The 143517-nt window shown below is 43.1% G+C and overlaps 4 protein-coding genes and 1 long non-coding RNA gene across 12 annotated transcripts; 2 read left to right on the top strand and 3 right to left on the bottom strand.

The window, feature by feature from the left end:
- Positions 1-14265: 14265 nt before the first annotated feature.
- On the bottom strand, positions 14266-39790 carry ACTR2 (actin related protein 2). The gene is made up of 9 exons (XM_049801004.1): positions 39651-39790; positions 33256-33366; positions 27563-27778; positions 23394-23466; positions 20880-21016; positions 19922-20071; positions 19064-19209; positions 18521-18653; positions 14266-17316 (listed from the first exon to the last, which is right to left on the bottom strand). The coding sequence occupies exons 1-9, from the start codon at positions 39696-39698 to the stop codon at positions 17146-17148; spliced, it is 1185 nt and encodes a 394-aa protein (XP_049656961.1). The 5' UTR covers positions 39699-39790; the 3' UTR covers positions 14266-17145.
- A 160-nt stretch (positions 39791-39950) lies between these two features.
- On the top strand, positions 39951-67418 carry LOC126038778 (uncharacterized). 2 transcript variants are annotated; one of them, XR_007506081.1, is made up of 5 exons: positions 39951-41041; positions 60176-60348; positions 64486-64565; positions 65533-65770; positions 66677-67418. It is a non-coding gene; the product is annotated as an uncharacterized LOC126038778 (long non-coding RNA). The 2 variants fall into 2 exon arrangements; XR_007506082.1 differs by having other exon boundaries at positions 66680-67418.
- A 1498-nt stretch (positions 67419-68916) lies between these two features.
- Positions 68917-83781, top strand: RAB1A (RAB1A, member RAS oncogene family). The gene is made up of 6 exons (XM_049801007.1): positions 68917-69188; positions 76286-76358; positions 78567-78662; positions 80174-80269; positions 81309-81440; positions 81711-83781. The coding sequence occupies exons 1-6, from the start codon at positions 69166-69168 to the stop codon at positions 81906-81908; spliced, it is 618 nt and encodes a 205-aa protein (XP_049656964.1). The 5' UTR covers positions 68917-69165; the 3' UTR covers positions 81909-83781.
- A 1096-nt stretch (positions 83782-84877) lies between these two features.
- On the bottom strand, positions 84878-96017 carry CEP68 (centrosomal protein 68). 7 transcript variants are annotated; one of them, XM_049800996.1, is made up of 8 exons: positions 96007-96017; positions 93875-93966; positions 91344-91769; positions 89355-90809; positions 87878-88000; positions 87531-87627; positions 86495-86649; positions 84878-86360 (listed from the first exon to the last, which is right to left on the bottom strand). In XM_049800996.1, the coding sequence occupies exons 3-8, from the start codon at positions 91722-91724 to the stop codon at positions 85995-85997; spliced, it is 2577 nt and encodes an 858-aa protein (XP_049656953.1). In that variant the 5' UTR covers positions 91725-91769; positions 93875-93966; positions 96007-96017; the 3' UTR covers positions 84878-85994. The 7 variants fall into 7 exon arrangements, with proteins under 7 accessions (XP_049656953.1, XP_049656955.1, XP_049656954.1 ...); XM_049800998.1 differs by lacking the exons at positions 93875-93966; positions 96007-96017 and adding an exon at positions 95079-95767 and having other exon boundaries at positions 84878-85367; positions 86112-86293; XM_049800997.1 differs by lacking the exons at positions 93875-93966; positions 96007-96017 and adding an exon at positions 95079-95767 and having other exon boundaries at positions 84878-85367; positions 86112-86360.
- Positions 96018-103767: 7750 nt separating this feature from the next.
- Positions 103768-141310, bottom strand: SLC1A4 (solute carrier family 1 member 4). Its single transcript, XM_049801002.1, has 8 exons — positions 140761-141310; positions 130937-130979; positions 129412-129474; positions 122890-123056; positions 119231-119464; positions 117948-118142; positions 116371-116505; positions 103768-114034 (listed from the first exon to the last, which is right to left on the bottom strand). The coding sequence occupies exons 1-8, from the start codon at positions 141279-141281 to the stop codon at positions 113800-113802; spliced, it is 1593 nt and encodes a 530-aa protein (XP_049656959.1). The 5' UTR covers positions 141282-141310; the 3' UTR covers positions 103768-113799.
- Between the last annotated feature and the right edge of the window lie 2207 nt (positions 141311-143517).

Raw genomic sequence — 143517 nt, forward strand, 5'->3', positions numbered from 1 at the left:
GGTCCTAAGGCTCTGCACTTCATTGAATTTAATCACAACTTGGAGTAAACACACACACAAATTCAACTTTGGCTTGGTTTCTAACAGATTGGAATTTGCACCATTAATCTTCCGCTTCTCCTACTCCTATAATGGTTCTTGAACCACACAGCCAGTGAAAACCAAACTGAGGTCTTGAAGAAACTAATTTCCTACAGGCTTCATAAAAATAGGCAGCTGGGTAAAATGCAGACTTGTTAGTACTCTTGCTGAGCTCATTCCTGATTAGACACCAGGAAAATAATGTGGGAAAAGCCTTGTTATGAATGCCCTACCTGTGGATAAACTCAGCTGGCAATAATGCCCTACTGGACACAAACCATCCACCCCACAAGAGCAACTTCATTTTCACAACACACCTCTCTCTTAAACAGCCGGTCATGTTCAGACACATCTTTTGGAAACCAAGTGCTGTTGTTTTCATGGCTTGTGGAATACTTGTTTTAACATATACCAGTGATATCTGGAAGGGAAGTGACATGTTTTCCCAATCAGGGCAAAGAAATCTGTCATGTAATGCCCTGGTTTTTCAGTCTGGCCATAGCTGCTAAGGGGTCTCCTTCACAATTTAATTCAGCTGAGAGTGTTGGCTGTATCTTCGTAGGGCTGTAGGTGGATGATTTGGGTTTTTTTATCACCAGATTGAAATCTGCTTTCACCTTTTTTTCTCACTTGCTTATGCATCAGTATGAGTATCTTTCCATCTATGAAATTAAATTATTGTAGCTGGAAAGTCAATGATTCCAAGAGAGTTCCTTGGGCTTCTACTTGCATGATGAGAGAGATTCCTGGGCTCCAAAAGGCTTAAAATGTCTGGGTCTTGCTAATAATAACAACCCAAAGGGAATAGTCCAGCTGACCGTATGTAGGCCAGACATAATCAATTAACACACTGAGATAATGACATGCCAGCTTATGAAGCCTCCTAAATATGATCACGTGTGAAGACAGCCACTGGCTACAGGAGGTCTGATGGCTTCACAAATTAAATAGCACAGAACTGCCAATATTTAGATCTGGGATTTCCGGGAAGCCACACTGAGATAGAGAGCAACAGTGATTTCTGAAGAAACATGCATCTTTCCGTGCTAATATCTAAACCAAAACCATGGCTCAGGGGACATTGATACCATAAATAAATGTCTTTTAGCTGCGGTTCTTTATGGCTGGTAGTTGCAAACTGATACCTGTTGGAGTTGTTCAGCTGAAGTCAACGGGACCGTTCCTTCACATGTCTTTGCAGAACAGGGTCCAGCATACAGAAATGTTGCTTACTTTGGAAGTTTTGGTCGTACGCGTCTCCGTATTGTTCAAGCTCATGTGAGCCAAAGTTTGCATAACAGCTCTTAAAAAAGTGGGCCTCAAAATGTCAAAGGGAGCCCCCTTTCATGTAAAAGATGAAAGCCACGTTGTCTTGGCTGAATTCCAGTATCTATCCTTGTGTGTTCAGGCGGATGATGGAGGTTTTCTTGTGATGGCTCCTGAACCGGGTGCCCTTTTACAGCCGATAAAGCTAAGTTGATTTGCCTTGATTTTGCTGTGGGCTAAATTGCGTACAAAGGGGTTACAGTAAACTCTTAATTGGTGGCTGCTTGAATGTGCGTGTGTGAGCCCTTAGTTCACCCATCTGTACGATGAGGGCAAAAGAGGGGTCCCTTCCTTTTTGACCCTTTTGTCTAATCTGGTTTGATTGTAAGATCTTCCAGGCAGAGATTGTTACCACATGGCTGCACATTGTCTACTGGGATGGGGACCCTGGTCCCAGTGGTAAATAATAGCCTTCAACAGTTATTCTCACATGAATAAAATACGACCAGCAGAGTGATCCGAGTCATCTATCAAATAACCCACAGCTCCACCCACGTACAGCTCGTCCATATGAATCCTGAGGTTAATTAAAAGAATTTAAAGAATGATGGGGTTAGGGTGATTTTGGTTGAGCGCTGAAGATTGATGTATCCTCGATGTATCCTCACAAGCTCCCCATGCTGTTCCTCCGGGCTAGGGGTTTTGCATCCTTGCTGGCCAGTCCCCCAAAAGACCACAACTAGGTTTCTAGCTGCTCTGCAGGCTATGCCAAACTACAGGTTTAAATATTCATTGCATTCTTCACATGCCAAATCATCTAAGTTGGAAAGCAGGAGCCTAAGATTTTGCAAAGCTGCTTTTGCACATAAAGACCATTAAAAATTCATCATGACAGGGAAAAAACAACAACATTGCCAGTAGTAGGGAACTTTATGTTGACTTGGTTAATGCTGCGTGGGGCTGAGTTAGAGCTAACCCACATTAATCCACTTAAATGGAAGGGTGAGCCTGATCCAGTAAAAGCAATAAATCCTCTTTAGAGCTGACCAGACTCTAGTTGCACTATAGGAGAATGGGGCTGAATGGCAAACAGTTGGCAGGAGGTAACTGGATGGGGCCTGAATTTCCAATGCACCAGGTAATTTAACCCACAGCATCCTCTTTCCCCCATATGCACAGACCGGTTGTGGGTAGGACCACATCCCAAAGCTCTTGGCACCAGATATGGAATGATAGACTGCGGGGCAGGGCAACTCCCTGCCAATACGGAGCTGGAAATGTTGAAGCAGCTCTCCGTCATCGCAGGAAGTGGGCACCGGAGATGCCTCTGCTGGTAGAGTTGTTATCCTAGGCAGCTTGAGTGAAAGGGGTAAGGTCCAGGGAGCAGAAATGGACAGACAATGCCTGACCTGGAGCTGATGAGGCTCTGCCTTGCCTTGGAGGCAGCCTGCAGCTGTCAGGAGAGAAGGGCCAGCTGCTGCTGCCTTGCTATGGGTGTGGGACTAACTGGGTTGCTGTTAAACTCCACAGAATTACATCTGAAGCTGAACTGTCTCAGAAGTGAGTGGACCTGCACACTTGGGAAGTGGCTGTTACTATCAGAGAGCAATTTTCTCGAGGCTGACCCAAGGCATGGAACTAACTCCAGTCAGGGTGAATATCTCTGTTTCCTTACTCCTCTGAGAAACTGGGCCTGAATTTAAAAGGCTGTTTAGCACTTTGAAGCCACCCACAGTTCTGTCTTTGCCTCCCACACAAGCTCCAAGGAACTGACTCATTCCCACCGTATTTTCAGCTGAGCGTAGATCTTGCTCACAGCCCAGGAAGATCCCCGTTCAGCCAAGTGAATTAAGCACACATTGTGACTTGAGTTAGCTGGTCTTGAAAGGGTTTCGCCACGCCGACTAACAGTCGACTGTATATCAAGACATCTGGCCTGTCTTTTAGAGTAGGAACCATATTCTTTAGTTAGCTGTATAATTTATGCCTTGTCTGCTGTTCTCTATTCATGATGCTTCCTTATGTTGACTGTTAAATAGCTGTCTATGAAAATAAGTGACGCTGTCATCTGCTGTTAAATGAAGAGAGGTCTGCTGTACAAGCAGGCATTCACCTCTCCTCTCCCCTTCTCCGTGGCAAAGTCATGTTGCTTCTCTCCCCATGGGGACATTGCTTTGGGGTTTGCAGCATTTTAAAGAGTGTGAGTGATATGTACAGCACTTGATGGTTCATAATTCAGGAAAATCAACAAGCCTTTCTTCAAGGGGAGACATAGGGTTGTCCCTCTGTCCCCTGCCAATCTGGTGAGCTCAAATGCTCTTTCCAGTTCGGGCTAAAGTCCTGACATCCCTGGGTTTCTAGCGTGCTAATTCTTCCACTGCTGAAGAAAACAACTCACTTCTTCTTGCTGACATCATGCTGTCCTCCTGCTATGCCATATCCACTATGAGTCTTTAAAGCTTCATGCTATGCCTGAAAAATTACACCCACGTTTTGGCTGGGAAACAGAGACAAATGAAGGCAGTTAGAAGGAGGACACAGGAGCCCTGCCTTCCATTTTCCTATTCACACTGGGCTCATCACTGTCATCTTTCCCCCTGCCTGGTAGCAAATCTCCAGAAAATACCTGTTGGGGTCACCGTTCTGTGCCTTCTCTCTGGTTCTCTGTAGAAATATCCCACTCTATTTGGGCTCTGGACCACTTCTGCATGCTGTGACACCACAGCACAGTCTTTACAGATAAATATTTGCAGATTTTTCAGCTAAATCCTGCTCACTATATCATTACAGAAGAGGCGGGGAGTAAACATCCTTTGCAGTACAAAGGAATTGTCAACAAACTCAGAGAAGGGGAGAAATGTCCAAAGGCATGCTCCATTTTTGGCTCGTTGTATCTGGTTTCCTTCATGCAACTTACTGAATATCTGCCCCCTTTTCAAAAATCCGGGGCAAAGGCCTGGCTCTTGTCTGCACTATTAGCTAACAAAGTCAGGAATTTACCTCTGTCACTACCTGGGAGTTGAATAATGTAAAACCCAGCTCCTCCATCCTACTGGCACTGGGCTGAGTTCCATCAGCTTCTGAGGACCTTTTTAGAGTGCAGAGTCCTGACCTGCTCACAGTGGTTAGTATTAGCTGAGACATGAATAAACAATAAAGGAGATAAAGGAGAGGCTGGGTTGAAAGCAACAGCTGTTTCCTATGGACTTCTGAATAAATTCAGGCTCCTCTTGCTGAGGGGCTGGGCTTTTGTCCTTGTGCAAAGAAATGAACTGCTCTGGGAATCGCATTCTGATATGAGAGCAGAGTGGTATTTGTTTATCATTAAATATAAAGGGTCAGCTCAAAAAGTTTAAGTTTTAAGAAGAAAAAAACATCTATTTTAAAATGTATTTATTTCAGGTAGTTCCAAAACTTTTAGCTGCATTATCTCACTTCAGCTGTGACTCTTAGGAGCAGAATTACACCCCAGATTTGCATGTGTAGATCATACATGGCAAGGAGCAAATTCCTTGGCCCAAGATAGCCTTTTGCTGACTCCAGATGTGCTCCTCTGCCATAAAACACTTTGGAGGCCCGATGCTACATTACATAAGCCACCCAGTGGTTTTAACATCGATTTCAACAGAAGGAGCAATCCCCTCTCTGTGTAACTAAGCAAATGGTTTGGCTTGAGCCTGGTGCTATAATGAATTTCTAAAGCTGGGCCTGTGGGAATGACTCCATCAGCAAAACACGAGCCTCCACTCTGCTCTACCCCCAGGAGTGCACAGCAAGTCTCGGAGCTTTAGGCATTTACTCCTGATTTCCACCAGTGGAGCAGAGAGAAGAGCTTGGCCAGGAGAGGTGGATTTTCCTGGTACTTCTCTTGTGTAAGTTCATTCCGTTTGTGTGGAAATCAAGCATTTTTCTTTTACAGGGAAATAGAGCCTTCAGTTATCTCAACAGTACAGCAACGGGAAATTCTAACATCATGATCCAGGAACCAGATAAATACAATCTGTCTTAATGCAACAATCTCCTTTTCAGTTACTACCAAATTACTACATTTGAAAATCCTTTGCAAACTCTATTCACTCAGGTAATCTCTTAATTTGCTGAAGGCCTGGCTGCTTTTGTTTACATGTGTAAAACCTGCAACAAATTTGGATTCCAGATTAGCTGGTCCCTATCCTCCCCCTCTGCCTCCCAGCTGCAGAAGGGTGGCTGCAAACTGCAGAAGTTTGCTCTTGGCAGCACTGGCATTATCACTGTAGAGACCTTCCCCACAGAAAATAGTTTGAAGATATTGTGGGACCCAGAGTTTGAACTAGCCCTATTTTTAATTTGTTTTTGTTTTTTGTTTTTTTTTTTGTTGTTGTTTTTGGGGGTTTTGTTTTTGGGGTTTTTTTTGTTTGTTTTTTTTTTTTAAAGCAGGAGGTATAATCTGTTTTAACATATGACTTAGCAGATCCTGGTGGCGGTCCCTTGGTGTGTCTACCTTTCCAATATGAGGCACTTGGCTCCAGCTGCAGTGGGAATTCAGGGCAGCTGGGGCTAGTGGGCTGTGCTGTGGGCCAGGGCAGCCACAGCTGCAACAAGTTTGTGGCTCTCTGAGGTGGCTGTGGAGTATTTGGACTGTTGGCAAACTGGCTACTTTGGGAGAACAGGTCATACCAGTCTCACCTCTTTAGTAAATCTAGTAGTGAATGGTGAAATGGAGCTGTGATTGCATCTGCTACAGGTTGTCTGTACCTTCCTTTTTTTTTAAGGTGGGAGGGAGGGAATAAAATCCCTGGAAAAGTACAATCAAAGGGTAATCAAGCCTTAAAAATTCTGCTATTTGTATATTTGAAATGAGTATTACCTTGCCTTAGAACAAACCCAAGTGTATAGAAATGCAAACCTGCTAAATTTCTAATGCTGTTTTAGAAGAGTGTGTCTTGGTTTTAAAGTTTAGTATTAGCTAGAACTCAAATAGATCCCTTCAGCACTTCCTTTTTTCTTTCTCTTTTCTATTTTTCACCCAGTCTTGCCCATCTTGACTGCTTTCCTGAGGCTCTGTTTTGTTTATCCTACACAATTTCCTTCCTTCCTTCAAGCCCAGACCCCCTTGCTCCCCTGGGGCTTCCTATGATAGCTAGGCACTAATCATGTACTTCTGCCCCAGAAGCACAGATAGAGGCTTCCTCCCCCTGCTTCCAGTCAAAGGAGGATGTAAGGCATAATGGTAATCTTAAACAACACTGCTATTCATTGTTTGGGAGATCTGGGAAATATCCTTGAATTCAGCTTGCTAAATTAGCTGCTTCTTGAGTAACCCACAGCTGCTGCGTATCTGTCCCATTACATTTTACAAAAATGCAGCAGTTTCATTACATATGATATTCTCTCGACATATGGACCTTCCATTAGTTTATGTCTCTGTAGCTCTGTTGCCATGAATGTATACACAGAAACATTTTCTTTTGTACTTAAAAAAAACAAAAAAAAACCCCACCAACAATTCTTGAAAATAGATTAAAGACAGGCATTTGCAATTATTCAGATGGAGCAAAGATGTTGGAGCGCCTCAGAATACAGCCTCTGTCAGGAGCCAATACTTAGATTAAAATGTTGCTTCTGGCAGTAAAAGTGTAACTACTAGTGGTTTTAAGGCTTCATCCTGCCTGTTGTGCACATGAATATCTCCCTTGAAGTTGGCAGGCGTTGCCTTGTGTGTGCAGATATTGGAAGTCAGATGGACCATCAGTGTAAGGTGATGCTTAACCATCTATCTGAGGCTCCTAAGGAGGCAGCAACATGTTTTTTGGATTTGGTCTTGTGTGTTTGCTCCTTCACAGTGATTCACAGAGGAATTTGGTTTGAAAGAAAATGGATTCCTGGTGTTAGTGGATTTACACTGCCTACCCTTTTAATATCTTCTCCGCATGAGTGGGCAACTTGAGCAAACCTTGGGGAGAAAGGTTTCTATGTCTCCTCCCTCTTGTGCACTTTTCTAGGCTTTGCCCCTCAAAGTAGATCTGTGTCCTTGAGGAAAACACAAACTTCCATCTTTGCTGTGCTCCCTGTGAAATAGTTGGCTCCAGCAGGGTGCAATCCTTGATGCACCAAGTACTTTAAATAAAAATGCAATGCTAGAACAAGTGAAAACTTTCCTTGAACCCCTAGAGCACTGTTCAACGCCTCTCTTATCCCCCCCCAGGGCTTATTTCATTGACTTCAGAAGGAGTCTGAGCAGGGATGAGCACTGGCTCTACTCTAAACATTGGGAAAAGTGCCACATGTTTGCACAGTGACTGTTGGCACCTCACACAAAACAAGGGAGGACAGACCACATCCTCTGAAGGGCATCCTTGGGCTATGCTTGATTGTATGGTCACCAGCAAGGGCCAGCAAGTGTCTGTGACAGTGGTCTTGACTGTGTAACTATGGTTAGTAAGCCAGTGGTACCCATCTCATTGCCTTCCTTCCTTCTTTCCTTCCACCTACTCTGGTCCTCTCTGTTGTCCCAATTTCCCTCTCTCTGTCTCTCTCCCATTCTGTTTGGTTTTCTTTTCTTGAGTTGCATTTTCCTTGTTCCATTCTGTCTTGCCATGAGCCGATGACTTTACTTGCTGCTGTAAGTTTAGGGCACTAGATCTCTGTCACTCTTTGGGATGTTGCCATGCTTTAGTGATGTGATTTCAGGGCTTCCGATTAACCATGTTCAAAATTAAAAATATGTAATTCTGTTTTACACCTCTTTCCTCCTTTTATAATTAAGTTACAAGCATGCCCTGTCAAACGTATCCACCCAACTACAGATATACCCTGCTTTACTGCTCTATGTGAGCCTTCTGCAACATACATTTATACCCAATACCTGCACCTCCTGTGCTGCAGGAGGGGAGGATCATCTCCCTCCACAGGAGCTACAGAGCAGTTGGAGACCTGAATCTATCCAAGGATGTGGCTTTCCTGCAGCTCAGGGGAGCTGCCAGTGCTAGGGGCTGTTAGGTACCCCACTTCATGTTGGTGCATGGGGGAGGGTGTACAGAGGATCCCCAGGAGCTGGTCAGCTGTGTGCAAGGAGCTGCCAAAACTTGGCAAATAGAAGAGGCTAAGGACTCTGTTGTGGGTCCTTGAAGCCATTCAGGTGCTTAATCCTGTGTTATAAGGAGATGTCTCCTCCTTGTCAGGGTGCATGGGCAGGAACTCTTTGCAAGAGAGGCCCTTCTCATGAAATAGAGGAAGAGGGTTTGGGTTTCCTTTCAGTGGCTTCTAAATCTTTTGTCCAGAGCACAGAACTGCCTCTTCCTGGAGGTATTTAGGCCCATTCCTTTATAAGTCATCTACGATTATGTTAGTGTTTGTGCATAAATGAATATTAATTGTGAATGTGGTCTGACTACTGGGCCCATTTCCTCCCACAGCTGTTTTTGTACGAGACGTGATCCAAAAACATCTTGCACACACATCTTACAGCCTGGCTCCGCAGGCGAACTTGATGGAGAACGCTTTGCTGGTAAGGCCTGTTGTGGTTTAGGCATGGACAGAGCGCATAGCTGCTCAGTGCTGTCAGGGTCTCAGCAGATCTGCATTTGCCTCACAGCAGACATTTAGGTACCCAGGGAACTTGTGTTTTAACTGGAAAAAAGCTTATGTGCCAAAGGCCTCCTGTTGTAAAGGAGATTGCAGCTGAGCAGAGGTTTGGAGGGACTGAACACTGGAGTTTGCTGCTCCAGCTGGAGAGGAAGGCCCACCCACAGCTTAGGTGGTGGTTAGGGCTCCAGATTTCATCCCGAGTACCAGCACCTGAAATCAAGTATTGAAACACCTGCATTATAGCACTTTTATTTTATTTGGATATGGTTCTGTGCGTTTCTACATTTATCTCTTTGTGGATTTATCCCAAAGAGATTGCTGGGACTGAGCCTGGGACTCCTGCAGGAAAAGACAGTCCCAGAGACAACAGGTTCTGAGGACAAATACTCCCAACACCCTACTTTTTAATCATTAAATGAGTGTATCCTTACAGATTTAGATGTATTTAAGTAGGGAAAGGGATTCGTTGTATGACTTGCATGTCCGAACTAATTGCTACTTGTATTTTTTGATGCAAAACCCTCACAACTGCTTGCGAACAATCTGTAACGGACGTGTGTGTTCAGAAACTCTTGAGCAAGTAATTTTGGACTTGCACACTTGAAAAGGTTGTTTGCAGATGATGCATGTGCAGACAATTTCTGTTAAGAAGGGACCTAATTCAGAATGTACAGCAGGCAGCAAAAAGTTTCCCATTGCCCAAAATTATTCACAAATAATTGTGAATAATTGTGTGCCTGGCTCTTGGTTTTAATCACACGATCCAATTACAACTTAATCCCATCAATATGAAATAAATGTTCTCACCTTTGGCTATTTTCTTGGTGTGGAAAGCTGCTCACAGCCTCATGCCTGGCAATTAGTCTGTTTTGTGTTCCTGTTGCAAAAGGGGAAGGGGGATGGACCAAGGATCGTTGGTGAAACACGCAGCTTGAAAAGCCTTCTTTTGGCCCAAAGTGGGAGCAGCACAGCCCATAGAGATACTGTCATGGATCCAAGCAGGCTGGGGTTAAGCGGTTTCCTCAGCTTTTCTCCTTAAATCAATTTGAATATTCTTGGCAAGCTCTGTTACTATGCATGGTGGGCAGCTGTGATTCAAGCAGGGACTTTTTTTTTTCCCTTTCTACTGTCCCAGTCTTCCTGTCTTGTGCAGATGTGATCCTTTCCCTCTGTCTGCCTAACAGCTAATTATTTTACCAGATGAGCCAATAGTCTGAAGAAAACAGACCATGCATATTCTTGAAAGCAACAACTGTGTTACAATGTTGGGGGGGATGGGGAATTAAAAAAAAAAAAAAAGTAGTCATTTCCTTTTGACCCCCTCCACTCCTTAAGAAAACCTCCAAAAATAGCAAGCATTCTGATTTATAAGTGACCAACCTACCTCCCAAGTTAGTACCCCCCTCTTTAACAGCAGAAACTTGCACCATGTATTTGCGGAAAGTGGGGAAAAAGCCAGCTTGGACATAAAAGACATCCAGCTAACAGCTCTGTAATCAATGGCAACCCAAAAATGTACACACCCCTGTTACTGCAAGAATGTGGACAAGAGCACATCAGCTGCTCCCCAGAAATTGCCTGGGTGTTGCTGCGCTCACTGAAATTTCATTCCCAGTCACAATTATGCCTTCTGATTAAAATCATTAGTCTCTGGATCTGGAAAGGGCATAAATTCTGCTTTCTGTGTTTGGTGGTTATGTTTGAGGGGGCTTTTCTGGTGGGGTAGATATCTGGGTTTTCCAGCCTGCTCCAAAGCCAACAGCTCTAAACCACTGTCTGCCATGCCCCAGGTGTGAGCTGTGAGCTACCAAGGAGCACCACAAGCGCGCAGCTGTGTTCTGTAACCTACAGGCTGCGTTTTGAGAATGCCTACAGTATTGTGTTTCATAGGCAGGACAGGCAGAGGAATGCTTCATTTCCAAATCCCCCAGAAGCTCAGCATCGGTTGCTTGCTGGAGCGTCTCTGTGACACAAGGAGAAGTGTGTTGTTCTGCTGATACCTGCTGAGCCATGCTTACTGCCTGCCTTCATCCTACAACAGTGAAGAACAGCGGGTCAGGGGTGTTTGCCCTGCTCTGAAAAGGCTGGCGCATCCCATGTATTTGGGGCGCCCTGGTTTAAGCAGTGAGGTGCTTGGTATTTTTGCAAGTGGGCCAACAGCATACAAATGCTGAAAGGCAGGAATGGGGGCTCTGAAGGAAGGCATGTGCCTTGAGATGAGGTAGAAGCTGTCTGGTACTTTTTGGAAAATTGCATTAGAGCGTAGGGTGCTAATTTTTGGAGGATTTAGCACTCTGGGGAAGAGTTTTACAGAGGTCTACTACTGCTGGTGCAGAAGCTGCAAGGTCTTTACCCAACACGGAGTAAAACCAAGGCCTGTCCCCAGCACATTGTATCCACACCAAGGGACAAAGTGCTCCAGATATATTCTCTTTAAAATTCTGCACAACCAAGTCCTTGAATGTAAGAGGTGACCCATACTGCTTTGAAGGCCAGCATCTGCTGCCTTCCTGGATAACCTGGGTCACTGAATCCTCTTTAATTTTGAGTTGCATTTCAAAAGTTGAGTTGCTTTTGAGTAAGCAGTCTACTCTCCTAAAAGCAAGTTCCCTGCCTCAATAACCCTCTATGGCATTCAGAGCATCAGGATGGGGAGATCTCTGTCCGTCCTGGACTGCCTCATTCACCTTTCGAGGAACATGTGACTTTGCTGACAGTACTGGAACAAGAACCAAAAGAATGAATACTCCTCATTTCTTTGTTGCCATTTTAAAAGTGGATAACCATTTAATTAGTTGTTCACCCTCTGGGGCTCTAAGTTCTTGCATAATTAGATAATGAGCAATTATCATTACAGCATTTTGTTCTCACGTGGTACTACATGGATTCCAGCACTGACCATGTTTCAAAGGCTCATGTTCCAGGTTATTACCTAGTAATGCTGTGGGAAGCACTAGCACCTCCTTTACAAGAAGAATTTCTTAGAGGCGACAATCTACCAGTATTACAGGTGCTACTATAAATCCCACCTGCTCTCACTGGACTTGCCCCGTGGTAGTTTGAAGTAGTGTTGATACCCACTACAATGGGAAAACCCTAAAATATTCCAAGGAGATTATGTGGTTGGGTGCTTCCCAAAATACTGCCTTTCATGTCCTTAATGCCACCTTTGCCTTTCCTGCTTTGGCAGGGAGACCCAACATCAGGATTACACAGAGTGGTTTAGAACAGAAAGTTATTGGACAACGCAAAAGCTTAGATTTGGAGTAGCCCCCAGAAGGGGCTGCTGTGCTAAGAAAAGTGCCTGATGCAAGTCAGGACTTACAGGATGTGCTTGTGTTGAGGTCAGCAACTAGCAATTAATTAATTCGTTAAAATACCTGGAGAGATTTAAAATGGGCACATGGTGAGAACATGCGTGCAAGAGGAAGATCTTGAAACCACTTAAGCTTTAGGGCAAACAAAAAACAGATGGGAGATGGGTGCGGTGATGAAAAGGTATAGGCAAGGGGCCCATATCTGTCATTATTCCTGCAGCTACAATTTAATTACCATTCTTAGGCTTTGGGGAGCAGTGATTAAAAAAAAAAAAAAAAAAAGAAAAAAAGGTACAGGAACACCAGTTCTGCGGTTGGAAGGTGCCCCTTAGCATCATCCCAAGTCTCTGCTAAGACTTATGCTTTACTCATCACCCAGAACAGAAACTGTTTCCCTAATCTTCAATGCTAAGGAATTGCTTTCAAGGGGGGGGGGGGCGGAATCCAGAAGCAAAGCCCCATGCTTCCTCTCTTGAAATTCAGGACTCCTTGTTTCAGCAGCACCAGAGCAGAACAAGGCATGAGGCACAAGGAAGGCAAGAAGCCCTTCTCCAGCTGTCTGGGTGATAAGCAGATGTGCACTACAATCTGGTTTTGTGCAGTTGTTAGCTGGGACAACAGACTGCAACAACAGGATACAGAGAGGTAAGCTATTTACCTGGAGGATGTTACTTAAAGCTGATCTTAATGTTGTAATACAGTGAAGGCAAGAGGCAAAATTAGCAGCCTACTCTGAATAGATTTTCTTTCTTCTTGAGGCCTATAATGGCAAAGTGCTAGTGACTTACACCACCAGGAAAACAAACCAACCCATAAGAGAGGAACAAGTAGCACAGGGCAAGGTTCAAATAAAGCTAAATTTTAGTTTACATTTTAATATATTTGGTGAAAGGTCCAAAACAATTTTTTCTAACACCTTTTTCCTGGTTGCTAGTACACAGGAAGAAATATATTTGGATTAAAAAAACCAAACACCAAAACAAACAACAAAAACCCCAAAACTTCATTTTTCACACTATTGAAACAGCTAATGAAGCTTGTTTGTGGAAAATAGATGTAAGTGCCTGCAGGGAGGAATTCACTGTTGAAAAAGTTGACTAGCAAATGTCAACTGAGCTGTGTTTAGTCCTTTCCACACAAAAGCCATGTCAGGCAAAGCAAGCCAAAGGGGAGGAGTGGGGAACATGAATTATTACTGAGCAGAGGTAAAGCCTGATTTGTTTATTTTTTCCCCAAGAACACATAGCGATGGAATAATGATTTGGGGGCACTTTTTTCTTTTTTTTTTTTGCTATTAAAATCCTGTCTACCTGTATTGTATCTAAGATGGCATGTATTTGACCTAGCCACTGAGACAGATACACCCAAACTGCACATACTGGTTCACTGTGAGAAAAGAGTGACATGGGGACATGATGCCTGGGGAACATACACACAGAACAGCATGTACAATGAGCTGGGGTGAAAAGGCTGGCTGAGCTCATTTCAAAAGCCAGATAAATACATCATGATTAGTGGGTCAGCCACTAATCCACACAGCAAGTTGAGAATTACAAAATTTCAGGTGCAAGAACTGCTGCAAATCAGTGCATCCTTTTAAATGCCCCCTCATACAGTTCTTCTATCAGCTAAAATGAGGGATGCAGGTGAAGTAGCACATGAGGCCACAATGCCAAGACTCTTCCTCAACAAGAGCATCATTATGTGGCTTCTGAGCTTAGCCAGGGATACTGAAATCAATACAAGTTGAGGGCTCTTCCCGTTTTGCAGTACTGAGCATAAAGCTTTAACTAGAAAACAGTCCTGTCCAAGGATAAGGTTTTTTTTGTTTTTTTTAAAGAAACTAGGATGGAGGGAGGGGAGTCTTGGCTAGAGAATGGAGTAGGGGTGCTTTTCTCACTCTACAATAGCAATCAATAGGGAATGTGTTATTTTGTCATGTCAGATTTCCTCAGAATAAGCACTTCATGTGATGGAAGTTAGAGAAAAGCTGACAGAACTGTGATTTCCCAAAGGAAACAAAGCAAACATAATCTACTTTGAAAAAAATCTGATTTTATTATTGTATTGAAAAGACCTGTCAATTTAAATAGATGTTTATTTCCATTCATGGTCTCAACCAGTGTTGTGTGTTAACATTATTCAGAACTGTATAAAAAGCCATTTGTGTTACACCGGTTAACATCCTAGAGCACTGGGGGGGGGGGGGGGTTGAAGCAGCTTAACATTAAAAATAGGGTGTTCCCAAAAAACTTACAACTGATGCAGCATCTTCTATTCTAATTTTATAGGAGCTGAAGCGTATTGCAAATACAACTCAAGTTACTTGGTCTTAAAAAAAAAACAAAACAAAAAACCCTGAAACTGTAAAACCAGATTGCTTTCATAGCAATATTGAAGCTGTCAGCTGAGAGAACACACACATACACTCTCATGTGTGCAAACACACACATGAAGAACCACACAGAGCACAACTGGAACACCCCATTCAGTATTTGGATTACGTATCCGTTCTTCTGAATCCACAATCAGCTGTGATTTAAAATGCTAGTTGCCTTTTTTTTTAATATATACACAGTTTCCATGGAAACCCAAGATTCTGCACAATCAACTGACATTTATATTCATGGTGCTGTGAAGGTTTCTAGTGAAAGGGCCAAATTCCAAAACTTTTACTGAAATATGCACATACCTAACCAAAGCCAATGAACAGGGGAGAAGATGGTTTAGAAAAGAGGTTGCAGGGTCAAGTCTAGATTTGAATAATCACATGACAGATTGTCATTCAAAAAAGGTTTTTAAGTCATTCTTTGGTTTATTTCCATGATTCTCAACACTGTCCGAAAAGCCCAGAGACAGTCACATGAGAAACCATAGCTCTAAAGCAAGCCCACAGCATTTTTAAATCTTGTGTATTAAACGTTCAGAAGACTACAGGAATTCAGAGTACCCCTTACATTCATGTCCCCAAAAATCTAGTAACTGCTTAAGTGCATGCACCGAGGCATGACCGGCATGCCTGTAAATTCATATTGTTCAAGTTAAGAGTAAATATAGCTGCAAAAAAACCCGCCCACCTATAATTAAATGGTCATTACTAGCAATACTATAGTGACTGTCCTGTTAAAGAAATGCAGACATAGTTTCTGCCTGTTTGGCTCACTCAGCCAAAAGGAAGCTGTCTGCTCGATTTAGAAAGAAAGCAAATTTTAAGAATCCAAGGGAGTTAATATTTCCGTGTTCCTGGGGTCAATTATTAATGTAAAGATGTAGACAGATGGCAAGTATATGAAAGCATATCTCATACATTCCAAGGTTTGGAAGTCAAAAGCAGACCTTAACTTCCTTATGCTTAAATGTTATGGTAGGCTTGGAAAACAGTAAGAAGTGATATAATATTTCTATGAAAAGCAAAGTAGAACTAAGTCTAACTGGCATTCATCATGGCAAAAACTGCTTGCATATTTATGTAAGGCAGATTTTATTGCAAAGGTAGTTACCAGTCCACTAGTAGGAGAAAATACAGGCAACTATACTCAGAGAAGATTGCTGATAATTACTAGTGACAACTTCTATTTTTCAGAACAACTCAGCTTTAATGTACTTTCTGGAAACAGCATTTCCATCACTGGTTTTCACTTCCTTCCCCATCCCACGTTAAGTATCAAAAATCAAGACTGAACAAAATTAATTGTGGATATTTACCAACCAACATCTCATATTCCAATGTTATTTTTAACTGGAACAAATATAGGTCATTCTTTATAACCTACTGCCAGTGGTTGTTTATAAATATCTGCTTGCTGCAATAAACACTGGTCATTGAAATATTCATTTGCAGTAAGTACTTGGCACTACGTTAATATAGTTGTAAAGTTTAATAGAAGTGCTTCTGATGTACATACAAGCACTTAAAACAGACTTTTGTCTTAGTTTGGGGTTTTTTTAATATCTATAGTTACAGTTTTCACAAGCATTTCTGAAAGTATTAAATGTCTTCAGAAGTTTAGAGGCTCCTGTCTCAGCATATCTAAGTTTCTTAACAATTACAGAAGAGCTAATTTAACATTCTTGCTCCCTATGCTGAGACAACAAATGGTACCAAAATTTAGCTATAAAAAGAGGCAATTTTGGTCAGAGTGACCCCCAGCTGTCCCTTAACAGAAAAGCAACACAGCTCAAACCTGTCTCCTCCCTCCAGAAAAAGACACCTAAGGCCACAAATTTACATTTGCCAGAATATCAGGTGTTTCTCCGTTTGTGGCAACTGTGTACATGCTCACTTAGAGAAATGCAGTATGAAAGCCCCACCACCACCTTTAAGGATAAACCACCTCAGAAGCCAGTTTAGGCAGCAGTGCATATGGAACTACATTACATCAAAACAGTGTGTTAAAGCCATTCCAGCTAGTTAAACTAGTTTCTAACAATGTTTAATCAAAATTTCTAATTGCAGGAAAGAAAAAAAAAATCTTAATGTAGAGAGAGGCAAAAAGATGCAAAGATAACCACCACAATGATCCAATAGCAAAAACTCCCGTTTAAAGGTTTTCTGATGCTAAAAAAGGCACACAACCCCTTGTGAACTAGAGACAAAAGCTAGCAGTACTACAGCAATAAACCCAGAAGAAAAAGCCTACCAGAATTACCCAATTGCCTACTGGGAAGGAACAATGAAGTAGACAGGCTGCTCTTGCTCTGTTTTGTTTGCAGGGAAGTGGTCAAATTTAATAGTCAAATTTAGCCACATTAAGAAACATTTAACAAAAGCTACCCCAAGAAACCAGAACAAAACCTGACCTTTGGGTCAAAAGGCCACAGACAGGCCTTTCCATAGCATGTAGCTGAGTGAGTTCAGAGATTGGCAATGAAAGAAAAAAAGCTTTAGACATGTGATGGGAACAAGCTTTGGGATTTATCGAACAGTCACACCAAGCTTCTCCAGCACACGCACTCCCTTTTCTTGGTATTCTTGTCGGGTCATCCAGAAGTTGTCTTTGTCTTTCATGATGTCTGCTAGCACTGCGCCACCCAAAAACACCATGTGCTTTCGACGAGGTGGATCTTCAATTCGGATCTTAAATTTCTAAGAAAAATAAAAGAAACTGTTACTAGGATTCTTGAAACAAAGCCTTTCAAAATAAAATTGTGCTTTCCACCAGAACAATGAAATGGAAACTGTTTAGTGAGAAAAATGCAACCAAAAAACTGAAATGCTAGCATAGGGCACTTTGCGTGAGCTTCCAGCTTGTGCAACCAAAGTAAAATAACTACTTTGCACTGGAAATTAGAGGCAGCTATTGATACTTTCCCCAAAATTATACTTTCAGTCTATCCACAAAAAGCCCAGGAGTCTGAACACAAAATTAAAGACCGTGTTTTTGCATTTCATGAACACGGTAAAGAGCAAAATACTTCCTAAGCTTCAATGGCTAAAATTATCAGAAGTTACCAGATCATCAAATCACAAAATATTTTAGAATTATACCAAGTTTCAGAAGGGCAAATGGAACAGATTTTAAATTTACACAATCTAGACCAGCTTAACTAATTAATATTCCCTTAAATTCTTCAATGCTAAAGCTCTAACTTCAAGAGCAAAAATGAGTACAGTCAAAGCTATGTGTGAAATATTGTCTTAGACTTAAAACGTTCTCTACAATTGACTCCTATTCCATATGGCTGCAGAAGATCTTTAGAGAACAGGTTATTAAGAACCAGTGAAGTTCTATTCAGTTCAACATTACAAACTCCACTCAAAGGAGTTTTCTCTGTAAATATCTCCTCCTTGAAAAGCAGATAGCATTACAATGCAGTGTTATCTCTGTAACATGTGTGTGGCTGTTGTCTGCTTATCACAGTAACCAAGGAACAAGGGTAATTTATTCCACTTGAAGGTGTGTGAGAACTCTAGCCTCTTACTTTTGAGTATTTCACTTATAGCATGAACCAAAACTTTCACAGATTAAAAAAAAACTCATTAGCTTTGTTTAACCTACATTACAAGTTGTGCCCTAGCATTTATCAGCCAATTTTACATTCAAAACTAGCCCAAGACTTCAGAAATTACTTGCTATTAGCACGGACTAGAAGGTGGCTTTATTGCAAGTATATACACACAAGCCACCTATACAAGAAACAGTCATGTGAAGAACCAAGAGGCAGCAATTTTGCAAGTTGCATGGAGGGCCACTCGCAGCTTCTGTCATTTCTGACTACTTGGTTCCCTCTAGTGGGTATTCAGGATAAACCTCAGCCCCACACAAATAAAGCAGCGACTCGGTACCTACCGAGAGTTTTTCCACATCTCCTTTCAGAACTCGTTCCAGGTAGAGCTGTTTAAGTTCCCGCTCCAGTCGCGAAGGCAGCCCGGGGTACATGGTGGACCCTCCAGAGAGCACAATGTGCTTGTAGAATTCAGACCTGAAAAAAAAAAAAAAAAAGAAAAAAAGGTCTTTCTAGTGTCATATAGTAGAAGTAGGTACATGTACATACAGGGGAGTAAATACAAATCTAAAAACCGGTCACCACACAAAGACAGACTTTGCATGAGCTTGGCAGACTTGCTCATGCTTTTCCAGGCATCCCAGAAAGCAGCAGTAAAAGGAATATTGTGCTTTTGAGATTTTATCCTTGCTTATTCATACCAAAATAGTCAAGTTTCCAGACAACCTGTTAAGCTTCAAGATCTCAGACTGAGCCCCATTCCCAGTATACACCCTCTCCCAGCAGTGCACTTATTAGTGTCTAAAGCAAAAGATGTATTTTGTGTGATTGCAGTTCTCGCATCATCCCTGCACCCTGAGAGAGGATTTTAAGTGTTCTGCTCTTACCTGGTATCAATGTCAGCAGCCTGGATGGTGTTAAACAGCAATTCAGCCACACCAACCCCCTCTACATTGATTAAGTGAGGCTGGAAGAGAGCCTCTGGTGCCTCAAACCGTTCTCCACCGACTTTGATAATCCTGCCATCTGGGAGCTAGTGAAGAAAAAACACCATTTAGAAGACTACTTTCAGCTGCTTGGATACTAAACAAATCAGGAGGAAATGACCTACAGTGTTCCCTAATGTTTTATAACAGGAAATTGTTGATAATTGTCACCACTGCAAGAAGTCATTCAGTACTACTGACAGAAGGCACAAATTCTCCAACCATTATGCAATTCACTTATAGACATCAGGGACCAGATACATCAATACTGACATACCAAACATTTCCTTGCAATACAACTCCTAATAACGATTTAAAAGATGATCTTACAGCAATAGTAATGCTTTCCTGCAAGTTCTTTTCTTCCATGTGTGATCACAGGAAGTTTCCACTAAGAGCAAGTTTACCATTCTTGTCACCAGATATCAGTCTCATACGTGTCACTGCTAGATGGATGAAGTTGGAACAATGTTACATGCTACAGTAAGTCCACTTTCTCTACAAGTTCCTGTACTATAATATTCAAGTTTCAAGGATCTACAATGACAAAAATGAGTACAAAATCTTATGGAAAATCTGAAAAGAAAAAAAAGCTTTTACAAGTTTTCACAAAACCAAGTAATCTGATTCTACAGACTCCTATATCTGGGAAGTGAGCTGCTGCCAAGAAAAATTTAGAAGGAATAATAAAGCTAAATGCTACCCAAATTTAAACCGCTATAAAGTTTAGGACAAGAAAAGCTGTCTCAAAACACTCACCGTGTAGGATTCAACTAGTACTGTGGTCTCTAATGCCAGTTTCTGCTCCTGTTCAATGTTGTATCCCACATAACACAGCTTTTCCTTGATCATGCGAACAGTCTCAAAATCAGCAGAATGGTTGAAAGCATACCCTCGCAGTAAGAGGAGCTAGAGGGAACATACAAGGTTAGCAGTAAGTTAAAGGAACAGTCCAGATCTCTTCATCAGTAGATGGGTACATTCAAACACCTATCTTTAAAAGTTCATCTCCGGTTTTTAACTGCAAATTAAGTCAAATCTGTCACAGTGTATCCATTGTTACCAGAGAAGTAGAATAGCAGCAGCACTACTCCATGTGGGAAATTTTCTTCGTCATTATCATTACAACATTCAGTATACTTTCCGTGTAACTGTTACAAAGACAAGTGAGAGATAACCAAAATAATTCTTATATTTAGGATTTCACTTCAGAACACTCCAGTATTCCAGTTTAACCATAAGATTTGTCAATCCAGAATATTACTTATATTTAGAAAACTGGCCAAATAGTCTATGAAACATGTTATCTTATTTAATAATCAGGAAATAATCACTATGCTATTTTCCACACTGTAAGAAGTCTTCCTGAAAATAAATTAGTAGAACTGATAGAATACAATCTTGTTTTCATTTTATGTATCAAGAAAGCCAACTTTTGAGTTTTTCCTTCCCAAATATGGAACAAAATCCCTTCCTACAAGACTGCCACTAAGAAAATGTGAAGTCTCTGAATAGCATCAATAATATCACATGTGACTTAGATGAGGAAACATAAGTATAGACTGAAGTAATACAGACAATACAGGAATTCTTTATGTAATTAACATATGAGTAATAAAGGGAAAATATGTAGTCGTTTCTTGCTATCAAGGGATTTTAACTTGAACCAATGTACCACAGATACCAGCCTCAACCTTAAAAATACTTTTCAGTTTACCTTGATGAGGTACCTAGTGATATCCCTCCCAGCGATATCTAACCGTCTGGTGAGATGAGGGAGAGAGAAACCTTCATAAACTGGGCAAATATGAGTTACACCATCTCCAGAGTCCACAACAACACCAGTCAACAAACCTAAAAGAATGGGAAGGAGGGGGAAAGAGAAAAAAAAAAAAGGTACAACTTTTCTTAGCACCTTCATAAATAGAGCAGCGAGTTAAGATAGCATTTTTCATTGTAATCTTAACACAATCTCTGTTTCCCTAGTCAGCATTTTGGGAAAAGTAGTCACAATTTAAAATTCAGTTATTTCCATTCAGCTGGATTTTAAACTTAATTTTTTCATAGTAACAAATGCTTTCATGCATTTTTTTTTTTTTTAAGGATTACCTCTACTTTTTCCTAGATGCTTATAACTCTACCATTCACAATTTTATCTGGTGTTTTGACATCTTAAATTGTGCTCTAATTGAAGAGAGTATTATCATTAAAGATCATTAAATGCTTGTTGGGGCACAAACTCCTCCTCAGATTCAGCTGTGTATGCACAACCTTATATTAATTTCTCAAATATGAAGAAACCTAGAGGTATTCAGGCCACAAGTTCACCTTGTTACAATTACTAGGACTTGTTGATTTTGACTGGTATTCAAAAAACAAAACAATGCTGTCATAAGGTAGAGAATATTTGGACTATACAGCACACATCTAATATTTTTCCCCAACAGAAATAGCATTAGGCTGAATAAGGTCCACTTTCATAGACTCAAGAAATTAACTCGGGCGAAAAAAGTTTACTGTAAATCCATTAAATTCTAAGGTGTACAAAACTGAGATGTCCTAGGCATGTACAAACAGAAGTTTCTTTACTTCACTAACAAAATAAATAAGAAGCACAATTAATGGTGAAAGTTGATTAGAAAACAGTTTTGTAGTTTCTCATAAGCTACCTAAAGCAAGAAAACATATTTTAAGGGGAGACCTTAAAATAATGAAGGAACATTTAATATGTAATGGCAAGGTGCATTTGTTTGGCTACTGTGATTTGCTCAGGCTTTGTAACCAATTTGTTTGCTTTCTGTTTATGTCTCGAATGAACCAAAGAACACACCTTGGTTCAGCTGTGCGATCAGATCTTCAGATTTATTAGTGAACTGGAATAACCACCATGCAAGTCTCATTGTGTTTGTAATCAGACACACGCAGTAAGGAAGGAAATAGTCAGTCACAAGGGACTACACCTAACTCCAAAAGACTGTTGTGAGGAACTGCTGAAGAATTTCCTAATTAAACTCAGTTTTGATATATAAACCCCTTTGCCTTTAAAAGGCACACGAGCACACAGAATTGCAGGTAAAAGCAACAATTAGTCTTAAGAGAGTTTTAACAGCAGCAGCAAAATGTGATGCACTGAAATGAGGCACTGTATGTAATGTTAGCCACTACTTTAATCTTTAATGTAATATAAATAAGTAGGATGTTTTAAAGGGCTTTTATTTTCAAAAGCAAATACTCTATTTATGTGCCACTTGGTTTTTATATCTTAGAAGGTCTTCAACTTTGTTTTAGGTGATACTATATAGAAACACTGTGGACTGCTCTAAGTTGTTTCACATTTTGTTGTTCACAAAGTAATTGAGCACTACATGATAAAATACAATTACAGCAGAATTTAAGACTGTATATGTTAGTCAATTAAATACTTACAAGGAATCAAACCAAAGAAAAAACAAGGGGGGGCGGGGGGGAGTAATAGCACAGATCGCAGCAAACAAAATTAATATCCAGGTCTGCAAAAGAGGTTTTGGTCCAACTAGTTTTAATGACTTGCATAACAATACCACCTTCCCAGTATCCCATCACTTTTGCTCTTGGACACAGAAACTATGGTGACATGTTAATGGACAAGGATATTTATGTCCTGCTATGTGTCAGCTAAATACACCAAGCCACTACTAAACAGATGTAAGGAGTCATGTCATTAGACCTGATGTGCTTAACTTCTTAAAATCCTAGATGGATTGCAGTCAATGTTGGAATTTCTACCAAATCCAGTGAAGCTGTAATTTTCTCCTCAGGCTGAGGATCACTTATTCTAGTTTATCTACAGCAAAAGAATGAACATTTTGCACTATTTTCAGGTGGGGAAAAAAAAGTCACTTAGTCATCTTGAAATTCTCTTATGGTAATAAATTTCTCCTTTATTAGAAAATCAAAAGTACGTCATTAAGACTTGATGCCAAAGGCTAAATGACTACACCCTGAAACAATGACAGTTTTGATAAACCAGGTTGTCACATTTACAAGCACATCTCCACAGTTGGTTCATGAAAATAACACCAATAACAGTACCTATCAATAGTTCCTCAAAACAAAAGGCAAGCCCGTAAGTCAGAACTGAGCTTACTTTCAACAGCATTGAGTTAAACCCAAGACCCATTAATACCATATCAGTACTTTGGCTCAGCAACGCATTTATAAACTACACAGATTTTAAGTTATCTTTGCCTACCTTGAGCATACAAAGTAAGAACAGCCTGAATGGCTACATATACCCCAGAAAACTGGTACGTCTCAAACATAACCTGTAAGATGAAGGCAAAAATTAACATCCAAAAACAGGCCAAATACTTAAAAGAAGTTTCATAGATGCTTGAAAACTGTATTTCTAGAATTCTGTATTTTTACTAATAAAAGACACTTTCCAAGAAATTTCATCATACAGATTCTACACAAACATTTGAACCCTACTTGCTTTATGGCAGTAAGTAGTACATTTAGCTCTATACCTTACCTGTTCACACAAGATGAGCCATATGAAATATTCCACATCCGTTTAGCAACGAAAGTGAATACTTTCGAGAAACCCACACACCAATTTCTGCAGCTTTACTAGAGCTGTTTTCCAAAGTGCTTATGAGTGGGAGGCAGTACTTGTAGACCAGCCAAGTACTTCATTACTGAAATGTGACTTGGGAATGAAATGTTTGTTAAAGGTGTATGCTCTAAATCTAATGAAGTTCAGAGGTTTTTTCTCCTTCATATCAAGACCTACAGACTTTGCACAACTGCAGACTATGTCAAGTAAAGACCAAACACTCCTACACATATGGGTCTAGAATCAGTGTGGTGTCACAGGTTGTTCTCTGCATCTGGGCCACCTTCTTCCCTTCTTTAAAGCACAAGTGATAACAAACTTCTAGAATTAGTGCAAAACCCACTATAACGGAAATAGCACAGGTAGGGCTAACTCTGTTGCTACATACAGAAAGCCATGGGTTTGCAGAACTCTTACTGAAACATGAAAAGTAACTCCTGTCTTGTGGACTAGGTTCCCCTAACCACTAAACTAGTTTCATTGAAGAAACAGAGTCTAAGATTAAAGGATGTAGAGTTTATAGGATCTTGTCTTCTTTATAAATGCAAAAAAGGCCAAGTAAACAAATCATACCATACAGCAGTTTTCCCCCTCAAAATGCTTTACCAGGAAAAACAGATGAACTCCGATTATTCCAGCACATACAGAAGTTTTGCTTTTGCTATTCTGCAGCCTCCTGAGCACTTCTGCAATTTCTACGATTAGAAGCTGATTAAATCCTAAGTACTCCCACAGCTCAAGTAAAAGATAGCTGAATATTTTTAAAGGAAAAAAGCTGATGTCTGACAATTTTAGAATTCAGAACTATTTAAAGAACCTCCTCGGTTACAATACCGTGCTTTTAAATGGCTGGCCCATATAAAAAACCCGATCCTTGCAAAGTCCAGTTAATTATTTCATAGCTGTATCAAGCACACTGCAAAACCCCTGGGAAGACTGATGCCACCTTTCCCGGGATATTTGCTGTAAGCATGCAGCATAGCAGAAGTCAAGCAGAAAGGAACACAGAGGAGGAGCTGCACAGCACCCTGCCATGAGAACATCACGCTTTGGGTTTTTATAAACCCCCAGTGTGAACTGGGTATTATAAAAGGAAATTTAATACAGTGGTCAGATGCACGGGCTAAGCATGAGCAAGACATTTCAAGGCTGGCTAGTAACTTCCGTACTGACCAAAATTTATCACGTACGCAATACCTCCAGAAACAAGAAGCAGAAGTGTCTGCCAGAAAAGGAACAGTTGAAAGGGCAGCAACTCAAAAAGAGATCCCATTTGAGTAGTCATTATCTAAAACCAGCACTATTCCAATTGAGGAGTCTTTCAAACAATCTCAGTGCTTACAAAATGAAAAACTAATTTAAGAAAAATCTAAATTTTTAGCTTCATACAACAAAATGAATATTCAAATGGCATTAGTTACTGCCTTCGCATGTTATACTAAACCCTAGAAGCCACTGCAAAACCCTTTTATAACTTCCATGCAGGCCTTTGGTGGGGGGTTATTCTTTATTTCAAGACATCTAGGTCTGTTCTATTTGACAGGAAAAATGCCTTGACACGGGACATATATGTTAACAAATCTTAAGGTGTAAACACTGAGCAAGATGTTGTCCCGAGAAGATTCTTCCTTCTCATGACAACAGCTTTTGGTTTACCTACAAAGTGATGTTCTAATTGGGCATAGAAAGGAAGAATTAAAAATTGGGGGAAAAAAAAGATAAAGAATACTAGGTTGGGATTAGAAGTGACTGTGCTAGAGTATCTCTACAGCTACATCATATGCCATTACAGTTTAGCTGCTCCTGAGGGTACTACAGAATAAGAATGCAGCAGATAGAGACAAACAGCAAACACTCAGTTATAAGCTGAGGAGCAACCAATGTCTTGTACATGCTAAGAAAGAAACAGCACTTTTAAAATACGTATTTTACAATATAGCTGTCTACTGAACACTTGCTGCTGTTACTACATAGCTGAGTTTGATGGGGCAATGGGGTGAGGAGAGACAATTACTAGAATGAAGTACAGCATATATAATTATCTATCATCTTGATATGGTCCAGATGACTAAGCTTTTATTTTTAAATGATACTGCACTGTACCACAAAATGTGGAGACATTATTATGTTTACTACAAGCTTTAGAAAAAAATAAATCTTAATTCAGTCCTCTGCTTCATACTGGGCTAGCCTCCCTGAAAAGTAGGAGTCCATGTCAAAAATGGAAAGAGTATAAACATGTTGCAGTTAAAAAGTAGACATTGCTAGTCTTCATAACACTGTGATCCATTCAAAATATTAATAGAAGCAATAAGCTTCAGTTTAACTCAAATTTAAATTTACAAAAAAAGATTCTAGGTCTTCCTAATCCTCTGGATCATGATTAAGTATCTACAATCTCTGGAGTGGTTTAAAAAAAAAAAGTGCAAATGGAGCATTGCAAATATTTTATCAGACTTCAGAAGCCATACAAGACTTTTCAATTTATGGTATAAAATTTCTCAGTCTGAGAAGAACTAAAACCTAGCCTTTTGTGTTTAGCAGGAAAACAGAAACAAGAATACTATTGTAGACAGCTGAAAGGCAAAGAAGCCTGAACAGGAAATTCAACTATTCTTGCTACATGGAGGCCACCCAGAATAGTGTCTATCACACCACAGCTGACTGATATACAATAGACTGTATTACTAATGTTGCATTGCATAATACTTAGGTAATAGGTCCCTAATGTCCACAATTTCTAAGAAATGCTGAATTTAGATCGTACAGTTTGATTTTTTTCACTTAAGTTTTTCCAACTTCACTACATTTGCTCCCAAGTCACTGAAAGAAAAATAAGCACAAACAGATTCACTGCCACATTGCAGAAAACACTACTGTAGCTGCGACAAAGAAAGTATTTTAAAGGAAAGGTCAGCAGCTAATGATAAATTCATACTAGACTAAACAACAAATTTTTTGGGGAAAAAAATATACACAAGCTTTCATATTCAAAGTTCTGATAAATGGATATGGTTTCAGACTTAGAACCCATTTTTCCTGCCCTGTCGGCTACTCTAACTACACATTTTTTTAATTACATTTTTGTTACACTGAATACTTACAATAATTGAAAATACCTATAATGCTTGAGAAGAAAAACAAAACAGGAAACTAAACTTTTTGTTCACGTCAAACATTACTGCTCTTCAAAACTGAGTCTGTCACGTAGTTCAAGCTAAACAAAATATATCTGACAACCTACATTAATGCAAGGTTCAGACAGAGCTTAGGTCGCCCAGGGCAGCACTGTAAGATCAAGGATCCAAGAACCAGGCTTTCCTTCTTAGAAGGCTTTCATTGATAATCCCTATCATTAATCAAAGATTAGTGAATTGGTTGTCATCACACCTTTGTCTCAGCTACCTCCAATAACAGTGCTCCATCTGGTAAGCATCATCTTGCTCAAGCCTCAATCTCCTCTGAAGCATTACTGGCTTACAGAAGTCCAAGTCATTTAAAGTAATTAACATTCATCCAATAGCTAGTAATCAATATATCTTAGATACATGAAGATAAACATACATTTCCAGTTCTGTGTCTTACTGGGGATATGGCTTGAGACAAGAAGCCTGCTTATAGCTTTTGAATGAGATCAGCTTGTTTGAATTTAACCACAGTAGCCTTCATGACTATGGCTGAAGACGAGTTTTGGTTAGAAAACAGGAGTGCTGCTTTGCCTCAGCTACCATGTTCCAAGAAGTTAAAATCTCTTAGCAATGCTTCAATGACAGCATATATCAGTTTCTACTAGACAGACATACCTCCACGATCTTCTCCCTATTTTTAGTTGGATTCATGGGAGGTTCTGTGAGTAGTATTTTACAATTTTTTGTGTCAATATTAAGTTTCTCTGGTCCAAATGTGTAATCCCAGAGGTGCTTCATATCATCCCAGTTCCGAACTATGCCATTCTCCATTGGATAATTCACTTCCAGCATTGAGCGTAATTCACTTGCTTCATCACCAACCATGAGATCCTGTAAAATTTTAATATAGAAACACATCAGTGCTTGCAAAGTTTTCCAAACACCAAAATCCTCAATAATGACAGCAAACTGCTCCAGCTTGTGTCCAACTCTGTTCTTAAACAATGCCCACATTTTAGAATCATTTTCAGGTACTTAGGAGAAAAGTAGAACATATTTCATGTAGTATTTAAATTTGATTGCTACCCATCCCAAACCTTTTCCAAAATAAATTTTGTTAATTCCATCCTCCAATTAACCTTAAATAAACCAATAAACCCTGCTACAGCTAGATACCATGAAGACCTTTATAAGTACAGACATTTCTTCACCGAGACCTCCAAAATTCTTTTATTTAATACTAATTTCAAAAGGCCAAGATGCAAAATAGCACATAAGGGTAGTAGGTGGGATTGGCAGAATTATTTTTCCATGCATGTTGCAAATTTCTGTGCACAATACCAAAACAGGAATAATGAGTGGTGAATAAGCATACTGAACAGTAGCAAAAGCAAGTAAGAGATTAGAAGTTCCACACTAGACATTAAAAGAAACAATGGTTTACATACTGCCTATGTCAGTAGGGTGTGAAGAGACAGATCTAAATATAAAATATACCCTCGTCTGTTTCATGCCAGAAGTCCCAAGCCAAAAACCCCAGCAATGCATTCTTACACAAATACAACCAACTAATGCATAGTTTGTATAGTCATTTCACACTGATTAAGCAATCTGTTTATTAAAGTTAGTTATGCAAACATTGCATATTCAAATTAGTAGCATCATATCTTCTCCTTTCCCACGTATTTCCCAGAGGAAGTATGCACAGTAACATGTTAGCTTTGCTCCTTATTACATCCCATACTTTTCTAAAGAAGCCTCAGCTGACTTGCTCATATTTAGGCTGTAAAAACATATTTATAGGTATCAATAGCACTGTTTCCATATTAATATTACAGTCATTTCATTGCAAAAACCCAGCTGCTTCATATAAAAATATGACACCGCAGTTTGTGGTTACTGTGGCACAGAAAACTTCAAACTGAGGGTTACTCAACCTACTATTTAATGCTATGGAAAAGAGACGCACAACGAAAAAAACTAGCATCCAGTTTATAATGCCTTTTTTAAGAAGTAATCTAAACAATTACTGTTGACTATATAAAAAGGAAGTCAACTGAAAATAGTTTAAATCAAACCATCCCTCTTCCAACCCCTCTCCCTGAAAAGGCATTTTGTTTTCCCTTACACAGTAGATCACTGTACAGAAGACAGAAGTCAAGACTAACATTTTAAATCAAAAGTACTCTAGCGAAACCATACTATGAAAACTCCACCATGCAGCCACATTATTCCTGAGAATTTAAGACGACAGAAACTCCACCAGTTAGAAGAACCAGAAGCCTTTTTTGTGCATTGTTCTTTGAGGCTCTATGCTGTCAAATAGGACATAGCCCAGGAAAAGCTGCTATTCAAATGTTCAATGAAAGTTGTGCAAAACTTTCACATCCTTTTAAAACAAAGTTAAAGGGCAGAACAATTGGTCTCAAGAGCACACTAACAAACATGTGTACTTGGTAGGTGAAGAGGAAGAAGGACAGCACAACTGAATTTGCAGAGAGGAACCCGTATCATGATATTCAATGTTTCCACCGCTTTGGTACTCAGTAACATTTGTCTAACTGAAATCTGAAAGTTTTTTCAAGCTCTTGGTTTGTAATGTTAAATATAGCAATTTCTACTGTTAAAGATGCTGAGCTCATGTTGCTCTTTAAGAGTTATTCTTATATCTTGCAAAACTACAGGTTATGTAGCATTTAGAAGCAATACATAAAATATTCTCATGAATTAGTTGCTAGTAAACCAAAGCAATGAACAACGTCCAAAATAAGTATGTATTCAAATGTAAAATGTAGGACAAGACAAAACAATGAATAGCATCAAAAAATAACATAACAGCTACTAGGTCCCATCAAGCAAAAATGGTAAACAAAAAGCACAGGGGCACCTCACTTACCATCTTTTTGTTATTCTACTTCAACAGGTCAAGAAAGGTGAAGAAAGAAGGTAGAAGCAAGAAAGTCAGAAAAGGCCTAAATGAAATTCTCAAATTATTTTAAGTATACAGTAGAAATAGGCTGAAAAGAGATGCATGTACAGCAGGAAATGATCTGAGTTAGTTTAGTTAGGGCCAAACTAACATTCTCAGGATCTCAGATTAAAGTGTCTCTAAAGAAAGCTATTGCTACATATCAGTGGCATGTCATGTTTATGCATCTTACGTTGCAAACAAGATCAGTATATCTGCCTATTTCTCATAAATAGGATTCTGTGCATAAATATTCCATAACACAGGAGTTTTACCCCGGGCAAGGCATTTATCTGAACTAGACAAGACTCTGCACAAAGTACTTGACCATAACTAGCTCCTGACAAATGCTAAATTCAAATTTTGCTTTAAAAATTCTGCTTTAAATACCCAAGAACTGAAAACTATAACATAAAACATATAACCTATAAGCAGGCTAATCTGTTCATATATCATGGAACAAATACCCCAAAAGAATCAGGTAAGAGATGTTTACTTAAATTATGGCATCTACTCTCAGAATGGAAATAAGCAATCATGAAGTGCAGTATTAAGAGCAGTGTCTCAAAGCTCTTTCACTATAACAAGCTATGGAGGTAGAAGATAATTAAAGCAGCCAGGAAGCACTATGAGATATTTGAAGTGTAGGTGCACAAACATTGTCCAAAGTCATACTAAAGCCATTTCCATGATTATTGAGATTTTTCCTCCTTTGATTAAATTCACTTTGAGTCACTTAAGCTGTCAAAAGCCATAGGATAACTATCAGCACCATTAAGGCAAATCTACTTATTCTGCAAGTTGTGTCAAAGGAAAGTGCCTTTGCACAGGCAGTACCATAGAGGCTGGTCAGAGCATGGCCTTTCCTCACTTCATATCCAGAGAATGACCTTCTCCAGGTTGTCTTTGGCAGAAACTGAGCAGAACTGTAGGACATGAACTATGGCTCAGCAGGTCACTTGCTGGGTCTGATCTGCCCCCAAATCCTGATTGTTTCAAATAGTCAAAGCTACTTATCTGTCCTGCCTTCTATGCTTCTAGTTTTAGAGTTTTAAGGTTGCAATTTTAAGCAAAATAATCCCAGTAATAACTGAACTTTTGTGTTTATGTCCTGAACTGGGGACTCTAAGTAAGAGGAAAAAACTATATCCCCACTGCTGCCTGAAATGACAATCGAGAAGGAAAACATGGACAAAGCAACTTGAAATTGGTAACTCAATAGATGGATGATAACCACTGTTTTATCAACTTCCAGACTCTTCACAGAGTTTCTGAAGTTCACAGAAATGACAGCTTTTCTGAATAGTTTTGAAAAGTTAAACTGATAATCTTCTTGCCAGCTTCCTTTAGTCAATTTTAAACTCATCCCGTAAGAACTTGTAGTGAATGGCTAGAATTAAATTTTGGCATAAAACTCACCTGCTAAAATACATTTTTTTAGGAAATCTGCAAGAATCTCACAAAGAAAAACAGCACTCACACTTAACAAGCCTTCCTATTTTATTATCCTACTGGGATACCCAAATTACCTGTGGCTGGGATTTCTAAGCTATTACAGGCAGATGCTGTAAAACTTCTAGGAAGAATCTAGACACAGTTTACACTCAGAAATACACCCATGTGATCTATGCTCAAGCAGAAGATGGGCAATGCATGCAAAATTATATATAGTCTGCTGGTTCTTTAGCACTGATTTCATAGCAACCACTGACTTTACCTCCCATCTTTCCAATTCCACACTGTCATCTGTAATGACGTTAAACTAAGTTATCAGATAATCAGAGGATCAAAAACTGGCAGGACAGGCTGTATCAGATCAGCTGGAAAGAAAACAGGACTTCAACAATGAGATTTCATGCAAGAGAATTTTTCTTGGACTTAAGACTTGTAAATCACTGCATAACTTTCATAAAACTTTACGAGGACCTCCTTAAAGAAATTTTCACATTAAGCTCAAGTAGATATCCAAAGAAACACCTCTCCAAGTCTTGCAAGAGAAAGGAAGACATTTTCCCTCTTCTTACAAAACCTCCTGCCTACTGTGAAAGGGAAATATCTCCATCCTTTCGACCAAATTGTCCTAGCTGACACAAGGTAAGTGGTATTGCAGTATTTAAAAACCAAAAAAAACCAACAAAAAAGCCCACAAAGCATTTCAGAAAGGTCTGATGTCTTTGATCCTCTTGACGTCCTAGTACGGCCTTCTGCTGATGTGACTAACTTTTAACAGGCCAACAGCAGAAATCAGATAATTTAAGTTCTCCTTGTCACCCATAGGGTTCTGAAAATAAGGAACAAGATTGGGCAGATATTTTTTTTTTTTTTTCCTTTTACTAAGCTGCTGCTCAGAAGCAACAGGGAAAGCAAAATTGAAAGCCTGTACATGTGTGGTTCTACTTGACCTTCACTGGCCCAAGTGAGGGCTTCTACAGTTCTGCATTGCCTCCTGCTTCTCCCTCTAGTTCCTGCTTCTGCCTTGCTCTCAAACTGGAGCTTGCACAACTATCTAGTTACATAGTCAAAACTTTACCTGACAAAGAAATCACTCTTTTTCAGTTCGATCAGCTCACTAAAAGTGCCTCACCACACGACTGCACAAGCAGTACAACCAGCACAAGGTAAGAATGCATGGCGAGAAGCAAGAAAGGAGGATGTAACCACAGCAGGGCCAAGACATTTACTGAAGCCTGTATTGCAGAAGCAACTACTAACATTTGAAGCATTACTCTGTAATTACAAAATAAAGGGAGAAATGATAGCTCCCCAGACTTCAGAAAAAGATTCTCAAACAGTTGTGTGTCACTCCATTCCAAGCTTGGAATAACATCCCAAGACAAAGTGGCCTGAACACAGCCTCCCCATCTCTAACTGGTGTGGAGTACTTACATCTATCAACAGCAAAAAGAAAAGAAAATAAAAACAATATAAACAATGAAATGCAAACACATCCAAGGTTAAAAGTCTGGCACAAGATCACAGATGATCAACTGTGAGCAGAAAGCAAACAGAACAGAAAGACCTGGAAGCTCCAGCAGTTCTTCAGCATTGTCTCAGAATCTCACAGTACAGCTTGGTGACAAACATCAACCCCTTCTGGTCTGATTTCTGCCTTCTAATCTTGACATCATTTACATATTGGCATCTGAAGCCCCTTTTTGCCCAGAACCACCTGAACCCTACCTGCTGCCTCCTCAGGTGTACTATCTGAAGGCCTCTAGTCCTTTAGACTACCCTCTTAATAACTTTGTAGTTTGTGACAGGCCAATACAGAAATTAATCAAGAGATAGTGAAACAGCATAAAGGAGAATTAAGGGAAAGGCATTTCCAAACATTACATAAGTCAAAAGCTGCCCTAAATATTTTTATGTGTCAGAAAGGAATAATAATGAAAAAAATTACCTTGATTTCAATGTTTCCCACTTTAGCAGTTGATCTTATAATGGGTCTTCCAACCAAAGCTGGAAAAATGTGCTCTGGAAAATTTGAGCCTGCATAGCCACATTTCACAAACTGAAAAGAAATAAATAATTTTATCAGAACATGCATTACTTTTGTTTGCCAACAGAAACCTGGTTTGAGGTAAAAAATTAAAAGCCCAAGTTTAAGAGCACGTGTCCCACTGGAAACCAATTAGATTTATACTTTCAAATAAATTTTGCACATTTCAGATGATGTGTAGAACTGTAAAACTGAATTAAAGTATTTTACAGAATGTTTTCTGAATCTAGACTGTCAGATTATTTGAGAAACAGTATTAAAATGACTAAGTATGTTGAGAGGTGTAAAAGAGTCCACTGTTTGAATTTGGATTTCCTGCCACTCTATTAAAAAGTTCTCTAACAACCATCATTTGTAATGGATCACCTTATAATGAGTACCCTCTCCAAATAAAGCACACAGTAGCATAGCAAATTACACACCAGAAAAAAAACAAACCCTTGTGAATTCAGGTGTAATGCTGTTACAAAAAGTGTTTAACAGTGAACTAGCAGATAGTCTGCAATTCAGACGGATTTCTCAGTGTTTCATAATTTTCAGGGTTTCTTTTAAGGATAAAGGTAGGGGTTTGCAGTAAGCACTTCTAAAACCAACAGCACCACCAAAACCTCAGCTGATGGTAGTTCAGACCAAACAGGATACTCTGAAAGAGCATTTGTTACCCAAGATATGTACAAAAGGAAGCTTTGTATCACTGGGTCCCAATATAGCATATACACTATGAAAACAGTGGGGAATAACTGAGCATAAAAAAGTACATACAAAGTTTTACAACTGAGCTTCCTCTAGTGACAAGAGCTTTAAATGTGCCAGCAAGAAGATACAATTTTAGCTAAAGGGGATCAGCAAATTATGCTCTTTGGCTATCCTACTCTGATGTTCATATAGCATACTCTGATGTTCAGCCTGCAGTTCATATAGAGCAGGCTTCTCTTTTTGATGCATACTTTGAGTACTGTGCTGTATCAGCATGCCAGAACAAAATCCTGCAGTCCCAAACTAAACATTACGCATGTTCACCTGCAAAATTATTCAACCGCAACAGCAGTAACACAGCATCACGTGATCGTTCAGGTTGGAGGGAACCTCAGGAGCCATCTCGTCCAACCTTGGGCTCAAAGCAGTCAACACTGAATTCAGACCAGGTTGCTTAGGGCTTTGACCAGTTAGGTGTTGGAAGCCTCCAAGGACAGACAATTCACAGCCTCCTTGGGACCCTGCCCCAAAATGTAATTATCCATTTCAGATTGTATTAAAAGCCATCTGCTAGAATTTCCAAAACATTCACAAACATTTTCTGAAGTGAGGTCTGAAGACTGCCACTGAAACAATTATCACAGAAAAGAGTACAGCTAATTGCAGCTGAGGGCAATTCTGCCATTACACTAACAGTAGCATGAAAAGTCACTTTCTGTTGATCTAAATTATTCGCCTTACTGCAGTAAAAAGGGCACCTGTTTTGGAAAGAAATTTATAAAGCCAGTTACAGGAAAAGCCAAGAGATATTTTAACTAAAGTTGGGCTAATACAGGGAGGAAGGGAATTCTTTTTGTGACCCTAATTTCTTTCACTCATTCAATGCTTGCTGTCTCCAAAGGCACAGCTGTTTGGAATACCTGAGGAATGACACTGTGTATACTTCACTTATTCTACTTCAATCCATGTTTTCTGAACAGGCAAGTACTTACCAACTCTTTTGCTTGTATTAAGGCCAGAATTACCTAGGACGTACCCAGATCTTATCTATGTATTCAAGAACGCAGTGCTGCTATGCGAAAGCAGAGTAGCCACAAGCATTTCTGGATCACACTACCTGAATACACCAGAAGACTTTACAAGAAGTTTGATACCAGAGGAAACATGAGACATTTTGAAGGACTGAGCTGAGTCCAAATAATGGTGTCCAATTTTTTTAAAAAAATAAGCTCCCTTTCAGACTTGGCAAATTACTGCATTCAGGACAATCACACAATTTTTGTTGCAATGACAAGTGTTTAGGTATGCTTGTTATAAATTTCATTGTGCAGGACCTGGTCAAGCTGGAAGGAAGTTCTATAAAACAGCCCATACAATCCCATCCTCCAGCTTAGGGTTTCATAAATTGTTCCGAGTACAACTATAAGCACCTCCAGGTAGCCCATGCACCTTTACACCCATATATTTGCTTGCAGCTTTTCCTCCTTTTCGTTCCCCCAGCATGAAGCAACTTCCCTACCAGTCATCACCGTGTTGGTCAAGAGAAGTAACAGGACCAGTAACACCTGAATGAGTCTTTACAACTCAAGCTACTGGAGCACCCCTCACGAAGCTCCGCTACCCACACTTCTAAAGCCTGCCGACTAGACAAATAAACCCCGAGATTTATAGGGCAACCACTGAGACAGGTGACCAAAATGACTACTGCACAAAATCAGTGCAGGCCTCTTGGCCAACCTTAAAAATACCTCTCAAAATATACAACTACGCTGACCTAGAAAATGCCAACCTACAAAAACACTATTCTAAGTTCTTACTATTTGAACTGTAATAGTAACTTCCAGCCCCTTTCTGTGTTAAGACCTTGGCACACCTTCCCAAGTAGTTAACAACGTTGGCAATTAATAAATCCTAGATTTTAAAAGCAGACTGTCGTTTCTCCAACCAGCCTAAAACAATCAAAACCAGACTTAATCCATGTGAACTGCAATGAGCAAGATTAAACTTGGACATTCGTGGTCTGTTCCCTACCTCTTTCAGGCCACAACAGAGCACCTTAAAAAATGACATTTTTACAAAGTTTGATAAACTCAGCAGTAGATAGAAGGGGCGGAATTTTAACTGTCTCTTCCCCTTCAAATTTGAAATTTCCCCCTCCAGGCTACATGAATATTTGGTGAAGATGAGAACAAGTCAGCCTTGCACGTCAGCTTCCCCATCAGCGAGGGCATCCCCACTGTAGTATTCTCCCTGACATGATACTGAATATTCAGCTGGTTCAGTAGGTTTGTGATGACATAACATTGGATATTATGGATGAAGAACGAGACTCAGTAAAACTACCAACAGGTAAATGCACCTAAGAAACACAGATATAACAACAGATCCTGGACAGTTTTAGATTTTGAATGGGTACAAAGAACATAAGATACTTCTTCTTCCTACCCCTTACAGGAGATCCTCCAAAATGTTCAATTAAGTGTTATGAACTGCAGTAGTCTGGAACTTAATCAGCTTCTCTTTTCTAGTGCCAGACATTAAATACTTACTCTCCCTGCCACTCTCAGTTTGAAATTCTCTAGTAAAATTTAAGTATAGCATGCTTGTTTCTCTTCCATCTCCTATTGTGCACCCCCTTGGAACAATTATCATATAATTTCAGTACAATGCTTAGTACACACCATGCCTTGAACAAAACCACCAACACCCAATGAATTTACGCATCTCTGTACGGAAGACAAAATTCATCATCATTCATTTTTGCATGCATTTGCTATACATTGAGAATGTTTTAAGAATAGCTACTTAGCTTGCCTGTGTGCAAGACCTTGTATGTAAGAAGTTTTACCATATATAGTTTCTTCTCCATTTCACTGTGGTTTATACCGACTCTTTCACTTCCTACTGAGTCATCAAATAGTAAGAAGTTGTATGTATAAGTATTCTTTCAAACAAAAAGAATGAGGAAGCTCACAAACAGGTCATGTGACAAGTTTTAAAATGAATACTAATATTCTTATCAGGTCTCTGTGCTTGATTCTTTCCATTGATGCAACTCTCAAACAAAAACCCTAAACACAGTTAGAGAAATTTTGCAGGCCGCTAAGTAACTTACCATTTGTCCTATACCAATAAGAACATCCATCGCTAATGCTTTAGACCTTTGAGGTGCCATTGCCTGCCTCTCTCCTACATTACATGTTGCAAGAACTTCCTTCTAGTCACCTCTTCCTCAAAGAGTGGTTGCAGCCAGATACATTCTAAGTCCTATTGCAGCATAACAAGAACAGTAAATTTCAAAGACAAGCCTAAAGTTAAAATCGCATCTGATTTTTCTAAAGATATTCTCCATTTTTATGTAATATTTCTGGCACTGGCAAGAGACTTACTTTCAATTGTGGTTTTAAGTATGACATATCACAGTGTATCAAAAATCACTCTGACATAAAGCATCTCTTCTTTGTCATAAAGAAAAAATATTATTATAAAAATACTGGTTTGACAATATAGGACTACTTGATAATCTGAACACGCAGCTGAGGCTTGAAAGATTTACTGAGTGGAGTTTTCTTCAACTTTCATTATCCCAATTCAATATAAATACTTTGAGTTTACTAATTTAAAAATTATTTCTTGATACTCTGCTCTCCCACACAGTAAACTCTGTGGCCAAGGTACTTCCATATGTATGTTGGTCTGCTTAGAGGCTGAACACAACCCAAAGCAACACAAGCTAAAGTAACACAGGCCCCTTCCCTTGGCACCGCAGTGGCACTATAAAGGCACCTTCCACAATTATAGTTATTTATATCCTGCTGGTACAACTCACAGAGGAAAAAAAAAACAACATATCATCCCAAGATGTCTCTCAATTGAAAAGCACACACAGAGATGTTACACTGCACAAAATCTGTGTTGCAAACACAGCATGGAAAATTGGGTAAAAACAATGGCTTCTACCCCATGCCTCACACCTTACTGACACCAGCCAAAGCACAACACTGCCATCACTACTGATATACTAAACATTTTACAACTCAATGATTTATTGCTATGTGAAGGACCACACTAATGGATGAACCTCGATTTTTTTTTTATATGGGCCTGACAATAAGAGTATTAAACAATGAAAAAAAACCCCAAACAACCAAAAAAACCCAACACAAACTACAAAAAAGCTTCCACATCCTTTTGTAAGAAAATGATAAATGCATTCTTTTTTCTTTCTTTTTTTCTAAATGATAGCATAAAAAGTGCCCAAAGGCTCCAGACCCCAGCCCTATTAAAGATAATTTTTGCTAGAGGAGGAGAAATGAGATCAGAACTGTCAAACCCCAGAACTGTCAAATATGATGTTGTTTTTCCTGAAGCACTTCTAATCATTTCAGATGCTAATTGGAAATCCTTCTAATTCAGGATGTTGAATCTCTAACAGTGACATCCTTTATCTCAACTATACCCTCCTTGGCTTTAAAAAAAAAAAAAAAAAAAAAAAAATCTTCTTTATTTCAAGTGTTTCTAAAAAACCCCACACTTCCTTTTTTTTTTTTTTTTTGCCATTCAAGAGATCTTTACATGCTGTCAGCTCTGTTAACTCCCCACATATTACTTCTTTACTGGGGGAAACCCTAGATCGCTGAACAAAATCATGAGGGGGAATATCCACCTACAGCATCTTATCTTTTTTGCTTTAAAATGGTATCTTTTTCACTTCCTGTCGAAGCGCCTCAAAGCCTGCGTACCACTGACAAAAGGACGGATTTCTAGCGGGTGCCTGCCCACACACACACGGGGGGGCGGGGGGCGGAGAAGGTGAAAGGAAGCAGAGAAAACCTTTGGGGCTCTCTTGATTAAAAAAATGCCAATTTTGAGTATGTTGCAGATCGGGAAAGTATTAACGAAAGGATGATGCTCCATTTTGGCCAGCAGCCGCAAAAGAAAAACAAAACAAAACAAACCCACCGAACATTTCCCTAGAACGAATAATCCTGCATACAGAGGACACATCCCTGGTTGGTCAACGTATAATGCGCTCATTCAGAATTTTTTTAAAAAAATCGGTATTTTCTGTTAAACGCTCGTTGCTACAGAGAGACTTGCTCAGGTTTCGTAGAGAACTAAGATATTCACGGTAAAACGGCAAAATGCCGGCGGGGGGCGGGGGGGGGGGCATAACACAATACCCGCCCACCAGACACAGCACCGCAGACACCCCCCCGGCTGGTAGATTTTGCTCTGCCGGTTTAGAAACAGGCGCACAACCGGCAAACCCCCGGGACCGCCGTTTTTCCTCGCCGCGCTCCCCCCGCCCATTCATTCCGCGGGCCCACACCGACCTCCCGCGCTGCGGCGGCTGCCCGCGGGCTGGGGCTGGCGGAGGGCGGCGCGGCCCTCGCCGGCCCCGGGCAGCGCCTAGGAGCGAGGCGAGGTTGGGGGCGGCCGGGCCCGGTGGCGGCGGCAAGGCCGGGCGCGGCCCGCGGGTGTGCCGGCAGGAAGCCGGGCCGGGGCGGGCGGGGGGGGAGTCGCCCTGCTTCCCCTTCCCCCCCCCGGCCCGGCCCGGCCCGGCGGCAGGGCGGGTCCCGGGATTCGGAGCGACTCACCCCGGTGCCGTTGTCGCACACCACCACCTTCCTGCCCAGAGTGTCCATCCCTGCGCGCCGCTGTCCCCGCACCGACACAGACACAAACCCGGCCGCCGCCAACCCGGCCGCCGCCGCCCCAACCGCCGCCGCCGGGCCCCCCCGCCCGCGCGCCCGCCCTGCCGCCCGCCGCGCGCGCACGCCGGAAACCGTCAGCGCCGGCCGCCGCCCAATCAGCGCGGCGACACCCCCCCACACCGCCCCGCCCCGCCCCGCCCGCCCCCGTTGCCATGGCGGCGGCGGCGGCCCCGCTCCCCCGCCGCCTTCCCCCGTCCCCCACAGGCCGCTCCGCTCCCCGGGCCCGCCGCCGGGGCGCATCCGAGCCAAATGATCGGATTTTTTTTTTTTTTTTCTTTTCGCGTTTCGCCGATGCCGAGACGGGGACGTGCCTCGGGGGGGGAGGGGGTGTCACCGAGCTCTCCTCGGCTGCTTGTGCAGACAGGCAGACAGACAGACAGAGACTTCCTCTACCGCCGCAGGAGGGCATGCAGGAGGTGCTCGGGCAGCCGTGGCAGGGAGCCGGGCAGGAGCAGGGTCCCCCGCCTCCCGAGGAGAGCAGGCCGCAGGCCCGGGGGCTGCCTGCCCGTCTCCCTCCGGGGCGAGGGGCTGCCCGCCCGCTCCTCTCACACCTTCCCCTCCCCGGCAGCCTGCGCCGCAGCGGGTTTGCCTGCCAGCTCCCCTTGCACAGAGCAAAATTAGGCGGCTGTTGAGTATTTATCATTAATACCGTGTTACTTCACAGCTCGATGTCCCAGAAGAGCTCTTACTCTCCCCAAGAGGTTTTGCCCAGGTCTGCTTGGCCAACAGTTTGCATTTGTCTGGTGGACTCAAAATAAAGGAAAGAACAGTATGATCTCCTGGCTTGTCTCTGACAGCCCGGTATTTTTCACTTGCGTTGCCTGAAATTCCACTGACTTCCACGAGACTCGGGAAACCGGGAACAAACCTACCCTCCTTACTTCTGTGCTGTGAGCTGTGTCAGTCCACTATGAATAACGGCCTGTTACAATCAGGCATAGCAGAAATAAGTGCAAGGGTTTTTGTATAGGTACATGAGTTATGTACAAATAATGGTGGTTGTAATGGTTTTTTTCTGCCTTTAATTTTACAGACTAGTGGGAACAATCAGAAATTTTAGAAACACCAGAACATAGGCCATAATATTTGACGACTTCTTCTTTTTTTTTTTTTTTTTCACTTTAATCACATCCAGATATTGAGAATGAGGAGAAGACAGGGCATTACCTAGTAGGATGAAGAGGCTATGCAAACAAACAAGTACTAATCCAGTGCCATGCACCTATGATGGAAGGACATCCTGGTCACTGTGGAGCAGTAGCAGCTTTACCTGGGTATGAATTGCTTTCTAATATAGATATGTTTAACATTCATGTTTTAATCTATTTTTCAGGGCATGACATTTTGTTACTTATACAAGTAAAAGTTTTACATTGCTGGTTGAAACCAGATGCGTAAAGCAATTGCCTTAAAAGCCTGCTCTTTGTCCAGAAAAATTAGTTAATCTGTGTATCTGAAATCACTCAGCTTGTTGAACCCAGCATAGAGGGCTCGGACAGGGGAACTACACCCTGCTTACTGCTCTGCTGTTAAGACTTGCTGGGTAATTCTGAACACATTACTTAACCTGCCTATGTCTTAGTTTCAATAAACTGGATATGGGACCATGCGGTATCATACTGATGTTCATGAATAATGCATCTGCAGTATCTGAATGAGAAATGTTTTATTTTGCATTCAAATCATCTGTTGATTTGTCAGACAGAATGCTTCACCTATGCCTCCTCATGTACAATGATGGCAAAAGTTACTCTGCTCTGAGGCAAAATATGTTTTAATTTGGTAGACCTGAAGAAAAAAAGAGCAAACTAAAGAGCAAACTGCCTTCACTAACTTTTCTGAGATTAGATATTCACTAGATCCTTATATATGTTTTAAGATTTTAATTTTATTGCATTAATATAGATCCCCTGGAACTTTATCACATAAGCCTCTTCCTACCAGGGATTTAGACTGTTAGTTAAAGAAAACGCTGTATGACAAAGGGTTAGTTTGAGAGCTGCAGTCAGAAATTACAGTGTAATTAAAGTTACTCAAGAAACAGTGATACTGAAGTCTGCCAATCACTGCAAAATAAATGGTTAATTTTCTGCTTCTGGCATAGCATATAACATTACACATCAAAGGGATGCAAGTTCTGTACCGGAAGTAGGCCTATTAAGGAGGAACTTAGGTATTGCACAGTCAGTAAATCCATCACTGTTCTTGCTACCAGCTATTGCTGTCAGTTGTTGGGTAGCCTTAAAAGATTTTGGTGTTTTATTAAAGGTCATGTACAATGCAGGAGAGGAAATATAGTGGTTTGAACGGAAATCTATTTTAAAACTTATTTTACTAGTTTAGTTGAACTGAGATATTACTTCTTGTTCTAAAGAAAAAAAAAAAGCAGTGTCTATAGGAAGAAAGTTGCAGAGCATGGCAGAAACCATGAGGGAAGCAACCCAAGAGGGAAGTTTTGTTGTGGTCTTTACTTTTCAGTGTCATTTGCTGTGAGCAGGGTAACAGAGGATGTCTCCTCCATGCCAGTGCATCCACTAGTGTGTCAGTGGAGAAGGAGATCTGTCGTCCGCATGAGTGGCATTGAGGAGCACTTTAACACCCCAGAGATCCTGTGAAGTGTCAGTATTTGTGAAATACTTGAACTGTGCTAATAGTACAGTGTAATTATAAGTAAATCATAGCTGCAGAGATTTAATTTAACTACACCCAATATACACAGGAATCAGTATTTCTTCTGTAGGTCAGTCATATGATGCAAAGAGATCTTGAAGTGGAAAAGCTTAAAAATCAGTGAATTGATGGGTGAAAATACAGGGTAGCATGTACCTTTGAATTATCTTCTTTGTGTATATATTGCACATATTCCATTCTGTGTACGTTCTAGTTAGTGCAACTTGCTTAGAAGGCTGTAAAGAAATAAGCAAACAGAAGAAAATAATACTTTTTTTCTATTTTCAGAGTAATTTTGTATATATACTTCATAACTTAGTTTTTTTGCAGTATGTTGAAAAGTAACCTTTGCATAACATTGTGTAAATAGAAGATTTCTCTTCCAAAAAGCTAGTGTCCACTCACTGCTGCTTATAAAGCCACGGAGAGAACTACCCACAGTTTCCTAGTAGTAGTGTGGTGACTTGCTGTGACTTTTGTGAGAGAACAAGTCTTCGTGGTAGAAGATAATAAAACCATGATGTCTAAGTAGAGTGCTGAAGCTTAACAGATAATCTTATACTGAGTTTAATAGACTTTTGTGAACTTGCTGATTAAGTGCTCCATGCTTATCCTAACGTGCAGACATAGAGAAACCATACAGAGGCAGGAAATACTCAGAACAGGAAGGGACAATGAGTTACTGGGACAACTGTCCCACAGCTCTGCTTAGTATAGCAGAGGAAGGAGGGTCTAGGAGGAACAGATGACATCTCACACACAGCACGGCAAACAGCGTGTTTCTTAGCCCCACTTGCACTTCCTACGGAACCCTCTCTCTCAGTGTAGGTGTATAGGATTTGCACATGCCAACTCTGTGCTGGCTGCGGAAACTGAGGCCAGTTCCTATGTTGATGAGGCCGGTTCCAATGTTGTTTTGGCAGAGCAGGGGAAAGGCATTCTACCTAAGTATTAGTATTACCTTTTTATTAATCTGTTTTGTTTCTTATTGAGGCATTTTACCTTTGTTTCAGAATTATTTCATTACTTTGTCAAAAATAGAAGATTAGAAATATTCACAGAAAGCATCCCTTAGAATTGACTAAACACTGGGTATCATTTGCTGGATTTATGAAACAGTGGATATAGTAAGTCAAAAACATTCAGGAAGTCTGAATACTTCTAAATAGATCATGGTTTCAAGGGCAGATACACCCTCCACAGACACACCTCCAACATTGTATGACTACCTCATTAGCATTAAGGGACTCTGACCTTTACCAAATCTTGAATATCTAACTTTCTTGGTTATCAAAACCGGCCTCGCTCAGGTGCCAGAAGCAGTGTTGTCATGGGCACCTATACAGGATAATTTTCCTGCTAAGAAAAGACAACTCTGGTGTCGAACTGCATCAGACAAGAGTGCTCAGCAGGCCTGGATTTCTGTGAAGGACAAAATGGTCTGGATTCTCCTCCCTATAAGCACCACCCATTCTGAGTCATCTGAGCTGGAAGTACTGGCATAATTGCAAAACATCTTCACACAGATGGTATGATCCAGTGTAGGTTACACCAGGACTTGATTCTTAAGTGAGCTATTTGGCTGTGTAATTAAAATATGACAAGGGAAGGTTTTTACTCTTGGGGATTTTTCAATAACATTTCTTCACAAAGTGGAGAAAATGTTTTTCCTCTTTAGTGTCACAGGGTTACAGAGTATGAATGTTTATTTTTGTTGACTTCTTTCCAGATAAACATAGGAACGGATTGTAAAGGTCACTTTTTTTTTTAAATTCAACTCCAGTTCAGTTCCATGTAGCATCTCTAGCGTGTATCGCATCTGCCATTCAACATTTTTAAAACACAACTTCAAACAAAGTTATCTTACAGAGTTCCAACACTGCAAATCATAATGAATTTTGATCACTGTATATGTGATGATGCTTTGTCACAAAGGTCCAGATCCCTGCAGGGCATATACTTACGCTGATTTTACTGAAAGTTAGGGGCCACAAACAGTTTTACGCTAAAGAAAATCTGCCTTTTCAGCTATTGCTGAAAAGCAATAATTTTTTTTCTTTAATTTCTGATCACCTAAGCTGAAGCACTGAAATGTGCAAATGAGGTGTGTTGGACACTGAACACCTCACTCATGGCAAGCCTCTGGATGCTCTGGACCCCGCTCTCCATTGCACTAAATGTTTTGTAGTTGTTTAGGCATGTGCAGCGGATGCAAAGTATTAACAAATCTGAATTCTCCACTTATGTCACTGGTAATGTTTTGTGGACACTTTGAGAGATATAAATGGCAACCAATGGAAATTCAGAGTTTCGTGAATCTGATTTCTAGAGACTTGGAGTTCTTTTTATACCAGCTGAAATCAATGAAACCATTTTCTGAAAATTGGGTTCCAGATATTAAAGTCTGGCAGGCTTATCCAAAATTAGATGCCACCTCTGAAAAGATAATTGTAAGTGATTATCTCACAGGGGAAGCCTGAGACAGAGCCAAGATTAGAATCTAAATCATCTGATACCCAGTCCTGTGCATTAATCACAACTTTGATTTTTTAATACTGTGAGCTTGAATACTGACTTGTTAAAAAATAAATGCAGTTTTCAAAACTCATCCACAGCATATGCAAAACAGTGTTTTGACGTAATTTGCTGATGGTAGAATCCTGATAGCTGAAGTCTATTTGCATTTCAGATTTTCAAAGAATGTGGTTTCCAATCAGTTCATTGTTGCTGTGAAGTTAAGCCCCATATGAGTGAATGTTACTTTTAACAAATTGATTAATGGCTTTTTTTTTACCATTCTTTATATGTTTTCTGCATTTTTAAATTCAGTTTTTACAGAACACTTTTACATAAGTATATGCTTGGTTGCTGTAAAAGCACAATGATGGAATGCTGTTGTTTAGAAAGAAAATATTGTTACATGCTGTTGGATTTTAAGAATAGCCCTTATTATATTCTTTTTATTAGGAATACTTAGAAAAGAAAAAAAGTTGCAGAGAACATGACACCTTAGGTAACAGTAATTTATGTGTATTATTTAACCAGTCTGTATTTACCTGCAGTAATGACTATATGATAAAGTATGACCTGAACAAAATGCAGTCACTGGTAATTGAGTTAGCTTGCATTTGTGTACATGTATATGTGACCATAAGGATATTGAATTTGTGATCGAAAATTGTTGTCAGCACCCCATTATGATAGATTGATCTGTAATGATTATTATGTACTTAACAGCTCATGTATAGTTTTCACAGAGATTATATCCTGCGATGTTTCACAGATGTAAGTGATTCAGTGTATATTTTAGTATGTATGCAGGACTATATGGAGCCTAGCTCCATGTGAGGATGAGTTATGGGGAGAGTAAATGAAAGGTAGCATTGAAGTATGTTATAAGGATCTGTTATTTTAATTCATTTGAGGAAAAAAAAATGTTCTGTACATACTAGAAACTAGAAAGCTGTGAGTTTTTCCATTTCCCTATGAAGAAAGGCTGAGAGAGTTGGAGTTGTTCAGCCTGGAAAAGAGAAGGCTCCAGGGATACCTTACTGCAGCCTTTCTATATATAAAGGGGGCTTATAAGAAAGGTGGAGAAAGACTTTTTAGCGAGGCTTGTAGTGACAGGACAAGGGGCAATGGTTTTAAACTGGAAGAGAGTAGGTTTATATTGGACATAAGGAAGACATTTTTTTATGATGAGGGTGATGAGACACTGGAACAGGTTGCCCAGAGAGGTTGTGGACGCCCCATCCCTGGAAGTGTTCAGGGCCAGGTTGGATGGGGCTTTGAGCAAACCAATCTGGTGAAAGATGTCCCTGCCCATGGCAGGGGGTTGGACTAGATGATCTTTGAAGGTCCCTTCCAACTGAAACCATTCTATGATTCTATGATTTTACGAGTTGCAGTGACTGAAGCAAGATGACCAGAAATTTCAGAGCAGAGCATGCCATGGAAGTAGGACATATGGGCTTAGTAAATAGACCATGTGCAAAGATATCAGAGAGTTTCAGTCCTGATTGAGTCAATTCTGCAAACATGCAGCATGCAAGAGGTTAGGAGACAGAAACATCTGCACTTGGTTTGCTGGTCTATGGGATGCAGGAAAGCCTACTATGCTGCTGTGCTGCAGGGTTTTTCAAGCTCTCCCACCTGCCAGTACTGGTCCTGCAACACTTGGAGAGTTCTATGTAATACTTTGAAGACCGGGGAGGTTTGACTAAATGGGAGACATTTCAGAATGAAGTGCAATGTCTTTCATTAAGTAGCTTTTCCAGAAAGCATAAGAATTGTCAATATATGATATTGCTATATCATATATTGGTTTGAATTGCACCTCTCTTTTTTTTCTTTTCCTTTTTTCCCCAAAAGACTTGGGTTTTTTTAAAGCCTTTTGTTTTTAACAAAGCCCAAATGGATTTCTCAGAAATACTGGACATTTCCAAAGTCCATTGATTTATGTCCAGTGCAGCAGTGCAGATTCTCAGCACAATTACTTTTTTACCGTATTCCATTCAGTGATAAGAACTTTATCATATGAAAGCAACCCAAGAACTGCTTCAAAAACGATGTGCTTTCTTTTTTTGCCTTTTTTTTTTTTTTCTTCCTACTGCCATGGTACAAGAGAAATAATACATTCAGTGTTAAAGTGAGAACTAGTGAGTACTGCCCTTGAAATTCCTAACTACAAGCTTATGGAAGCTACCCTGATTAAATGAAGGCCAAAAACTTACTAAGATTGAGAATGAGAATGGGGAAATAGCTCAAATAAGTGGATGCACCACTAGCTTAAAATAAGGAAAACCTCTTTGAAAAATATCTGAAGCTTTCAATTATCAATTTTACAGAGATTATTTGCCCTGTATTTCAAATGAAATAAGGCAAAACAGAAAGAAAAGGAAAGGAAATAAAGGTTGGGGTTTTTTTCTAAATTGCAGGTGAAGGTTGTGTGTAGGCAAAACTTTTGTATGAGAATTTTTATGCTTCCTTACAAGGAGGATATTGAGGTCTCAATCTAGATAATAACACAGCAATGTGCATTTACTCTGGATACCAGTAGCCAGATTCATGAAGTCTCAGATGTGAATAAAAGACTGTGAGGTTGTCCCCTAATTGATTAGAAGCAAAGAACAGTCAGACATCTGAAGTGTGCAAAGCCTAAGACTGTCCTCTAATTTCTCAATTTTGGCAGTTTTGATCCCACTTGTACTTAAAGTTAGTATTAATCATGGGGGAAAAATGCAACTTTTCTCCCTTTAATCTTTCTCCCTTTAATCAACAGTTTATAAATGCAGTAGCACATTTCAGATGTCAGTAATGTATTTTTATCTGGCAATTGATTAATGTGCATAATAAAATGGATAGGCCTGTCTGTTGAAACATAGAACAGTGAGACACAGCATAGTGCTGCTTGAGAAGGAAATAATCTCTTTTTTGTTTTTTTATTAGGTCTAGTAGCTTTGGATATCCATGGAAATATAACTGTTCATAAGACAGATACAACATATTGCATAGTTGCTCTACTTCCTGTAACTTATGTAAATATTTGTGTCTGGTTATTTTTGAAGAAACAGCCTTTCTACATAGAATTAGCTTTACAAGCAAAGGGAGTATTAGAAGAAGCACCCTGATCAGGTTACTTACTAATCAGGCAGTGAGTGACTAGGGATTTAAGACAGGAGGTGGCAGTCTTGAGTAGCAACTCACTGCTGTCTCTTGCTTAGTTAAGCTCAGATCCGAACTGGAGGCAGAGCTGGGCACAAGTAACTCAGGATCTGAGCCCTTTTTCTTAAACATCGCAATGACAAACAGCTTAGATACTGCAGATGGCAACAAGTACCTTTGTCCTTTGTGCCTGATAATTAAAAATGCAGCTAAGTAATTTAATAATTTTAATGTGAGGTTGTATGTGCTTTCCTAGATTTTTTTAATATTTGGATCAATAGTTGTAGAGGGAAAGACTGCAGCACAGTGGAGAGGCAGAATTTAATCTTTCTCATTTTCATCTGGGTTTGTTTCTTCTAACTAGGAAAATCATGTTGCAAACAAGAATAATTCCCAATAAAATACTGTATTGTTTTATTCAAGTAAGAGGTGTGTTCAATCCTGGTCCTCCTTTTAAGTATCCTGGAAGGTTGGGTGATCCTTCACCCCCTGACTGTGGTCTAAAAGTAGGTCATGAGGTACTTCTATCTCCCTCATGAACTACCACAAAGTAATGGCAAGAGAACCTACTTTTATTAATGATATCGCTAATTGAAATTTTCTAATCAACAAATGAGCACAAAACCTTGCAATTACCCAGTCTCAGCAGAGAGGGGAACTTGATGACATCATTGTTTTTCCCCTGTGAAAATGCTTGGTTGGAAAGAGACAAAAAAAGATTAAATGAATCACAGTAGTTACATGCGACATCCCACTTCTAATCTTTTTGAAGAATGTGAACGCTACCATTCACTGAGTAACCAAGAGAGTTCTGCAGCGTTGCTTATTTCTGCTGGGTATTCATAGTAAGAATTTTACTTGTAAATTTTATTGTAAATTTTGTATATCTATTGATTGGTTTTCCTACAGCCCCACATTTTAAAAATACGTATCTTTGACCAAATCTCAATTTACAGTTTTTTCATTCAGATGCACATGAAAAGTGTTCCTTTAAAAGTTTTCAAAGCAACAAATCCTTCAGAGTATGTTACAATTCTGCTCTACCTAGAAAGTATACATGCATGTAAGCCTTGATCCGTAACAGAACTAATTTCCTAAGCTTGTTTTTTGTCACAGCCTGTAGACAAAAAAATACAGTCTTTTTTTTCCCCTGTGGCTTGAATCCTTCAGTTAGCCTGTGCATGCGCAAATCTGTCTGCTCCACGCAGACAGAATAGTCTACCTGGATGTATCTGAATGCAAGATCAGGCTTTCTGTAACAGTCCAGTCCTGTTAGACACAGCAGACATTGTCATGAAGCCTTTTGTTTAATCTTTTTATTAAACAAACATTTTCCTAAGTTTGCATAAGCAGTCGCCCAGCCATGGCTTCCACACAGTCCTTTAATAAATTGTAGGGTGTGGTGATTAAATTTCCTCAGAGGCTTTTCTTCCATCTTACTACCAAAGAGTAATTTATTCCTCACTTATCATCATCACTTACTTGCCTTGTTTCTTCACCTACTTTGTCTGTCGGAGATAGCTGTCTTTTTAGTGCAAAAAGGGGGTGGGGGATGATTCTTTGAGCCTGATTCCCTAAAGAAATAAGGCTTATGTGATCATACTCTGTCTATTCCAGCATTCAGCACTAATAACATGGAACGCCGTTGGCCATTTCACTTCATATGGAAGAGAGACAGAGGACTCTAGTCTTCCAGCTTTGTAGCAATTTTATGAAAATGGATGGCTGGGAGGAGGAAAGAGGTCCTACTACTACCTCCTAGCAAGGGAAAGCTTGCAGTGTGAACTCATTAGACAACTGAAAATTCATTCAGGCTCTCCTTTGAGGCACAAATGTCCAAGACGCTAGTCTTGACTAGTTGCATTGCTGAGAATTTATCCACATGGTGATAGCTTTCACTTCAGTGGACACTAGTGAAGACAAGGCACAGGCACTATTAGTACTTTTGGTTTATGGAAGTTCTACAGTGACATGATAGCTATCACAATGTGAACACATGCCTATCCTTTGTAGTGAGTATGAAGCTGTGTCTCTTATGTGTAGATGGGGTACTTGGCTATGGCTGTCATGGTGCTGTTTCAGATAACTCTATCTTTAAACATACCTGTATCCTTCTGAAGGTGGAATGTACTGTACTTGATGCTGAAGAGGTATGAGACACACACAATTTTTGAGTGTCTGTGAGAGAATAAGATATATTTTTCATTTAGAAGATATATGCTAGGTTCCAAATATCAAAATGATGCAATTTTAGATTTATTTGCCGTCAAGATGAGAACCTGTCTTTTTGTGTGTGTTTGTTTTTTAAATAAGACCACTGAATCTGTGAAAGAATGTGCAAAACTTGCTTCATACAGCTGATCAGTACTGATCAGTACTTTTAGGTTGAAGGCTGAGTCTTAACAGTTGTTCTGTGTATGAGTTTAATTTTCACTCCTTCACAGTCATGTTTATGGGATTGGAGAATGTGCCAAAAGGTATTTTGCTCTATGAAAAAGTGCAATAAACTTGGGCCCTATAATGTCAGTGTTGCTGGAGAAATATGGTTTCCTTTTCTTAAGTAGGTGTTTTTAGAGTCTTAAAGACTCTATTTCTGTTTCCTGGTTTTCTTAGCACAACAGTAGCTGCAGCCCTGGCTAGTTTAGAACATGGACAGATATTTTGTTCCAGATCCAGATGTGCAGAGAAAAGAGATTTTCCATCCACAGCCATATGAGTCCTTCTAGCTGCTACATACTGACCTGTCACAGAGCAGGTTTTGTGAGTACTCTCTAATTCACATTAAGCATAATTAGGTAGATTATTTAAAGCAGTTTAAAATCCTGGTCTGAGATATCGCAGCTGGCTTTGCCTCACCTGAGTTAGCAGTACTCCCATAAACTCTTCTGTTAGCACATCTGAAGAGTGGTGAAGAACTTCTGTGGTTGTTAATCCTATCCACTGGCATTGCTAGATGTAATCTGAAGCCCTGTTGATAATGCACAAGCATATGGCATCACGAGCAAGACTTCTGCCTACACAAAAAGATAAATAAATACCACTAGGGGACTTGAATATCTAAGCTCAACAAACAGAAAGAAAAAGATTGATTCCTATATTTTTACAAACTAATGCCAGTGAGCAGAATCACATTTTAAATAAGGCCACATGTGAAAATGGTTTCCTATACTAAGAAAAATTGTAGATAGGTGGAAACAGGGTATTTGAAGAGCTGTTCAGTGGTTTGGGGCACTAAGGACATCTATTCTGAGTGTGGAAAAAAGTCCTCATTGAATTTTTTAAGAAAAAAATGTAGTTGAACTGTAACTTGGACTGCAAATGGCATGAACAGATGTTTAGGGAACCCTAGCTTTCTGTATGGTAGGAAAGTCTTAAGAGAAATGAGCAAGTAGGTCCATGAGCAATGGAATCGGTGAAGGTTGGTTTCCAATGGATCTATGTCTCACGCAAGTTTTTCCCCTGGCCTGGATGGTCTTTTTGTCTGTCCTAGAGCAATCATCTGATGTCCGATAAGAATGGGGCTTTTGCAATATCCTTTTCCATGGCTGGAGGCACCATTTGGATCTCCTTCCTAGCTGGCTGCCTACTTCCATTAAACTGTGACAACTTTGTATCTTGAAATCTGTGGTTCACTTTCACATTTAGTTGAAAAGCAGACACTGCATTCAAAAGTTACTCAAGGAGGAAGTGAAGACAGTGGAATAGGCACTCATACACAAAATATGATGACAAAGGCCTTTTTTCCTTAGGAAATCCAAACAGTTGGAGAAGGCACTTCCTCCAAATTTGGTGATTTCCAGCACTGGCACGGTCATCTCAAATTGGGGCATAGAAAGGATAAATGGAAGCAGCACTAAAACCTCCTTTCACATTGCGGACCTTGAAGCTGTTTTGTAGAGAGCTGGGGTACAGGTTTATAACACTGTACTCTTGTGGAGGGTTTGTTGGCATTTACTTGGAACTTGGTTATTTATTAGGTGAAAATATGTAGTTAGAATTCCAGGTATTGGTCTAAATCTATATGTAGATTACATTTTTTTTAAACTATTTGTTAGGCGGGTGTTACTGATATGATTAATTTTGCTTAAACTGTTAGTCATTCCAAAGTAATTTTTTTTTTTTTCTAGGTGGGAGCTGCAGTGGGTATGAATGAGAAAACAAAATCCAGTAACAGGGGCGTAAAATGATCTACCTGGACATGTATCTAGAACAATTTTAATAGGCACATTTTGTGAACAATTTTCTGTAGTTGTTATCAAGATTTTTATCAAATCTTCATCCACTGGGTCAGAAGTCCATTGTTTTGCTAATGCTTGGTTGACTTGAAAAATAACCCTCCTTTGACTATTTGGGAACCTGTAGCTGAAATATGTGGTAGTAGCAGGCTATGCTTTTGTCCTAGGGAAAAAAAAAAAAAAGTTTAAATGGAAAATGAAAGAGGAAACTATCAGAAGAACTTTTCAGAATAAATAGCTGTATGTTCTTCCCCTCTGTCTCTGAAAACTTAATTTAGCTGCAGGCATGGTTTTGAATAAGCCACCTCATGTTTGCTAACACCAGCTAAAACTTATTCTATACAGTGTAATGTATACCTAGTATCAGACTCAGTAAGAAAAAAAATAGGCTTCATATATGTCATTGCATGTAAAAATAAATACATGTCTTGACTGCACAAAACAAAATGCTTTATCTAGGTGCTTATCCAAGTGCAAAAGATTTTCCACCAAATAAAAAATATCTGTTGAGATAACTAGGAGGGAAGAATCTGTGTAGATAGGTGTGATAAAAAGACTTCTTTGCCTCAATGAAATTCTTAGGAAGAATATATCAGCCACAAGGCTTGTAACAGAATAATATTTCAGTTAAACAAACTATAACTTACGCTTCTAGAAAGTAGTAATGCTTCTACAAGAACTATATGTAGACTAGACCCTAGGATATGTTGTCTAAAAACACAGTGCTTATTCAGGCATAAGTTCCTTTTAAATTTGAGGAAGTTAATTTCTATTTTCCGCTTTTACATCATTTCATATATTACTCTACTGACTTTTGTATTCAGTTTCTGCCTTCCAAGCCTTACTTTTTCAATTCTAATAAGCAGTCAGCTTGCAGGGCATGAGCCCTGCTTTCAATAGTTGCAGTTTATAATATTGAACAATACTGAGGTAGGTGGATTAGGATTCCCCTCTTTAAGGAATTCAGGGTGGTGTCAAACCTGCCAAATGACTCCTTCACAACAATGTGATACAGGTGGCATGACTGGTGTGTTCAAATGACTCCTGCCTGAGCAGTGTGGGGGTTGTTGTACACTAGCACAGGTGTCTTGACTGTTCAGATCTGTGCTTGCACAAGCTTAGCCAACATCTGAATCAACTCCAGGGCCAAGAAAGGTAGTAGTGGTGGGTTTTCAGGCTTTTTAGACCATTTTCCTGCCTTGAACATAGTATTTGCCAGCAGGTTAGAACTGAGCCTTGGATATCTTCTATGAGTTTGCTGGGTACATATGGTAAACAAGAGTTGTCTTCCAATTTGAGGCCTCCTTTAGATACGTGAAGCTTAAGTGCCCTCCTTCTGTTTGTATCAACACCTTATGTACTACGTGAATCTAAATGAGTAGTTTGGGGTGCTCTTTGTACTTGGAGCAGTATGCGAACAAAATGGTTCTCGTGATTCTGCAAGTGGAAGAGGTCTTTTTGTGTGACCTTGGCAAGCAGACGTGGGTATGTGTTCATGGCTGCAGGAGGGACAAATAGTTATGGAAGCTGGAGACTGGGAGAGTACTTATGAGAAGTATCACTAGATCTTTACCCTAGCCTGAATAGTCTTCCTTTGGTGCTATGTATTGGAAGTATCTGTATCATGGAAAACAACATTTAACCACAAAGGCTATGTAGAGTGTGACCCTAGTGCCCAAGAGCACGGATGATACCCCTAGCAGCCAGGGTCTTCCTTGTAACATGCTCAGTGTAAGTCACAGCATCTCAGATCACGTTTTCTAGTTCCACTTTCAGTGTTCCTTGGGTAGTATTTTGAATATTGTCAGCTTAAAACTTAACTGTTGCTCAAGAATATTTCACTTATTTCATTGGTGAATATCTAAGAAAAACTGATAGCTACAGCTCATGAACAGGAGAGTCTTTCATTTAATTTCTTTTTCTTTCCTCCTCCCCAGTTGTTTTTCTCCTTGAAGCTGGCAAAGCCTTGCATGTAGGGATTTTTTCTCTCTGGTCTCATGCCCTGAAATATGACCTCATCATTCCAGACCAATCTCTGGCAGTCATTTAGCAGTACCTCTGCTAGATATGGGATATTAAAGTTAAGAAAAAGCTGTAGTTTAACTTCTAGAACCCAGGCTAAAAATTTAGTGCCAAAGCATGGAAAGTCTGGGTTTTTTCCCAATGGAAACGAATAGACTGAATTATTGAGACAATAAAGATGGAGTCCCATGATGGTATTGGACACAGCTTTGCTTTTCTTATTGAAGAGAGCTCAGAAGTAATTGACAAAGTAAAATGAATCACACCCTAAATTCCAGCCAGCTTCTCTCAGCAAATGGTCAATAGCCAAGAAAGAGAAACAGGCAATTCAGAAAATGATTTGTTCCCTCAATCTTTGATACCCATTTCAGGATAGAGGAACTCACCCCTCACAAGGAGGAAGGGATGCTGTCTTGTATGTGCAGCTATCATTGCTCAGCTTTCAAATTAATTCCACTCTAGCCTATCCAACCTGTTTTTGTTACTGGAAACAAATGAAGATGCAGTCAGTATTTGCAAATGCAAAGTTCTGCAGAAATATAAGTCATTCTGCTATATTTCACCCTGCTCCACAGAGCAGCAGAGAAGATTTTTTTAATTTACCCACTAAGAATGAAGTGCTGATTTGGCTCTTTGGTTCTTGGAAACTGTCTGCTCTGCTATTTCCTGTTATTTTCTCAAGCTGTGTATTTCAGATGTGAACGGGGACCTACTCAAAATCTCTTCATGTTTGTAGTGGTATGACGTGATTCCTTGGACAGATGTAGATGGGTATTATTTGCCAGTAAAAAGGGAATGGAAAGCGAAAGCATGGCATAAAGTTTTCTTATTTTAGTTCTGAGGATTTGATGCTTACCGCCAACACATCATGGTTAACAGCCTTCCCCAGTGCTCACCTTGCTTGACATGTTCAGCAGAGGCTGCATGCTAAATCTCACTTCCTGAGACTTTCAGCACTTTGCATGATTGTTGCTCCTTTCATCCTGAGACATGCTTTAGATGGCCACACAGTGAGACGGTCCGTGCTCGCTTTTGTAGCGTTGGCAGCAGTGGTTAGCAGCTCCTTTCACACAGCTCTGCTGCAGTCTGGCATTGTGAAGTTGTCTGCAGGCCAGACAGTGCTGCAGGAGAAGCAGACACTTTTGAACAAAATTTCTGGCTGCATTAACAGATGATTAAATTTAAAGACAAGGCATTGCCACTGTGTGTGTTTGAATGATTGTGGTGCTTCAGTCTATGCTAGTATTTGCTGACATATGTAATTTAGAGAATTTTGCTTGTGTATGTTGGGAGAGGGGAATATATCACTGCAGTGATCTGACACCTTATCTATGTTGGTGGCCTTATTTCAAACCGGTTTGGATGCCAAATTGAATAAAGTGCTTTCAGAATCTGTGGATGACCTGGCAGGAACTGCATGATTGTCCTTAAAATCATTTGTACTTTCTGTTTTGTGACCTTGGCAGATCAGTGACTGGGAAAGTTGTTCACATGCCATCTGCACCTGCTAGCTTTGCCATGCAGCAATAGGTCATTTCCTTTCCAAACATGACTGGCTTCATGTGGGAAATTGGCAGCTCTTATATGAGAGCATAGATTCCAGTTTCCTCTTTTAGCTTTTCACTAAGATAGGAAAGGAGTTGTTATTGTTATGGTCCCAGTGCTCTGTGTCAGAGCTCTCTTCCCCACATAGCGGCTTTTTCAGTCATTCAAAAACAGTTTGTCAATAGTATATGGCATCATATCTTGTATTGTGTATGAGATTGCCCCAAAACAGTTTTTTCCCAATATCATGGGCTTAATTCTAAACAGAACTGCACAACCTACAGTGAAAATATTTCCCTCTTCTTTTGCCTCTTGGTCTTTCTTCCTCTCTGTGAAAGAATAAGAGAATGCAGTCTAAAGTGGCTATCTGGTGGTAGGGCTTAAGAAACAACATAGTGGAATTGAAGTGTACTTTTCTCCCTATTTCTTTGTCATAGCAAAAAGATGAGGTGAAGTGGCGTTCATTGTTCTTTCAGTTCTCTTCTCCAGAAATGATGGAAAGCTGTTGCGACTTCTTTGTAAGGGGTGTTTAAATCAGCAGGTAGGGAATCAGTGGTGTTGGGCAGGACATAGGCAATTGCCTCATCTCCAGTCTGAAGTATTATCTTTGCAGAGAACTGCAAAGGAGCTATGTTGCAGACAGTAAGGTGGTGAATTCTGTTTCCACTCTTAACAGCATAAAGCAGCTGCATTGGCTTTACAAGTGATTCAAAGATTTGCTTTCCCTGAAAGTTAGGGTAAATTGTTTGTTGCATCCAATGTGTGTCTTTATAAATGTGCACCATCTTTTTATTCCTGTCAGTTACTGGAGATGGAGATAGAATCATGTGGTTTTGTCTGTACTTTTGTGTGGCGTTATTAATGAAACAGGTAATCCTATTTGTCTTAAAATCAAGGCAAGTATCTCTTGTGTTCTATCCATCTGTTCCAGACACGAACAACATGCTCATCACCATGGTATTGGAACACAATTGGAATACCATGGTCTGGTACACAAATAGCAATCAGCAGTTATTAACATAATATTATTACTTGGTCCATAAAGCTAATATTGGCAGAGCTACTAGACATCACACACTGTGAGACAGTTTCTCAGCTGATATACTTTGTTCTGCCAGAATATGGTAATATTCTGTATAAAAATCAGTAAATGATGCATTTTTTATTATTTCATGCAAGCAGCATAAATTGCCAGTATAATATACATCAAAATTTTCTCTTTACATCCAGTCATTTACAATCCATTGCTGTCTTGTTGTAGAACAGTATTCTGTAGAAAACAAAGGGCTTTTTTTACATGCTTTAGATCAAATCAAACCACTGAAAGTTTCCTTTCTCCCCCAGCTGTTGGTATGGACTGATACAAGAGTGGCTTTTTACATGCAGAAGGCCATTTATCTCAAACTCGTACTAGACAAGTTAAGGTTTATTCAGCGTGTGATCCACTTCTGTAGTATTGGAGGGGTGGCATGTGATTGCAGCCCACCAGGAAACTGTAAGTCACTCTCTTTCTGCACACACTAAAGCAGTTGCTTCAATACCTTTTGAAAAGAGTAAAACTCGCTCTCTGCTTTTCTAAGCTGTGGAAGGAACGTGGACTGTTCAGACAACTCTTTTCAGGACTTAGCTTACCAGAGAAGCAGACTGCAGTCCCCCAAAACATCCTGAACACCCTACAAAATTTAGAGGTTCCCTACGTGTCCTTAATCCCCTTCATACATCTCATTTACACACATTCAAAAGTCCAACTTCAAATGTCTCCTTTTGTTTGGTCACTTTTCCTATGATATAATGTAAAGATTTTTTTTTTTGAGTTGAACAGCCACGTTTTTTAAATCTCTCATATTTAAATTGCTGGTTAAAATGAGTAGATTCCTCTCAGGTGGCACATTTGTGCCAATCTGGTTAAATGAATAGCCCATCTATATATCATTTTTCTTCCCTTCTTAATCAGAATATATTCCTGGGAGACCTATTTTGCAAGCTTGTCTACAGAGACTTCCATACAGAAGCAAGATGGAGCCTTTTCAGCCTGCAGCTTCATAGTTTCCTGTGTTGTAACTATGAAACAAAAGTGAAACCAAGTCATTATAGTTCCTAGTTTTTACATACAACAACTTCTTCCTGCTTTAGGTTGCAAACTGCTGCTAAACTAACATTTCTGTAAGTGTTACAGTGTCCATACAAGTGCTGCTACAATGAAAGGGAACATCTTTATCTGAGCTGGTTGTGATTATGTCAGTAGGCACAAGCAGATTGGGTCAGCCATTTATTACTCTTTTAGTGAACATGAAATTTACTGGTCATGATATTGGCTCAGTCTCTATTTTTGTATCAATAGCTTTTTTAAAAAAGTTAACTATAATAATTAAGCTTTACAATAAACTAATTAAAAATGTAAATGGCTTGTTAAGAACACTGTTGCCAAATGGGCTATATATGTGTGGAGCCTAACTGAAATGGATGGCAAGGCCAACAGGAATCTTGTTATAAAAATGGAGGATCATTCCCTACAGTTCAGCTGTGCCTTGAACACTTAGCTTTTGGCTCGACTGTGGGAAGGAGTCTAAAATACTGGGTGGCTTGCATACATGTCTAGATACAATGAAGGGCAAAGTGCAGCATTTTTATCCTGTCATTCCCTTTTATCAATCTCAGTTATTAAGCAATTTGTGGATATTAAGATCAACCTTGCCTTAAACATTTAATTGACATTTCTTATTAGACAAACTACATGTGTCCCATTACATTTGTTTCAGGGCCTGTCTCATTGGATGCATAATAGACTGTCCTTCAGGATATAGTCCAGCGAGTAGGAGTAGAAATGTGTTTTAACTTGGCATAATTGCAATGAACATAAAGGTATGGTTGGAGCTTACTTGGAACGCTCTCTTCTTTCTTGCTGTTGTAGGCCAGTATCTTGGTTCTCTGCTGTCAATTGTTTTGGAGCAATGTTACTGAGAAGAATGAGTCATTTCTGGCTCAGTTTAATGGGTTTATTGGGACTGAAAAAGCTATAGCTGGACTAAATGCCATATCCACTGTTCATTTTATGTAGCTTTATATGATGTACAGTGACTGCCCACCAAAAGAAAATGAAGATGCATTGCTTCAGCTTTTGTAAGAAAGATCTGTAACAGGTTTTGCCATATGCATGAATAGTAAGTAGTTACAGAGGTGGTTATATTTCTCTGCTCCCATGGTTGCAGTCTACATTCCAACATTACATGTTGCCACTGCACAGTTTCCCCTTGTTGTCTTAATTTTAGATAGGCTGTATCCTCCTCAGTAATCTTTCAGGTTTATGACATGGAGCTTAAAATGCAACCACTAAAATAAGGAGGATGATTATTTTGCACAATTTTGAATGACTACTCAAACTAGGCATTGGGGGAAGAGTATGGCCTCATAGTTTTGTAGGACTGGGTGCCTCCCAAAATAGCTGCTCTGAATGGGGTATGATTCAATTTGCGAAATGTTAACTTAGTACATAGGCATACTCTAGAAGAGATCAGGGGGACTGTTTTGAATTAATGAGGGAGCCTGGGGTCTCTGATATTGTTAGTTACGTGTTGATAGAAAGCACAGTAGTCCATTGCCCTTTCTGAACTATAGTACTAAAACAAAAAGCAACAAAAAATAATCACAGCAGAAGCTGTCACCCTTGTTCCCATGTGTGCTATATCTTTTCCACGGGGATCTCTTATGGACACCGAATAGGAAAGCAAATGTAGTTGTCCTGATTCTTTTTTTCTTTTCTTCAAGTGCTATCTCACATAATAAGCCTTTGTGGCTTTCTGCCTCACCCTACTTTCTGATGCTCTTGATTTAGATATGATATTACCATGTCTTTTGAACCATGTATTTTAGCAGATTTTGTATTTGGACATAAAACTCCAGCTATGGAATGAGTATTACATGGGGCAATAACTGTGTTAGATAACAGAAAAATTTGAATAATCTCATGTCTTTAAAATGTGACCATTTTTGCACAGTACAAAAGAATCTCATTACTTAATGAACATAGGCAATGCATGCAGTGTGTAGGGAGTGATTGGATTTAACTATGAATTACTTGATCTTTAAATAGCTTTTTTTTCTTAAGGTAAAAGGAGCAAATAATTTCAGTACCCTATCTCGAGTAACATTCTTTGTGATTATTTTTCACCACAATAGCCAGTGGAATGTAAATAGGTTTTTTTAATTTCTTAGTGGTAAATTTATAGCTCCTGAAATTATATATCTGTTCTCTCTCTTTTTGTTTGCTTTTAGGGAGAAATCAGAGCTACTTCATCAGTGCCATTTTCATGCTGTGGTTGGTCTCAGGAAAGGACTGCATTGATGAATTAGTGCAACAACCCTCCCAGCCATGGAAGAATACATCTTACAAGAAAAGTCATAGGTGACTAATAGGCGAGATCGGTCATCCCTCACCCCACACAGTGGTAAGCAGACTTTTGAGATGTGGGAGAAAAGTTTTGGTATACCTGAAAATCAGTCGAGATTAAAATTAAATTAAGCATCTAAATACAGAATTTGGAATTTAACATGCTGTGCCTTGTGAACAAAAACAAAAAAGAAAAAATAATTTCCACTTTGAATATTTCAGTCTTGAATCATGCTTTTCTACCACATTTCAGCAATGTCCTGTATCTTAATACCTTTGCTTTCATGTTAGTTTGTTTTTAAAGTTTGTCAGTCATTACGCAATGTCATTTAGAATCAACTTAGCACCCTTTCGTTGTGTTGAGTGGTTCCAGTGAATAATGAATGCAGCATTAGCCTGCTAGTAATTAAATGTTGTTGCCTTTTAGCTTGAAAATGAAACACCTCTATGGAATTTAAGAGGTTCTTGCTTTATTTAGGTTGTGTGTCTAAATAGTATGGATAGGTGTACCAGGTCAGTGCAGACACACTGCAATCTTAAAAAAAAAAAAAAAAAAAAAAAGGCAAAAAGAAAAGAGAGAGGGAGGGAGGAAGAAGAGAGCAAGAAAGTGAGAGAAGGCGAACAAATTCACCCAATCATTAAAACTTTGAATAGAATGGAAAATTTTCCACAATTAGATGAATCCTGAGTGTAATTTCCTAATTTTGCCTTTGTATGATCCAAATAAAGGGTTCATGTCTGTACTCATTTTCAGTCACAGATGGGTCTTCAAAATTTGCAGGTGATAAGTTGTGTAAAATAGGATGTATTGCCTATTTGTTGAAGCCTATAGGTGTACCTATTTCAATAAAGCAGAAGCTAGATTCCTTACCATTTGTGGACTAAAGAACCTACTGAATGCTTGCTTCCCATATTGGCTTTACTACTATGCAGAGTTTTACCACTCGAATTCACTGATTAATGTTTTAAGCAGAATGAAACCTTTATAAATTTTTATTTCAAAACCTGTTGCCAAAAATCACAGTATTACACCACTCAAAGACAGTTCTTTGCTTCTTCAAAGACTTTATTAAACTGATCTGTACCATCCTCCTCACAGGACTGTAGTGGTGTACCCTCATATGATACAAATTATAAGCTTCTGTCTGAAATAATAGGGATGATACCTAATCCTGAACTGACAGCTGAAGGATTTTAAATAAAGGTTATCAATGACAGGTCTGTAAGCTAGCCTCAGTTCTGTCTGTCCTGTGCTAGGATGAAGATGAAGGCATTTGACTCTTCTAACAAGAGAGAGGCTCTAAAAGCCTGAGCTTTTATCCTTGAGCTTTTGTTACATTTAAGGATTCATGCTGAATAACAATAATAAAAGATTAATCCCATCTGGTTTTCTGTTGATTGTTAGTTTAATTTAGTGGATGACTACTCAAAGTTTAGTCTGCCGGACAAGGAAGGTATGCAGTTATCAACATTACTGATAGGATAAACCAATTATGTAAGCTTATTTTCAGATCTCTCCAAATCCCATAATACTTCACAAAATAAAACTCTTCAGTTGAAATGCACATGTTTACAGAAAGATACAGCATCAAAGAGAGGTTTCATTTAGAGCTTTGGGTAGACTAAGTGGCCTTGTTGACTGATTCTTTGCCTGTTGCCATTTTTAGGCATGAAATATAGCAGGAAACTGAAAAGAAAATATGGACAAGAAAAAACAGAGTCATAAGAAACACTTTTGAGTGTTGTCAGAAAGACTTTTGTGCTTAGAAGGCTGTGGAGGCCCAAGCACTGAAAAGATCTGTTTTGGGGGTCTAGTTAGTGCTGCATCTTTGAGCCGTAACAGTATTTCTCAAACTGTGCGACCATTGCCTTGGCAAGACTCCAGGTTAATCCTGTGTAGGGAGAGGAAAGCGCCCGTGGGGCTTGGCAAAAGTTGCTTGTCCTTTTCTCATGAAGATATGCATTTGTTCCTGGCTAGTGTAGGAGGTGGCTCCTCCTTTCTCTCTGCATTTGTAGGCTCCATGAAAACAGATAATTCCAGAAGACAGTCTAATATGCAATTGCAGACCCAAATGTCACTGTAGAGGTCCGAGACTGTCTCTCCTGACACACAGCTAAGTTGTACATGCATGTGCAAGCAGTTTCACAAGCCTACTAATGAATGCCCCAAACCAAGTTAGATGGAACTTACAAGTGAAGAGTAGGGAGAGAACAAAACACCAAGGAGCAAGAAAGACGAAAAGCACAAACAGTGAGAAAGAAATTCAAAGTGTAGAACATAGAAAGTGTAAACTGGTATCATCTATGCCACGCCATGAAAGGAGGGCATTCTGTTGTTGAATCACATGTTGCAGGCCCCCATAAGCGTGCAATACACAAAGTATGGAAGATGTTGTGCAAGGCAGGTGTGTAAAAAGGATAAGCAAACAGAGGAGGATAGTGAACAAAGAAAAATCGAGAAGAAAGTTTTTGAAAAAGGAAGAGGTCAGAAGAAAAAATAATGACACAAAAGCTGGTATTGAAGAAAAGGGGTGAGACAGTAGAACGAAAGATGAAAGAAAGTACAGCCACTGATTTGATGTGCTGTTTTTCATTAGAAATGTATCATTTTGCCACTTCTGGATGCCATACACATATGTAAGAAAATACAAGCTTTTCAGCTTAACAGGGTAAAGGTTTCTTCCAGAACCCTGGCACTAAAAACCACTTGCAAAACCCAATAAAGCAACCTTCGGTATTAAATCGATGTCAGTGTTAAATAACATACTGTGCCAGTCAGGGAGATGCCAGCCCAGCTGGATGAATACATGCCAGAGCATTTAGATGATAACTGGTATGATGAATCAAACTCTTAAGCAAATAGATACCTAGGTAAAGAGCAGGGCGACCAAATTCCATGGTGCACTACCATGCTATCTCCGCTGGGTTGCAAAATGCATGAGTCAGAGGTAGAAGATAGCCCTTGGCAGTATCTGTGGAGAGTACTATGATCCCCACTTAAGCAAACCCGTGCGTTCTTGCTTCCTGATGTTTCTGGGCTCTTCTCAAGGTGCTTTCTAGCAGTACTCTCCCCCAGTGTCTATGTGGCAGTCAACCAAGGTCTGCATCAGTAAGAAAGGGTTCATTTACTAGAAGGAAATGAGTGCTGCAAGCAGAACATCAGGTGCTCGGAGACAGCAACCTCAGAGTCTGACCTCCTGTTGCACAGTTGTGGTCCAGAGTCTGAGCTGCCATTATAAAAACAACAAACAGGCCAGATCCTCAGCTGGCATAGAGCCACAGAAGCTCAGCATAGAGCATGAGCTCTGTCGTCTTCATCTCTTGTGGCACTGAAGATTATGGTTAAAAAGGTGCCCAGGACGTAACAGATGAAGTAAAGTGTATTGAATTCACCAGCAACCTTAAGTAAAAGCCTAAGCTGCTTAATTTATTCTTGGAATCATTTTACCACTGAGCTTTATTTACCTTTCTTGTGGGTGCTGTCATAAATGGCCCATGGGAACATTGGAATTGTCATTCCTGGATGTTTTCAAGAACATCACTATTGGGATTGAAATGGATGCAACCAAAGCTGAGGAATTGACTAGACCATCTCTTGGTGTCTCTTCCAACCTAATTTTTTTCTATGATTTTAGCAAATGCATTCAGTTACTGTCCTAAGCTTGCAGTGTTACACTGCTTCCACTAGGCTTGTGTAACAAAAGCCCCAACTACCAGACCCCTCTGCTTCCCCCATGGCTACTCATGCAATACAAAATGTGGTGGTGTCAGTTTTGCAGAAGGTTGGGAAATCAAGATCTGAACCATGGTAACAGTGTAAAGTAAGAAGTAAAGAAAGATATCAAAGTTAATAGCTAGCCAGCTTATTAAAGTGTTTCATGTCCCGCTTAAAATAATTTTCTGCTTCAAATTTGGGTGACAGTTGCCACAAAAACTCTCACGTGCTCAGAACAGTACTGAAGCAAACTGGGCCTGGATTCTGAAGAAAGGAGCCAGAACAAGGTGCTAGATCTCCTTCTAGGAGTTTCCCAAAAGAGATTTAGCTTACCAGAGTTGGACATCTGCTCTCCAAGCATCCTGCTGTCCCTTCACATCCACCAAGTGCTCTTGACACTTCACCTTGCCTATATCTGCTTGGCTTCTGCCTGTGATTGGAACTAACATGGAATCTCTGGCTCCATTTCCCTCACTGTAGGATGGAAATGCACAGGCTGTATGAGGCAAAAACGAGAAGTAGAGCTGGACATTAGCTGTTTCCTGGTGATTTACAGACTGGTAAGTTACCTCCCTCCTGTAAGAAGCAATGTGTGATAGCGGACCAGCTCTTTTAAACAGTTCCAGAATACCCTTTTCCTCTCCACTTCTGTTTTTCTGATGTCAGGCTACACCCGAGTATGGGTTCATCATACTGGTATCACAGGTCCATCAGCAACTTCTCCTTTGCCCCTTACTTCCTAAATCAAGAACTAAGAAGGCGAAGAATTTGATAACACCATTTTAGGTGTGCTGCCAGCACATCAGGAATGGACTGCTTATATTGTCAGAAAAACATTGGTAGCTGACAAGTCCTGCAGAGAGATTAAATACATGGGAGGACTGTGAGCAATACAAGAGACATGCTGCTATTGATAAGCTAAAATCAGTGTTTGTTTCCCAGCACTCCCAGTATCAAAAGAGCCAGTTGCAATGTCTTAGCTCACTGTTGTGCATTCCTGGTACCTGACCTTGTCCGTGTGGCTGTTGTGCGTCTGTTAGCCTGTGAGCTTCCCACTACATGGATCACTGACTGTGAAGGGGGAGGGGAAGTGAAGAGCGGAGGAAGGCAGGAGGGGAAATAAATACCTAAATTGTTTTTTTCTGATTTTGTACGTAGTCTAGGGAAAAGGACACTGGCAGGACCCGAATGATATCTGAACACTGCTGTGCTAACATGACAGCTTTATGGGGAGGCAGTACTGGGTCAAAAGTGTGGCATAGTTATACAGCTAAAAAATTTTGACCATTTCATATGAAATAAGGGCAGAAGAGGAAGGTAGAATGAATCCTATGCATGTCGCTGCTTTCTGCAGGCTGCAGTCCACATGGGCAATTCCCTTGCAGTCCCACTGACAGTCCTGTGGCAGATCAGGCATGTGGGCTCTGTACTGCAATGCAAAACCTGAGCTCATGCAGCTGTAATGTTCCTCCTCCATAATTTGTGCTGTTTTCCCTCCTTCCTCTCCCCTCTTATGCCTGCCTGCAGCCACTGCAGCTTGCTTTCTCTCTCCCTCCCATCCCCTGTCCTCCTGTCCCTTCATTTCCCAGGGCCTCCTCTGGCACATGCCTTTTGTGGCCTAGAGAGGAGAGAAATGGGAGGAGAGGATGGCAGGTCACCTGAGTGGAACCAGAAACCAGCAGAACTCAACCTCAAAAACACGAATTGGTGGGTCAGGATACTGCCCCGGGGTGGACAAGACTGGGGAAGGTGACTACAGTTCAAGGTAATCTGTGTTCATGGCTTTTTCTAGGCTGCTCTGGTAGAGTGCGATAGCCCAAGCCAAAGGAAATTCTGCAGCTGATTTCACTAACAGGATAAAATCAGCCTCTATTGGCACAGGCAGAATTCAGCCCTGAAGGTATATAAATAACGTTTCCCCAACTGGCATCTGATACTGTTCCTTGCATTAAGCTCCTATTAGTGAGAGACACGCGAGGCCTCTCTGACCGTCCAGTGGTTCGTGGTGTTCAAGACAAACTATGAACACCCACTGAAGGAAGGAGGAGGAACGGGACAGAATGTGATACATGGGTTATAAATCATCACTCTGATCCCAGCTAGAAACCAGGCAGGGGTCCTGAGCCTGTTCATCCAGTACACTTGCAGACACTCAGCTGCAGATGACATCAAAGCAGTAGATGACCTCAGCCTGCAACATGGGCAGCAGAAAGCCCTCCCTGCACCTCCCTGCAGAGCTGAAGCAGACCCACTTTTCGCACTGCCCTTGCACCCAGCCTGGAGCCATGGGTTGCTACACCTGCCACGCTGCTGGTTCAGTCATACAGATTAAATATGCCCTTCTCAGACACGGAAGCTATTATTTCTCTGAGATGAAACAGCATCCCACACTCTTATTAACCTGTGCCCTACTTCATAAGTAAATCTAATTTGTGGCTTTCATAGTTAGCTAGTGCTGGTGTTGGTTTGTCCCTGCGTCTGCTCTGACTTTGCTGGATACATTTATGCAGTGCCAGATGTGGCAGAGCCCTATTTACTGTGGCCTGTAAGCGTTATTCCTCACAACAGAATAAGGAATTGGGGTGCTTGGAGCTTTTTGTTTCACTGGGGAAGAGAAAAGTAAAAGTACAAATGTTAAAAATGTCCCTGCAAAAACAATTTTTGTATTCAGCAGAGAATGACGTGCTGTCTGCTAAACGAAGTTACTCATCTGGGACATTTCTGCACATCTGGTCACCTTCCACAGAGCGTCTCAAGAGTCGTGGTGTATGAGGGAGAAGAGAGACTTTCAAAGGATTGGCTGGATTTCTGATGGCAAACATCAAACAAAATGGGTATTGTTTCACAAATACACAAAGTATATAGCAACACGGAAGTAGAATCTCCAACGATGGCCACCGCAGAAGCAGTACCTACAGTAATATATGTGGTAGATTTATCTGCAGATTATGTTACCTAACAAGCAATGCAAGAAAGCAAAGGAAACCCCAAGCCTTTTTTAAGAAATGATCGATATTTCCAATTATAGTCGGCACAGTTTATTGACTTTTTTAAAGGAATTGAACGTGACTATATTAAAACCATGAGGATGCGTGAAGCGTGAGTGACTTTTCATGATCTTATTGTGGGAGGAAAAAAGGACAAGACGGCGCAATTTCAGTCCTCTGGGGATTCGGCTCTCTTCTGTTGCCATCCAGTGGAAAGGCTCCCGTTCACGTCGGCTATTCTGGTAGTCCCTTGGTGTACTGACATGGCTGACGACTTGCAGCTTGGTGGAAGTCAGCGTGTGAACAGATTCACATCTAGATGGCTGCAGCAGCGCTTCCCAGCTTGCTGTATGAAGTCCTATACGCACTTCCCCATGGGGGATGTTTCAGTGATCTCACAATCCATTCGTGGATTGTTCCTCCTGTCCTTTGAGCCAGTTGGAAGATAAACTTTGGTCAATGTATTATAGTGTGCCCTTTGTAATGAAATAATGTCAGATAATATGTATTTAGTGGGGATTTAAATTCCCGAGCTGATTACAAGGAGCTGTTAAGACTTCCAAGGTTTAGCAGCGCTCTGTGTATGAGTCTAGAACAATGTGTAGTGTTGCAGCGATGCGCTCTTTCTGATGGTGTTGAAAAGGCTAGGAGTTTGTTAGGAATAAATCTGAAAGCATAAACAACTAAAAATGCCAGCGATACAACTTGATATTCTGTAAGAATTTGTTTCAAGTGGTTGACCAGAAAACTAAGCTCCTGTATTCTGAATTCTTCCAGCTTTAACAGGTCGTTTGCTCCGAGATCCCTGGTGTGTGACAATCTTTCTCTGCCCGTTTCCCAGCAGTAGAATGAATGCAGTAATATTTACTGTGCCCAAAGAACGTTATGAAACGTGACTAATTAATGCGTGTAGAATGCCTTTGATAAAAGATGCGACGGCGGTGCGAAAAGGCATTGTCACTTATTAACGCACGTGGAGAAAAGAGGTCTCGGCTCCTACAGGCGCCGTGTTCTGCTACAGCCGTCGTTGCGCTGCCCGCCACCCCTCTTGTTCCTATTTTTGTTACGGTTGCCTCCCTTTGTGCCACCCGGCCGGCCGGAAGGGAAGCGGTGGAAGGGGCAGCAGAGCGGGCTGTCCTCGTCCTCGCCCTCCTCCCGGCGGTGGCCGCCCGGGCCTCCCCCTGAGGGGAAACGGGGACGGCCCTCTCCCGTTGGGGCCTGCCTCGCTCGTCCCTCCCGGCGAACCCACCGGGCCAAAGGCCTCTGGGGAACGTTTCAAAACCCGAGGGGTACGCGGACGCCGGACGCCAACGGACGCCGGACGGGCCTCGGGATCTCCCTCTCCTGTCGCCCGTGTTTAGAGCGGAGGAAACGTAACCAACGGTGAAAATCAAACTCCGGCCGGGCCGCGCGGGGCGTGGGGTTTCGATCCCAGCCGGGAGGGAGGGCTGGGCAGCTGGGCGCGGCACCTCACGGCCGGGGAAGCCCCTTCCCCGCAGCCCGCGGGGTCCGCCCGGCCCCGCCGCCCAGCCCTGCCCGCCGTTTCCCGGCCGGGGCGCCCGGCGGCCCCTGCCGACCGCGGGGGGGCGCCCTGCCCTGCCCCGCCCGCCGAGGCCCCGCCCCTCTCCTGCCCGCGCGGTGACTCGTCCGAGCTGCCACGTCTTCCCGCCGACGTCACCCCGAGCTGGCTCCTCCCCGGCCAATCCGCCGCGCCGGCCGCCGCGCCGAGCAGACGGGGCCGAGGGAAGAAAGGCCGGCCGCCGCGCATGCGCCGGCGCCGCCGCAGGGGCCGCCGGGAAAGCGAGTCCCCCGCCTGCAGGCGCGGCCGCCCGGCGGCGCCGGTCGGCGGCGGCTGCGTGGACTCGCTTTCCCGGCATGCCCCGCCACCGGCCCCCGGCCATGTAAGCGCTGCTCGGCGAGAGGCCGCCCCGTTTCCTGGTTGGGCTCTGGCAGCCATTTTGGGCTGAGGAGCGAGCGCGGAGGCCGCGGAGCGGGCAGGGCGCCGGCGGAGGGGCAGGCCGAGCCGAGCGCCGGGCGAAGGCGGGAGCCGTTGGACGCCTGCATCCTCGGAGCGCCCGCCTCGGCGGCGGGAGGTGCCAGGCCGCGACCGCCCCCCCCCCCCCCCCTCCCCCAGAGCGCGCTCGCCGTCCCTCGGGCCGCGGGCCCCACGGACATGTCCAGCATGAATCCCGAATAGTGAGTGCGGGCCGGGGAGGGTCTCGCCGCAGCCGCGGGCCCCGGTGTCCCTCGCCGGGAGGGCCGCGATCAGCATACCGCGGCGGGGCGGGGGGGGAGGCCGTCGCAAGGCCTGGCGCGGAGTGGGGGGGTGGGGGCCGAGCCTTTGGGCCTGCGGCGGCCCGTCGCCTACCCCCGGTGACCGAGGGAGCCGTGCCCCGGCGGCGGCGGAGGGCAGGCCTTGGGCCTACTGGTGCCGTCCCCGGAGCGGGGGTTGGGGTTGGGTTACGGGCACCGGGGTCGGAGAAGGGGGAGGTGGGGTGGCGGGCAGCGGCACGGCGGGCCATGAAAAGTTAATGATGTCCCCGCTATAAACCGGCGCGGTGGGCCCGGTGATCCGGGTGGCTTCGGCATCCCGCCTCCCGCCCCGGGAGCGCTGTCGGTGGCGAAGTAAGTATGGGCGCACTTGACGGCGATTTATTCCGGACCTGGAAAATAGGCCTCGGAGCTCGGGCTCCAACAAGTGACGGGGGGAAAACCAGCTCTTTGTGAAAGCCGATCTTCCTGGCCGGTTGCTGCTGGCGGCTTAGTAGTCAGAGGTCCACCCTTCACTTTAGCTGCAAGTCATGTGTGTGTCACATGGCTCTTGCAAAACACTTATTGCCTATGTAGATTTTGCAACGCTGTGACTTGATAATGAAATGCTCTTGGGGCTGTCTTGAGCTGAAATAGCACTTGCCTAGAAGACCTGGTGATGGCACAGTTTTGTGTTTCGGTTTTGGGTTTGGTTTTTTTTCAGAGGGTCCTTGTACCTCGTTGTGTGAATATGGCCTCTTTCTCTGATTGGCCTGCTCGGGAGTAAGGATGTCTGAGCTCTCTGGTCAATAGTTGTCTGTATCCTGGCAACTGTAAGAGCAGTGGCTTGCTCACCGGGATGCTGGGGACAATAAACCTCGTTTTGCTCATGGTTTTTTTGCGTGAAGAAGAGGAGAGACTTAGGATTAGTTTAAAAAGCACTTTAAAAACCAGCTGATGCAGTCTCAACACTTCAGTGTTGGAGAGTATTTTTGGGATTCTTTCGCTGATGCTGGCTTTGCTGGCACTCCGGTTTGGGACGATGAAGCTGCTGTGCAGTCCAATGTAACTGAAGTGGTTATGGTATTGAAATGCATGTGTGGTATGACATTACTGCTCTGGATACTCATTGTCTCTGTTCATGGATGACACTTGAACAACTTTTGTCCTCAGAGCATGCTTTTACACACAGTTGAGGCTATTGACTTGCATGGTCATGGCTTTTGTGCTCTCCGCTTATGGTAGCGTGGCTGCAAGCACTTTGGGGCCTGTTAAAATCACCTGAAGAGCAAATAGGAGTAGAAGGCAAAGTAGTCATCAGCTCGTGTGAGGGAGTTGATGAAAACTAAGAGGTACAGCCAGGAACTCAAGTTATGTCTTGGCAAGATTACATAACAAGCTTGCTGATGTGGCTTTGGAAAACACCAAAACGGTAGCTGGAGGTAGTCAGTGGATGAGAGACCAACAAATTGTTGGTGCCTCTGTGGTTGTAATGACTCTCAGAGTTAGACTCAAATTTACCTTGCAGATTGGTGGGTTCTGTAGTGGAAAACTGCCTGCAAGGAGTTAGGCCACTAACACTGTGTGTGCAGAAACAAGTTGAAGGGGGCTTTTTCCATAGATATTTTTTTTGCCTTTCCTGAAGCCTCTCAGCTTTCTAGGCTCTTGATGCAGAAAGTAGTTCCCTGCAATGAGATACTGAATGAAGCTGTGAAGATGGGGAAAATGTTTTGAGGGAGACTCATTCTCAGTGAAGAGTGCTCATTCCTGGTGGTGAGGACAGCCAAGTTCTTGAAAGCAAAACAAAGACAAAAAGCTGTAGTTTAAGATTAGTTTGTAGTATTGCTACTTCCTGATGGGGTTGTGTCTGCAGGATGAGGATAGAAGATAGGAAGAGTGTGCCGAGATGGACAGAAAATATCTGTCACTGCAATATGTATATTTGGATCAATGTTAAACCAGGAATAAGACTTAGGGGATTATGACATTATTCCTTCTAGTTACCTGTAACAGATACAGGTACAGATGTCTGTCTGTCTGTCCTTTTAGAAGTGCCGTGCCTATAATGTAACACACTCTCACTTCCTTATCACAGCTTCAGATAAGGCTGTAGCCCCAGATCCTTTCTCCTGGGCATGCCAGAACTCTCTATCAGAGGTCAGTGGGATAGCTAGTTAAAATTTCTTAATAAAAAGACTTGCCTCCAATTTTCCTGTTAAACTTATAAGACTAGAAGCTGCTGGTGCAAAGGTTTGAAGGAGATGTGTGTGCTTCTGAGAGCTTCCTTGAAATTTCAGGGCTGTGGGAAAGCCTACTGGACTAGTTAGTGTGCTTTTTTGTTTGAGTGAAGGAGCTGAAGAGGGATGAATGAGATATTAGTGCTAGTGTTTGGAAGCTAAATACTGAAAACACCTGCCCACCCAGCACTGGGATGTATTCCTTCTGTGTTCCTCCCCTTTTATGGTGTTTAAATAAGCAAAGTGTCAATATTATCTCTGTTGAGACTAGATCATGTCAGGTTCGGCATTTCTTACCCCTTCTGCAACTTGTGTGTAGTAGGCTGACTAGCATAAACACACTGGTGGGTAAACTATTGAACAGCCAAGTGGTATCAGGAGTTAATTTTGATCAATACTCTGTAGTGTCTGGATCTTGTTCTAGATACCTTCTTCAAGGGGAGATAGGGAAATGAAGTGCTTGTTCTGAGTAAATCTTGGGGGGTTTTGTGTTCTTCAGAAGTGTTAGAGAGTACTTGTGCAGGGGTTTTCAGACTGTGTGATGGTGTTCAGTAGATGACAATCGAGTGACAGCTGCTGGGTTGCTGGAATCATCTGAAATTGTTTGTGTTCTAACCTTCCCAAACAGCAATCTGCGATGCAAAGTGGCATTATGTCTTCTGGGTTCTGTTTACTTACACAAGCAGTGTGTAATCAGAGTGACAGTCATGCTCCTCTTCAAAATTTCTTGGGTGGTAGAACAAAGACTAGGGATTTGAGGCTGCTGTGAGTACCTGTTTACAGTAAACTTGCAGCTGACATCAGTGATTAAAGCTGATTCCAGCAGTTCCTTGTTGAAGACAGAGGACTACCTAGTCCTGTCTGTTTTGGCATAAAAGCTTCCCAGCATTTAAAAAAAATAATCCCCATATGTCTACCTGTATAAACAAAAGTGTCTTGGAGGCCCACAGGTCCCTTCTTCCACACAGCTTTGGCCAGGTCTGTCCTAAACTTGACTTCCTGGTTTTCTGCTGAACTTGCTGACTATTGTGTGGAAAATGCTTGTACAGGAGGATGCTGCTTCACTGCTCAAAAATTTTGACAGGGCTATTTTGGAGGTGTCTTTTTTTTTTTGCAAGAGGCAATTAAGCTTAACATATATATCCTTTATCTCTTTGGCAAGAGGAAGTTACCATATCTTCTTCCTCCTGGGGAGCATTTGAAAGCCTCGCTCTTAGTGACGGTACCTGCCTGCCTTGCTGTGCACATTCTTCCAGTGTGCTCTCTTAGGGGTGCTAAGTATGACTTGCTTATATAAATGGTGAGAAATAGTTGAATGATAAATCTGAATTCACTTTATCTCCAAGTAGTGTGGAGAAGGCTATGCTGCATAGCTTAGCCTGCTTTATGAAGGCTCCCTAAACTGGGAGAGCTGATGAGTTAGGCCTTCAGATTTGAAGAGCAAAAATTCAGTGGCTTCAGAAATGCTTGTGTGGCTCTTCAGCAGCAAATACCAGTTAACCTGCATGGCTTGTTGGACACATTAGCACAAATATTCTATCAGTGTAGTTCAGTCTAGAAATAGATTTCTGCAATTTTTTGTGGCTTGTTTTCATTTTCAATTTAAACTGTTGCTGTACTCTTGAGAGCTGTCTCTAGCATCATACCATGTGTAATGGACTACTCATTTGGTTCTAGGGCCCCTATATAGGCACCTGCTGTATTTTAAAAGGTCCTAATGCAACTGTACCTGGAAAGGAAGGCACCATATAATTGAAATATGGAATGATTTTAATTTTTTAGAATCTAAATAGCAAGGTTCTACTTAAATTATCTCTGAATTGATGCAGGTCTAAGCATCAGTCTTTCTTACCTGGCAAAACTAGGTTTTTGTGACACAGCACCTATTTCTAAGGTCAGAGACAGAGCTGACTCAGTAAAGGACTGGCCCTGGTTTTGGTGGGGGTGAGGCAGGTGGCCTAAGTCACTGTATGAGCCTGTGTTTGTCACTTGCTTCTGGAAAGCCCAAAGTGTCAGAAGGTCTTAACAAAGATGTCAAACCCAATATTTAAGCCTTCTGGGTCCTTGTTGTGTTAACTTAGCAGTAGTGCTGTGCATAAACCATTATAGTTCTTGTTTGCTTCTGAACAGGAAAATATTTAATAGCAGGGTAGATCTGGTTGGGAGCTGTTCTTAGCACCAAGAGTAACAGAGGAAGACAAGTTACTTGATGTTTGGGGGCTGGGGAGACCTCAGTTCCCCTTGGAAGCAAGGGGAGGCTCTGAAGTGAATCTTTCAGACTCATAGCTGAAGCCTTACATACACCAGGAAGGAATTATTTTTTTCCACTAATTTTAGTGAAGACATTGTAGTGGTAATGTTGCTGTATTACCATTCTTAAGGGGATTATAACATGCTACAAGCGCTAATAATTTCAAGTGTATCAGTGCGTACTGTAAGTAATAATTTAACTTGAGGATTGCTGAAAATTCTGATTTTGCAGGGAACTGAACAACCAAAGTTTCCTGCTGATGTAGGAAGGAGCTTTTTGAAGGCTGAGGCAATTGTGGCTTCAGTTTATGGATAATCCTGGGGAAGAAGGCATAGGTTTAACAGTGGACTGGGTCTCAGAGCTATTGTACCTTACTTTGGTCTCCAGGTTACATAGAGTTTCTCTGCTCTTGGAGGATGAAATTATTAGTGGGGGTAAGAAGTTTTAAATGCCTCTTGCTACAGTTGCTACGGGGTAGCCCCTTGCCTCGGTTCCTAGGTGATGGTGGTGGTTGAGAGGCAGCAGAGCCAGGTAGGTGAGGGTAACTGTACCACTGGTCAATACATTCCCACTTCAGTGATCCTTAGGCTTAAAATGCGTTTTTTTGTGGTAAAGCACAACTGTACATCCTCAGTGACTAGCTTGTCAGTGTGGCTGTGGTGGAGTTTCTGCAAGTGGAGCCACCAGAAACACAAAACTGTTCTTTTTGAAGCACCCTGGGAGGCAGTGCTTGGGACTGCAGGTGGTGAGGGGGGGGCTCAGTGTTGCCCTATGGGCAGGCCCGAACTTCGAGAAACATGTATTTTGTCTGTTATCACCAGTGTAAGAGTATGAGTAGTAATGATGCTTCAGCTGTTTTGAAGCTGTTAAGATATGTGGGTTGTGATGCAATATAACTTATGTCCCCTAAACAGTTTGGGTTAACTGTCATTCTACTAAAACCATCTTGCATTGTATTAGTACATGACTTGACAGGTGGAGTAGTCAGTTCTGTGACTGTAAACTGCTAGATATCCTTTGACTTTGATTTTTTTTTTTAAATACCTTGAGTGCTTTTAAGGTTTACACTGTGAGGGAAGGTTGCATTTTTAAGTGTCAGCTTATTAGTTGCTACACTTACCACTTCTGACTTCTCTCTAGCCTTGAGAGAAGTGCTGTGGGAACTGATGAACATTTCAGTTGAGTGTGTTCTTGAAGCCTGGGACCAGCCAAGATGACAGTCATTTGGGCACTTGAGCAGAGGAGTGGTGAAAAGCTGAGCAGTTGACCATCTGCTTGGCTGTTACTAGCTGGGGATGGATGAGGTTTCCTGTTTGGATTCCTGCCAGCCGGAGTCAGTGGCAGCGTTAGTAGGGAATAATAGGTGGGGACAGTTGACTGCAGGCATTTGCATAATTTTTATCTTCTCGGTTTGGCTAAGTGGGCATAGAAATATGTCTGCTGTAAACTCCAGTGGTTAAATGAGAACAGGACTTAATCTTGGACACTACAGGGCTGAAGAGTTGTAAACCTAGAATGGGTAGTGTAGTACTTACAAAGCAAAATAACTTGTGTAAGTGGTGGTTTGTTGCTTTTTCTCTGCTACTTGATCTCTAGTATTAAACTGCCCCATTGGTCTTATGACTAACACAAAATCTAATGCTTTGCCAACAGTGAAATCTTCGCTACTCTTTGAAATGTAAGACAGTTCGGTCACTGATGATACTGTGCTTGTTCCCTCAATGTTGGGAGCACTTGACATTAAGCAAAAAAAATTGTTACCTCTTCCAATGTGACTTGAGAATTCCTAGTGTCACACCTGACATCTAGAGAACAAATGTATCCTCATTTGGCAATGGCTTTAGCTTTGTTTTAATTCCTGAAAGGCAAGTGAAGTATGTGGTCACTCTCAGCTTTTTAATAGTCTTATCGTGGAAGGTGGATGTTCATTCTGCTTTAACAGCTCTAACTAAACTTAGAGTTCATAGGTTGTATATTTAAATTGAACGTTATGCTGTTGGATTCTGCTGGAACTTAAATTTGGGTAACTTAAACTGAGGAAAGAATGGGTTGCTTTTGGCCAACTACATGGTGTTTGTGAAGCTGGACAGTAGAATCAAACCTTTGACTTTAAAGATGATAGGGGGATGATGGCTCTGGTGGACAGCAGGCTATTACTACCATCTGCATGTTACTTGAGTCACTCAACCAAACGATGAGGCTTGCACTTAATTGTGAAGCATGATTTTCATCTTGGCTAGACCACAGAGGGCTGAAGTAGGACTGTTAGTCTAGGTGATAGTCACACTTAATACCCCAGAGTAACTTCCTAGGAAAGCACAGTTCTGCACAAAAATGCTGTGTTCAGAGCATCTACATCACACTTCCCTTACCAAGTAAATTAAGTAAATTGTGAGAGTGTCTAAACTGGATAGAGAAGCTTGGAGTTGTAGGTGACTTCCCTAGTAGTGAGTTAATTGACCCTTCTCAAACATGGTAATATACTAGCTATAATAAGGAACTTGGTTCTTGATAGTGTTTTTCATTAAGTGACTTATTTTTTTTTTCTTCTGCAGTGACTATTTATTCAAGCTGCTTCTGATTGGAGACTCCGGTGTTGGGAAATCTTGCCTTCTACTTAGGTTTGCAGTAAGTGATCATGCTTGAAAACTTTATGTAGAAAAGCTACCAGGTACTTAGCAAGAACTTCTCTGCTACAACAGCTACTTGAACGAACTGATGTCTGTCGGTCTGGTATACCAAGGAATAATTACAGCATGGCAAAACCCTCCTGTCTTCTGCATTTGTTTCTAGCTGGTGTATTCGAGTAATACGGAAAGAAGTAATATCAAGAATATGTCCAGTGAAGTTTAATTCTCATTTTCCTGTTACTGGAGAACAAGATATCTTAATGTCCCTCATGACACTAGTGTTAGAACGCTGAAGATGGAAGAACATACTTGAATTCTGGGGTGTGTGCCTTCAGTTATGAAGAGTACAAATGTGTCAGGGCAAGACCTTGATCAGTTACTACTTGATCTGAATATTTTCAGCCAAATGAAGTTTGATATCTTAATTGAAAAGGCCTACCAATTGCTTAGCCAGAGGGGGAAGTAATTTAAATAATATTCTATGAATAATAAGGCCTTTAGTGAATGAGTGTATAATAAGTGTTAAAATTGCTGGTGAGCTTCTGTGGCTGAAACTTGATGCAAGAAACTCTAGTTTTCTTCTCAACAGGAAAAGGTAAAATGGGTTTGACAGCTCTGAGTAGAAAAAGCTGGAATCAAGTGAACTACTTACCTATATCTATGCCAAAGTGCAGCTTTATGTTGCCATGGGAGGATAGGAAGGAAGGGAGAATGTGGGGCATTAGTTCAGAAACTAGAGTCTGATACTATTGCAAGATGAGGGCAGCAGTTTCACAGCCTAAACAATTGCTCTAGGCACCTCTGGAAAGAGCCTGTTGTGTTTAATGTTATTAATATGAAATGGTGCTCTGGTGTGTACAAATAGCATCACCTAAGTTAAAGCTGTTAAAACCGTTGTTTGTGCAGTATTAGGACAGGGAGACAGTATGAGCACTAGGAAGATGTAACCTGCTCTGCTCACAGAACTGGTGGAGGCAGTGGATTGGAAGTGACACCAAGGCTGGAGCAGTACTCGATCAGTCTAGCCTCCTTCTCTTGCAGATACTTCTGGATTAATTTTGGTTTCATGTGAATAATCCCAACTTTTCTTTTTTGATAGCCAGCTTAAGTTTGAGCTCAGTTATCTGGTGTTTCTTCAACTAAGAAAGTCAAGTTTCTAAAGGAAAAAGCTACTAAGTAAGCTATTTTACCCTGACATAAGGAATTACCACAGCATTCAGTTACCTGTGTTCTTCCTGCTATAGGTTGAAAGGCATAAGGCTTTTCAAACATACCCTTCTGAGTATTGAAATGTGAAGGAAATAAATGTCATGTCATTCTAAAAGCCTTAATGCTTTATTCTTACTTGCATGTGTTCCCTCAGGCAGATGTATCACCTAAGGTGCCTTCCATTCACAACCCAAAGAAACCCCTTGCTTTTTTGATAGCTGTTGGTTGCATAAAGCCTTTTGTGGTATATTTTACATGAAGTTCTATCCTACTGGTACTTTAGGAATAAAAAGTTCCTTCATGCTGGCAAGCTAACAATCACCAGAAGGTAGCAAAGACTGATGCAAGCACTTCCTGTGTATCTTAAGGCCTGCTGGAGACTCTGCAGTCAGCTCTATGCAAGCTGCTAAACCAGTGCTGCCTTTTCCTTCCTGTATTTACACAGACTGCAGAGCAGAGGACTTAACACAAGTACCCAAGCTGTAACTCTAAACTGCCTTGGCAACCAGCTGTGGCAGCAGAGGATCTGAAATTCAGATGGAGTGTGACTGAGGCAAAGGCTCTGACTTGTAGGTAGCTGCTGTGTAATACAGATGAAAAACCATGAAAAGAAGATAAAAATCTGAGGCATTTTAATAACTATAATGGTTTTTCTAAGTAGCTCTGCAGTCTGCCAACACGAGCAAAGACTGTTTTTTTTTAAACTACAGTTCAAAAGACTTAACATTACAGGATTTCTAGAAAAGAGGCTTTTTGACTAGTTTTTGGAATGTAAATCTTGTTGTTTGAGGTGCTTTTAAAAAACTGCAGAATTTTGGAAAAGTAAATACTCAGTGAAAATACCTAGCTACCTATTGGACTTTGCCATGAAAGATCAGACTGTTTTTGCTAGGGAAGTAAGTACCTTTGTCTGCCTGGTGCCTACCTGTTGCATAATAAAGTAGGTGACTGCAGAAGAGGTGCAGCTGGCTTGACTTACGTTCACTCTTTCTCCTAGGATGACACGTACACAGAAAGTTACATCAGCACGATTGGTGTGGACTTCAAAATCAGAACTATAGAACTAGATGGGAAAACAATCAAGCTTCAGATAGTAAGTAGTATTTCTCAACTCCTGGGTACTTTAATCTGTTGAAGCACAGAATTATATTCATAAGGATTGGTAGCTACCTTTGTACTTTAATGATTAAAATATAAGTAGTATCTTCCCTGTTAGAAGGAAGGCTAGGCAGTTTTTACAGGATTACAAGACTTCCCATGACCTGTCCTTGAAGGATGCTTATCAAGGCTATTTGCCTGAAAGAGGAAATAACCTGTTATAAATTTACTTTCCTGGGAAGAAAAGAAAGCTTAGGTATTTAAAAGGCACTATGGGGGCTGTGAGCTGAACAAGGGTAGAATGCTGTGCTGGAGTGCTCTTGTATCAAAACTGGTGTAGTTCTGCAGTATGTAGCAAGGATTTGTGTAAGTGCAAGAATGTCACACAGTTGTCCAAGATGCCTGAATTCTATAGCAGCTGTTAATAGCAGACTGCACTGTCTAGTGCTGGGAACTCTGCTTTTGTTGACCTGAATGGAAAAACTGACATGAATGCTTGTAACTGGCCTGTCTGCCTTAGCACTGGGTAGTGTTTTCTGGTTATGCTTTTGGCCTTTCACTTGGAATAAGCAGGGGAAGAGACTTGGCAGTTCTTTCCTCTAATCTTGAAGCGCTCTGAAAGGGTGACTGGTGTAATGAAATCTAATATCTATGCAAGGTCACGCAATCCTTGTCAGCCACTGCTTCCAGCTCAAGCAGAGGCTCTTGGGATTTGAAGGCAGTGACTCAGGGTTTCCAGGCTGTGTTGTGGAGCAGGCATCCAGTTTACAGCCAGAAGCCTAAGCCTGAGCCTCTGGACTCTAATGTAGCTGTCCTGAGTCCAGAGCAGCCCACTAAGAATGCTGTTGCTGCTGAAATCTGTCTGTGAGTCTCACTATTTTTAATGTGCAGCTAGCCCTATTCTTGACATGGCTCCAGGGAGAGGAATGTTTGGGTGAGTGCTGTTCCTGTCTTGGTGTGGGGAGAGGTCAAGCACCTAATGTCCCTCCTTAACTCTCCCAGCAGGAGAAGGGAACCAGGTTTGGTTTGAGTTGTTGCAGTTCATCCTCTGAAGAGGATGTTGCCTTTAAATACCTTTGCTGCAGCTCTTGTACTAAGGAAGTTGAAGCAGAGTGGTTATGTTAGAGACCCACAGCTCTCCAGCCTTATTTCTAACAGGTTTTCAAGCCCTGGCTCATGTTTGTTGTTCTGCCACTGAACCATGGCTTTTTCATGGGTCAAAACCGCTTAATGTTTTCCTCAGTGAGATCTCTTGACTACAACTTGTCTGAAACTAAACAAATGAGCAGTTCTGGAAAAGCACATACTGAAGTGTAATTCTTAGTTAAAATATCTTGATCTTATCAAATCCTATTTGATGCGTACAGTTTCACAGTCACTTCTGTAGCTGTGACTTTGATCTGTTTGTAGTCGGTTGGCTGATGAGCTGCGCTGTATTTCTGGAAGCTAATGTGTAACACTGGTACAGCTACATTGCAGTAACTGATCCTGTTATTTGCCTTGTAGTGGGACACGGCAGGACAGGAGAGGTTTCGAACTATCACTTCCAGTTACTATAGAGGTGCTCATGGCATCATAGTTGTGTATGATGTTACAGATCAGGTAAGTGTTAAACCTGTGCCTGGAGAGTTTCTCCAGGCAGAATACACTAGGCTTATAAGTAAATAAAACTGGGAATTTAATGACTTGGTGCTTCTTAAGGAGACAGTGACCATGTTCTTCAGGCTGTGTTAAGGTTTATGAGGCTAATGTATGTGTTAGTCTCTGGTTTGGAGCTAAACACAGAAATAAAAGGAGCAGTGGGATCTGTGGGTCTAAAGCAATTGTATCTTAAGCTTAACCTAAAACTTGCTGGGCAGGTAGGTGATTGTTCTATGTGAATACTTCTCACCCTGCCTTTGGTAGCAGGAAGTCTGACTTACTGATGCAAGTTGTTGAAAGATTTCTGAATGTACTTAAACTCTGGTCTACAACAAAAACTGGCATTTGAAACAGAAAATTGTCAGCATGTGTACAGGATACAGCTGAGCCAGTGTTTTCTGTGAAAGAATCTCTGAAGATTACTGGTGCAGTTGTCCTGTTTGAAGGGCTCTTATGAAGTGTAGTGTTTCACAGATTAATAGAAAAAGAACAATTGGGTTCAATCACTAACTTGAATATCAGTTCAGCACAGCAGTTCTGCATTTCTGGAGTCAAAGGGTGTTCTAGCATACCTACAGCAGTGTGGTTTGCAACTAATACCTGGTGCTTTGTAAATGCTTGGGATTCTTCTGGTTTCAGCTGTATGCCATGTCTTATCTCTGCTACAGGAGGAGGAGGAAGAGTTCCGGATGGTAGAAGTTGTTGACTATTCAATTCAAGATACAGAGCAGGGAAAAATAATAGGAGAGTGCAGCAAAGGAGGAAGGGCTGATTGTGTAGGGCTTGAAGCATGGACTAAGGAGCTGTGTTGACTGTGTTGACTCACCTATCCTGAGGCAATCAAGGGAGTACTGTAGCATTAGAGAGTTTTCTCTCTTGTGGCTGTGAATGACACTGATAGGTTAAGTATAGTGCTTCATATCCTTTCAGAGTCATCACTGAATAGTGCTGAGCTTTCCTCTTGGTTAAGGGTCTTGCTTACAATTCTTTTATCTCCTAGGAGTCTTTCAATAATGTAAAACAGTGGCTGCAGGAGATAGACCGTTATGCCAGTGAAAACGTCAACAAGTTGTTGGTGGGGAACAAATGTGATCTGACCACAAAGAAAGTAGTAGACTATACAACAGCAAAGGTATGTTGATACTGATGTGTATTTGCTTGGTTGAGCACCTAGTCTGGATTGCAATGCACTTGAGTGAGTTCTAGTGCAGGGAAATGTCTTGGTACACAGATGTCAAGGTGCCATGTCAATGATGCCTTGTGGTGCAAGTCATTATCAGACTGGAGTTTGGGAGTGGGGTGGTGGTCTATGAACTTGGGGTTTATCCAGTGGTGCACCAGGAAACAAGGTGAGGTATGAACCAGTGTATGAGCTTACTGTTTGCTGTTTCTTGATTTGCAGGAATTTGCAGATTCTCTTGGAATTCCATTTTTGGAAACCAGTGCAAAGAATGCCACAAATGTAGAACAGTCTTTCATGACCATGGCTGCCGAGATTAAAAAACGAATGGGTCCGGGAGCGACAGCTGGTGGTGCAGAGAAGTCCAATGTTAAAATTCAGAGCACTCCAGTCAAGCAGTCTAGTGGAGGTTGCTGCTAAAACTTGCCTCCCCCTTTTGTCTCACAACAATGAATTTGCAATCTGAACCCAAGTGAAAAAAAAATTGCCTGAATTGTACTGTATGTAGCTGCACTACAACAGATTCTTACCGTCTCCACAAAGGTCAGAGATTGTAAATGGTCAATACTGACTTTTTTTATTCCCTTGACTCAAGACAGCTAACTTCATTTTCAGAATTGTTTTAAACCTTTGTGTGCTGGTTTATAAACGTGTAATCCTTGTTGCTTTTCCTGATACCAGACTGTTTCCTGTGGTTGGTTAGGATGTATTTTTGTTTTGATGTTTCTATTGGCATGTTTAGATGTCAGGTTTAGTCTTCTGAAGATGAAGTTTAGCCATTTTGTATCAAACAGCACAACAGTGTCTGTCACTTTCCATGCATAAAATTTAGTAAGATATATGTAAGATCTGATTTGCTAGTTCCTTCTTGTAGAATTATAAATGGAAAGATCACACTATCTGATTAATAGTTTCTTCATACTCTGCATATAATTTGTGGCTGCAGAATATTGTAATTTGTTGCACAATATGTAACAAAACTGAAGAAATGTTTAATAAATATTGTACTTATTGGAAGTAATATCAAACTGTATGGTGATAAATATTGTCTTAATTTGTATGGCTAAGGGGAAAATCAGGCTTGCATTGTGCACAAAACATATCTCTGTGCAGCCATGGCTCTCAGACCTTCTAGGAGACCAGAGACCTTCCCTGCAATTAAAGCTAGTGACTATGGCCCAAAAGACTGAGTTGTCATGTTGCTTAAGGCACATATGCTGTACCAGAAACACCCAGCCAATGTTCATGGAGGCATAATGCACTCTGAATGTACAACAGTTCCCTAACTTAGTCTTGGAACTTAATTTATTTCTCAAGGACTCTTATTTAGGGAATTCCTGTCTGCTTTGCATAGTAGGGGAGACAACAGTATTTCCCTAACACATGAATGACTTCAATGTAACCTTGAGGTGGTATAACTTTCTACCAGTATATTATGTCTTTTCTATATACAGTTAATTCCATCCTCTTTTAAATCAATACTCTTCTGACTTAGTGCAACAGCTTAGCTTCTATTCTGTTATGCATAGAGGCATGAGAAGGATGAAACAGGGACAGTAAGGCCCCACAACAGACTGTTGCTCAAACTAGGCGCTATATTGAACAATTTGGAACTAACCAGCAGCCAAGAGGTTTTGGACAGTGTGATTCTTTGTACAGAGCTAATCAAATCATTAGTGCCTGATGTCTAGCTAAAAGCCACAGGAAAGCTAGCCTATAACACTTCCTATACATGTAAAATTGTTCAGCTTTATCTAAACTCAAATGTTCAGCCTATTCTGTAAATAGTCTCATGTTTGAAAGACCATGTAACATTCCCCTAGTAGTAAATACACCCTGTGATAGTAAAAATATAGCCTAGGTATGTTGTGAGGTATAAACTAAAATTGGTGCAAATATCCTCTGATTTTTTTTTTGGGGGGGGGATGACTTTGGCTAACAGCTTTCTTCAACATAGTTGCATAAATCAACAGGCAATTGTAATACATAAAGTATTGTCATGGTTAAGTTGAACTCTTCCACTTGAGACCTTCACAATAAAGTGATGTGCTTTCTATTAGAGATGTGCTTGTTGGTATAATTCATTATATAATGTGACTTGCTCCTCCGTGAGAGCAGGAGCAGTAGGAGTAGTGAGTGCTGCTAAGATCAGGAAGTGAACTAGGAGGTGTATTGAGGGTATAACATCTTCCCTTCAGAGAAGTGCACAAATGAACTTAAATGTCAAGATGCCTGCTACATACTATCCAAAACAATGTTAATATATACAGTAATAAAAGCATTGCAAAACCAACTTGGGCTACACCAGTTGTTTGGTGGTTATTTCCCCCCCCCCCCCCCCCCCCCCTTAAGTTGTTACTGTTACTGTGCTGCTGCTGTTAAATGCTAGAGCCTGTGTTTGTCAGGCAGGAGTTGTGTGGAAGAGGGTAGAGCAGGCCTAAAAATCCTGGGCAAGGGCACTGTAGTCTCTCACCTGTGAGCTAAAATACTAAATACCTTTGATGTAATGGGTTGGGCTTAAGATTTGCAAGTGGTAGCACATAGGCACCAGTAGCCTTTCCTTGCATGTAACTCCCACCCTGCCCTGCTCTATATAGACTTTGTTTAAGCATCTCCCTCAATGCCCATGGGTACTGGACCTGGTGTTGGTAAAGTCAAAGTCAGCAAGACCAGTCTCACTGTAGCTGCTTGAGCCTTTTTGTTGAACTTATGCTGATCTATGAATTGTCACCTGCAACTTGGCAATAAAAAAAAATTACCCTTTAAGCTGAGGTGGTGGAAGATGGGAGAGTATCAAAAAAACCCCCACAAAACCCAATGAATTATCATTCATAACTGTTTCAGTTTTAACTATGCTTTCACCTTCTACTTGTGCAGTACAGAAACTTCACTTTGTTCCGTTCACAAGAATGGGAGGAAATGATGCACAAGAACATGATGATTGCTATTTAGTTTAAAGGTTAATTAAAGCCAAGTACTAACATTCTGTAGTTGGCTGCAACTTTTTGGCCACTTACCTTGTTATGCTGCTTCAGAGATGCCCTTTTCTGTTGCAGAAAGTGTTTAGAAACCCTTTGTGAATGTTTTTTGAGCAGTGAACTGCACTAGCTGTAAGAGGGGAAAGGCACAACTCTTCACCCAGGGAAACCAGCACAGCACTAACACAACTACTGCAAATAACAGGTGACAGCAGTTTATAGATAACTTGGTTCTTCCCTGGGTGTACTCACCTGCTTACTATTTTATCAAGATTCATACAGCATATTGGCTCTTCAATGTTCATGCATAAGGAAACTGAAAGTTAAATAGGCTCTGCTTCATCAGGGACTGGTAACTATAAACAAGAGTTCAGTTTGCTCCCAAGAACCAGGAGTTGCTACTTCTTGGCTTCTAGCACCTATTTTTGAAGAGCATAAACAAAACATGAGAACGCAGCTATTAAAATCACACGGCTTTACTTAGAAGTGAGTTGCACGGCACACTATGGATTACTCGGTTAAAAAAACCAGCGTGTTCTTGACATTTTGCCAACACGTGGAACAAGCCACTTAAATAAAAAAGGAAAGCTACATTAAAAAAACAAACCAAAAAAAGGCCAGCTGTACATTCCTCACAAAACATTCCAGTGTAGTCAGCACTATTAACTAGACATCCCAGTAGCCAAATAACTGCTGTACAGCTCGCCTTTCTCAAGCCACAGTAAAAAAAACCCAAAACCAAACAAACTGAAATCAGCCCAGCCTGGCTGACTCCAAACACGGTGATCATAGGTATTTGGCATCTCTGCAAGAGGTGAAAGAGGTGGTTTGGTGGTTGCTGCATTTCTTCTCAGCCATCCCAAGACTGGCTAACAAAGCCCAGGTCTGATAGAGGCAGCACCTGAAATAAAAGGAATTAAGTTTGCTACTGTGCTTTGGCTGCAAACCAACAAACAAACCAAACCCCCATGCTATACTTAAATCAACTCCACATATGCTCAGTAGTGTAGAGGTTATAGTCAATGTATATTTAGCAATTTTAAAAAGAAAACAAAACACAAAATACTTAAGCTATTGTTACTCTCCTTAAAAGTACAGGAAATAATTTTTTGTCTTTGCAACTCCAAATTTTAAGGCATGCCATGGAGTCGGCCATGGGAAAATCAATGCTCTGAGCTAATGCGGGGGGGTGGGGCGGGGGGTGGCAAGGTTAGCCTGCAGATCCTAAATTCCTACGGCTTAACAGCTGTCCTGTGTCTCTGGACCCAGCACCTTGCTAACACCCATGATTGTTTTGTACAGACACAATTTTATAGTGATTCCCAATCCCAGTGTGAGTGGCTGAGGCCTGTGGTAGCACACAGCTGACCCCATTGATGCTGCTGTGCCTCTGCCCTCAAACACCACGCACCCCTCAGCCCCTTTAAGCTAATGCTCCTGCCATGCCCTCCTGAAACACTTTTATCTCTGCAGTTTTATTTGAAGGAAGATGTCAAGAAATCAGCAAACAAGTTTTCTAGCCCGTATTTTACGCCCAAATTAACTTGCATCTCTTTCCCACTATGACAGGGCAAGCAGCATTTTTCTCTGAGAGAAAAAAAAACAACAAAAAACCACAACAAACAAACAAACAAACAAACAATACCCCTTTCCCATCTTCCCTCTGCTGTCCAAGCGATTTCAGTAGAGCAGCTGTATGTGTTGGGCGGACTGCTGATGATCCCTCCACCCTGACTGACAGCGACCTGCCTGCCGGCTCCCTGGGTCCCTCCGAGGAGCTGCCATCGCTGTCATCACGATCTTGGGTTTCATCACACTGCTCTTCCCCTGACACACATTTAACGACGATGGGGCATCCATTTTGAGATTGCCCTTGCTTTCTTCTCCTTTTCGGCTTTCCAAACGTCACATTAAAAGAAAAAATAATAAAGCCTGATGTATAGTGTTAGCTAATTTAAGTGTTTTATCTTCCTACACTTCCCTCCCTCTCCTCCTGCCACAGAAAGGCTGGTTTGCCCCCCTGCTTACCCACTGAGCAGCTGTCTGCTGCACTCCCTTGTCCTCCATCCTGTCCTCACCCTGCATGGGACCCACAGCAGCTAGAACGGATTCGTACAAGTGCTCTGCGTGGCTTTCTAGCTCTTCTGACTGTTTTGCAATCAAACCCAGCGTGTCTTTCAGAGCTGGAAAACAAAACATATGATGGAGGTGGTAGTAATGTGACAATTAATGTCTGTAAGAGCAGTAAGAGAGTTCCACTCGCTCAGATGATAGACTTTTGAAGGAAATCAAGTGTTAGAAATCAATAAACTGATCTTCATCCCACCCAAGTTGTGATGCAGAGTTTGGAGGGGGTGGAAAGTGACCTACGAGGCTCCAGGTTAAAACTGAAGATACAGAAGTAGGGGCTCCCAAAGGAAACCTTTGGGACTGTGTAAAAAAGCCCATCTATAATGCAGCACTTGACCACTAAAGCCCCTTTGGTGACTGCAGACCCAGCCTGTCCTTTAGAAATCCCTTGTGCAGGATGCACCAAATAACCAGAGCTACTGCCTGATGTGTGCTGCGCCACCAGCCAGGCTGGGCTGTCTCCCCAAACTGGCTGCCAACACCCATCCTGGGATGCACCAAGTGCAAGCAGGGTGTGAAAATCGCCTTCTCCTGTGCTGGACAAAAGCATCTCCTCCCAGCTGCAGGCTGACAGCATCCCACAGCCCAGTGGGATCTGGCCATGCTGCAGTTAAGATAAAAACTTAAGGGACCCGTAAGAGGCAGAAACCTATTCATCACCCATGATGGATGGCACGGCACAAGGCAAGGGTCAAGGCGTGGTGCAGCTGAAAGTGTTCAGAAGTAATCACTTCAAACCTCCACCTCACCTCCAAGTCTCCAGACAGCAATGGAGGTGTAAAACCCTTTTCACTCCCATACAGCTGCCAAATGGCAAACTCTGCTCACCAATTCCACACCCACACACATGTGGGGCCAGGGATTTCAGGGGGCAGATGCTACAGCCAGCATCACTGGCTGCGTCCATGACCAGCCCTGCTCAAGCACTCCTCACCTGGCGAATTCGATGCCATGCAGTCAAGGAGAGCTTCTCCCCTCTCCAGCACGCTCTCCGTCAGGCTCCGGTGGTTGGCCACATCTTTCCTGAACTCCTGGGAATGAAAGGGGAAGAGGAGTGCTGCTTAGAAGGGTTTTTGGCAGGTCACCCAGCGAGCAGTTTCCCCCGAGCAGGTTCCCAGTACTCCGATTAGGCTTTGCACACTCGATGCACCCCGCATCACCTGCCTGGACCATGCCAGCAGTGCCTTGCTTCCCACTACTTGCTGCCCGCAGCACCGAAGAGTGGGGAGAAATACCTACAAAGTAGCGGTGCAGCACCGAAGAGTGGGGAGAAATACCTACAAAGTAGCGGTGCAGCAACGCCTTCACACTCTCGGCGTCCAGCGAGGCTGGGACCCAGCTGTCGGTGATGTCTGCGACATTGTACAGCCAACAAATTAGCTCTTCCAGCTGGCAGCAAAACATCTACTTAACGAAGCATAACAAAAGGGGTTACTGATCTATTTCGGCAACAAAGACACAGCAGAGACAGGAATAGGTGAGCCAGTGGTGTTTCAGAAACCACCTGCTCCTTGCTCCTCTCCTGCCCAACCCCCCCACACAAACATCCCTAAGCTTGGGAAACCAAGGATCAACAGAAAAAGAAAAAAGGCAAAAAACCCTAAACCCCTAAACACACCCCAAACCCACTGTGTGGCAAGAATTGAGGGTCACCATGAAATTGCTGCTATGGAGGTGTCAGAAGCCAATGGCAGCCAGGCTGAAGGAAGAGGTTTGCCTCCACCATCTCCCAGCCAGAGAGACACCCTACTCCTCACCAGACCAATGCAGTTAATTTGCAGTTGCTCTTCCCCAAGGGTTCATCTCGTTCAATTAAGTGCTTTCATTTATTTTTAAAGCGTCTCAGTAAGGGATTATTTTTGTAAGATGCTGCACAAAACCCAGGGGTCTCTGCTCTCACTGAAACCAGACTCCAGCTCTGCTCCTGCTCCTCGGGGTTTTGCTATAAAGCTGAACTGCTTCTCCCTGGCACCATGATTTCAGGCGACAGATAAACCCTAATGCTGACAGTAGAAAAGACCCTTTTATTCCCATACAAGAGGAGGGGATGAAATGCACTGGTGTTTGTAGCTATGTGCACGATAATAATTACTCTCTTGCAAACAGCTCAGCATTGCTTCCAAATTCAGCCTGGGGCTGGGGTGGGGAACAGGATGGAGGGGAAGGTGGGGAATAATCCCCACTGGCCAGGGAGCACAGCACTGGTGGCGGGATGGCCATGAGGCATCACTTGCCCAAAAAAATAAAAATTCACAAAATAATTCAGAAACTCTTCAGAGAAACCCTGCCAGTTCTGCCTGGCCTTGTTATACCCTTAAGTAGGACCCAGTTCGGGGAAGACGAGAGAACCTGGGATGAAGGGCAAGGCCAGCCACACCACATTAAATAGCTGAAGTGATAGGGCAGGCAGCGAACACCGAACTTCACGCTGGTCTAGCCCCAACCATGGCTCTCGCATCTTCCCAGTGCAGCAGTGCTGCAGGATGGGCGGGCCGTCCCCCCGACTTGGGGGAAGCCAAGTGCCACATTTCCACCGAACCCAGCCCTGTGATGCTGAGCCCCAGGAAAACTGAGATGGGCTCTTGCTCCATCAGAAGAAATTATCTGCTCCAGTGAGCCCCCCTGCATAAATTACTACCAGCTGCCAGGCACCAAACATCATGCAGAAGGGGGAGCCTTAATTAATTGTGCCATAAACACAGGCAACATTTTATGTGAGATCTGCCCATAATAAACTTTATTTCTTGTCTCAGCCTACCTTAACACACTGGGCAAGGGACTCGCCCTCCTGGCGCTTCTTCAGATGCCCCTTGACCCGTGGTTCATTTAGGTACGTCCCATCCAATGCGCCCCTGAGACTGGTTGGTACGTGAAGCCCCCGCAGAGGATCCCTATGGATCCGGCCACATGATTCAGTGTCTTCCCAGCTGGGCTTTCGAGAGCTGTAGGGGTGCCACAGCCCAGCATAATCCTCAATATTACCTCTTTTGTCCCTGCCACCCACTTCTCCAAAAGGAGCCAACTCAGCTGAAAGGGGCTGCCTGCCGTCACTGTGACGTGGAAGGTTTTGGTGGTTGTGCCCAGGCGTTCTTACAGTTAAGGAAAGATTGGACAAAAACTGAGCCAGCCTTTCAAGCTCCTGCAGTCTCGGAGGCAGGGACAGAAATTCTTCATCACCCTCCCACTCTTTCCTCAGGGGGAGCACTCCTGTTGTAGGTAAAAAACTACTAGTGCTTTTCGCCTGCCCTTTGTAGTTTGGAAAGGGGCTCCCTCTGGTGCACCAGCTTCTCCCATCTGCAGCAGGGCGGCCAGATGAACCTGGCTTAGCTGACTCTGTCATTACATCCTTAGCAGAACCTCTAGAAGGATGAGAGGAAGCACTCTTTGCAAAGGATGCTTTTGCAATAGGTAAAGGTTCATAGTATGAGCCAGCTCCTGAGCGGCCTCTTTTTCCAGGCCCTGGGGCGGAGAACCTGTCTGCAGAGGCCATGAACCCCCAACATCCATTTTCTCCACTTCCCTGAGCCTGCCCACCTCGGCCGTAGATGCTGGTGGACCTTGACGTGCCCTCAGGGGAAACAGAAAAGCTGTCCAAACCTATTCCTGAATCATGAAGGAAAGGCTCCGGCATCTTTCCTAGCTTGTATCTTGGCTTCAGTGGATAAGCATAATCCAGCAAGTCCTCGTACTCTTTATTGGGATTCCAGTGGGGTGAACGACGGTCTGGAGATGGGGGTAATGAATCTGGTATGGCACATGACCAGTAATTGGCTTGGTATGATGACATCTCCCTGATGCGCTCCACGGTGGTGCGGTCATCAAGCAGAGGACTAAAAAGCTTGCATGCCCGCGGTGCCCTGCCTTCTGCTGCAGCCCACCAACAGCACAGGTCCCGGGTGGCAGTGCCTGCAGGAGAAGACACATCTGCGCTGGCCAGCATACTTTGGGCCGGCTCTTCGGAGAGGCCATTTTCTTCTGAAGACAGAGTGGAGAAGCTTGATGCGGAGTGGCTCCGCAGGGCACTCTCAGGGCTGGGTGAGGCTCGGGGCCGCAGGACCTCTGGGGTGGAGGATAATGGTGATTGAGCTGCCAACCTTCGGTTCCACTGGCTGGCACGGGCATCGTGGCAGCTGTCAGCAAGGATGCTCTCCTCTGCAGAGCCGTGCCGGCTGGGAGGGCTGGATGCCGGCTCCCAACAGCCTGATGCCTTCACCTGCTCAAGGACAGGGGGGAAAAAGGAACGGGAGAGAGGGACACATAAAATGAAGCACAGCATCCAGACAAAAGGCTCCTTTGTGCTGGGACCTGGAGATAAAAGCCCAGGCCTGGACTCGCTCTGAGGAGAGGCTGGAAGGGGAACTCTGTTCTGTTTGCGGGACAGCACACAGCTGCCCGAAGCCCAGAGTGGGGCTTGTTTTTAAGTAAAGGCATCCCAAGGACTTGAGAAGCTGCACGAGCCATTTGGCAGCAAGAAGCACTTATTTAAGGAGCCCAAGAGGCACTTATTCAAGGAGCCCCATCACGAGTGACTTTCCAGCTCCATGGTGGTAATACAGGAATGGAGGCAATGGCTCAGGTGTCAGAGCCCAAGCCTTTCTCCACTGTACGGCTCAGCCCGGGGCTGGGGTTGGCACACTCCGGCTGGAGGAGATGGAAAGGCCCGCTACGACAGCCCAGACAAACAAGGCCCCACCTCACCTGGGACCTCCCAGTGATGCAGCAACACCTGTACATACAACACTCTCACCTGCTGCTCTTCTGGGGAGAGGAACCGGTGGCTAACATGATGAGGCACATCGCCATCGACAGCTCTATAAATTAACATCTCTGTCTCTGAGAGGCTTGCTCTTTCTCTGGGAAATCTGGATGTGGATGCTGAAGACACTTCTTGGTGGTAGCTCGAACCTCCCTGGGTAACACTGGTGGCCAAGCGACTGCGTCCCCTCATTGCCATGTTCTCCATCCCTTGTGAGCAGGGCGTGGCTTCCTCTGCCCCTAAAAGCTGGCGCAGGCTGTCCACTAGCTCCGGGTAGTCTGTCTCCACCTCTGTGCAGTCCCACCTACCATCGTCTTCAGCCTTCCCACTCAGTGAGGCTTCAGAAGTTGATTTTCCCACATCCACAGCCATGAGGACAGAACTTCTTCTGCAAGATGATGCCAAGCCTTGGGCGCTCTGAAATACACAACACACAGTAGTGGCAACTCACCGTCTCCCCTTGTCTCCATGCCAAGTAAAGAAACTGAGTACGTCTAATAATGAAGATCTTAAGCACGTTCTGGGTCAGACCCCAAAAATCATGAAGTCTCATCTTGGTGCGTCAAGTGGAACAAAGGAAAGAGCAAACCTTCATGTCTCAGCAGTGTTTTCTGGTTTCGAGGACATGACACACTGGGAAAATCTAATTAAAGCTCTGGCCGCACCGAGAATAAACCTGTGCTTTACACCTTGCCAGCATGGTGCAATTGTCTCCTGAATTAATGGCCAATTTCACAAACAGTTTGTGCACCATGAGGTTACAGGGCCCAAAAGAGACATCATTAACTAGGATGTAAAGGACCTATTAGTGTGACTGAGTCTTGAAGGCTGTTGGGGTGGAAAGTTGAGGGGTTTTTAAGAGACAAACTCAAAACCTTGAAATGGAAGCCACCCAGAAGTGAGAATTATATATAAAAAATTACAGGGAGAGGTAGGAGGCTGTAAAACCCAAACTTGGCACTTAGCTCTGCAGCTTCTACCTCAATTCATGAAATTAACTCTTTGTGAAATTAATTAATGGAAATACTTGCTCAGCCAATGACACATTTTCAGGCGTGCTGTAGAGCCAAGCCCATTGCATCTTGCTGCAAATCCTTCTAACATGAGGTATTATTCTCGAAGCCTGAGCCCTGGGTACTCCACACAGGGAGGTGCTCCACCATCACCCTCTTGCTGCCTGTGCTGGCCTCCAGCGAGGAGCTGCAGCAGGACAACCGATAAACCACATCAAGGAGACCCAATACAGCACACGGGAGATCTTGTTTTGCGAACACCAGTCAAAGCCAAGCACCTCTTGCGTTCACCAAGCTAGAAGGACTCAAAAATACTCTCAACATAAATGACACCTTGCGGGCTCTCCACAGAGCATCGAAACAGGCACTGCCAAAATCACCACGTGTAGGCTCTGTGACACTTAGTCGCAGGTGGGCATCCTCAAAGCCCTGGAAACACTGAAGCCTCTTCCAGCAGCTCCAGCCCAAAGCAGGTTGCCAGCATTAGGAAAACACTGGTAGAATGGTTTTGCCAGTATTCACCCAGCTAGTGCTGGGCTAGCAATGGAGAGGCCAGCCAAGGGAGCATCGACAGCAAACTCAACTTAAAAAGGAAAAAAAAAAACCAAACCAAAAACCAAAAAGGAGGAAAGAAAGTATTCCTAAACAATACTTGGAAGTGGGAAGCAAGCTGATACTCACACCCTCCATCAGCTCTTTTGTTGTGTTCTCGTTTTACGATCCACCCCTCTGTCAACAGAGGTTTTCCCACGGGCAGAGCCCATGCATGTGAACAAAGAGCAACGGGGCGATGTGCTGGGTCTCCAGGGGAGACCAAATCCCCAGCACAACCCGCAGCAGGCACTGCAGCTGCCTTCCCCCTCCCTGAGAGACGGCAGCCTGTACGACTGCTGGGCAGCTATATTCAGCACAGCAGCAGCTGCCCAGAGGGCAAGTAAAGCCTGGGCTCTCCCAGCCCTCCAAGCAAGCTGCGTCCCTCTGCTGACACCTGGACTCACCCACTTGATCGCTTAAGTCGCTACTGAATACAACACCCTACGCACACCATGTCATCCTAAAATCGACCGTATTGCTCTCTTTTTCCCCTTAATATACCCAAACAAAATGGCATAGTAATTGCAATAAACGTAATTGATAAATGTACCCCTGCTAAATTCCCTACATATTATACAACAATATATCATTAAAATATATGTAAGCATATATATCTTGTTTAACAGAAGATAGGTTTCTGATGCTAACAAGAATATCTCAAACCACTCACGAACCCATGTGTGTTTCCCACATAGCACGTGTGGGATTTCTTCATGTATCCATCACAGGTTTTTAGGGCCAGAGGTCTCCTGAGCCCCAGGAGGCAGCCCTGTGTCACCTGCCAACCTTCACCAACGCCCATTCAGACCCTCTGAGTTAGTTTTGCTTAGACAGTCAGGCAAGCAAATCGAATGCCAAATCCAACTTACAGGTGATTTAAGTGCCCAGAAAATCCTCTGAGATATATTTGCTTACCAGATTTGAAAGCCAGAGCCTTGGCCACAAGAAGAAACGACGCTCGCTGGCTGGATTGCTCCTCTTCCAACCAAAATCTCATGAGAAAAAAGCTGCCGGGGTGACAAATCGTAAGGTACCACACATTAAATTCCAGGATCTGTTTCAGAGCCTAAAAGCCTGCTTCAACTTCACCATTTGGGGCACTTTCCTCCGTGACAGGAAGCAGGTGATTCAGCAGAGAACATCACTAATTATCGCGACATGAACAGGCATCTCACCGGCTCTAATCCCTCCTTGCACATACTGGCAGCGCTGTACATCCAAAAATAATCCAGTAGATTTAAGTTTTAACAGAGAGGGGAGTGCTGGACACCGTAGCTTTGGACATAAATGCCTCAACAATCAGTTCTGTTGTTGGGCAGTGATTTTAAAAAATATATAAGAGAAAGAAAAGTTTAACAAGGCACCACTGCAGACTTTAAAGTTTTAAATTGAATGTGCAGTAATAAATGATCGACCTCGGTACCTCTTTATTTTTAAGAAGATGCCACATTAAATTCAAACTGATGTTGAACATCATTCTCTCCACCAGATTTAGCGGCTTGAGTCGTGTGTCAGTCAGCCCAGTAAAAACAACTATAAAAAACATAGATAAGCTTGGCCTTAAACCTGAAAAGGATGTGTTAAGCAACATTAAAAAAAAATTATAGGTCACAACCCATCTGTTATTTTTGTAACTACACAGGAGCACAAAGGCTGAACTATTCTGAACTTTCAAGACTATTTGTTGATCTTATGGACACAGCATGCAGTGATACATATTTCTCTAACACCATCAGTCTTTAATAAAAGAGCAAGTGCTGGTTTGCAGGTTCATTAAATCTCCAGAAGCTAATTGGAAGCTAAAGAGAAACTGGCAAACCTGCCACTACACGAGTGAGAGTAAATCTGCTTATTTCAGAATTTGTAAGAATATTCAAATGGACACCAGAGTTTTCACTGCCTTTTCAAAACCCTCTAATTCAGGCAGCTAATTTCAATTAATTTCAGGGAGAGCTAGACACCCAGCCACACTTGGATGCAAACTAGATGGGGAAGTCACACACATCCAGTACGCAGAACAGTCATGCAAGAAGTCATACTTAAAAACAGAATGAAAACGCTAATGCCACTAAGTGCAACTCGCAAATACAAGAGCAGCTAAAAAAACAAGGTTTCTCACCATTTTCCAACAAAACCACAAAAACTCAGAGCTCAGGTTGCCAGTGGTAGAGACGCATCAAGATTAACCCTCACGATGAGAAGCAAGCCCAAATCCTCAGGTAGGACTGACACAACTGTGCAGAGGGACGTACGACCACAGCTTTAGGCACGATGGAGACTTTCCACTGGCCTTAAAACCACATGAAAACTGCCAGAAATCCCAGCTACACCTGAGCCCTCAATTGTCTCACCAGCAATGGGGCGGCTCAGAAGCGGTACCCGTGACTGGTTTTTTTAGATAACAGATGAAGACAGTGGCCGTTTCATTCGTTTCAACAGGGGAAGGTCCACGGGGACCTCTCAATTAAAGCGATCCCTTAACTTTTTCACGTCGTCAAAAGAAAGCTGCCTGCCAAAGAGTTGCATAAACTCCAGCAGACAAGAAGAGCTGTCCCAACGAGAGTTGGCTGGTGGACTTCAACAAGAGCAGCAGACGCTGATGGGGTTTCCATCTCCCACCAGCCCTGGTTTTGCTGGGGAGGAGCTTTTTTGTTGTTTCAGGGACAAAACACACTGCTCTTGCCTTTCAGGGCTGCGGAATTTGGGGTTTGGGTGGTGGGGTTTTTTCCTTTTCTTGCATGCTTCCAGCCGAAAAGCCTTTCCGCAGCTGAAAAAATGGCACATTAACCAAAAAAAAAAAGAAAAAAGAAAAAAGGCAATAATGCCGAGGAGGCACCGCACCCTGGGGATGCCCGCCCTGAACTGCTGGAGACACGGATGCAACGCGCCACGGGTAACGGGGACGGGCTTCCAAAGGGAAAGCCGCCCGCTTCCTCCCCGCCCGCCCCCCGGGCAGCACCCGGAGCTGCTGCTCCTCCGTTCCGCGCCGTTCCGTTCTCCTACCCGCCCCCGGGGACCGCCACCGCCTCGCCCCGGCCCGCACCTACCCAGCGGCGACCACCGCCGCCCCCGCCGCCACGCCCCCCCGTCCCGCGTCCCAGCCAATGGGAGCGGCGGACGCTACGTCACCAAGGGCGCCCTTGCGTCCCGGCAGCCAATGGGAGCGGAGCGTGGCGCTGGGCCCCGCGGCGCGGCCGTGATTCCGGCCCCGCCACCCCCGCCGCTGGGCGGGGAGCGGCGACCCCGCTCCCGGCCCGGCCCCGGCCCCGGCCCCGCTGCCGGCCCCTGGCCGAGCAGGGGTAGGGAAGGCAAATTCGCCGCCTGCCCCCGGGGACTGGAGCAGCCCCCCGGGACCGTCGGGCGCTGCGGTTGCTGGAGCAGCGTCACCTCCACTGCCCTTGAGGAGCTTGTTGCGACTTGAGGGTGTTTCCTTTTATCCCATAATCGACCTCGCCGGGGCTGAGCTGTGCGCTGGCAGCCCCCGCACCTCCCCGGGCGTTACCGCGCTGTTTCTGGGGTGGAAAACGATCTCAAAATGGTATTGCATGAGCAATGACTGCACGTGTAATGGCAAATGGGTTTTAGCATCCTACGAGCACGACGCAAAGCCCCTTCGGCCACAGGAGGAGGTGCCGGTGCAGGACCTTCCTCCGATGTAGCAGAGCGGGGCCTGGTTCAAGACCAGGCTGCCGGCGAGTGCAGAGCCCGGCCGTCGGATGCTGGTCGTGCCCTGCCCTTCGGGCAACTTTCTGGGTCGATCCTCATGCCTTTCGGGCTTTGGAAGCAGGCTGCTCCAGCGTTTGTAGCCGGCCAGACCCTTGCTTCTTTGGTGGCTGGAGCGGCCACATGCCCCAACATGTGCCCACGCCCCGTAGAAAATACAAACCTTTCCCCTTGTTTCTGTCCGTAGGCTGATTCTGGTGTTTGTCTGTATCATCCTGGAGTTTTATTTCTTAGATAATGCTGAGATTTCCTGGAGGTCAGTTATTCGGTAAAGCACTTTATGAACAATGTTGCTGCCAGCTTTGGATCGTGAAGGACCAAAGAGACATTTCGGGTTTGCCCAGCAGTCGGGCAGCAGGGTGAGGGGAACAACACAGGTATCCCAAGTCCCTGGCTAGTGCTTTGGTCCACTGGCCACACTCTTCAGCCCTGCGGCATGTTCCAGCTCTGCCACCCTGTGTATTATGGTCCAGATTGCCAGCTGCTGTGACCTGGGTTTATTCTACTGACCTCAGTGCAACCGGCCTCATTTACCATCCTGGAGAATCTTGCTTTTTCTCTCTAGAGAAACAGAGTGGGAGTGTCTTTTCCAGGGCTGCTTCAAAAAGCGGACCTATAATGCCATGGTATAGCATGGTACACCAGTCTCAGAAGAACTCACAGCCAAGAAAAAGCCCACATCACCTCTGTTCCTGCATAATATTTCTATATTTGGGGCTTCTTTGATGAATGTTACAGCTGGTCTTCCAGAGGGCAGCACATCCCCCTGCCTCAGATGCACGCTTCTCAGAGTCAGCTTTTTGTTAGAATTCATGCAGGCAAAGCCCTTGTGAAAGAAAAGTGCTTTAAAAATGTTTATTGCTTATTCTCCAGGGAGCCGGTTGCCTGCCAGCAGAGGCCATGCTGATTTCAGGCAAGTCAAAAGACTGAAGCAAACACGGATGGGTCATGATTCATACCCAGGCTTGGCTGTTTTTAGCTGGTTTAAATTACTTGCAAGCTGCCAGACATTGTTCTCAGAGCTGAATAGCACTCGGCTGTGGTCTCAGCCCCAGCAGGAAAGGTTCGCATCCTGTTTCACCTCCGATCAAACGAGTGCCAGGATGTCTACAAGAACAGCCAGAGCGCTGCAAAATCTTTCCCATCTCCTTGGGCTCATGCTGAGAAGATGTCAATAAACAAGGGGGGGGGGGATAAACTGGTGATCTAAAGGAGACATTATTTAAGAAATTCAGGGAAACGATACCGATTTCTTCCACTGACATCTGGCCCTCTTTGTTAAGAACTTTGCTGAAGAGAAACTGGCTTATTCAGTCTACAACACAGGGTCAAACCCAGCCAAACTCTGACCCAAAGTCACTCAAGGCTGGGAAAGACTAACGTGGATATTTTCTTGCTGATTTGAGACCTCGGGATTCTTTCAGACTTATGTTTTTCAGCAAGAAGGTTCTGCAGCAAAGACAAATAGTTTCACCACATCTGTGTATGCAATAATTCAGCAGTAATCCCTGTATGACATGAAGTAGAGCTTGCTTACAATGATCAGATTTGAAAGTGCTGCATTTCTAGTATAAGAGAAGCTGGGATATGAAGGCTCCATTTTCTTGGTGGGACTATCCATATTTTTGTACAGAACTAGATCCATCAGGAGCACCAGCTGTATGTATCCTGAGTTTTAATATGCCCGTAAACAATGATGTGCTGGAATCCAGAGTTTTTGGCACATCAGTTTGTAATTTCTTTCTACATTGAATGGTCTCACACTCTAAGCCAGTTAACACTCTGCGATGAAACCTGAAGCCTGGATGTGCCCCATATGCTCTTGCATACTATCTGCACTATCTTGGGCATCAAATTTCAGTCTCACAATGCAAATGTTTGGATGGATGAGATGTTAGCAAATGCAGGGGTTGGACCTGACCTATTTGTTCCCAGAGCATTGCTAGCAATATTAATAGAATACCGCTCTAGAGTGAAAAGAAAAACTGGTTGTAATCACTTTGCCATCCTTTGGCCACCAGTATGGCATTATCTGTGGGGAGGATTTGCCTGCATTTGGAGAATTATTCCATTTCTGATGCTGTGCCTCAGACAGCCAGAGAGTTAATATTACATGTAATACATGTGCCATCTTCCAGTGTTAACTTATCATCGAGGTGGGAAGGAGCTGCCACAAGCTTTCTTTGCTTCTTGTTGGCTACATCAAAGTGATTGACATTATTCCTCTCCTGTGTTAAAATTGCTCAGGCACTGATTTATAAAAATACCTATGTTGCAACCTGACAGCACCACATTCCTCGCTCCTCAAGGACAGGCTGGCTGGCAAACTCTCCTACCCGTGGTTCTGGGCAGGAGCTGTCTTCGTACAAACTACTCAGCACTCTGCTCACTGTGCACTTGCTCTGCCTAACCTCTTTCTGAAAGGTATTTGCAGGGAGAGGTCCTTCTCTCTCAGGATAACAACCCTTTTCTTTTCCCCAGAGGTCAGGATTTCCACATCTTGGACCGTTCCCCTTGTTCTCCTGTGGATTCTTACTCTTTGGGCCACATTTCTTTGAAGGTCAACACCTAAACCTGGTCCAAAACTCCAGCATGGGCTTGGCTATGATTAGGCAGAACTGGTATGGTAGTCCAGGCTGCGTTCCTGCTTACACACCCTGATACAGTATCTGCCTTATTCACAGTGCAGGGCATTGACTAATGCTTCTGACTGCCTGTAACTTCCTGTTCCTGCTCCTTAATCTACCATTTCCTACCAGTATTAGTGCAGTTAATTACTCTCATCTAGATTAACTCTTTGCAGCCTCTGTTTCCCAGACCCTCTCTCGATTTTTCCCATGTTGCTATGAATTTCAGTCCTGTGCTTTTCCATGTTCCCAGACCTTCTCCTCCAGGTGGGACATGCAGATTTTCTCTGTTCCAACATTTTTGTCGCTAATCAACTACTTATGGTCCTGGACCTACAGTAGGCCCCTGAGGAATCCAGTCATTCAGCTGGACAGTCACTCCAGTAATGTCTAAAGAAGCAGGTTCAAACTCAGCCATGTTGCTTTAGCTTCTTTATAAAGTCATGAGAAGACTCATCAAAAGCCTGCAAATTTTGCCTCACTCTTCAAGATCATCAATAGCTGCTACTGCACTATTACTAAATATCTCCCCCAAAAGGTAGCTGCTTCTTTTTCTTCCTGATTTTGGAGAAGCACCTGAAAATATGACTTAAGCACACTCAAGGCAGCAGACACATGAAACATGTAAGGCAGGATTAATGAAGAACAGAGGAAAAACCAGAGTGACATCTATTTTAGTGTCAACACAGAAGTGCAGAGCAGTGCTAGCAGCTGGGCAATTTCAGTTCTTTACCATTCGGTTGCTCAGCTGGCCAGAGTGGCAGAATATAGCCCAAGAAAAAGGTTAAACAAAAATTGCACTTCTTCTCTCTGGCCACACGATGTACCCATCACACCACGAAAGGCCTGGCCAGACAGCCAGCAACAGGAGACCCAGCCATGAAGGCAGGTGTTTCAAGTTTCCATATTCCCCAAAACATCTCCTTACCTCTATCCAGGCGTTCTGAAACACCCACACAGCTGAACAGGGCTAGGTGCCGCGGTACAGAGGGGGATGAATGGGATGGAGTCAGTATGGTCCAGACACTTTGCCTTTCCTCTTGTTGGATGAAGGTGACATGTTGCTGTGAAATAAATAGGAGCTGGATGGTCAGGAGGTGGTGGCAGCTTTTGATCCATGTGAATTAGAATGGACAATGAAAAATTTGGATTAATTTTACTTTTAAATGTGAGATTTTTCTGCTGCTTTCAGTAGGGAATATGGGGGATTTCCTTTTCATTCTAATTGCTGGGATGTCTTGGCCCTTTGTCATTTGTGCATTGTCCTGAGCAGAACCGAGAGGCTCTTCAAAACCAGAGCTGGGATCTGCAGGAACCAGTCATCAGTGAAGATTTGTAAAAGAAGTATTGGGATTGGTCTGAATAAAAATCTGTTTATGTAAGTGTCAGAAGAAATAGCAGAGCAGGGGAGTTAAGAACAGCTTGTATTCATAACAAATTACACCATTCCCAGCAAAAAATTTGAGACTATGTTGTTTTTGTCAAGCCCAGGTCTGCACACCGATAAGACCATAGCACATAGCACACACAACTCATTCATGAAGAACTCTCCTCTCATAACAGGAGGATGGCGGCATATCACATCTCCCATTCCTTCTCCTGGCAGCCTAGCAAGAAGAGAGACTGCAGCAAAGGATCACCACAAAACAACTATCAATTCTTAAAGATTATTAAAGAACTGTCCCAAAACTGGGACATTTAATGAAGATTTGACAGCCATCATCCCTTGTTGTATATGTTGCACGCAAGTGATCAGGGCCAGACCACTTGAACAGCTATGTCTCATTGCTTGTGAGCATCAGTGAATGAAATCTGTAAGAGAACAAGTGTGGGCAGGTAAAATGAGCTTAAAATGTAAATAAATACCATATTCCCCTTCTGTAAGATCTCATACTGAGTTTGGCCACACTTGTTTCCTACCTCAGCAAGAATGGTACTGCTAAAAGGACAAAGCCTGGTGCCTTCAGGATGGTCAGTGAGTCAAATTACTCGAGCCAATTATCAATGCAGTACCGAAGAAGCTTAATCTTGATGATTTGGTTGCTGTTGGTTGGAACCTATTTGGTTTGAGAGATTTGAGCTGCAAATGTTTGTAGGCCTCCCTCAAACTCTAGTAGCTGTAGGCATCACCATCTAATTATACTGCAGCACAACACGATGAAAAGAATCCCGATCTGCCTGATTGTGTACATATTTTGGTGACACAGTAATTACAGTAATTTACATCGCATTGCTGATCACTATCCTGTGGAGATGGCAAAGTCTTGTTACTCAAGCCTGTGGAGTGGCTTTGTGTTGCATGTCTGGTCCTAGGTTTCAGAGCGAGTTTGTAATTTGTCTGGTCCTTGGCATATATTTTGACAAACCCAACCCTTATGATTATAAGGATAACTTTCAAAATGTGGAAATAAATTCCAGCTGCTACCTTTCCTGCCCAGTTTAAAACCACCGGTATCTTCCATAGCATGATGGCTTGACTCTTAACATCGAAGATGCAAGAACTTGCAAGAACAGCAAGTTAGCTGAAAGCTTGCCAAGCTATTTTCATGCACATCACATCTCACAAGAGGTACAACGTACCCCCGAGAGGTACAACGTACTTGTATGTTTGCTTGAATGCTCAAACAGGGAGATAGCAGATTTGATTTTCAACAAGCTAACATCAATCTACATATTTTAAACATGACCTGTTAGCACAGCTATACCACACAACCTGTTCGACTCAAACGATTCATTTCACAGCAGAACAAAATGGTGTTGACTTTCGTTTAACTAACTTGCAAAGCACTTCCCTACAATTATATCTATCTTAATCAGACAAACTGGGAATTAAAAAAAAAAAAAAGAAAGAAAGGACTGATCTGCTCCTTGGCTGTAATTGGATTTCCTCTGCAAATATTAAGTTACAACAACAGCAGTAGCTTTTGTTATAAATTTATTTTTAAATGCTTTTCTTCATGTGAACTAGACAAATGTGTGGCACCTGCCTGTTGAGCTTTTTAGAAGGCAGAAGTGAGGAATATTTTCCAAAAAACTCTCTTCCTCTTAAAAAAAAGATGAAATTAAGAAATTGGAAAGCATGTGGCCAGATTGGTAAGTGGTGGTAGAAAAACAGAATAAAGTCATTGAACTTTAATTAGAACTTCTTCCAACTTTTATCTCTCTGTTGAAATATCATAAGAAACTTTATCTATTTATCTATAATAATCCCTAGCAAGCTCTAATGTCTGGCTTGAGTCAGCTGGGACTCAGTCTAAGGCTTGACTCAGTTCTCATTAAAGAAAATACACCATTCCACATTTTTCCAGGGGTCTCATAAAATTCACGTGTTTCAAATGGCGAGGCACTACAGCTCTGACAACCACCACTTACCTCAGAAGGTTTCAGAAAACCTGCTTGTTTTAGGCAGCAGCCATCATTGTATCCAAAGCTGACATTTGAATGGCTAGAGGATAAGGTTCAAGAGGATGTCTCTGTTAGCTCGCTGGTCTAGCATTCCTCCAGGTATCTCCTCCGGGTTTCAGCTAGGAAGCAAGAAGACAAAGACACAACCATGGGGTCAGATAGGCTTTTTGGAAACAACCACATTGATGGTTTAATGAAATTCACATACCAAGACACAATACCAGTTGCAATTTGTAAGTCATAAATGGGCAGGTCCTTCAAATTATACTTCTTTCTTCTGGTGCTTGCAATTCTTGCAAATTTTGCACCCATGTTTATTAGTTCTGGGACTAGAATTTAATGCTTGAAACTAACCAAACTACACTTACATAGTAGATTTTTTTTCAGGATTTGTGATGTTCTGCATTATGCATCTCAGGATAAAATCTACCCTACAGAGGTGTAGGAGCTTTTAATGGAAAAGTTTGACAGCAAACCCAGGCCCTCTATTCTGGAACTAGCACACTGCTGAGACTGAACACATGTCAAATGTAAAATTACCCTGAATTTACCAGTCTGGTTGCCTACTGCAAAGGATTTGCTAGATGATTTCTCCCACTCCTCAATCCTCCTCCAGGGAATAAAGTCTGTTTGCTTGGCAGAATAGGCAGCAGGTCTGTCTGTCAGCCCTTCTACTCCACAATGTCACACATCAATAAAAAACACCTACTAATCCGGGCCCTCCCAAAGCCCCTTTAGAGCCAACTACCTGTGGAGAGGGCTTGGAGAAATTCTACCCTGCGTAGGCTTGCCCTGGGCTCCAGGAGAAGGGGTTAAATGGAGCGATATGCTGATAATCAGTGACAAAGTGACCAGCAAAGGGCATGGTCTGGGAAAGTGGACCTGAATACCAAGTTACACAGTTCTCATTCAGGGGCATTTCCAAAGGAGTCACAGAGAGTTTGCTTGGGAGACAGGGCCCCAGAGCCTGGTCCAGCAAGATGCCCAGTTGCCTAAGCAAGGTTGATCCAGCTAAAAGGCTAGGTATTCTCAAAACAAAGATGGAAACGTGAATTCTATTTGGGGTGATTTTTATTTCAGATTGAGAAGCTACACAAAGAGAGAACAAATATACATTTCCATGAGAGAAGGGGAAAAGAGAGAGAGCATCCTATTGTGTTACCCTCCTAATACAACAAACCATCTCAACCTGAGCCACAGGACTGTTTTCTCCCCAGGCAGGCAGGGAGAGTTTTTATGCCAAAGGGTACACAACACAACAAACATCTGTAATAGCTACCCCAGGGTCACACACCCCCAGACACAGCAATATGGTCTTTTTTTTGCATATGTGCATGTACATCTGTTCTCAGTAGATAACAAAAAGGCTGATACAGAGTCACATGGATCAAACCCACAGCTTTAAAAGAGGAACAGTTACAGATGTTCACAAGGATCAACACAACCACGTGACACAAGTACTTACTTAACAGAGTGGTTACTCTAAGCACTAGGTTTTATCTGAAGGCAGATACCTTTGTATCAGTGATACTGGATTGTACTGGAGCAGATGGCAGTGAATTTCAGAGTTCATCTGTCTGTCATTTTATTAAAGTAATTAATCAAATGGCTTAGCATATAAAAATACAAGAATCCTCCCTCCTAATTAGAGCAATTTGTGCTCATGTAGAAGTAAAAGCACACACACGCATACACACATCAGAGGCAGGATTGCTGACAGAGACCTTACAGGATAAAGAAAAGAAACTCACTTTCCTTGTACCACACCAGGACATCATGTTCTCCCTCCTGTCTCCAGGGATAATGGAGTCTCTTACCTTTGGTGCATAGTTATATTCAAAAGCCAAACAGCAATTTGGAATTTGTCCTGAAGGGAAGCAGGACAAGGCACCTTTAAGGATAATAAGGCAGATTGCATACCTCTGCTGCAGGAGACTCTTTGTGTCTTAGGGGTGGTCCTGCTGTCCCTGAATCTAAAGGGATTAATCAAAATCTAATCAATATCTTCACCCTCACAAAGCGTGAGTGAGTCAGTCTCAGTTTGCTATAACCAAGAAGCAATTCAGGAAAAAAGGCTCATCTCCCATTAGCAGAGGTATGCTATTAGTAGTGCTGCGCATGGTCTCCATCCCATACAGCACGTGCTTTGTGGATGACCTTACAAAAGTGTAGCCAGGGTAGTAACAGAAAAAGTCTAAATAAGACTATATTTTTTAAAGATTGGAATATTCAGGGATGGCAAACACATTACCTCCACACTAGACATTACAGGGAAGTGATGTCAACAGAGCATCTATCATGGGGCAGAGCAGGGAGGCAGCCAGGGCTGGGCTAGCTTGGTCACAATTATTTGACTTAAGTGTAAAAAGTAATTAAAGTATTGCCTTAATGAAGAAGAGTTTTCTTCAGCCCAGCCCCTCCTCCAAAGCTGAAGCTACATCTTCATCCCCTCATAACAGAATGTGGGACAGTCTGTGTCCTCACATGGGACTAGAATATCTTTAAGTTTAACCTATGTACCATAGGAGCCTGGTCCTGATGGGGTCTGGGGAGACTCCCAAGGACCACAGCACACTCTGCAAGAGAGATACAGAGAAGGAAAACCGATCAAAAAATTAGGAAGCTTCTCCATCAAGACTGACCATCTAGAAAACACATTTTTCTTGTGGGAGGCACCATGTCGTAAGAATACTGTGAGCACGTAAAATGTCTCTAGTTATAGCCAACCGGTTTTAAAAATCTTCCATTACTGCTGCTTTAATGAACACGATCGTCTTAAGAGGACTAGACCAAACCCCTATGCTGCTAAGGAGGTATCATCTCCATCAGAAGTCCACAGGCCACTGAAAGCTCAGGAAATTACATTAATACACACCACTGAAGGCCCTAGCCTGTCCATTTTGTGGCATTCTTTCTGGTTCTTAAAAAAGCTACAATCCAAACCAGTTAATATCTGGAGTATTTTTTATGGTTAAGTACAATTCTTTCTGAGGGAATGTAATCCAGGGGAATTCAGGCATGTGTAAACAGTTTCCTTCAGAGATTTCCCTTGGTAATTTCTTTCTGCAACATGTAACTGCAATTAACTTAAGTTGCACTGACATGCCATATGCAGTTTAGCTTCGGTTACTTAAATACATGCTTGCAAAGCAAGGGTATTACTTTCTCAGTGTTGTTACCAGAAGGAGCAAGCGAAAGCTATCCTAAGGAACATCTAAATACCAAATTTCTTGGTCTCTGTGGCTTAAAACCACACCATTAACTTCACATTACAACAGGGTTGACTCAAAATTAATTTCCTCACACTGGTCCCTGTCGGTAGGCCTGCTTGCCTTGCAAACAGCATCTGTGGCCTTGAGAAAGATAAGTATAAATGTTTCATGTGCAGGACTTCAAGTAAGAGCAGTTGGCCTACTCGAATGACCACAGTCCTCACCTCCTGCTGGCAATGAGATGAATGGTTAAATCCAAATGAGATTTCATAGCTCTTGAGGATACATCTGCTGACACTGAGATAGAATTTAGTAAGTAACCACACCATGAACTCTTGAATGAAAGAGACTTCCTTTTTCCTTTTCTATTAAAAAAATCCATCCTAGAGGGAAGATAACTCTCCTACATCTACACTTCTCCCCTTCCATTCCTCCAAAAAGAGAAGTGATCATCCTGCAGTAACATACTATTACTACTATGGTATCAATACTCAAATATATTTATAAACCCCCAGATGATAATTTTTTTAGGGAAGTGATAGTTGTTAGCTAACAATGAACTTGGCTTCAGGATTCGAGATCTGCTCCTAGCCTGCTTGGCAACTCTTTGCGTGACTTGAGAAAGCATTCTTTCACCTTTTTCTGCATGGATTCACTTCCGCAGCTGTGAAATGGTGCCTGCTGGTCACAAATGTCTGTAAAGACCCCATGCGGAGAACGAATACTGTGTTAACATTAACTCCCCAAGCCGGTGCTCAGATGTCAAGACAGAGAGCTACAGAAGCCAAATAAGGCTCTTGATCACTTCTTGTCAGACTTAAAATATTCAGTGGCAACTGTCTCAACGTGTTGCCCAATGTCTGGAAAAAGTTTCAGATCATTTGTCATACCCTTTTCCCTCCTCCCTAAAACTGAAGCAGCAAGTGAGCGTGGCTTTCATCAATATGCTCGCATAGATAACAAGGTCTTCTTTGTCCTCAGAGAATAATGGCTACCATGCATTTATCTGAGGAGCATTTGTCCTAGCTATCCTGCAAGGAGGAATGTGGGTCAATCCCTGATCCAGAACTGTACTGTTATTTCTCTGTGGCTAGCAGCCAGGAGCAGCTTATCAGAGCTCCATGCTGGCACACTGCATGCTTCATTGTTGCTCAGTGACGATGGGCTTCAGAAACATCAGCACTTGGCGTCTGCCCCTCCCTGCAAATCCTGGCCAGTCAGCAGGCAGGGATTTGCATCGGTCTCTGCTACACGCTGGACAAATGCCTGCAGTCTTTTGATGCTATCTGTATCAAAACACCAAGGAAAAGATACTTCCTTCAGGTCTTAGCTTCTTTATCCACTTGCTTACCTTGTCTTCTGTGATGCTCCCCCTGCAACCCTCCAGCTCTTCCTTCTTTTTCTCCACCTTTTTCACCCATACTGCCAACAAGACAACTTGTTCTTTTAGCTGAAAAGCTCTTTCTTCCATTGCAATGAAACAGAAACTAAGCTGTTAAGACTCCTAATTTAGACGTTGAATCCATGGTGAAGTCTGTTCATTTACCTGAACCTAAGCTTTCATGGCATGCCAGGTGGGCACGGAAGGAGGCAGATGTAACAGTGCACTGTGTCTCCCTTGACTAAATCACATCCACTTTTTGAAATGCAACTCACACTGGCACTAGCTCCCCCGCTTCCCCTGAGTTAGTCCAGCAAATGCATACACTGGATCTCATTTCCATCACACAGTCATTCATACTCTACAACAATGCCACTCTGACTTCATGATGCATACTTTAACTATTCGATTCCTTTCAGATTTTTGAAAAGTTCACTATTACTTAAGATTTAATGCTCTATGTCTTAAGAGTGCTTTCCAAACACTGTGAATTACTATCCTCCACACTATTGCCTGTGGTAAGTATCTGTAAACTTAATTTACAGAAAAGGAAGCACAGTCAGAGAATTTATGTGACCTGCCTAATTTGATGCTGTTCATCAGTCACAGGATGAGTCATTACAGGCAGGTCTGTGAGTCCATCACAGTGAGTGATTATGAGCTGCCACTTGATTGAAAGAGGAACTGCCTAAATGCCTCAGTTTTTATTATTCCTGCTGTAAAATATGGAGGAAACACAGGAGAATAAGTCTAAGAATGGTGACACTACGTCATGTGCATCTCTGGCACTGGCCACAGCAAATGCCCAGGGAAGAGTATGGGAACAGAGCAAGTACATACTGCCCTCATACTGTCCCCTCAACCTCTCACCACCTCCAGCTCAGGGCATTGCCTCTACAGATAGTAACAGGGCTGCCCAGAAAAGACAAAGCAGAAGTTGTTTCAACAACTCATTTGGTACTTTGGTTAACTCCACATTTCTTTTATATCCGAAGCACACGGTCCTGTTTGTCACATCCCTGCAAGGGAAGACCTGGGTTTGGCCCTAGTCTGTTCTCAACACAAAAACCACCCTGACTGCAAGAGACATCCCCAGAAGGGTTTAAAGTCCTTTGCAATTACTGAATCTTGTAGTGCAATTACCAACACACCAGCCGAGATAAAGCTCAGTTACTGGGAATAATGGGTCTTTACTGAAAATATCCTAATAGTAGCCAAGTGCTGGCATCCTTCATCGCTCACTACAGCTTTTCAGGCATCCATAGCCACATCTCACAGCACGGAATAAGCACCTTTCTCAGGATGACAGACAGATAATGCTCCCCCTGCAACCCTCCAGCTGTTCCTTCTTTTTCTCCACCTTTTTCACCCATACTGCATCACCCAATCTGCACACTCAGAGCAACTCTTTAAATTGCTGTCTCACAAACCTCTGGTGAGTTAAGGACATGAGCAAGGCAGAATGCCAGCTACTTTCCCAGTGACCAGCTGGAGCCCTCAAAACTTTGTTCACTTCCCATTTATACCTGAGCCACTGATACATAAAAACAGCACAGGGCATTCCAGGAAATGGGGTGAGATCAGGCAGTGACAGATAAAGCATGGAGTGGAAAGCCAATCCTGGAGAAGAAGAAATAAAAGATGGTCCAAAACAGTCAAAGAAACTTTACTGAAAAAAGAAAAGGTAAAAGTGGAAGAATAAATGGCATCAGAGACAAAACACGGTTGCATATGCCAAAGGCTTGTAGACTCTTCTCTTCCATATTCCCATGTCTTTCTCCCAAAAAGCAATCATGGTACTAGAGGGTAGGACATGAGCTATTTGTAGCCTGGTTTCTTAAGAAGAGAATTTGTACCTTCAAAAAAAGACTAAAACCAAAAAGAAAAACAGTGTTTTCTAGATAGAATTTATTTCCTCTTGAAAGAAAAAGCAACCAACTAAAGGTTTCCAGTTTCCAGTCGTGTTGGGAGAACAGAAACGTTATGTCCACTCAAGAAACACTGGAGTTAAGTACTGCACCAGCAGCAGATTCATGGAGTGCCTGGGTGAGAGCAGAGCAGGTACTACCAGCTGCACCTGCACTGCTGCTGAGCACCTTCTCAGCTCACAGCCTCTTGGAGTGAGGCTGCACAGGGACTTGAAATAGTAAACTCCCAGTGTAACACATTGCACTGAAGGTCAAGGACAGCATACAAAATGCACATCCTCCAACAGCCCTTTCATTTTTCTCCCAGTAGCCTTACCTGAAGACCTTGACCACTTGAAGCAAATGGCAAGTCTTCTATCTCATCGGGCTTTCGATCAGGATTCACATTGTTAAAAGGGCAGTTGTTAGAATGTGCCAAATTTTTTACAGTCTGAGAGAGTGTAATATTGGATCTTTTACATTTGTACCTTAAGAAAAAAATCTGAATCCAGGTAGAAAGCCCTAGAAGATGCGGCATGGCCGTTGTGAGGAATGGGAACATCACAGAAAAACAAGAAATGTCATTTCTGACACAGATGATAGAGAAAAGATGAAGAAGATGTTCTGACAAGCAGTAGTTACCCAGCATTCCTGCTTCCATGGAAAACTCTGGGATCCCTCTTGCTGTGCATGAACAATAAAAGAACTGGCACCTTTGTAAGTCTAAAGTAGGGTTTCTGTAAGATTACAGATTTCTGGCAGATTAAGACCTGAATACTCATAGTTCATATAAAGTCTATGGCACCTTTTTCCAGGAGAGGGAGTGTTAGATTTCCTTGGTTAAATTCCTGCTATAAGAATGATTTGACCACTTTAAATTTGACTGCTCTAACAAGCTTTATATGGGGCTAGACATTCACATTGATGCAAAATGTGGCAATCCACTAGTGGGGACTGGGAGATGAGTTCTTTAGCAAAGACTTTGAGCTTCTGCATTGCTACTGGAAAATAGTAAGAAGACTCTGAGGTATTGGCTTTAATTTACCATTTCCTGGAGGGAAGGGATGCCATCCACAGGGACCTTGACAGGCTTGAGAGGTGGGCCCATGCGAACTTCATGAAGTTCAACAAGGCCAAGTGCAAGGTCCTGCATGTAGGTCAGGGCAATCCCAAGCACAAATACAGGCTGGGCGATGAGTGGATTGAGAGCAGGCCTGAGGAAAAGGACTTGGGGGAATTAGTGGATGAAAAACTGAACATGAGACAGCAATGGGCACTCGCAGCCCAGAAAGCCAGTCGCATTCTGGGCTGCATCAAAAGAAATGTGACCACCAGGTCGCGGGAGGTGTTTCTGCCCCTCTACTCCACTCTCATGAGACCCCACCTTGGGTACTGTGTTCAGCTCTGGGGCCCCCAACATAAGAAAGACATGGACCTGCCCAAGCGGGTCCAGAGGGGGGCCATGAAGATGATCAGGGGGCTGGAGCACCTCTCCTATGAAGACAGGCTGAGAGAGTTGGGGCTGTTCAGCCTGGAGAAGAGAAGGCTCTGGGGAGACTTTATAGCAGTCTTCCAGTACCTAAAGAGGGCCTACAGGAAAGTTTGGGGGGATGCTTTAACAGGGAGTCTAGTAATAGGACAAGGGGTAACAGTTTTAAACTGAAAGAGGGTAGATTTACATTAGGTATTAGGAAGGAATTCTTTACTGTGAGGGTGGTGAGACACTGGAACAGGCTGCCCAGAGAGGCTGTGGATGCCCCCTCCCTGGAAGTGTTCAAGGCCACATTGGATGGGACTTCTAAGCAACCTGGTCTAGTGGAAGGTGTCCCTGCCCATGGCAGGGGGGTTGGAACTAGATGATCTTTAAGGTGCCTTCCAACCCAAACCATTTTATGATTCTATGATTTCCTTGGATCTACTGTCAGAAAGAATGTGCCACAGCCTATGGCATGCTGCTATAAGGACAAGGTGCATTCAAGCTGCAGCACCACAGGGAAGAAAGATCCATACAGCAATGGCAAGCTGCTGCCTGCAAGGAAGCCCAGCCTTTGGACTTGCCCAGGTGAGTACTTTTACCTGTGGTTGCTGTGATGGTTCACAGGAATTGTCATTTGAATGCTGCCTGCTCTCATGTCCTGATCCCAGCTGCATGTGTCATGGTGAAGAAGAGCACCAGGGGGGCCAAATGTCTGATGGAGGATAAAATGCAACTACAGAACCCAGCCCACAGGGAACAGTCATGATTTTCAGCTTCCTTGAGACATCCATATAACTGCTTCAAAATCAAAGTATTTGGGGTTCTGGTGCATTCAGATTTTCCAAAGAAATACTCACACTTGTTTAAAAAAAGAAAAAAGGTTGAGAACCATTTTTTCAAGCCTCTAACATTTTTCAAAACACCTCTTATTTGTTGACTTTCATTGTCAGCTATAAAGTGCGCTTCTGGCTTCCTGAGTTGAAAGGAGTTGGGATGATTCTAATGGGAGGAAACGCAAAGTTTCAGTGGGTCTTGATCTGCTAAAAATGAAATAATAAATACAGGGCAGAGGATGTCCCTAGAGAATTGTGTTTGTCTCCTTCCATTTCGAAGACAAGCCAAGGAATGACCAAATTTTGTGGACATGGTTATAAATAAACTGGTTAAAAAGAAACTCCACCTGCAGTTTCTCAGTGGGCTGACTAATGCTTTCCTACTTTGATTGTTTGCATAGCTCTGCTGCACACAGTTAAACAGCCAGTAATGACGCACTCACTGTGTTTTCCCTCAGAGGTAGCCACATCTCATTCTGAGCGTCTTTTTGCAAAACTCATTGTGTCCCTTCACCAGGAAGGATGCTTTGCAAATGAAGGCTGCTGCTGCTATGAAATTGGAGCTGCCACTTCCTAGTGCTGCGAACATACACATCAGCAACCGGATATCTTTCCAAGATAGCTTGCTCTGAAGCAAGAGAGGAGAAAGAAAAAGGGAGACTTAGCATTACTTTATATCAAAGCTAAGTGTAAATATATATTGCTGAATTAAAAGTGTGGAGACTGACCATTTGCAATCATCTTGCTAAAGTAGCCAAGGGAAAGCATCACAAGTCCAGGCAAATCTTGGCATATGCACAGCCATAATTTTGTAATTATTTGCTGTCCAAAAAGCCAAGATAAGTCAACAGGATCTTTGCAGTGAGTTTGCTGGACTTTGTTCAGGTTTGGGGTGCAAATTCAGGAAGTATGTTGTAAAGGAAGAAAGGTAGAGTCAGAATCCAGAAGCATTTGGCTCAGCCTCAAGCAAAGGTTACCATCTGTCAGTAAGCATTACGCAGGCCCAGCACCACCCAGAATTACTAAATGTAAGCTGCTGCCAGAAGGACGTTTATAGTAGGACCAAACTCCTAGCAGGAACAGGTATGCAGCTGTCCCAACACCCAGAGATCACTGAACTACACGGGGTTATAAACTCAACTCTTCTCTTCCCCTTTCAAACCAACACTCAGACTTGCCTGCCGTCAGTTCCCACATGATGTGTGTTCAGATTTTTTCCTCCCCTGTTCAATTTTGCTGGAAGAGGGATATGACTTAACTTGTTTGGACTGACCCATTAAACAAACATGAGTAGGTCATGGCGTGCTAGCAAAGGAGCATGCGTGTTTTCATGAAGGGAACTGACTTCTTGATCTCTTGAAGTTGTCACAGGCAAGCCTCTTTCAGACGTATTTATGCTGGAACAGACTCTACATTTTTTTCAGCCCCAAAGGGATTACTTTAACAAAATTTGTGTTTCCTCTGGATTTTTTCCTTAACAGCTTGGTTAGAGGAAAGAAGAAAACCAGTCTTTGATCTGCACAAAGATCTTCTATGTTTGGTCCCAAAGTTTGGGAGTTACTCACCAAAAGGTAGGAAAGCTGCTATGAGCTGCAGTGTAGTGGGGGAATGGAACAAGGGGTGGACCCCTATTAATCTATTAATACAGATATGAAACAAAAAAAATTAAAAAAAAAGAAAAAGCTAGTTTTCAGGATATATTTAACGTTTGTAAGGGATCAGAGAACAGGAGAGGAAGGGGAGTGGGTGAAAAATGTTGCTTCATATATCGTGTCTGTAATTGTTGGTAAGTGTTTCCAGGACAGAAACTAAATTTAAGCAACATTTTCACCCACTCTGGAGTTTCTAGACTGCATGTCCATTTGAACAGCAGCACAACAAGCTTACTAACTTTTCCCTACAATATGCACATACTGGGTTTGTCTACTTCCCCATCTCCAACCCATATGAACCTTTACTAACAGAAGTCCTGTTAAACCATAAGTCTCAATGGCATTGTTTTCACATACATGTATATGTGTGTGCATGTGCAACACATAAGCATGTATATATATGAATTATTAAAATGCTACTATAAAGTGAGTGTTCTTTCTCAACACCCCTTCTCTGCCCACCCCACCTCCCTCCCCTGCCCCAGGCCAGCGTATTTCAAAACAGACTGGAACGGAAAACTTTCAAGAGCCATCCAGCCCTTGTTAGCACTGCAAACGTCTAGGTTTGCTTTAACAAGTCCCCGGTCCACCTCTAGGACGTGTGTTGATGGATGGCCTCTAGTTCACAGTACTGATTCCTTGGATTCAGGGTCTGCTGTACTGGTTGTGTTGGAGACTTGGTTTTTGTGGGTTACCAAAGGTGATGTTTCCCCTTCAGACTTGCTGTTAGCAATTGCTTCTACTTTGACTTCTTTCAGCTCCTGCTCTTTGTCTTTCTTTTCTTTTTCATTCAGGTAATTAAGGATGCCCGCTCCTAGGGCATCCCCTTCCACATTCACAACTGTGGTGGTTCGGTCCCTGGTTAAGATAAGAAACAAAAAACAAAGCAGCAGGCTTTTAGCTTAAGAGAGTTACAACACAATAAGGGGAGCTGATTCACCCCTGCTGATCCACTAACATCAGTGGAGCTAGACAAGGGAGGTGTTATTACCATAGATATTTTCCACAGAAGTATCATCCCCGTTTCAGAACTAAAAATGTGCACTGCAGCTGGTTTAAGGTCAGCCCAACCATTACTATTGACTGGTTCTGGTCTCTCAGTGGGCTGCAGCAATGGTACTACTCTTTCTCAGGCATCCTTCTTTTCCCAGCCCACCTCCATCCTCATCCCCTTCCCCAGGCTAGCATTTTTCAAATGCGAGTTCAGAGCTCTTTTTAACTATAGAGACTCATACCTTAACCCAAACACCTACTTAAGGGGTCCTTCCAAAAGCAGGCAGAGTGACTGTGCTCTCTGGATTTTTTGCTAGTAGCACCTGTCCTAATCTTTGGTCCTACAGCACAAAACTACTGTGTCCCAGGGTCTAACGGAGATTTATAGGTCATAAAGAAGAACTTCTTCACATGCCTTTTAAAACTTCTGTTAGTCATTCTGCAGCCTAACTTCAACATGTGCTCAACTTGCCACTGTGGTTCTCTCTGGTAATTAAACAGCTGGCATTAAAACAAGACATGGGACTCTTCCCTCCTTCCTTCCCCCCTTTGTTACCATAAGGCTGAGTTCCTTGATTAGAACAACAGTGTTGACCACAGAGGGATGCTACATATTTTGAAATGAAGACAGCCAGCACGACACAGGCTGAGGGCAGCCTGGAGTGAAAGGAAGGGCAAGCTTTTCACACTTGCCTCCAAGCACTTGCAAGTACAGCTTGTGGAACACACAGCTATTACTGTAATACCTTAGGAAGATGGGATACAAAGGGCTAGCCACTGCTTTGCCTGCCTCTCCTGTCCTTTGAAGGGGGATGATCCCCAAGGGGTGACAGCAAGAAAGAGTTTGATGGCCCTAATGAAACCACAAGAATAAGATTATGCTCCACAGACACATGTGGTGTGGGACGGGAAGGAAATAATACAGCTGCCTTCTTCCCCAGCCTCCAGAATTCAAGACTGTCTTTGGGCACCCTAATTTCCACATCTGCTGTGGAAGTACACCACCTATACAGAAAGGCTGGTGTTTCCAAAAAGCAATGCAGAGGGATTATGTACAGTCTAAACCAGGAAATGCCCAGAAACCCGTCAACTGGAAAAGAAACCCAATGGGATTCAGATTGCTTGACCCATACTGACCAGTGATTTCAGCCCACTACCCAGCTTCAACCAGATGGCTTGAAAGCAGATTATACTTTTAAATTATCAGATCATGCTTACTTCACTAGCATTTAAACTCTAAGCATGTTGTAGTTCATGAGTGCTTAGATGCTTGTTCGAGGAAAAGCAGAGACACCCTTTTCCATGAGGCTCATCAAAGCTACAAGAGATCACCTGCATGTGGCATTTATAGTTATCATGCACTTGTGGCTGGGTCCCCAATACTTAGAGCAAAAAAAATTTTCTAGGCTTTCCTTAATCTAATTTAGGTACTACAGAAGGTAAATTTAGGCCTTAACAAGGACATAACTATGCTAAGTGGTGAGATAAGCTCTTCCAAACAGAGCTGGGCAAGGAGATAATCTCTCATTTTCAAGGAGGGGAAAAGGAGGAGCTGAGCAAAGGCCTGACCTTTTAGCTTTTTCCCACAAGATGGAAAGGAAAGGTGGTAATACTCTGTACTAAACTTGTGACACCCAGCAGCGTGTTCCAGCCATGACACTGGCCACAGTTGTGATGAGTGCCACAAACCCTCTGTGTCCCTGCCCTGACAATGGACAGCACCTCTCTGTGACACTTGCGTTGGTGCTTTGACCAGTCTTGAACTACAAAAATAGTTCAAACAATAGCTGTCAACAGCTTCTGATGGAGACTGCTTCACATATGTGACCAAGAAAGCTTTCCACCACTATTCAGACTCAATTTCCTTTTTCCCCCCTTCCCTCCTACCATCCAACTAATTTCCAGCAGTATCAACACCCTCTTGAAAAAACTTTTAACAATCCTTCTAAAGGGAACTGAAACCAGAAAGAAATACATTTCAATAAAGGCTGAGTAAAAAAGCTGAAGAGGGATTTTAGCATACTACCTGCTTTAATTGACCACCTTTTCCATTATCTCTCAAGAGTTACCTGTGCTGCAGGCAGCCATAGCTTGTAGGGTTTTATTTTATACTGTGCCACTTTGACTACACTGCCCCGTGTTTCCAGCTGAACACACTACATGTCATTCAACAGCAGCTATGTGTGGCCTAAAGTACTTACACAATCCAGTCCACCGCTAATATCAAGGACAGATCGTTGGTTGGAAGTCCAATGGCCTCCAAGATGATAGCGATGGTGAGGACGCCTCCGGCTGGGACCCCAGCTGCACCCACACTGGATGCGGTAGCTGTCACACTGCAAATCAATTTGCGTACCTGGTTAGCACGAGCTCTGCAGCACTCCTCTTCTATACTTACGTCACACATTTCCCCACTATGGGAACTGTAAACAAACTCTACAGCAGGGGACACAGATCATTTGCTTCCCAGGCAAACCCCTTCCTGCCTGCTGATACAAAGTAAAGGGTACAGAGCACAGTTGCTCAGCAGGCATCCATAGCAGCTACCAAGGCAATGGCTCTGTGTTTAATACCATGATTGCCTTTTCAGAAAAAAACCCAACACTGCTATATCCTGCTGCCTTACTAATATATCCATTTCCAAGTCATGTATCAGTTCAAACATGCTGAGTACATTACATCTCCTGGCTCCAAATGTATAAAGGTAAACCTTGCCATGCAGGGTACTGTCCCTTCTCTGTGTCTCATTTGCATTCAAACACAGACCCTAAATCAGGAGCTGGAAGCCTGTGGTGCATGTGCTATAGACATGGACCACACACCTTTTTGTGTTCAGTCTACAACTGAGTTTTCCTTAATCCTCAGGCCTGTGTTAACACCTGATTCACTGAGTACCTGAAAGGCTAATTTGGTTACCATCAAAGAAAATAATGCCCCAGCCCTGCCTTAAATAGACAAACAATATACTGGGAAATGCAATAAGGAAGGAAATAAAACCTTGTCAGGGAGGGTAAAAAAATGCCAGGAACTGGCCCAAGAAGGCATCTGGTGGATACAGCTATGGCTTCTTGGCACAGTGAGGGACTAGAACTCCTTGTAGGATCCTCACTTCAGGACTTTTGAGGAGGCAAGTGAAGAGAATGACACTTCATAGGATATGGGAAGTGGGACAATATTGCAGGCATGGAGGGGAGAGAGTCCTAGAGAAGGAGGCAGGACTGAGGTGGTGGAAGGAATAATGGAGCAAAGCAGTCAGGAGGGGGATGATAATGGGTCTGACCTGGGAAGACAGCGATGTGATGGTAGGAAGGGCAGAGGTAAGCAGGAGCAGAGTCTTTAGTATGAAATTGATACATAAAGAACTGAGGAGCTGGCAGGAGGATTTTCTAAGACATCCAGAGGGTGAATCAGGCATAGCTTTCTGCGTAGAGCAGCATGCCTCAATTACCCAGCTTAATGGTGAGTGGAGGGTGGGGGAGTGAGATGCTTAAGGAAGGAGAGGAATTTCATGTGAGAAACAGCTTTAAACAGCTCAAAGTCTGTTTCAGAATTCAATTACCCCTCCCAGGTTCCACCTGCTATTAAATCAAGATTCTGGCAAATCTTATAAAGCTTGAAAGACTCCATCCTTTAATCACCCTATAATTATGTTTCATAGCAGTTTGCAAGCTTTAGGTCAGAGATGTGGAATGCAAACTGCTAGCTATTAACAGAGAGACCACAGGCTTGAATGTGTTTGGGGCCCAGAAGGATGTGGTTGCAATAGCAAGCAACTTACAGAATTGTGAAGATTTGCCCAGGGTTGAGGTCAACATTGTTCAGTTGAGCGATAAACACAGCTGCCATGCACTGAAAAATAGCAGCTCCATCCATGTTTACAGTCGCCCCGATAGGAAGGATAAATCTGCTGATCCTTTTGTCAACTCCATTGTTCTCCTCAATACACTTGATCATCGACGGGAGAGTGGCTGAGCTAGAAACAGAGAATAAAGAAAAATAAACACAAAGCATCAGGGTGCACTGAATGGAAAGTCACTGTCTCATCGCTTTCATGTTTCTAATATGCTGTGGACAGGACTGTCAAGACAATGATGCCATTTTGTAGTCCTTCTCTGTAATGACAGCAATGAGGGTCCTTGTTGGTCTTAAGCAGTGGTATTTAATAATCTGCTTCCATGCAGAAATAGCTGATAAGGACTCTAATCTCCCAGAAGCAAGAACTCATGACTTAACACAGTATGTAGCCTAACAGGGCTGTGGAATGATCAAGTCTCAAACCACAAAAATACACCAATAGATGCCAATACAAACACAACAGAGAAATCTCTGTTAATGTTGTACTAGTACCTTCTCAAATGAACAGACGAATAATAATAAAAAAAACACTGTTGGATTTATTTCTTGCATTATAATTTACATGGGTTTATTCATAAACCCTCTTGTACTTCATGTACTTGAGCCCCTGTGACAGACATGCATCTACTTTTGGAGGTGACCTGAAATGATTTTATACAGTTATGATATTTGATCAGGTGTTTGCACCTTGAGAAAAGTGTAGATGACATGCTTGATAGTTGGGTTATGACAAATAAAAGCTGATCAGGCCAGATCTTTGAAATCAACAATGTTACGTCCCTTTACACTAGCTAATAAGTCTGCTTTGCTCCTGCAAAATTAGTCTAAACTTGTTCCAGATCCTTCTGAACTTGGAGAACTAAACTTTCCAGGACAAAGTCCCTCACTACTAACCCTTACTTTACTTAAAATTGAAAGAACAGCTGGCAGGCAAATACTTTCACTTTTTCCCCCCAAAATGTCCAACTCAGCATCATGCTACAGTCCCAATATTTTGAGGAATTGTTTTCAACAGCTCATTATCAGTATGTGTTGTGTGGCAGGCTGCTGACAGCAGTGAGACTCTCCATGCTCAGAAGTCTACTTTTGCAATCTCAGGAACAATATTCACACCTAAAACTCAACACAATTTGGTGTTGGGATATAACCAATTTACATTGACAAATATAAGCAGGCTATAATCACAAAAGAAGCACAGAAACCCACCTGGAGCAAGTGGCAAAAGCAGTGGCAAGTGGCGTGATAAGTCCTAAGAGAAAACGATATGGATTTTGGCGTGTGGATGCAAAATAAATAAGTGGCAGAATGATTCCTCCATGGATGAAGTGGCCCAGGATAGAGGCAAAGATGTATTTTCCCAGACTGGTCACCAGAAGGACAATATCTTCCATTTCCACAATCTTGCTCCCAACAAGGAACATAATGCCAATAGGTACATACCTGTGTAAAGAAATATTGCCTGTCATTAAGTACAAACAAAAAGCCTTGAAAAACATGATATTTTTTGTCCTGGAGATAACTTTCTTCTAAAGAATATGCTGCTCCTATTGAAGAGTAGTACCTTATTCACCATACACTCAGGTCAAGCAAATTTGGAAGGACTCTCTTAACACTCTTGCTTGGTGGAAGGCAAGCAGACAAACTGAAAAAGCTCTGTTAACCTAGACCCTCAAAAAGGCAGCTAGGAGAGTGCCCAAGGGAAGTCAAACAGGAAGCAGAAATGCTGGCAGAAGCTATCACGACAAGAGACTGGCATGGATTTTTAGTCCATCGGGGAGGAAGGCAGGCAAAGACCTAAAGCTAAAGTCACTGCTGAAGGGATGGCAGACGGCAGGAAAGAAAGGACCAGTACCATGCCACTGGAGCAGAGAAAGGGGTGGAAGAGTAGGATCTTACACATGTGGTAACTACCAGCAGAAGTATGAAGTTAGGTCATTAAAATGGTAGTCATATTGGGTGCCAACATATTCAGTGTAGGAAAGAAAAAGCTATGCCCTTAACAGAGAGCTCAGCTAAAGGCTGCTGATGCATGTGTGAAAGATAGCAATTAACTCTGCTATTTGCCTACAAAACACTAAGTTAAATGATCAGGATTCCAGAGCTTCCCTCAAGCCAACAGCCATGTACACGTACCTTCCCATGCCTCCTATCTAGCAACTTGCCATGTCTTATGATGTCAGCATTTGTTTGAGGTTTCCTTTGTCAGGAACACTTGGAAGGGGGAAGAGCCACCTGCAGGCCACAACCACACCTCTTGTGCCAGTTGTGCAGGTGGGAACAGCTGTGAAAAGACAGAATTGCCCTTGCACCTACAGCAGAACAGCTACTTAAATGAACTACAGGAATCACTCCAGGCCCAGGGTCAGTTCCTCCAAAGCTCTACTTGGGATGTCTGTGTCTGAGTACCTCTGCTTCTAAGATTAAGAAATACTAAAAGATCACCCAGCTCTCCAATACCCTGCCCCAGGCACACACGTGATTACAAAAGATCTGCCTGTACTTCTCAGAAATAAAGAAAGTTTTTTCTCCCACTGTCCCCTCCAATCCAATGCCCATGTTCAGAGAAGCTGATCTGTGGAGTCAGGACAAACTTCAGAAGGTTTGGTTAAGCATGCAAAGGTTTGGAAAGGTGGGCAAGCCTTAAGGTTGCCCAGTTCACTCACTTCTTCCCAGCCTGCCTCACCCTCAGTGCTTCTGCAGCTCCTCTGTTCTGTCCACAGAGCACCTCCTTATGTCCCAGATCAATGTGAGCATCCTCTCTCTGCCCTCCCTTGGCCAAATCTCTAGGGGGCCTGCTGAACCTTCCCCACTTAGCCTCTGCCAATTCTGCAACATACTGTCTTTGAACTACCTTTCTGAGCACCCCGATTAGCTATATGTAGCTGAGCCCCAGTCCTGCACAAGCTCTGCAAACATGAACACTAGATTCAGAGCTGAGACTGGATCCCTCCCTCGAAGAGGGAGGCTGGAGAGGAAAGAACTGAAAGTTGAGACCAAAGTGCTGCTAAACACGAGAGTGGCTGTTGAATGGGACTAGATATGAGCTCAAGCTGCCTTTTCTCTTGTAGTATGATTCTGCCCATTCCAAAGTATCCTTTGGGAAGTATGTGTAGCTTGACAGATTTTGAATAAATACCAGGACAATACAAGAGCCTTAAGTAAGGAAAGAGAACAAGTAAGGGCTACGGTGCACTGCAGTGTTAAGAGTCAGCTGTGGTCCCGATAATCCGATTATATACCAACTGATTGGCTTGAAGTGTTAGCACTGTAATCAGCTGAATACAAGAACTGCCTCTTATCAGTACTCAGTGTCCAAGGAATTACACTCAAGAGTAAAAGACTTAAGCTGCTTTGAGACTTTGAATTTTTCAATCCCTTATGACAGCAACTAACACAGAGATCTGCCTGTGTAAAATCAGGTGTTTTGTTAAAAAGTTTCTACTTCTTAGAGGGAGAAAAATAGTAGGAATGAAAAATGCAGAATGAAAGGAGAAAAAATACCTCTGCTAAGGTAAGCTTATAGCTTTCCCAACAGCTTTGGAAAGGGAGCAAGAAATGTCCCACTGTTAATTTGTTAGCTAGTTGTCCTTACGAATGTTTTTATTTTTGCATGTGAGGTATTAGTACTGTTGGTTTCAGAGGAGCAGCCTACACCCATCCAGCTGCACAAGAACAGCCATGATGCTCTGAGACCCAGATTCAGCCTACCTGACGGAAAACCGAGTTAGGAAGCTGGTCCTACCCCACCTTAGGTGGCCTGAACCGCTCTCTAGAGGTGCCTGCCTCCTCCAATGCTGGTTTCTTGGAGAAAGTTCAGCGCGCTCCAGTTCCTAACATATAGACTTTTTTTTGTGCCAAAAGCTTTGTGAGATCAGTCAGAGCAATATCCACCCCATAAACATGGGAGGTAAATGAAATAATGGATTTGTTCATTAATAAGCAGGAGGCAAAATAAACAATCAACCTTAGGAAATACTTACACTCAGGGATGTGAAATGGAAAAGAGAAGCATCTCTGGAGAAGCAAGTACAAACAAGAAAGAAACAGTTGATCGCTCTTCTAGTAACATTAGTTCCTGCTTAACCCAAGAAAATGAAAGAGATCTTAGAAGTGGAACAGAGATTTAAAGATCCACTGTATAACTCAGGCTCTGCTGATAACAATGACAAAACACTTAGTAGCTAGCACTACTGTTTCAATAGGATGGAAAGCATAGCCCTGGAGACTGTTCCTCCCTTCTATACAAAGGGCCATAGGCTCTCCATCAGCCTTTGATGCAATAGACAGATGGGGCTCCATATGCATGCACTCCACAGGGTTTCTCCCAAACCAATACCAGTGAGTGGGCTACCTTCTCATCTCCTCAGTTATCTTTCAGATCAGTACAAGTAACCTTTTGACCAACAGAAAAATCAAGGCATGAAGCTACGAGTATGATTTTAGTTATGCACTGCATTTGCAATTGCACTCCAAGCACAAACATCTCTGGCCTTCACACAACCATATTCCTTACTTGCTCACATCTCCTTTATTCATTCAAGGCCAGTGCCTTTAGGCACGTGATGGCGGCTAGCCACAGGCTTATGCTGCTTTGAAATAGAGAGCCTTCTTTCCACTAATCAATCAAAAAGGAGTCCTGGAGAGGATTTTTAAGCAACCCTCTGAAGTGTACCAGACTGATACCTTAAGCTGTGTAATTACAGGGCACAAGCAAGAAGAAAAGACCCCATTATGTGACACCATGACATTCACTTTTGCTGTGATGAGGGATCAGGTAGGAAAAAGCTGGAGAGATGGATAAATGGTGAGATTCCAGAACTGAGCATAATATTGTATTGCAGATTTATCTGCAGTCACACACTTACCACATAATCCAGGAAACCAAGACCATAGTTGCCTCATTGAATGAATTAAAGAAGCGAATCAGATCTTCCCCTTCCTGACCGAGCTTTTTCAATGCCACTCCTAAAACCAGAGCGAACAGCACCAGTCCCAGGATATTCATCCCTTCAATCTCAGTACCAACAGGGATCTGTAGAAGCAAAAAAAGAAGGCTTGTTAGATGCAAGACCGGCACAAAACCCAACAAAAGGGTCACCTCATTTTGTTGCTGCCTGACTGATCTGAAATCAACACACAGAACCTATTTTGGGAAGGAAGAACCTATTTTGTTGAAGGGAACCAAACAAGATCTGGATGCAGTGCAGATACAAACTTCCCTAGTTAGGAGCTGGCATGGATTCACTGGAGAAGGAAAGGGCCTGCTACTACCTCCCCTCATGCCCTTCAATATGATACATGTGCTCTCCGTGACCTGAACAAGAAACCTCCCCAGTTTACTCAAGACAAGCTCCACTACAGATGCAAAACAGCATGGGCACCAATCACATGTGTGCGGTTAAAAGACTGAAACTTTCATCCCTGTTTCCCCGTAAGGGAAGATAGGTGTAGGAGAGACCTCAGGCATAAATGGCAGATACTGGAAATATTGACTTCCTAGCTCTGATTATCATTCACTGTTGGCACTATGATATTCTACCACCTAAACAAATCATACCTACAAGAGGCTTGCAGCAGTCTGGCCCCAAATATGTTCTTATTTCCTGATACCTCTGATAGGAATCTGCTCTCAGAAAATGCCAGCTCCACTGCTTTAGTGCAATATTTATACCAAGGTGAAAACCATGAGAAAACAACCAATGTTATGAAGCAGAAGGAGTGGAGAGGGGCAGAGAAGGGTAGCAAACTGTGGAAACCTACTCATTCATCTGTCCACATCAGCTGTGGGAGATACAGACAAAACAGAAGAAATACCTATTACCCTTCTCAGAAATCATGTGGCTGCATGGTAAAAGCAAGAGGATAAAACCAGGATCCACCTATTGACAAAAACTAGTCTACTTACAAGTCTGCTCTGCTGGTCCTTCATGGTTTGTTTCTCAAAGAGAGCTAAGCTTGTTTGGCAGTGTAGTTTGGCAATCATATGAATTGAATGAATGTTCTTGTGGCTACGTAAAAATATAATTGTTTTGACAAACTGGGTTTTTTCCCCCTGCAACTTGGCAGTACAAGCTCAACATGTCGAATTGTTGTTTTATTTGGAAGGGCTTCTAAAACAGATTAGGTTTGTGTACAAGTTTTGGCCTTCCGGCTAGTTTGAGTAGACACCAGCTCAACACTAGGAAAGAAAAATATATTCTGAGCTAAAATCTTAAAATGAATATTGACTAAAGAACTTGGGATACTGATCTGCTAAATCTGACAAAACGAGCCTGCTTGAGATGATATTTTTCCTGGAAGTATACTGCTGAACTGGACTGTCTCTTAGTGGCAGGTGGAAACATAGTACTGCAGGGAAGGGGATAAAACATAAATTACACACAAAAGCATGAAGGCTACACTGCTGTTAACAAAAGTGTTTACAAACAATGAAGGTTCTGGCTTTTTATATTTGCTAGCTACAAAATAATTAGACATAGGATCTGCAATTTTTTATGGTAGCTGCTTGCTCAGGGCTAAGTTGTCAGTATTTGTTTGATTTCTGATTGAAAGAATTGAAAACATGGACATGATATTATGAAAGGGGTGCACTCTATCTCCAGAGATGTCTCAAGAAACGTGCTGTTTTCTCCACACACAGTAACACTTTTCTGTCTGGATAGTTTTCTCTGTATTCTGTTTTGTGTGCCTGAAAGTCCTGAACATTCCTGCGGTTAGAAAAGTTAGACAAAAAAACCGACACCCTCCTATTAATTGAATAAACGGTCTGTGCACATTTTTCTATTTTTCACTTCTGTTGGTAAAACATAACTCTAGGGTAGGAGATAAGGTTTACCATAAGGCTGAAGAAAATCTAACAAAATTTCAGTGACAATTTATCAGTAACAATGTACAAATTGATGTACAAGTCTCAAATTTTATGACTAATTTATTAGCAGGAAGAAAGTAAATCTGTAGTAAAATAATGCTGCCATGCCATTCTATCAAACCCAAAGCTTTCTCTGGGAAATGTCAACTTGGGCAAAACATGAACATTTTTACCCCAGAAAAGAAACACTTCTTCATTCATATGGAGTGAATGCAACACTTTTTCATTTTGACACAACTTTTCACTTTGTTATGTTTTTTTCAACTTGTTATTTTATAATATAACATCTTATACTGGGTTAATTTGATACAAGGCTAATATGAAAAGTTCAGCTTGGAACAGAATTTCATCATAATGACCCTAAACTTTTTCCACACACACAAAAATCCTAAAAACATTGAATGCTCTTTTGGTTTTGTTGTCATTCAGAAAAAAATAGTATCAATCTTTCCTTTGGAACAGAAATTCAGTGTTTCAAGCTGCTGAAAGTGCCCAGCCTCCTGACCTGGATGTTACTGGGAGGAAATGCCATTATGCTACACTATACTGATGTTTTGCAAAGCATCTCCACCCATTAAACTCCTCCTACCGGAGATTTGCTTCTCAACTCGTTAAATGCAGCGGTATGAGCCTAAAGCGCAGCAACCTGCTACCATTTGGGCTTCTCAGAGATCTAGTCTCAGGAACGAGCCGGAGTGTAGTGAACGTGCAAGAGGATTGCTCAGCTTCCACCAGCTGCATAGGGCACACAGGGTCACAGAGCAGCACAGAGCTTGGGAGGCACTCAGGAAAACAAGGGCCAGAGCGCCTAGAGCTTAATTTGGAACGTCACTTCCCTGACTAGAGAAGTCCAGAGCTCTTCTATGTCATTCAGTCCCCACAAGCATCAGCCACTCCACCTTCTTCAGAGCCATAAGTGCCAAAGGCTTGCCAAATTTTGTTCTTGGGAAGCTAGAGGAGGGCAAGAGATAGCAGCAGCTCCAGTTAGCTACAGCCAGGACACAGGTGGCTTCTCACTTTTCATCTTAACCTACACAGTGGCCTACTGTGCATAAATTGGCCAGTTCTCCTCAAACTCCCCTATACCTCTCCAGAATGATAATACATGAAGTTTAGTCTTCCTTCACCCTCAGAGATGTCTCTCTCCACATTGCTCCTGGCACTGCGATTGCTGCTGCTGCTGTTCTCCAAGTGCTCACCCTTACTAGTACTTCAAGCCTAGGTCTTGTGATCTGGGGACCGTTGAATTCTTGGTGACCAGAGGGAGGACTCTGTGCACAGCCACCGAAAACTTCTTAGCTGTTTCCCTCTACTCACTGTCATCCTGCCACCCTTTTCAGGTCTTGCTCTCTCCTTCTCCCTCTTGAGCCAATTGCTTTACAATACACAACATTGACCATTGCCTCCCATCACCACAGATGTAGGCAGAAGGTCCATCATTTGCATGGAGTAGTAACTTACTGCAAGAAATTGCTCCCTGTAAATAAAGAGGACAATCTGCAGTGTTCAGGGAATTTCACCTCCTTGCAGCACAATATGGAAGGAGTCCAGCAGTAAATCCTCAGCGGAAGATTCTCTCAGTCCCAGCCTCTAAAACTGGCAGATGCTGAACAGTCTTTTTGTACTCTAACAGAAGAGTGCATCACCCCAAAGGAGCTGCCAAACCAAGCAGCATTGTGGACACCAAACAAAAACAGCTTTAACGAGAGCTTTGTTCCTGGATAAACTATGGGATGCGTTACTGTTTGCTTGAAATTACGTATTCTGGTAGGAAGATTCATGGAGCTCTTCTGGTCCTTGAATCTCTCTGAAGATCCTGTTGTTTTTTAGCCCTTGAAACAAAATGCTTATCAAGGAAACAACTGCTGATATTGAGCTGTCCCAGTAGTAGGTGGCTGAAAAAAAAAATGTAGCCACGTGATGTGAGGAAGAAGAGCAATCACCCGTTTGTGTATTTTTACTGCTGCCACAAGAGGAACTCAGAGCCCCCACAACCTCCCTGTGCTGCAGATGGGGAACTGAGATAGTCCATGCCCCAGGAAGCCTCACTGCCAAAGAGACAGAGAGGACATAGCCATAAAAGCTAGGTAAACATAAGGGGAGCATGTGAAACAACAAAAAGGACATGGCTGAGCAGACATCTACGTGCCCCACTATTCGTATCATCGAGAGAAGACAGGGCCTATTAACCAGTGGGGGGGAGGGGAAATAAAATTAATGGAAAAGTTCGCTCTACACTATTCATATACAAAGTAGAAAGAAAACATTTCTCCTCTTCAATCAAATATTCTGCTGATGAAAGAAAACATTTGATAGGGATATCATCTTGTTTCCCTGGAACCCAACTTCTATCGTTATGATATTTATACTACGTATTATCCAAAAATCGTATTCTTCCTCTCCAAACTTAACCCTCTTCTATCCATAAATAATATGGCCAGATCAGTACTGAAACTGAGCTAACAAAACTGAGACGATGCTTTCTTTTTATTTGGTCTGCTCTTCTCTAGAGGCAGTAGGACGTCTTCTAGAATTAAATAAGTTCAGCTCTGGTTCCGCCCCAACAACTGAAGAAAGGTTTTGGAAAACTAATACCAGAAATCACATCATAACCACTGGCAAAAACAGGCATCAGTGACAAATTCATAATATTTTTTCTGATATTGCATAAAACACGAGTCTGATAAGTGGGAAAAGGAAAGAAGAAAACTGAAAAAGAATCTTACATTTTAAATTGTCAAAAGATGCATTCTTATCTCTTGAGGAAGAGTGATGGATTTGAACAAGCATTAAAGAAGCATTCAACAGCCAAGCCTACGTCCAATGGGTATGGTTGGCCCTGATCCGTGCTTGGTTGCCAAGAAGACCCTATCAAACTTGACACTGAAACTGAATAAGAAGAGTCTTATTCACCTTTCATTTAGCCCTGCTTAAATGAAGAATAACTTTACCCTCTGTAAGCAAACACACATGTCTAAGTGCACATTGTTACAGCCTTTCATATTGAACTTGGGTTTTAGTAGCACGAGGCTGCACAGGCATGTACTGTCCAAGGATATAATGGCATGAGAAGAGAAAGTGCTCTTTCAGGATCACATGGTCCTTCTGCAGTTACTGCTGTGCATCCGTGTCAGATGGGGTGAGTACAGATCTGGGCTAATGCAATCTCGTAGGCCTGGGCAGATGGAGCTGCCTTCTTCCCCAGTGAAACCACTCACTGTGTGATAGCAGGCTTCTAGGCATGGGCTGACTTTTCCCCTGCTCAGTTCTTGCACCATCCAAGTCACCTATCACCCTGCCCCCAGGGCTGGTGAAAGTTCAGCCCACCAGCTGAAAGCAGAGTTCAGAAACACACTGTTCTGCATCACCTGCTCACACACCATGCGTGGTGAGGAAAAAGTAATGAGGCCAGTACTTCCTGCACTCAGGGATATACTTGAGAGTCCCTCTGGATATGCATAAACTGCTTTTTCCCTCGATGGTTTTACAAACTGGTGGGCAAGCCTCAGCTGAGCCCTTCCACGACAAATACAAACATTACAAGCCTCTTGCCCTAGGGGCATTCAAATCATATTAAAGATGTAGTAACCCAACATCCGCTACTGATCTCAGATAGTCAGAATGAGCCCGAGAAAAAGAAAATAACCCTGAAAGTAATCTCCAGTGTCAGACCCATCTCCCCAAAATCCCATGAAAGCACATGAGATACTTCATTTGGAGTGAGGTGACACATCGCAGGCTGGGATACTGGGTTTGTTTCATAGGATGCTGCCTGTAAGACAACAGTAATTATTGCTGGACTTGCAATATGTTGGCTCTGGCCAATTATAAAGATGTTTGATAGCCCCATGCTGCAGGAGAGATGCGATTCAACAGGATATAGAACATTTCTGGAAGTTCTACAAGCTCCATATGGAAGAGAACACTCTCTACCTCAGCTACACCTGCAAATTAGTTTCTTTTTTGACACCATTGCAATAGCAGCCTATTTGTAATGTTCTGTCTATAATTTTTACTCCTTCAGACCACTTGTTACTGCTTCAAACAAAATTTCAGCAGCGTGGCAACAAGAAAAAATTCTCAACTAACCTCTTTTTTTTCTTTTTTTTAGGAGCCTTGGGTAGTGGAAAAAAGCTCATTGTCTCCAAATTGTTAATGAAGAGTAAGGTTTGAGGGACATATTCAGCCAACCTGATTGCTATTTAATTCTAGTCTACAGAAAGTTATTTGGAAACATTAGGCAGAGTGACTAATCAAAATTTAGATCAAGCGAGACCAGGTCTAAGAAAGCATGGCCTAAAAGTAAGGTCTCAAGGGTCAGATCTATTAAGCCCAACTTTCCTATCCATCATAGCTTTCTTATGTGGCTGTGGGTAACTCACCTGGCTTTACGTGTCTCAGTTCCAGGCAAAGACAAGTATTTGTTTCTTTCCAATGACTGCTAGAAAGGATTAAAGTCTGCATAGTCAAATATTACAATTGACAAAGGTTTGTATAAAAACATAAGAAGTGACCTTACCTTCTCCCACGTGACATTTCCAGAGGTAGTGTTTCTGAGCAGCATCTTGTATTCTGTCGCATACTGCAGGTAAGAAAAAAGCCCAAACAAAACCACTATGTTTGCCGATCAGATCATCAATATGACCATATCACCTAGCATTTCACAAGGAGGAGATTACTGTTAGGAAGACTTTTTCTGGAGACCATACTGTGGAGGCTAATAAGCCTGTCCTACGCAAGAAAAGGGACTGACAGTATACACAGCTCCTTCCCCATGTGGCAGCCGAGAAGTGCTCTGTGACCCCCTGAGCTCCCAGGTTTGGGCAGCAGCCAAGGAATTCCCCTTTCCTCCACCCTGCTGTTGCTCACACACCACACTGTCGCGTCGCACTGGCTCCTGCAGAAGGCAAGTGGTGCTTGCGCTGTTTCACTGTTAGAAATGGTGAGGCAGCCATTAAAATTGTCAGTAAAAAATCTAAAATCTGGGGCAACAGTTTACTTTGATAAATAAGCTAGACGCCTCGCAAAAGCAGGACACTTCTTTGGCTTGTTTTCTTTAGATATAAAATAGGGGACAGAAAAGCTTATGTACTTGCCAGTTACCTGTGCAAATAGCAGCACAGAAGAAAGGAGGACTTCTTTATTTCATCCCTGAACATGCAGAACCCTGACACTTGAGGTATCACAGAATATCTTTTTCTTAATGATATTTTTGTACTGTTCCTATTTTTATTTATGGCATATTGACTTGTACTGTATTATATGTACACTCAAAAAGGAACTTGATTTTAAGAGTTTGATCTTGGTTTTGATACAAAAGCAAACAACAGAATACCATAAAGGCAAAAACTATTATTCTTCTCCTGTATCACAAAGAATCACTCTGCCCCATAGCAATATTCTCAACAGTGTCTATCCTGACATCTAAAGTTAGCAATAAGAACTAAATCAAAATCTTCTTGGAGCCCCACAGCTCCTGTCCATCAGTTTAAACCACACTATGTTGTGGTGCCAGTTACCATCCTACCATACTTGGTCCTCTGTTGGAAGAGAAGCCAGGCTGAGCAATTAATCCAGCAAGGGATACAATGGAAAATACTGAATAAAAGCATCAGGCAACAGGTAATGCTTACACAGAGGAGCCTAAAAGTCTTCAGCCTTGTCTATTCTGAGCCCAGCTCCAAACTAGGTACCCAAGGGTTTCCTCACTAGATCCTGCAAAGTGATAAGCAGCCCGGCACTAAGGGTTGCTATTGCTGCCCAACATGGCACCCAAAGTACAAAAGTTTAAAGAACATTTTTGGTGGAGGTACAAAACATAGGCTATGAATATACTTTTGTTTGAGGAGTATTTTTCAAAATCAAACCATTTGCCATGGAAGTTGTACGTCTGATTATGTCAGGTGCTTTTAGAAATCCCACCTACTATAAGTAAATTAACTTTTGGTATTTTCTACACCATCTTTCTAGTCCTTTTTCCAAAAAGAGCAGTCACTTTGTCTGTCTGTGCGCTGTAGCTCACATCCAAAGTCCACGCATCTTACCGTTCGGAAAGCTGCAGCAACAAGATTTGCAGGAAACAGGTTTCTGTAAAATACAAACAAGAAAATGAAATAGTTCTTGTAAAACTTCTAAAATAAAGGCACCAAGGTGTTTTACTCTCAGAAACTGAATTAGTTTTGCAAAGGCAAGCATATTTGCATTAGTGAGGTACATACTACAGAAGAAGACACCATGGCAGCACAGAGCAGATGTCTTGCTACATCTCCAGAGGTGTGAATGCCATCTTCTTTTGCTCACATAAAAAGGTCCCTGCTTGTCTGCCACACCTAACCATTTCGGCAGTGACACCAGAGGCGATCAGACACCATGTTAGTTATACACACCCATCAGCCAGTGGCTACAGAAACTGGCTTAGCCACACCAGCTGCAGCAACAGCTTATGGCCTCCAGGGTCAGGCAGATTTTTAACATTACTCATGTGATTACACTTTGCTCACAGCATCAACATGAAGGACAATCCAATCAGCAAAATCCACTTAAGAGAACAGCTTAACCCTTCAACACAACAAGGTCAGCTTCCCTGAACACCAAGGTAAAGCAGAACAATGTCACAGGCCAGAGTTGTCTGCAAGGGCTTAAATAGTTAAACAGCACAGATGAAAGCAGAGGCAAGTCATATGGAAAGTTGCAACATCTGAATTTGGTAGTGCTTTCGTACAGAAATGCAAATCGAGCACCAGGTTTGAGCAGAGAGGATAGCATGCAAAGGGACATACACTTCTACTGGGCATCCAGTGTACATATGCATCTATGAAGCGACAAGGGCAGGAAAAATGGTTAACTGGACCATGTAAGGAAAAAGTTGCTTCTTGTATTTTATAGTTGTTTTTACTGCTACACTTCTTTCCCCCCTTATGGTGGGAAAAGAGCATGTGTTCCCCTAGCCAAATGGCAGCTTTTTTTGCTGTGTCAGAAAGCAAAATAGGAATAAAAGCTCATCTTTGGGGTCACGACAGGACCCTAGCCTGGTGAGGGCAGGAAGGGTCTAGGTACTAACTGAAAACACTGCCAGCTGAATGCATCAAGGAGGCATGGCAACTCTTACGGTAAGGAAACAAAAGACCTTACCTAAAGCCAGTTAACTGCGGCAAAACACACTTCGGTAGCTGCTCCCCATCTTTGCTCCTTGCACTGCTCCAAGGAAGCTGCAGCTACCTCCAGGCTGTGCCCTGCTAACCTCCCCCCACAGTTCTTGCCATAGTTACCCTGGCAAACATAATTTTAAATCAGGCTTTCAGTTGTGATCATTCCATGAATGACATGGAAAGTACAAATCCGAACCACAGCAAGAAATGGAGCAGCAGAGTCAAATCATTGAAAGCAAGAGGTAGATTAAAAAATGGCACAGATAAGGATACTGGTCTTTTCCATTGCATAGCTCCATTATCCTGCCACACAGTGAGGGTTTTCCTACAGCCTTGACAGCGATGTAAAGTACACGGACCTTCATCAAACAAGTGGCTGCTGTGAGCTACCTCAGCCTGCCTCTCTGTTGCATTGCAAGTGTATTAGAAGGCAGTTGCAAAAGCCAAATTGCTGTAAGAATAACTTGGCTTCTGGAGTCTACATTCCACTGAGCATGAAAGAAACAGCAACTTTTTCTCCTTAAAATTTGACAATACAGCTGTCTGTCTGAAAGTAGGAAAGTGAGCTCTAATTCTGCAAAGATGCTTAAGAATTAGTCAAATAAAATCAATGGAACAGCTAATGTCCACCAATTCTTGCACGGATGGAACTCTCCAGTGAATAAAAACCTTATATAAGGTTTATATAAGCAAGATGATTATTTTTTTAAAAAAAGAATTGACTAGATTTTGAAGAATCAGAGAGATGAAAAAAGACTGAAAACCAACCAGAAATCAAATTACCTTTTTTTTTTTTTTAAAATCAGCTTTTCCATCCTGACAAAACAAAGCCAAGGGAAGCAATCCTAAAGCCTAAACAATACGGTTCTCCAATGTTTAACTGTGGCCAAGAAACCAAACCCTCCGTAATTTACACAGTATGTCAGGCATGGGCCTCAGTAATTAAACACTAACTTAACTCCAAGCATATACTTAAAGCACATACTTGAGTGATGCCTGCTACAGCAAAGCAAGAGGCGAGTTCTTGCTTCAAGTGTGAATAGCACTAAAGCTATTCAAATACGAGCATATAGCAGTCTCTCTTCTTTATTCCTGGAGCAGTGGTCACAGGACTCGACTCTGAGGACAGCAAACAGCATTTCTGACAATCCACCAATTAAAATTTTGCATCTTAATTCAGCAGCTCAGAAGAAGCTGTGTTTTGTTCAATCCAACTTCTAAGTACACCTGGCTGCAAAGTCCCAACAACATGTAAAATAATGTTTTGCTCCTCTTTGTTTCAGATCCTGAAGTTTAAGAACAAAATCTGTTGGGTCATAAAAAGCAACCAACAAATGGCTTACCTTAGAGGCACAAGTTCTGCACAGACTACACTCATTGCTCACCTAAGATCAGTCAGCGTGGGAATTAAATTAAGCTTTAATTATGGGTGTGTCAGACCGCAGTTTTTTACCTTAAGATGGATTTGTGCAAGAACACCACAGCAGCACCTAAAAAAAACCAGGTCAGGATGCTGCATGCTCCAGGGAGAGCCAAAAGCTGGCTGGTGACCTGCCTGGGCTCATCATGTGCTTGAGCCTACAGGCTTTGCTCATGGTGCACAGCAAGGCAAATATCACCCACCAGAGAAACCCAGACCTAGCTCTCTCCCTGTGAGCCAGCGTTCGCCATGTCCCCAAGCCCAAGCAGAGGAGTTGCAGGGGAAAGCATGAACACCCCTCCTGTCCCGGTGAACCGGCAAACAGGAAAGCTGATGAGCTGGGTAATTGAGCATGAGAATTAAATGTGGGCATCTGCCAGTTGTTTTTTCCATGCAGACCAAATATTGAGAAAGGTTTTTTGCTTTGAAAGGCCATACCAGATGTGAACATGGAGTTTAAGGATATCACCATTGTTGTATCACTGGATTGTTGACTGTTGCTGCTGTTTCTCATGGCCCCATCTCTGCTGCTGCCATGCCCTGTGCCAGAGAACGCAATCGCCTTTTTGAAGCAGGCGTGGGCTATCACAAGAGCACACCACTGAGGAAACCCTGAGTCTAGGTGATAAGGAGCCCAGCACAGGGGTCTGGGATCAGGCACCCTTGGCCCTGTGATTCAGAGAGACGAAACTCGCTGTATGTGGCAAGAATGAGATGAGCCAGCAATGCATGACATTACGGCAGGGGGACAGATGTGCTGCATGCACCCCTGATGCTCCACTGCTGCTGGGGACCTTGCTCCATGGAGAGGGATGGATTACCCATGCATGGATCCAACTGCCTTTGTGGTGTAAAGGCAAAGTAGGTTGTACAGAGAGACTTTACTCCCCTTGCCAAGCACCAGGCAGGAAAAGTCTCTCTGCCTGTTGGAAGTCATGCAGACAGCCCCCCCCCGCCCCCAAAAATCAGAAATCCATCAGACAGCTGTCAAGGGTGACAGCTGTGTCCTGGGGCTGGAGCGGCAGCTGGGCTGAGCCAGAAAACCTCCACATACCTGCACAACACACAGTGTGAGAAAGCACCCATCTCAGATCATCTTAAAATAGAAACCAGAAAGCAGCAGCACCAGTGCAGGAGTTTCAGGGTCTGAATACGTTGTGTTTGAATGCTGTACTCACCCCACCATCTCCTCATGCAGAGCCAGCTAAATGCAGCTTTTTCCTTTTCTCAAGTGAAAAGCTACTCCCACCAGACAAGAAGGGACCATTACTCCCCTAACTGAATTTAGCAAGAAGGTCTCACTGTATTTTTGCTGTAACAGATTTCTTAGTTAAGCTGCAGCATCTGCTACTGGAAATCCTAGACAACGAAGGAAACCTGGAGCTGTAAAGGGAGCAAAAAGGGGCTGTAGCTTCCATCCTTCTCAAGTTTGATATTGCAGGTGAATTCCTCTCTTCCTTGCCCTGTATCTTTCCACAAGCAGGATAAGGATGGCACAGGAATGCCTTCATTGCATTTGTATGGGATTATTATTAACTGTTTCTAAATGATTCTTTTGCTAGAACTCTGCAAACAACTTTGCTGTGGCAGCAAAAGCATGAAGGGAAATCCCAGCAAGCAGAACACAACCCTAAAATACTACACATTCATCTTGCATTGCTTCTTACAAAAAGGTTCCATTTCCAAGGCCAAAAACTTTGCTGTTGGAAAACATATTTTTGTGAGGAAACCTAGAAAAAAAAATATTCTGTGTTGCATTATCTGCTGGTTTTTTTCAATGAAGTGTTTTCAATGGTAGGAATCCACAGACAGCAACTTTATTGCCATCTGTGGCAACCTGCCAGTGCCCAGTTTGGATTGCTCCAATACCTTTATTTTAATTTCTGTCCCAAGATTTTCATTCAATAACACACAACAATTTTTCTCATCTGCATTTATGTGGATGCACAGTACATGCCCTGGACATACACATATTTATGAGTGTGTGCATTTAACACAGAGAAACTTGAAAATGTGTTTACTTATAGCAGGTATTTGGTACTTTTTGCCTTAATGGTCCAGTCTGCATCTTCGTTGCTTAGAAAATAAAACATAAGTGGTGACAGTCAGTAGTAAAAGGTAATGAATATAAAGAACAAAAGAAAGGAGCAGAAATGTTGAGAGGCTTCCTAAAAAAAACCCCACCAGACAGTGCAGGCACATGAATGAAAATGTTGAGTTCTTCCTACAAAAATCAGTCAGCAATCCCTATACTTCAAGAGAGGGTCTGGGCTCAGAAGACAATACAAGCAAAGGTGGACACTAACATTTACTAGTTCCCTTTTTTCTGAGGGTACCCCAGAGTTAAGAGTTAGCCATCCAGCTATGAAACCCAGTGGCTAGCCTATCTTGGGGACCTAAAGTTGCTGTAACTGCAGCTGTTCCCTGGCCACTTCCTATTCTATTTATCACTACAAAGGTGCCATCTCCCCCTCCTCTCCTAACAGTCAAGTTTTGCTCTCTTTCCACACTGGGATTTCAGAGACAGCCTTTGTGGTTGCTGCTTTTGGGTGATTCACTGGGAGGAGCAAGACTACAAGAAACAAGTGCTACCGGAGCAACTGGTGCCTGAGCAAGGGTCACTGCATGAGTGCTCTGGACCCCATGGTCCACCCTGGCCATCTGCTCTGCAGCCCAGCCAGCAAAACATAACCTGTGCTTCTCCCTGCACTCAAGCTCATGTCTGTGTTCCCTCTGGCTCCAACGGTCCTTGGAGCCAATGCGTGGGCTTGCTGACTGCACCGTGGGTACTCCCTTTGGCAGCAGAGCTGGTAACCTCTGGCAGAGAGACAGAAAGGGCAGTAAGGAACGAAAAAATTTAAACTGCTTTTGCAGACTTGCCTGGCAGCCTGAGAAACCCTGACCGTACTGCTCAGGGCAGACACATGGACCTCTGCATACCGCTCCTATAAAAAGCTGATGATGCTACTACCTCCTTCCCTCCCCAGACTGTTACAGCTAGAGCTGGATTAAGATCAGAATTCCCTTCCCAGAGCCAATTCCAGTTTCAAAACATGTTTTCATCCCAAAATTGGGCAAAGAAAGCCTGTTCCAGACCTTTTTTCCCCACTAAAAAAATATTGTAAAACATTTTGTTGAAAAGTTCCTTCCTGATGAGTGAGATTTTCTACTTAAGTCTTTTGTATAAAATTACAGCAAAACATTGACCTCACTGAAATGAAGTGGCAGCATCACCCACTGTTGGAAATTTTGACAGGATCAATAGGTTCCTGTGAAACTGTTTAATTTTGTTGAATCAGCAAATATAAATCAGAGCTAAAACAAAACACTGACCTTATCGAAACTTGCAGTCTTGACAATTGCCAGTCAAAAGTGTTAAATCAATAGATTCTTGCAAAACATTTGATCCTGCTGTTTCAACTGCTTTCCAACAAGCTATAGGTTGGCTGTGTTAGCTGGTGGCTAGAGTCACTTCCTTGTCACCACCTCTCTCCTCCTCACCTGTTTCTCCCTGGTTAGACACCTGGCATGATCCAAACCAAGCTGGCTCTCTGCCATGTCTCCTACCCAGGTGGGTGCTCAGCCCCAGAACCCACAGCTAGCCTCTACCTGCTACCCACTTCATAGCCAAGCTGACAAGAGCTCTTCGTTCTCCATTTTGCCTTCTCCACCAAACAAATGAGTAAGGCATGAAACCAGAAATTCTAAAATTTTCCTTCACTCTCCTCATCTTCTGCTGGCACTCAGCACTCACCTATTTGGAATAACTGAGCTGGTCTCCATGCCAGATGCTCTGGAGAAGCCTGTCTTTCTTCATTGCCATAGGACAGAGTTAAGAAAATCCAAGGTCCCCTCTTGAGTTCAGAGCACACCCCACTTTTGGGGTGATTTGTTTGGGGTTTTTTTAAGCCATCAGCCTTGTAGAAGCACCTCTTAACTCTTGCTGGATCCCAGCTGTGATAGCTGAGCTGCAGTCTCTCCCTGCTTTTGGCCATGCTCATCTTTTAGGGAACTCCAAAAGCTGCCCACATGACAGACCTGAGATGACATGAGCCATCAGCATCCCTGCTGTGGGGCACAAAGGCACCTTCAGGACAGCTCTGCTGTTCCCAACCTGCATCCTGGGGCAGAGGACAGCATGCCTAAGCCCTGGCCAGGCATGCTCAAGGCTTGCCTCCTGCACTTGCCAGAAGGGAAACCAAGAGGGTGCTCCAGCACCTCCAGTCAGAGGAAGGCAGACAAATTAGACCTGGAGGTTATGGTCAATGGACAAAACAAAACAGAGACAGGCTTTTGGTTCACCAGCAAGTCATCATTTATTTGCTACCAAAGCCCAAGATAAATATCTTTTCCAGAGGTCATGTCTGCATGCACAGTTGCATGTTTGTGTGGAAGCTTTAGACTTGGAAACAGAAAACCGCAACCAAGAATTAAGCTGGCCTCCAGACATCACTGCAACAATGGAAAGCAACATCTTTGGTCATTAACTAATACACTTCCCAAAAGCAGAAGGGATCTGCATCCTGGGAAAGGACAATCTGTGTCATCCCTGCAGAAGCCATGGCAAATACCAACTCACAGCTGTGATCTCTGCTTCGCTGTTTTTACTTTGGGCCACCTTTTACACCTGCTTTCAGTGCTGTAGGGGGACTCAGTTTACCCATTCATGCCACCTTTTTACCTTTTATCTGAAACTGAGCAGTGAAGCCTTGATGGACACAGCCAGTCTTGTGACACAATTGAAAACAAAGTTTTGTTGTGTCTAATAGAAAGTTTCATGACCAAAAGAGAGAAAAGGAAAAGCAAAGAGCAGGATGCTGCAAGACCCACCCAAACTAAAGGTAACAGTTTCAGCCCTCCAGGCCCTATACACTCAAGGCCTCATTAACTGAAGATGAGGTTACTGTGGTACCTTCCACTACAGCAGGGACTAAGATCAATGCTCAAACCAGAATACCCACATTTTCAAGAACAGTTAAAAAAAAAAAAAGAGGCAGAGTGAGAGAGATATTATTTCCAGAAAATCACATAACTCACTCCATCCCTGGGTCTGTCAGGGATTTGTGCTAAGACTGGGAGTTTTAGTGATGGCCGTGTCCAAATACATCTTTACTGGAATGGATTCTGCTGTCGCTGCTGTGACAACTGGACTGCCCAACAATGTGGCTACAACAGTCCTTCCCAGAAAAAGCTGAATTCACAGCCCACTGTACGTGCATTGGAGGAAAGCCCCTGGCCCCTCATTTCCCAGAAGGAAACCCCTCTGCAACCCGCATGCTTTACCCAGGTCTCATCGTTATGAGCATTATTTTAGAGTTAAGGACTCAATCCCACCACCATTACAACCCCTTCAAAGATAACTCTCCACCTGCATTTATAGACCAGAGCAAGAAGCGGCTTTCTGCTCCCAACTTCACAGATGTTACCCACAGCCTGAAGCTTGCTGGAGCATTCCTGCCCTGTTTCTCAGCTATATCCTACTCTGTGCTGCGTGGCGACACAAGAATGAAACACCAGCTACAGCAACCACGCCAGGATGCACTTGGGGCTGCCACCGCTACAATTCCCAACTCTCCTGGTTGGGCTGACTCCTTTTTTTTGTAATTTTCCTTCACCTGCCTACACTTCCATTCAACTCCACATCACCTTCACAGCCAGTCCACCTACTCGCACTGTCCTGTTATTACTTCTTAATATGCTCTGTCAGGAATTGCTGGTCCTTAAGAGAGGTCCTTAATTGTTGATCTTTCAGAGAGGTGGGCTGAGGACACAAAGTACATGGTTGCCAATGGGACAAACCAGACGTACTTTCTGTCCAAACAGAACATACGTCTCTCTGGTGGAGAAAAGGACATTAACATGGATTTGTAATTACAGTTCTGGGGTTGTTTTGGGTTTGTTTTTTTAAAAAACTCTTTTTATCTTCTTTGCCACATCTGTTTACCCAGACACAGCTAAAAAGTCTCTCACATGAAAAACTGAACTCATAAAAGCAAACGATCTACATAAAAATCCCCCACTCAGCTTCGTAATTACAAAGATATCCACTAAGCACAACTCTCCAGCCACTTCAGTGGTACGCAGGTCACCTCCCTTAACTCTTCTGTTTGCGTCTTGGTAACAACATCTACCACCTCCAAAGCCGTTCATCCTGCAATGTTTCAGCAAACCTCCACACTCCTCTGTCTTCCTTTATTCCACTTTACTGTGGCACCTGTAATACTTTCTTGCGACTGCCCAACACCACTCAGGTGTGGCAGAGCCAGACCCAGGGTAACAAAACACACCGTCTGTTCTTGTCTGGGGTTCTGGACCAAGATTCATCAAAGGACAAGAGACCACAGTTGGAAGTCTGATACTCAAAAAGCTGGCCAGATACTTGCCTCATTTGTGTAATTGTTTCTGTCTTATTTAAAGACCTGGACAGATCTCAAGAAAACATGGGCTCTGGGGGGAAAAAAAAAAAAGGTGAAGACTGCAACTTTGCAAGGAGGAATAAGGATAAAACAGAAAGACTGATCTGGTTAGAAGTGGAAGCCTTGCTTCCAGGTAGTTTTGGGGAATGTGAGTCTTGTCTTTGCAAGATGCAGAGGTGGGATGGGAAGCTCATGAACATACAGGGTGTCCTTGCTCATGCTGGACTATGTTTAGGGTACATCCTCGATGGAAACATGGGGTTGCATTTCCATGCCTGCACCTCCAAGAGGCAGGCTGGCCTTTGTGTGAGGAAACTGAATAAAGGGTGGGGGAATAAAAGAAAAAGGTGCATGTGAGGGATAGGGAGAGCTGCCCTGCCCTGCCTGTGGGAGATGGGCAATGACAAGCAGTGGGGCAGGGGAAGGTGCCAGGCAAGGCTATGCCTGCCCCGCAGCAAGCATCCAGGAGCTGCTCTCCCTCGAGGTGGGACCAAAAATGGGTCCAGGCACCCAGAGCTCCGAGCAAGCCTTGACTCATCCTTGCAGCCACCCAGCCAAAATTAAAAATAAAGGAGGGAGAGGTAGATGCACCATACAGCCCTGCACCTGACCAGGCTGCAGGTACCTGGGCAGAAAGTGGTGCCGCTGGAGAAGCCAGGATGAGGAGAAGGAAGAAGGAGGAGGATGAGGAGAAGGAAGAAGGAGGAGGATGAGGAGAAGGAAGAAGGAGGAGGATGAGGAGAAGGAGGAGGGGGGAGGGGGGGAAGGTTCGGCGGCCGCCGGCTGCAGCGTGCAACACCGCCGGGTCTGTCATCATCCTCCGGCGGCGGCGGGGAGGGCGGGAAGGAGGGAGGAGGTGGGGGGGGGGAGCGGGGCGGCCTCACCTGACGAGGTCGAGGAAGGAGTCCACCGTCTCCTTGCTGGTGGGCACGCCGCCCGGCAGCCCCAGACCGGGAGCGTTGAGGGCGGAGGCGCCGGCGCCGGGGCGGACGATGAAGCCGAGGGCGACGGCGAGGCCGGAGGCCAGCAGCGTGGTGCCTAGGAAATAGCCGAGGGCGATGCCTCCCAGGCGGCCGAGCGAGCGGGTGTCCAAGCTGGCGGCTCCCGACACCAGGCTACAGACCACCAGCGGCAGGATCACCATCCGCAGCATCCGCAGCAGCAGCTCCCCCGGGAAGGCCAGGTAGGCCACCTGCGCCGGGCTCAGCGCCGCACCGCGCACGGCGGCTCCCAGCGCCACGCCGGCCACCACCCCCGACACCGTCAGCACCACCAGCGCGTTGCGCCGCAGGAAGCCCCAGCAGCCCCGCAGCCGACCCCCGCCGCCCCGCTGCTCCGCCGCCGCCGGCCCCTCGGCGCGGCCGTTGCGGCCGTTGCCCGCCTTCTCCTCATCCGCCGCCTCCATGCTGCCCGGCACGCCAGGCGGCGACGGCGGCGGCGCCCTCCCGGCTCGCCGGCTGCCTGCGCACGCCTCGTGTCCCGCTGCCGCCCGCCGCGCGACCCACTGACTGACCGGCCCCGCTGGCAGGCCCCGCCCCCGACGCGCGCGCGCGGGGACCGGCTCCAGCCCGGCCCGGCCACGCCTGCGGGGAGGCGACTCCGGCCCGCCGCCCCGCCCCGCCCCGCCCCGCCCCGCCCCGCCGGCGCGGGGCCCGGCCGCGCGGGCCCGTCGCCGGCGCGGGTCTCCTCAGCGCCATCGCCGCCCGCGGGTCCCGCACGTCCTCTCCGCGCCCCCGCGGAGCCGCCCGCGCGCTACCCACGGGCCCTCGGCGTACCCGCGGGTCGCACGCGTGTCCTCGTGGTTCACACGCGTCCGTCCCCTCGGTGTCCCCCTCCGTGTCCCAGAGCTCACACGTGTCCCCTCGGCGTTCTCCCCAGCGTCCCCCTCAGTGTCCCCATGGTTCACGCATGCCCCCTCAGCGTGCCCATGGTTCACACACGTCCCCACCCGTGTCCCCGCAGCTCACACGTGTCTCCTCAGTGTCCCCATGGCTCGCGGACGTACCCTCCGTGTCCCTATAGTTCATACACATCCCCTCAGTGTCCCGTGGCCCATGTATGTCCCCACAGCATCCCCATGGTTTACGCACATCCCCCTCAGTGTCCCCACAGCTCACTCACACGTGTCTCCTCAGTGTCCCCCTCAGTGTCCCCACAGCTCACTCACACGTGTCTCCTCAGTGTCCCCCTCAGTGTCCCCACAGCTCACTCACACGTGTCTCCTCAGTGTCCCCTGGTTCACACACGTCCCCTCAGTGTCCCCCTCCTCTCTCCAGGAACCTCTCGGAGAGGCAGGAGCCATCCTCTGTGCCAGGATGGGTTGTGGCTGTGCCCCCGTCCCCACGGTCAAAGCCATCCAGCAGGTCCGCAGGCTCATTGGTGGCAGGGTGGCACAGACACACGGGCTCTGAGCATGCTTCCTTGAGGAACCAGGCTGAAACTCGCATCTGACCACGTGAGTGGGTTGTCTGAGGAGCGGACGATGTCTCTGACGGCACGAGGGGCTGATAAAGGACACCTGGGGCTTTCAAATCCGCAAGGGCCCTGGAGGTACAGTACTGTCACGTTTGCTCACGGACCCAGCTGCACGAGTTTCGGCCAATGTTTGGATTTTAGAAGGGGCTTCATTTCAGTTCATTCCCTTGGCATCAGCAAAGCACAGCCTAGCAGAAAACACGCTGTGAAAACAACCAGCCACACATTTGCTCTTCGAGTAGACCGGACTAATTAAAGAGACTGAAATAATCCTGATTTAATAAGACTCTTTTCTGCTTTCCAGCCTCGCGGATAGACCCGAAGATCCCTACACCACTGCTGGAGCTCCTGGGAATTGTCTCCATCTAAATAGGCAACGACTCCACCAATGACTAACTGTGTCCACCACCACCCACCTCAGAGCTCAATGCAAAGTCTTGACCTGCAGCTTGCTCTTGCATAAAAATTTGACACAGGATACCAGGCATATTCTTAGTGATTTTATATTTTTTTTCCTGATAACTTTCCCTTTGAGGAACATTTGGTTTGTGGAAGTCTGGGAATAAATGTTCTACCAAATTAGGATAAGCAGAGAGAGAAAACAGAGACTAAACTAAACAGGAAAGCAAGTATCGGCAAACACTTTTAAAGACAGTCAATTCCACCAGCCTCAAAAGGAACAAAAAGCTACATGGGTCCTTTAAAATTGGTTTTGAATTCTTTTTGTGAATATGTTTGTGAATAATAAACAATTAACTCTCTAAAATAATTGTTTCTTTCTGCATCAGAAGCATTTATAAAATGGATTTTTAATTAATATTTTGAGACTATTCCTCATGAAAACATCATGCTTCATTTTTCCCTTGCTTTTTTCCCCTGCCATTCTCTCCTGGTCTCACCCTTCTTTTTTTTTCCATTAAGCCGTGAAAAGCAGAAGATAAGAGGGGAAAAGAAAGGACAACAGAAAATTATAAAATAAATATAAACATATAGAAGTCTTTATTCTCTGTTTCAGTTGAGAAAAGATTCTAAAAGCAAACAATAAGCCAAAATGCTGTTCCCGTATGCAAACTTAAAAGCAAGGGGAGAAATTCAGGGAAGTGTGAACAAGAAGAACATAATAAATAGGAAAACTTATCTGTAGCAGCACATGTATGAGACCAGTG

The sequence above is a fragment of the Accipiter gentilis genome, chromosome 5, assembly GCF_929443795.1.
Source record: "Accipiter gentilis chromosome 5, bAccGen1.1, whole genome shotgun sequence".
NCBI lineage: Eukaryota > Metazoa > Chordata > Aves > Accipitriformes > Accipitridae > Astur > Astur gentilis.

What these genes read in the sequence shown, in the direction of transcription:
- ACTR2 (XM_049801004.1), bottom strand. Translation starts at nt 39,698, where the DNA reads ATGGACACTCTGGGCAGGAAGGTGGTGGTGTGCGACAACGGCACCGGG. An exon ending in ATAGGGAGAAGATCGTGGAG is followed by an intron (nt 23,467 to 27,562) that starts GTATGTCTGTCT and finishes TTCATCTTACAG; the next exon opens with GTTATGTTTGAGACGTACCA. An exon ending in TACTAGTTGAATCCTACACG is followed by an intron (nt 19,210 to 19,921) that starts GTGAGTGTTTTG and finishes TTTCTTCACTAG; the next exon opens with CTCCCAGATGGCAGGATTAT.
- RAB1A (XM_049801007.1), top strand. Translation starts at nt 69,166, where the DNA reads ATGTCCAGCATGAATCCCGAATA. An exon ending in AAACAATCAAGCTTCAGATA is followed by an intron (nt 78,663 to 80,173) that starts GTAAGTAGTATT and finishes TTTGCCTTGTAG; the next exon opens with TGGGACACGGCAGGACAGGA. An exon ending in TGTATGATGTTACAGATCAG is followed by an intron (nt 80,270 to 81,308) that starts GTAAGTGTTAAA and finishes TTTATCTCCTAG; the next exon opens with GAGTCTTTCAATAATGTAAA.
- CEP68 (XM_049800994.1), bottom strand. An exon ending in TCTCCCCAGAAGAGCAGCAG is followed by an intron (nt 90,810 to 91,343) that starts GTGAGAGTGTTG and finishes GTCCTTGAGCAG; the next exon opens with GTGAAGGCATCAGGCTGTTG. An exon ending in CGTTGCTGCACCGCTACTTT is followed by an intron (nt 87,628 to 87,877) that starts GTAGGTATTTCT and finishes TTTCATTCCCAG; the next exon opens with GAGTTCAGGAAAGATGTGGC.
- SLC1A4 (XM_049801002.1), bottom strand. Translation starts at nt 141,281, where the DNA reads ATGGAGGCGGCGGATGAGGAGAAGGCGGGCAACGGCCGCAACGGCCGC. An exon ending in TTGCTGCAGCTTTCCGAACG is followed by an intron (nt 129,475 to 130,936) that starts GTAAGATGCGTG and finishes TCTTACCTGCAG; the next exon opens with TATGCGACAGAATACAAGAT. An exon ending in TTAGCGGTGGACTGGATTGT is followed by an intron (nt 114,035 to 116,370) that starts GTAAGTACTTTA and finishes TATCTTAACCAG; the next exon opens with GGACCGAACCACCACAGTTG.